Below are 144,179 nucleotides of genomic sequence, written 5' to 3' on the forward strand. Positions count from 1 at the left end.
CCTTCTCATCTAATAATAGTCACTAATATTATTTTGCTGCCTAATGGGCTGGGAAATGACACAACGCTGATATGGATTTCCTGCTCTCCCGCTTTCATTGAATAAATGTTGGCGACCTGCACAAAAGATAGAGCAAAAAAATGAAAAGAGACCGCTAACGAGTATAATTAGCGTAGCCACAGTTAGATTTGGTTATTCCTGTGTGTCTGAGGCTCGATGGGCCTAATTAGCTCAACGGTCAGGAAATGCCTCTCTGAATGAGCTTTCCTGCTCTGCCAACCAAGGGCGTAGGTTTTGTTTCAACATTGGAGGGTGCACATTGTAACCGGGGTACTCCCCCACTTACATTTTGAGTGTCAAACACTTCCGTTCCTGCATTTTCTTTTATCTATTTATGGTGCAAATGTCTTTATTAATGTAAAGGAAATAATTCAATTTAATTTTATTTATAGTATCAAATCATAAAAAGAGTTATCTCAAGATACTTTACAGATAGAGTAGGTCTAGACTTACTTGATCTCAGTGCTGCATTTGACACAGTCGACCATGACATATTACTAGACCGACTTGAAAACTGGGTTGGCCTTTCTGGCTCAGTACTAAACTGGTTTTAATCCTATTTAAAGAATAGGGATTACTTTGTATCTATAGGTAATTATGTATTTGAGCATACAAATATGACGTGCGGAGTTCCCCAAGGCTCCATTCTGGGGCCTCTTCTGTTTAACATCTACATGCTTCCACTGGCTCAGATTATGGAAAACAACAAAATAAGTTACCATAGTTATGCGGATGGCACACAAATTTACATAACCTTATCGCCAGAGGACTATAATCCAATACAAAAACTGACTAAGTGCATTGAATAAATTAACGACTGGATGTGCCAGAACTTTCTTAAATTAAATCAAGAAAAAACTGAGGTGGTTGTTTTTGGAGCAAAAGAAGAACGATTAAAAGTCAGCGCTCAGTTTCATACGACAATGTTAAAAGCAACAGACAAAGACAGAAATCTTGGTGTAGTCATGGACTCAGATCAGAATTTCAACAGCCACATTAAGACCATTACAAAGTCAGCCTACTATCACCTTAAGAATATCTCAAGGGTTAAAGGACTTATTTCTCAGCAGGATTTGGAAAAACTTGTCCATGCTTTTATCTTCAGTAGACTTGACTACTGTAACGGTGTCTTTACAGGTCTCCCTAAAAAATCAATCAGACAGCTGCAGCTGATTCAGAACGCTGCTGCTCGAGTCCTCACTAAGGCCAAGAAGGTGGATCACAACACTCCAGTTCTGAAGTCTTTACACTGGCTTCCAGTGCCTCAAAGAAATGATTTCAAAATACTTTTGCTGGTTTATAAATGGTTTAGGGCCAAAATACATTTCTGATCTGCTGCTACACTATGACCCACCCAGACCTCTCAGGTCGTCTGGACAGGTTTGCTCGTTGTCCTCAGAGTCCCCAGAGCAGGGTTCGGTTTTTATGCTCCACATATCTGGAACAAACTTCCAGAAAACTGCAGGTCTGCCACAACTCTCAGTTCTTTTAAATCAAAGCTGAATACTTTTCTTTTTGATATTGCCTTTCTTTAAATAATTGTTCATTTCTTAATTTCTTATACTGCACTGTAACTTTTATTTTTGTATTTTATCTGTTATTCATTTTTTTTTATAATTATTAATCTATAAGTCCTCTGGGAGGCCCGAGTTGGACTCGTTTAACTTGTTAAGTCCTTTGTAAGGCTCAGTTTGGAACTGGTTAAGTCCTCTGGGAGGCCAGGTTTGGAACCTGAGTTGCAACATTTTATTCTCATCTTTTATCTGTTCTTAATTTTTTTTTAATCATTTTTAACTGCTCTTTAATGTTTTATGTAAAGCACTTTGAATTGCCCTGTTGCTGAAATGTGCTATACAAATAAAGCTGCCTTGCCTTGCCTAGACCACACTCTATATAATATACAAAGACCCAACAATTCCAGTAATTCCCCCAAGAGCAAGCATTTAGTACGACAGTGGTGAGAAAAACTCCCTTTTAGGGAGAAACCTCGGACACTCTTGGTAGGCGGTGTCTGACGAACAGTGGCAATAATAGTCACAATAAAGATAATGGAACTATGACTAGAAATAGTAGTTGTAGTAGTTCATGGCATAGCAGGGACTGCAGGGCGTTACAGGACATAACAGGGCACAGCAGAGCATAGCAGAGCACAGCAGAGCATAGCAGGGCACAGGAGAGCGTAGCAGGGCGTAGCAGGACGTAGCAGGACGTAGCAGGGCACTGCAGAGTGTAGCAGGGTGTAACAGGGCATAGCAGGGTGCGCAGCAGGACCACGGCGACAGCTGCAACCATGATTTAGGTGCCACCCTAATCAAAGGAAACATGCTGGGCGAAAAAAAAAACATAGGGACTCTGGAGAATAAGCTCCCCAGAGCTAGGTTAGTAACAAGCATTTCTGGGACATGGATGCACACAGATGGAAAGAGAGAGGAGAGAGGAGCTCAGTGTGTCAGAGGAAGGAAGTCCCCCGGCAGTCTAACACTATAACAACATAATGTCATAAGAGAGACAGGTTAAGGAGAGGAGCCTGGTCGGGCTAGAACTCTCCCCCGCCAGATCGGGCTGTACTGGCCTGCCTCCCTCTACTAGTCTAATAACTAGTCTCCCGTATTGTTCAAAACTTTCTTCATATTACAAACATCACACGTGTTTCTGGATGTTTTTTTTCTAGGATTCATGTAGCAACATCTTAACAACAAATCTGGTAGAGAAATGAAACCTTGTTAAAGCCAGACGCTCCAAAGTTTAAATCTACATAAAAGACATGCAATCACAAGAAATCACATCTTAATTTTTCATGCATGTCTGTTTCTGCTTTGCCTTGTGGTAGCTAAAACAATATTTTTCACCACCAGTCTTTCTCAGTTAAACTCTACTCTACATAATTCACTGTTCATGACAAATATGTTTAATAGAGTTCAGAAAAGAACAGGAAGAGTGCAGTGTCTTGTTTAAGCCTCTTCTGGAACTTTTCTCTGTTTCTTAGTGCTGAGGGAGGACAGGATGATAGATAGAGATCTTCGCTTTTACAGGAAAGGGTGATTAAATATTTTAATTTGACAGTCATTCATTATCCTTCCACTAAAGATATTCTGCTGAGTAAAGGTGCATGTAAAAAAAAAAAGGAAATTTGATGCATTTAAGGACAAATCCTGGCTACCACTCTTTGGTGTGTGGTGTGTGATTTATGGCTCTCACACACACACACACACACACACACACACACACACACACACACACACAAACAAACACATACGCACACACAAACACACATGCACACGCATGCACGCACGTGCTGTACACACGCACACATGCGCACACACACCCACACACACACACACACACACACACACACACACACATACACACACACACACACACCTACTGTTCACACACAGAATAAACTTGATCAATGATTTAAACACACGCTCATGCATTTAAAAAAAAAAAGCCCATCCCACTTTACATTTTTTGAAAGTGGGAAAAAATACATAAATTAGGGCAAGAATGGACAGAGAGGTGGAAGAATAGGCATCAAACACTCTCTTTTTTCCATTTCTTATCAGCTATCCAACACACCAGGCGTGGGGGCAAAACCAAGGAACCCCCCCTGTCCTTTGTCAAAGAGAGGACAGAGTTAGGCCTGTTTTCACTGCCTGTGTTGGGCAGTAATCATGCGGGGTGATTGCACCCTGCAGGCGCTGCTGAAAATGGAACACGCTCCTTTAGGTTCCGCCATCTCGGATAGAAACAGAATTTTTTCATACTACTCGCTACCGTTGTCTCTCTTACAGTTTTTTACAATCACTTTGCTACTAATTTCAGAACCTTGATGTAATTTTTCAAAACTCTAGACACAAAACTCAAAACGGTCACTTGTAACACAGGCTATCCAATGTTAAAAACACTGCATTGTGCATTCATATCTTTAAAGAAATATTGCACTTGCACATTCATTGGTTCAAAAAACAAATTTATTGTGAAATACCATTGAAACGTTACTTTAGATCACCCACACACAAGCTACCGATAGTTTCACTGTGTTATTGTTCGTACAATCATTAAATATTGTAGTACAAAATAGGTGATTGTTTCATTATGGTACTACATATAAATATATCCCTGTAAAAGTACTTCAGTAGCCGTTGTCATTTGCAACGACAACCTGTCACATTCACGCAGTTCCACATTCATACCTGGAAGCTGCCCAGTACAACCACAGTCTGATCTGCTGGCCACTGAGCAGTATATATATATATATATATATATATATATATATATATATATACATACAGTACTTTATATATAAAGTATATATCAATTATATATCTCAATCATCAGTAACGAGTTGGCAGAATTGGACAAGCAATTCCAAAGGCCTGCATGCATACAGTGCAGTACTGTCAATACAGTAAATAGTCTTAAAGGTGGAACATGGGACCATAGAAACAGTGTCTGATACTGTAAACAGTAGTACATTACAGGAAAGAATGATGATGAAATATTACATCCAGAGATCATGTAGTCTAATTGGTTCATGCTCCACGCTAGTTGGTGACAATGAATCTCGTTATCTTGAAACTTTCATGATCTAAACATGGAATATTGTTTGTCTATTTCCATACAACTATGCATTAAGAGTAATGCAACAGTTACTTATCATTTTGAGTAGTTGTATCGATTGATAGTTAGAATGAATAGACAATCATCTGAAATGTAATGTGTGAATTGCATTTTGAAATGTACTTTGATGTTAAGTTGTGTCATATTGAACAGGTGATCTTTGTTAAATGAACAAATGATCTTTGGTTTGTGTGTATTGTATTCAAGCAATTGAAAAAAGTGTGCATTTTGATCATTGGTTGTGAGTTTTGTGTCTAGAGTTTTAAAATATGACGTCAAGGTTCTGAAATTAGTGCCAAAATGATTGTAAAAAACTGTAATACTACGTCATCTTCAAGCGCCACGTAGCTGCTGCTCTGCCCGGTGCGTTCTACACACACGCTGGGGGGGGATTTATACGTCGTTCTCCGGAGTGAGAACGGGTTGTTTATAAAGGCTTTAGGCCGCCCTACACGTAATTGTAGGTCCAGTTTAATATGCAACTTCATTTAATACAATATATGTAGTAGGGAGTCCCTGATCTGTCTCTCTTTCAGCTAAGGGGTCCTTGGCTTAAAAAACATTGAAGACCCCTGGTCTCGCCATCCGTCAGATAAACTAAGGTGAGGTTTTCCCCTCAGGGTCCAGTTGTCAGGGAAAGTCTGGTCACGTGTGAATTCAGCCTTAATGACAGGGTGCTGCTGCTGGCCCAGAGCTAAACCATGACCCAGCTTTCTAACATGGCCACTGGGCAGGCAGAGCGGGGGGGGGGGGGGGCCCCAGCCTTGAATGTTTTCTCAACAGCACCGAATCTTTGAGGGTTTTAAAATAACTTCAACTTTGTGTCATTTCCCCTCAGTCTCTCTGACTGGACCGACAAATCAATGCAGCAACTCTGTTATGTAAACTCAAAGAATAGAGACATCAGACAGTTTATGTCTCCCTTTAGGTGTCAGGAGTGCAAATGAGTCATCCTCAACATTTGTTGTGTTCTGGTTTCGTCAAGAAAAGCGACAAAAATGTTGAAAAAAGTGACAAAAACAGTGAAAATAGCAAAAAACAAATCTCGAAAAAGCTACAGCATCTTTTCAAAAAGTGACAAAAACCTTGAAAAAAGGCAACAAACAAAAATGTTGGAAAAGCAGCAAAAGACCAAAAAGGACAACCTCGAAAGCATCAAGAAACGCAACAAAAACATCGGAAAAAGCATCAAAAACATAAAAAAAACTACAAATATGTTGAAAAAATTACACAAACGTTGAAAAAACTGACAAATCGAAAAATTGACAAAAATGGTGACAAAAAATAGAATGTTACAACCATCATGTTTTTCCAAAATGACATACAGATTTGTAGGCATTCTTTTATCAAACGGCTAGAAAATAAATACATGTATCTATCTGTTTACAACGTCTGGCTCCGCCCCTGCAGGGGAGTAAAGCCGCTCTCCTTCTAAATGCCACAGGCCGTGTTCAGGGTGAGAAGAAAGACAGAGAAAGGTATAAAAGACAATAGACGGGGACAAGTTTAGATGTGAAAGGGAGACATGCACAGATAAAGGAAGAGGGTGGAGAAGAATACAGTATCTTGGCAGGGTGGAGGAGGGGAAGAGGATTAAAGGGGGGGGGTAGAGAGAGATAAAACATGAGGAGGGATTACAGAAGGCAGCATCTGTTGGAACTTAATTATTAACAATGGCCTTTGTCTGCTAAAATAATGTTTAGTTAAGTTATTAGGATTTACACAACAGCTGTGGATTCATATTTAATGATAATGCATTTGGGACACTGAAACATGTAAAAACATATTATTTATTATGTATTATTAGGCCATTAAACATGAAAGTGGCTTAACGTTTAAAAAAAACCAGTGATAAATAGATAGATAGATAGATAGATAGATAGATACTTTATTTATCCCGAGGGAAATTTTAGGCATCCAGTATCTTAGATAACCATAACACAACAAACACACATACACACATACACTCACCTAAAGGATTATTAGGAACACCTGTTAAATTTCACGTTAATGAAATTATCTCATTAACCAATCACATGGCAGCTGCTTCAATGCATTTAGGGGTGTTGTCCAGGTCTAGACAATCTCCTGAACTCCAAACTGAATGTCAGAATGGGAAGGAAAGGTGATCTAAGCAACACAAAACACAAACACAAAGAGTATTTCACAATCTGCTCAGTTACTGGGATTTTCACGCACAACCATTTCTAGGGTTTACAAAGAATGGTCTGAAAAAGGAAAAACATCCAGTATGCAGCAGTCCTGTGGGGCGAAAATGCCTTGTTGATGCTCGAGGTCAGAGGAGAATGGGCCGACTGATTCCAGCTGATAGAAGATCAACTTTGACTCAAATAACCACTCGTTACAACCAAGGAATGCAGCAAAGCATTTGTGAAGCCACAACACGAACAACCTTGAGGCGGATGAGCTACACCAGCAGAAGACCCCCACCGGGTACCACTCAGCTCCACTAAAAATAGGAAAATGAGGCTACAATTTGCACGAGCGCACCAAAATTGGACAGTTGAAGACTGGAAAAATGTTGCCTGGTCTGATGAGTCTTGATTTCTGTTGAGACATTCAGATGGTAGAGTCAGAATTTGGCGTAAACAGAATGAGAACATGGATCCATCATGCCTTGTTACCACTGGGCAGGCTGGTGGTGGTGGTGTAATGGTGTAGGGGACCCCTTTCACCTTCAGAACTGCCTTAATTCTTTGTGTCATTGATTCAACAAAGTGCTGGAAGCATTCTTTAGAAATGTTGGCCCATATTAATAGGAAAGGGTCAAACACGGTATTAGTATGGTGTTCCTAATAATCCTTTAGGTGAGTGTATAGCTCACATACATAAAAATCACTCACAGAAATTTAAAGAATTAAATTAAAACAATTTGTGAAGTGATTACAAAGGTCTGGTATGGACTGACCATGATAAGGTGCTATGGTAGAGTCTGTGTAATGGTGGTAGTGCAAAAGTGAACAGTGCACGGATTGAACAGTGCAATAGCTTATTATTAAATATTAACTATGACTATGAAAAGACAAGAATGTAAACATAATAGAATTGCGTGACAAACAAGAAAAGAAATAATATATTTTAAGAACAATACATAACCGGGAATAAGTTATAAGATGTAGATCTTATGACCACAGTCCAGATTGTGTAGGAGGGCTAATATAGCCTATAAGACAGTCAGGTGTACAGCAGACAGAGATATAATGGTGGTAGGGGCTGAGAGAGACAGGCTCATGCTGAAAAGACCATTTCTCCCCTCCCCCTTTGTGTGGTATTGAAGAGCCGGATGGCCCTGGGGACAAAGGACCTCCTCAACCTGTCTGTTGAGCATGACAGTGACAGAAGTCTGCCACTGAACATGCTCCTCTGTTATGTTGTTGTGTTTAAGGACACTCCGGTTTCTGAGAAGTACATCCATTTTTTTTAAATAACCATTGGTGATAACTTCAAGCTTTTGAAAAAAATATTAAATTAACAAAAAGCACTTCCTTAACAATTCCTATGATGAAGGAAGTTTCAAATGTCTGCAAGCCGATTTGTACACCGCGTTTCACACCAGCATGAACAGAAACCAGCGGCTCCGTGGAAAGAAAAGGAAATCAATCCAAATTGAATTTGGAAAATGTGCAGTGGTGTGAAAATATATCCAGATTAGATGATGACCTCAGCCATGTTTTGGTCGTTTAATGCTTCAAGCAGTGTTACTCTGCATTTCACTTGACAAAGCACACAGCGGATTCTCCTCTTCTCTTTCTCTTTCTCGTTTCTCTCCTGAAGAAGAGAAGACTAAGGGCCTGTTTTAACGATCTAAGTGCATGGCGTGAAGCGCATGGTGCAGGTGCGTTTAGGGAGTGTCCAAATCCACTTTTGCTAGTTTGACAGCGGAAGAAAGGGTCCGTGCGCTGGGCTCATGGTTCAAAATTGTTGTACTTAGTGTCTTCATTAATTCATAGGTGTGTTTTGGGCGTAACATGCAATAAACCAATCAGAGATCATCTCCCATTCCCTTTAAAAGCCAGGCGCGTTTGGACCTTGGCGCTTTGCTATTATGATGGAGGATTTGCACCGTAATATTTTTATTTGTAATCCTTTGCATGTTTGTGTGCTGCTACGCTTCCCTGTGTGTGATACAAACATAGTGTGTGCACTGTGCATAAGCCTAGGAGCATTTTACTAATTTGCTGTTAAAATAACAATGAAATGCTGCGTTATTGACTTTAGACCAGGTTTTTGTTGGTCAATGGCGCGATCACTTCCCGCTGCCTCAAGATAGCAATACGCCAAGAATGCACCTGAACACACCTCCCTGTAAGACCAGCACGCCCATGGGCGCACAGATGGGCGCAGGTGCATTTGTTATTTAAACGACGTGGGCGCTGGACAGGAAACTGACAACTGCGTCGGTCTTTGCGCTGCGCCGGGTGCAAGATAGGACCCTGAGGCTACATCTACACTACTACGCTTTGGTTTAAAAACAAATACCTTTTGCTACATTAACGCCTCGCGTCCACACCACTCTGGGATGCACCCTCTGTGTGTGGTTTTGGTCGTTAAACAGAAATCTGTGGAGGACAGCTTGTCTTTCACTGCCTCAGCAGTACGTTACAACCTCACACCCCCTAAACCCTCCTAAAATAGAAAGGTACTGATGAATTTACTGTGATTGCACACCCTGTCGTTGCTGTTCAAACTGGTAAACTTACTGCACACAGTAACAGGGGGAATCCATCTTTCCTCTCCTTCTCTATAGCTTTTCCACTCTCCCCCCTTTCTCTCTCTCTCTCTCTCTCTCTCTCTCTCTCTCTCTCTCTCACTCTCTCGTTCTCTCTCTCTCTCTCTCTCTCTCTCTCTTTCTGTTTAATCCGCCTTTTGGCAACCACTGGAACAGATAAGTGTGCACCACAGAGAGGTCTATTGAGTGAAGAGAGGGTTCATTGTGGCTGAACTGGGGGCCATTTAGGAATTAAGAGGGGACAAATTGCATCACTGCATAACATTCCTCGAGAGAGACACAGAGTGTAAAACTCTCTGATGTGCTGCAGTATAACTTTATCAAGTGTTCATGTTCCGTTATGTCTCTCTCTCTCTCTCTCTTTCTCTCTGGTGTGAAGCTAACGACTTTTATCTGAATGCCTTTTTGAGTATATCTCTCCCTTTCTGTCCTTTAAATGATACATGGGTCTTATTTTTCTAGCTTTGGTTATCTAGTAGCAGTTACAATAAAAATCACTCAAGTGATTGCTGAGAGGTGGAAATATAGCGACATCACAGTTTAGCCAGATTTGTTGCATGTCATACCCCTCTCTTCATCTCCTAGTTTCCTAGATACAGATAGTTACCTATCTATATCTCTACTGTCATTATCAAAAAATTAAATGCTAAAAATAAATAAATAAACCCTGTATAAATGAGATCCAAGTTGTAATGATTTGGAATTATCTTTAACACAAGGGTGTTGTCTTCCCGATAACCGTGAACTTGTTGTCCTTCTGGGTCAAAATTGAAAATGAACTTTTTTTGGCGCTATTTCGATGCTTTTGACACTTTTTTAAATGTTTTTGTGACTTTTTTTCAACATTTCTTTTTAATTCATACCTTAATTTTTTTAGTTTAATAAAAGCACAGAAATTCTCAATTATTTGGACTAATAGTTAAGATCAGAGGATGTTGAGTGGATCACGTTTATGTCAAAGTTTAGTAAAACCATTTAATTTTTTTTTTAAATGCTATAAAATTGAATAAAATACCCAACATTCAGTGGAAGGTATGATTAATTTTACCTGCGAAGAATGTTTTATGGCTTCCATGCAACGTACATCCATGCATTCATGTTATTTTTGGGCAATTTGGTTGAAAGAAACCCATATTTCTGATATAAAAAACTTTGAAAATGGGTCAAATTTGACCCGAGGAAAACACAAGGGTTAAGGTAACAAAGCAGCAGAGCTTTAGCTGCAACACCTCCTCTACCAATGTCCTACTTACTGTAATCTTGCTCTTTAAAGTCAAAAGGAAGGTAGCTTTACATCTTTTCTTCTTTTTTTTTAACCTAGGTGTATGGTGGCCGACAGGGGCAAACGCCCTGAAACTTAAGAAAACACACGCAAATAGACAAAACACAAGCAAATTAAGAAAACAACTTCATTAATTTGACAACACATGTGCAGCATTCAGCAAACGCGCTGCAAATACCACAACACAACCAAATACATAAACGCACTGCAAATATGAAACGATGCAAAAAGAAAAGCACACCAACCCCGAAAAAAGAAGCGATGCAAAAAGAAAAACAACTTCATTAATTTGACAACACATGCGCAGCATTCAGCAAACGCGCTGCAAATATCACAACACAACCAAATACATAAACGCGCTGCAAATACACACAACACAACCAAATACATAAACGCGCTGCAAATACACACAACACAACCAAATACATAAACGCGCTGCAAATACACACAACACAACCAAATAGATAAACGCACTGCAAATATGAAACGATGCAAAAAGAAAAGCACACCAACCCAGAAAACAAATGCAACAAAAAAACGCTGCATCCAGATTACACAACGGAAGTTCTCCAGACCTCTAGAGGGAGCAGCTAGTGGAACAGCTGGATTTTCGACCTCACGGGGAGAGAGGGAAGAAGAGAGAGAGAGAGAGAGAGAGAGAGAGAGAGAGAGAGAGAGAGAGAAACTGCATAGACTGCATAGACTGTAAATATTTTCTCTCGTTTGGTGGGTGTGTCTCGGCTCAGGTCCCAGCTGATACTCAATCAGCAGAGACGTCTGTAAACTCGTGGTGATAAAACATTTAAAACTGCATCAGCGTTTAACGTTGACGTTTGTTTAAGCCATATTACATGAGAGGGTTTAATTTCGAGGTCCGAAATTACTGAAGTGTAGGCCTCCTCAAGTGTAATATTGTGATTATACAACAACGGTTACCAACAAAATAAGTGATCAATCTGTATTCATATTGTGGAGCAATTCGCTCTTGAAATACAAAAAACAGACAGGATTTCTAGTCCCTCCCTGTTAGTAAACCAGCCAATTTACCGTGGGATTTATCAATCTGAATAAATCCCGCCCGCACATATAAACACAAAACTGCTTTGCTAACTCCAACGTGTTGTAAGTAAGACATCTGCTGAAAAAGCTATTGTATTCATCAGCATGATTGCCGTACTGTTTAGTTCACAAACATCCAACACACCAAAGTAGAAACACATAGCGGACCAGACGCAAGCTTTTATTTTGAAAAGCCGAAGCTCGGGGACAGCACCAGCCGGGAGGGCATGAGACGGGAGCATAGACTGTATATTAATAATATATTATGTTATTAATAATAATAATAATAATAATAATAATAATATGAATTTAATATCGGTTAATAACGGTCGAAAATCCAGCTGTTCCACTTAGCTGCTCCCTCTAGAGGTCTGGAGAACTTCCGTTGTGTAATCTGGATGCAGCGTTTTTTTGTTGCATTTGTTTTCTGGGTTTGTGTGCTTTTCTTTTTGCATCGTTTCATATTTGCAGTGCGTTTATCTATTTGGTCGTGTTGTGTGTATTTGCAGTGCGTTTATGTATTTGGTTGTGTTGTGATATTTGCAGTGCGTTTGCTGAATGCTGCGCATGTGTTGTCAAATTAATGAAGTTGTTTTCTTAATTTGCTTGTGTTTTGTCTATTTGCGTGTGTTTTCTTAAGTTGCAGGGCGTTTGCCCCTGTCGGCCACCGTATAGGTGAGCCCTGGACCACTGCATCAAGGCATAAACCTCTCAGTACATGTGCGCCTGCTCTAACACTGAGCCAACCCAGCCACTTTGTATCTTTTCTTTAAAGTTGGACAACCTTGGCTTGAATGGCATTCTTATCTATGCAACTCACAGCTCTGAGACCGATTAAGTTGTGCAAGTGGAAGGCCTCCAGGTATAGCGCGGATGATCAGTGCTTTGCTAGCTCTTCTTTAAATAATAAAAGTGACAGAAAGGGGGAGAGGAAGAAGGAGGGGAGAGGTGCAGAGATAGAGGGATGCGTGTGTTGAATACTGTACATTAAGAGCAATGGGGTTGCAGAAAGACAGATGGATAAATGGGAGGAAATGGAGAGAGCAAAAGATGGGAGCCAGACAGCCCAGTCTGACAATAAGGAGGAGGACCATGACAGCATGGAGCCATCTGGGATCAGCCTGGTACACACACACACACACACACACACACACACACACACACACACACGCACACACAGATTTTTTTTATTACATTACATTTCATTTAGCTGACGCTTTTATCTAAAGTGACTTCCAATAAGTGCATTTTTTCTTTGTTTTTACAACAATATGTCTCGCAAATGTGCAAGATTTGTGTTTGCTAAGTTAACTGACACATTGAATGCAGTCACCACAGTTTCCTCTTGGGGTTACCACAGCTCCCAGTGACTCATCATCAGTTTGGAAATAAAGTGTCACTCTCCCTTTGTACTAAAGGACGGTATACTGTACACTCTGACTCAGAGTCTGACTGCGAACTGGTCACTCTGCCACGTAGATGTCCTGCATGATTCATAAGAATCAAGACGATCTGGTGTTGATTTACCAGAGCTAACAGCGGGTTCAAACATGCTCAGGCTCCTCCTAATGCAAAATACATTAGTTAAATGGCATTTCCTTTTGTTTTCTGTGATCTGTGTGTGCTTTGTCTTCTCTGTCTTTCTCTCCCTGTCTCATTCAGGTGTTTCTGTCTACTATTGACTGTCCAATAAAGACGAAATGCCAACATTTTCTAACAGAAATTTGTATCAGCGGACACCAGTGTCCTCATTTCTCCCCCGTATAAACCCCTCCAGCTTGACTCAGAGGAAATGCAGGCTGAGTTAAGAGTAGCCGAGGGACCGAGCACTGGCTGGGAATTCAGCCGGCTCAAAGCCCAGTGATATCACAAGCTCTCTTCACAAAAGCATATGCCAACATCTTCCCATCTCATGTCCCATCTGTTATGATGTGCTGCAGACACATGGAAAAAGCTGCAATGCTGCTTTACGTAAGTTAACAAGACAAAGACAAAATGAATAGCTAAATAATATGTGCCAATAATTCACAAAGTGCATATAACCATGTTTTGCTTACATTATTTGGGAATATTTTCCACATGTAATAGACATTCTCATAGAGTTTTTTTCATCAGTGTTTTATAAAATGTAGCTATGACACTGGGTTAGTTTGTGACAACCACCCAAGTCATAAAAAACTAAAAAACTTCTGTCAAAAGCTACGTGCTTGATCATTTGTAAGTGCTTGAAAATCAAACAAACAGGGATGTCTCATATCAACTACAGTCCATCCAATCAAGGTAATTAAACCTACCTACAGTACACATGCACATGCACTGCAGCCCTGATCCCCGGAGGAGCTGTGTGTGAGGACGCAAATGTCTGAATCAGTTGGGGTGGACATTAAACCGCCTTTACTCTGCCGCCCCCCCTCGAGTACAAAGTCTGTGTAATGTCCAATTGAGAAGTGTGAACAGAGCAGCTCAGTCCACACAGAATTCCCGAGATGGGAGAAAACGTGCTCTGCTTTATTGGCATTTCTTTAAACCAATCACAATCGCCGCTGCAAAAGAGCCTCGGGAAGGAACTTGTTTTGGTGGAACGTGTACGTTCAAACAACCTGATCTCACAGAATTCCGTGAAATGAACACGGCCCCTTAAAGGCATACTATGTAACTTTTCCCTCTTCGGTCCCCCTATAGGTTGTCTCATTGGAACTACAGCACACGCGGCTGGAAAAGGTCGTGGGTGGGCTTACATTTCCATGACACGCGGGACAACAACGGGACGGTTGGGTTTAGGAAAAGAAGAACGGGACAGTTGGGTTTAGTAAAAGAAGAAAGCGACAGTTGGGTTTAGGAAACGTGACACGCGGGACACGATCCCCGGTCTCCTGGGTGAAAGTCCTGTGTTGTTTGACCCATCCAACCCCCCAACCAACCTCCCTGTGCGGATTTTCGGCCTTTCATACTACTCGCTATTGTAGTCGCTCTTAATGCTACGTCATCTTCTCACTGACTTTACATTGGCATTAGGGATGTCCAGATCCGATCACGTGATCGGAAATCGGGCCCGATCACGTGGTTGCAGACTCGATCGGAATCGGACGTTACCTCCTGATCAGGACTCGGATATATATGTATATATATTCTCATTATATATACACATCTATAGTTATGCGGTGGCACAGAGTTAGACCCTTTTGACTCCACACAGAAACAGCAACGCGTGCGGCATGACATCACTTTGTTGCAGAGACGCTATTGGTTAAATGCCGGCAAAGTAGAACACGGAAGCAGCTTGAAGCGGAAAGCGTGAGTATGTCTGCGGTCTGGAGGTATTATAAAGTTGAATTATTATAGAAGTATCGGACTCGGGACTAGATACTCAAAATCAAATGACTTGGACTCGGACTCGAGGGCAAAAAAACCTGATCGGGACATTCCTAATTGGCATTGTTTTCCGTGGTGGCCACACGGAATTTTCACACATTCCGTGCCACCACCACGTAATGCGGTGATAACAGTTCGTGATTATTTCACGGAATTCTGTGAGACCAGGCTGGTTCAAAAGTAGTTTTAGTCGTGCAACAGAGAACTCAGATTGGACAGATAGTCCAGCTAGCTGTCTGGATTTACCCTGCAGAGATCTGAGGAGCAGTTAACCATAGTCCTCAGAAATCCACCGGAGGTTAGAACGCCAACACAAAGAAAGAGGAAGGTAACGGACATCCAGCCGAAAAGAATGAAATCAGGTGGAATTTCTGGCAGCAACGGAGCAATCCCTGAAGTGGAACATTGTGGATATAGACTACAGTGTATATAACCTCAGGAACATGTTTCAGGTTTCACACAGACTGATGAATGAATGCTCTAACCAAATGCAAGTGGAGCAGAGGAGAAGTTGCACAACTTCCTATTGCAGAATGATTTAATCTATTTTCAAAATACTGTTGTCATGACACCGTGTGTTATGTGTTCTGTCCAGTATTGAAATATTAATTTTTGTAGTGTAGACATTGGACATTGTTTCTTAGTTACCAAACAAGCCAAAAAGTCACGTGTCACATTTTTCCCTGAAGTAATGAGTCTTTAGAAAACCATCTAGCACCTGCTACTGAGCTTTCAGTTCATCTGCATGGACTTCCTCAGCAGTAAATTCACTGCTCTGTCAGCTGCAACACACCCACACATTGTTCAGACTTCCCAGCGGCCATAGTCACTGGACCGTGTGTGTGTGTGTGTGTGTGTGTGTGTGTGTGTGTGTGTGTGTGTGTGTGTAAAATTCCCAAGATGGAGATGATGTTCAATTTTAGGGGTTGGAAAAAAGATTTGCATATCGTGATTGTTTTGCTGTGATTTTTAAAATTGATTCTTTTCCTCAGAATTGATATTTTTTATTTTTCAATGACTTACCTAAATAGTTTGTGTTTATACGGTACCGCCGTTTCCAGCGAAACAGACCGAAAGCAGAAAATGCAGAAAATACATCTTATGTACTTCTTTGCAAATTAAATGAATGTCAGACTGACTGACATGTGATGTGCATTCTATTTTTAGAAAACAATTACTTTTTAGAAATGTCTTTTGATTCATTGTCTTAGTGAGTCAACTTTTGTTTTTGTTAAAGAAGGAAAAGACAATCCCAAAACTTAATATTATCGAATCGCAATACTTAAAAAAACGGAATAAAATTGCAATACAAATCGAACCAGCACCCATGTATAGTGAAAGAACCCAATCGGGACAAAAGCATATCGTCACAGACCTACTAAATTTCATCATCGCGTAATTTTAGTCACAAGTTAAATGCCATTAACGTGGACACAGGGAGGTGTAACAAGCAGTAACATTACCATCTGGTACTTCATCCTCCAGTGTTGTTTTTATATTTTAAGATATTATCACGGGTCAAGGTAATACAGCTGCTTAAGTGCAGAATGAGACAGAGACCGTCAGGTCATAGAAAACACAATCTGATAGTGATGATGGAGAGCATAATGGACGTGCAATTTTAGGGACTGCATGAGATCAGGGTCAGGGAGAGGCAATAATAATTACCTCCATGACAGCCAAACCTGCCTTTCAATCATCATATAAATGAGTCTTGACTTTGTCATAATTACGAGGGAATGAGTTTAGACGTCCTTGGCGCTGGCTGCTGTCTGTGCATATGAAGCATTTACACTTACTCAGCATACTCTTCTTTTTTTTTTAAAAGTGATTATTATTAATATGTTATTTCCACTGAAGTAATGCCCTCTGCCTTTCAAACTGCCATTATTAAACCTTCTGTCATTTTTCTTTTCTCTCCAAAATCCTTGAACATTTAGTATGTGACAAATTCCTAGAGCGGCATACTTTGAACAACCTTTTTGAACCCTTTCTGTCAGACACAAGGACTATTATTCACACATAGCCTATGTGCAAATGAAATCTCCAGTCCACTTGACTTTCCTGTCTTTGGACTGTGGGAGGAGATCAGAACACGTAAAGGAAAACCTCATGAACCCAAGAACATGCAAACACAACTCTGAAAAAGCAAAGTCAAACCTGGGACCTTCCTTCTGAGAGGCAACAGTGCAAACAACAAGGTGAACAGAAAGGTAAAGGCTCAGACACACACACACACACACACACACACACACACACACACACACACACACACACACACACACGTAAACATGACGTCAAACAGGCACAGACATGCTCATACATCAGCACATCTACACACATACACACATACACACACACACACACACACACACACACACACACACACACACACACACACACACACACCACTCTTTATGCTTCACTACACACTAAAATGTATGCATACAGAGAGTGTATACTGTAAATCATGTGCACACATTTGAAGAGAGTAACATACAGTAAATACATGCTCATCATTAATGTGCCCGTTTCCTTGCTCGGCAGCAGGGACATCTGGACACCAGTGATGTGAAGACCCGGTGGAAAGCCGAACCTGATATTTGGCTCTGTGTATTTCTGTCTCTTTGTGATGTGGACATACATCTGTGTGTCTCTGCCCATCCTATTCATAGAACGACCACTTCAGCAGTCTTGAGGGGCCTCCCATCGAGACTGACACATGGTTACAGGATTTAGTGTGCTCCTCTTTCTCCATCCAGTTCTCCATCTATCCGCCCATTCCTTCATTCACCTTATCTTTCTATATTTGAAGGCCTTCTGTTTACTGTTCTCTTAACTTCCAACTAGCCTGTGTCTCCTGCTTTCCTACACTTTGTTGCCAGATCTATCTCCACAGCGCTGTGGAGTAAGGTCTGGCTCCAATGCTAAAACGCTCTGGGTTGGTTGCATGTCTTTAAACCAATCACAATTGCCTTGGGCGGCGCTAAACTCCGGATGCAGCGACGGTGGCTCTGCAAAGTAGTCTTGGGAAGGAACTTGTTTTGGTGGAACATTTGCACCCCGCAAAAGAAAATGGCACATACAATATTAAATAAAGTTAACTGTTCATACAATACAGTAACGTGAGCTATTTAAATTAGCTGGATACATGGTTAAACCTCATTGGCTCTTACCAGTGTATCTCTGTGTGTACTTTGTCCACAGCAATCCCACCAATTGCTCTCAAAACGTCCCAGTTAGAGAGGAAATGCCGGAAACACATTCTTTGTAAATCTTTAAAATCATTCCCTAGCAGGCCTGTCTTGTTGCACCATCCAACTTTTCTTCATCTTCTTCTTCTTCTACTTTCCATTTTCGGTGCGTAGATTGCTAGCTCGAAGTTCGTGTTGTTTACCGTAACTTAGGGATTTTGAGAGTGGCAACACACAGAGCAGAAGGTGAGGGGAAAATGTACTTTGGTTGATCCAGACTAGTATACGGGCTGTCCACTGGCAAAGCCAACACTTCTACAGGACTGACCCATGCTGCCAAAAAGATGCCCACCTTTGCCAAGTGGGAAAGTTGTTTTAGAAGAAAGGGCAACCCTCCCGCTGCCCTCGTGGGATCATGTGTTGTGTCAACATGGTCTCTCAGATCAGTGCCAGCTGATCCGTGGTGCAGAACAGTGCAGATAGGTGGACTCACAGAGGGAGAGTGCCCACAGCTTTTCCTCTGCCAACTGTAGTGAAGAAACAACACAGAGACGGGTGTCTGCATGCCAGCTTCCTGCCATCAGATTAACCCAGTCTGGCATGCACTGATAGGCTGGCTGGATCCACTGACTGTGAACAGCAGCCATGCACAGCTGTAAGCGACTCTTCAAAACATGAGACTTCATAGGAAATCAAATCAAAGGCTGCAGCACAAATCAGTTCAGATGCAATCAGTAACTGGCTGAAGGAAAGGAGGGACATGATGTCTTCCTTTACAACAGTTAGTGGCCTTGTGAGGACACAGAGCCACATTACAGTAAACATAGTCTCGCATTGCCATACCTTCCTCCACAGCTCTACGGAAGTAGGTCTGGCTAGTCCACACAGCATTTCTGGATGGGAGAAAAACGTGCTCTGGTTTATTGGCATTTCTTTAAACCAATGGCAATCGTCTTGGGCGGTGCTAAGCCTCGGACAGAGCAACGGTGCTGCTGCCAAATAGCCTCAGGAAGGAACTTGTGTTGGTGGAACGTGTACGTTCAAAAGTTGTTTTAGTTGTCCAACAGAAAACTCAGATTGGACAGATGGTCTAGCTAGCTGTCTGGATTTACCCTGCAGAGATCTGAGGAGCAGTTAACCACAGTCATCAGAAATCCACCAGAGTTTAGAACGCCAACACAGAGAAAGAGGAAGGTAACGGACATCTGGCCTAAAATGAGGCACATCTGGCCGAATTTCCGGTGGCAACTGAACAATCCACATCAACAATCAGTTTACTGGTCATTAGCAGAACAAAACAAAATCTGCAGATTTTTTGATGATGATGATCCAAAATTAATTTGACTGTTTTTTTCTGAGAAATCTTTCGTCCCCAGATTCCGTGTGAGCCTGGTCATTAGAAGTACTGTTAAGCCTATAAAAAATTGTGCAATGTCTTTTGTGGCTCTGGAAGGAGCTGTCTAAACTCTGAGAAAATAACCCTGATGATGTCATAGTGATGTAAGTAGGGTTGTCTTGATGTGGAGACTAAGGTCTGATTTATGATTCTGTGTTGAATCTATGCCGTAGGTACGTGTAGATACAGTCCCTACGCCTTAGCGCTACCCTTCCAGAAATGTAACTTCACGTCGCAGCAACGTAGACTGCAACAACTGCGATTGGTCCGCTTGTCCGCGGCTTGGAAGTGTTGCATTTCCTCCTACTCATTTCCGGGTTCACCTTCTCCGTGAACAACATGAAATCAAGAAGACGGTTAACTTTTCCTGCTACAGGGGAGACACTTTGTTTCTCCGTCTCCACCGCTGGAGTTGGTACTCGCTCCGGAGCTAATTCCCGTCACTCTCGCACTCACTTTACCACACTCCCCCCCCCCACACACACACACACACACACACACACACACACACAACCACAAACTCTGCTTCTCTTAAAGAGATACACTAACGCTAGAAAGCCACACCAGCACACAAGTATAAATTCTCACAACGACGTAGGCCAGTGGCTCCCAAACCTTTTTACGTCTAGCACGCCTAGACTGACACAAATTAGATCACATATCCCCATTTGATAAGATTTTCTCCCAGGGTTTAACACCCTTGGAAGCCCCTTCTCACCCCTTGGGGTCCCCGGGCCCCATTTTCGGAACCATTGACGTAGGCCACGACATAGGACACTTACTATACGTAACTGGCACTACCATAAATCAGCCTTAAGAATGTATAACAGAACGCCTGCGTGACAAACTTGTAGCATGGACTTTACCAGGCAGGGGGAGAGACACCATTGAGTTACATTATGGGAAATGTAGGAACCATCATTTTTGGCTGTTTGGCATATAGTAGGCATTAAAAGTCAGAATATCTTGGCCTCTTTTGCACAAATTTTGACCATTCTTTTTTTCAATCTGTGTCTTGCAAGTACCGAAACTTTATAAAACAGTAATACTTAATTGTTGGAGTATTCCTTTAAGTACATCAAACAGAGTATAACTCATTCGGTTGCACCTGCTGCACTGCTACCATGGAACCAGTGTCGAAGCGTATCTGCCCATACTTAGTGACCTTTGACCCCTGGTGGTCAGCAGATGGAGGGGTGCCTCTGACACAAGATTACTTCAGCCACACCTGCTGCTGGGCCACGAAGGGTCGCGCCCTCCTGTCTCCCTCCACCTCTGGAAATAGACCCTGTTGCTACAGAAATTACGTAAGTCCCAGCTTTGTTGTGTGCTTGACTAATGAGCACAGAAGACGTGTAATAGCTATTTCTGTGTATGTACATTTCTCAGTGAATGTCCCACCTCTTCCTTCATGCAGTCTAGTTTGGTGAGTCTTTCTCTGTGGTGGACTACAGTGCATAACTGCATCCACATTCCAAGAAAGTAATTGTTTAATGTAGATCCCATTTGGTTTGCCTGCCTGTGTTTGCAGCACTGTGTTGGCCGAGTTAAGGCTACATCTAAACAGCTATGTTTTATATCATATGACCATTCGCATACAGGAGAAAGCAGATATTCTGACATTACAGACTACAAAGCAACCCCGGAGTTTTCAAACCAAAACAGGGGGAGCAGTGTTTCCAAATGTCTTCGTTTTAGGGACTCGGAAACGCCGGAGTAGTGTGGACACAAGACGTAAATGTACGAAAAGATATTTGTTTTTTTAAACCATTATAGAATTGTGGATGTAGCTTAAGACAAACAATTTGGAAGGAGATCAGCATTAATACACACAGGGGCCAAGAGAAGGAAACACCAGGAAAGTGGTGTTGGAGGGTTAATAAAGTGCTGAGATGCAGAGGAGCCAGCTGTCATTGAAAGATCCCCACTGTGTTACCGCTCCAATTCAGCCAGTCAGCAGCTCCACAGCCTCTGGACGAAATCAATACCTGCTTGTGTGATTTGATTTGAGCATAGATATAAGGACTAAAAAGAGAGAGGGGAATTACTACAGCACATAAAAAGCTAAACAGAAGTGCACATTAAATTCAGATTACTGAGAGAACGTGACAGAAGTGCAGAGAAGGAGATGTTTCAATGAAGAGAGGAGGCACGTGTTACTAAAAGAACAATATTCCATACTTTAATATCATCTCTGGCAGGCACTAGCTGTATTAAATAGACATATATTGCTTTCCAGTTTTCAGTTCACATTTAAGCATGTAACATCATTCCAGTCAACGAGCGTCAAAACAATTGTAATCTGACTGTCCTGTTAATACCAAGGCAAACTGAATGCGAAGCCATTATTATTTACATGAGATACAAAAATATATTTCCCAAAAAAAAAGAAGCTCTATAAAATTACAAATATATTTCAATTATAAAAAGCCATTTTTTAAATACTCTTCCAGCTCAAGTGTGGGATGAGGGAGTGTAGCCTGGCCTGTGTGGTGGTTTGTGAATCTGACAATACATTTCCTCAGTGACTTTTTGCACGATATATATCGCCACATTTTCATTCCTCACAACATTTCATGGAGTCCATTACATCATGGGTGCTGAAGTATTCTTGTCCTCAGGTTCCCCTAGAATTATTTTTGACCCTTCTTGCAGTCCTTACAGCCCAGGAGCCAGGTGGCCTGGAGTTAGTAGAGCTGGGTTAACTTTAGGAGAGTGCTGGGCTAGACCTGAAGCCGTGGTGGAGCCACTTTGGAAGTTTGCTGTGCCATCCAGCTGTATCCTGTTGGGTGGTTTTTCTGTGTGGGGGGGCCGAGCGCATGCTAGCCGCTTGACGGGGGTCCAGACATGCACTCCCTCATGGCTACACTCCAAGATGACTGTGAGCCTCTGTGTCACATGCCTAAGAAGAGACAGAGACAGACATGATTAGAACTGGACTGCCTGGCTCCTTTGCTCGCCAGCTCTATTCTCAGAGCGGCGGACGTTCTGGTTTACGGGCTGGTCATCGTAAACACCGGTGGCCCTAATAAACACACCATTCTCTGGGGCTAACAGGGGGCTGGCTGACTGCCCCGGCTGGCTGACTGCATGTCCAGATTTACAAAGCGACTGGACGCCTGTGAGCTCTGAAAGATGGACATTCAGTGGCCAAAACACAGAACAGAGCCGGGTGGTTGAAGGAATATAAAAAAAATAAATAAATGGAAATTAAGAAAGCGTTTCAACTCCTACTTCTGTCTCATTCCATTCCTGACATTTACAGTTGGAATTTCAGCCCACGTTTGCACCAGCACACATTCCTTATACTTGGATGCAAGTTCAAACACTCACAAGCCTCGTAGTAAAGAAAGAAAAGATCCAACACAAATGAACCATGTATGTCTATTACAATGCCCTTTTGCATTCTTAAGTTACACAGCTCGAGGAGAAAAGGACGGGATAAAATTGAAAAACCCAGAGTTCACAGATTGCATGGTGTTGGTTGCAGCACTTTCTGGTGAAAAGGGATACGCTGCCTTTCTCTCCAGTGTAACCCCAGAGGCCTCACGGTCCACATAACATGCCCTGGCTCCTTCACAGTCCCGACACATCCTTGTTTCTTAGAAACCTAAGGGGAGTGCCTCCTGTGTCACTTCATGAGTGGTCGTTAGCATAGCTGACATAGGGAACAAACGCTCCCGCTAATCCCAAGTAGCAGGCAGCGCCAGCACATGGGCTAATTCATCAGGGGTTCTGACAGCTAGCTTGCATTAGCACTTACCCTCTAATGTCCTGTCAAGGTCTGCAATGAAGTCCTCCAGTTCCTTAGTGTCGCCCAGTTTGGCTGCAAGGGAGAGAAAGAGATTTAGACTGCACACTGCAAACCTCTGATGTACATTTACAGCTAAAATCTCACAGTATATTTCTGTTTTAATGTTATACAGGATCATACTGTAAATGGCAATGCATTCTGGGAGAAAATATTGATATTACATCGCTATCTGCGAATGTTACAGATTACAGGTATTTACTGTTAATAACAATGCATCTTTGGAAAATAAAGGAAAAGGCGGGAATTACACTGCAGCCTGTCTATTTACAGTAAGATACCTTCAAATAAAGAGTAGTTTACTGGCAAAGCTGCTGCCTGTATATTACTGTAAATTTACGGTGAAAGTTTTACGGTGTAGGAGCCAAAGTTAACTAAAAATAGGGTTGTGTTTGTGTTTGCTCATTTGAATGACTATATTATTACAGTTATTTGCTGTTAACGTACGGGTCAGCAGTTGCGGAGGTTTTTTTTTAAAAGTGGGGAATTTAGAACAACAAATTAGACTTTTTCAATGAGGAAAGAAGCTCTGGAAAAGGTTTGGATGAAAATAGAAGACTTGGCTGTACGGGAAAGTTTGCTAATAAATTCACAAAACGCAACGAGGTGATGTGAAAAATCTATTTGAGTTCTGAGTTTAAAGTCAGAATTGTGAGATTGAAGTCAGAATTCTGAGACTAAAATCTTTAATCAGTTTAGGTTTCTTAATTAAGGTTTCAGACTCACTAAAAAATCTCACATACTGGGCGCCTGGGAAGCTCACCTGGTAGAGTGGGCGCCCTAATACAGAGGCTCAGTCCTTGCCGCAGCGGCCGCGGGTTCGGTTCCAACCTGCGGCCCTTTGCTGCATGTCATTACCCCTCTCTATCCCCTTTCATGTCTAAACTGTCCTGTCAAATAAAGGCCTAAAATGCCACACAAAAAAAAAATCTCACATACTGTTTTAGCCTACTAAATTGGAATTTCAGACGCAGCCTTAAAAAAGAAAATCAGAATTCTGACTTTAATCCACAATCTATGCTTTAATCTCACAATTCTGAATTTAAACCCAGAGACTTTATTCTCAGCATTCTGACTTGGTAACTCACAACTCAAATACATGTTTCATATGTAGCCCTAATCCTCTTTTGTAGACGTCTATTCTCTGGTTCTGCTAATGCAAACTAATAAACGAAAGAAGTGGCAATAAATGTTGGAATGAGTCGAGACCAAGACCAATCCTGCCTACTGCTAAAATTCTGACATGGATTTAAGTTTAATTTTGCCACATCATAAGACAGAAAATAAAACTGTGAGATTGATGGTTCTGCATGTCTTACATTATATGATTTATGCTTTGTAATACAGAGTAATTACAGAGATGTGTATCTGTCTGCGGCCCCGGGCTTTGCCACAGTAAATAAACCTGTATTTATTTCATTTTTATTTTTTTGTAATGCAACAAGTCACAGTTGTGTGTTCGTCTACACATAAGGGGGTGTAGCTCACGTTTTGGTGACATAAGAGGAGGTGAGTTGGTGGCAGGGGAGAGCACGGTGGGGGAGTTCAGCCTCTCATCGCTGAAGCTGAAGCTGTTTCTGTTGAGTGACTCTGCACCTGTCAGTAAAAAAAAGAGAGAGAAAACAAAATTTGATTAGGTGAGCGTTCACATTTCGGGGTACCCCCCACGTGATCTGTGTCAGTGGAGCAGCTTCAGGGTGTAGCATTCTCCTCTAATGACAGCCTTCCTCTATGGCCTGTCACACACATGCATGTGCTTGTATTTGGACACACAGAGGTGTGTATACCAGCGGTGGAAGAAGTATTTAGATCCTTTACTTAAGGAAAAGTACTAATACCACACTGTAAAAAAAAATACTCTTTACAAGTAAAAGTCATGCAGTGAAAATGTTACTTAAGTAAAAGTATGTGAGTATCATCAGGAAAACGTACTTAAAGTATTAAAAGGAAAGTTACTCAATGCAGAAAAATCCTCACATTTAAGAAACTGTTCTGTCAGGTGTTTAATGGTCTAATCATCTCAGCTGGACTTGTAGGCCGTTATATTGTTGGATAGTTTCATTTATAATAAAACATCGTATTTTATAAACTACATGTGTTTTGTGTGCAACAATCTTAATTTGTAAAGTAACTAGTAACTATAAAGCTGTCAGTTGAATGTACAATAAAGTACAATTTCTCTCTGAAATGTAGCGGAGTAGAATTAGAAAGTGGCATGAAAAAGAAAAGACTCAAGTAAAGTACAAGTACCTCGACATTTGTACTTAAGTACAGTGCTTGAGTAAATGTACTTAGTTACATTCCACATCTGGCGTATACACAAACACATACTTGGACAAAGGCAAATTGTAACAATTGTATTCCAAAATCAATGCTGACCCAGAAACAGTTCCATAAGCAGACGTTTTTTTGCTCTGCTACACTGGATAACCCCGAAGCAAAAAAATGTGTAACTTGAACTCAGCGACTAAATCTCAATTGTGGCAGTTAGTGACAGCAATATAACAGGTTGTCCTGGGCAGAGAGGTCTCTGAAGCCATGCAACTCTTCCCTGCTCTTAAGGGAGATTTCTCTCTGACACGTTTAGACTCTGATACCAGAGCAGGGCACGGTCTTGTTCTGTCTCCAATGTACCACCCAAACTCTAAACGCATGGTTACATAAATGATGTAATGGCCCCTTTGATTCTGCCAGATCCATATTTCAAGCCACCACATAACAACACATTTCACTGTCTGGTAAGAAATAGAGGAAGAGAAAAGTAGGGCTGCAACTAACGATTATTTTCATCGTCGATCAATCTGTTGATTATTATAAAATGTCAGAAAATGGTGAAAAATGTCAGTGTTTCCCAAAAGCCCGAGATGACGTCCTCAAATGTCTTGTTTTGTCAACAACTTAAAGATATTCAGTTGACTGTCACAGAGGAGAGAGGAAACTAGAACATATTCACATTTTTCATAAAAAAATGACTCAAACCGTATAATCCATTATCAAAAAAGTTGGGGATAATTGTATAGTTGACAACTCATGGATTGACCGAGAAGGAAGTGGAGACTCTTTCTGCAGCTAGACTCTTGTACGACAGGATAGAATTGGGCTTGTCTATCTGACTTAATTTAAAAAGAAACTGTCGAATGAATTCAATGGTGTATTTTAATGTATTGTAGTGGGTATACTGTACTGTATATAAATATATTGGCCTATATATATGGGCCAGAATCTGCCTTTGTGGGAGGGGGGGGGGCATATCATAGTGGGGGGTCTGGGTGTCCTCCCCCAGGGTTATTTTGAGTGTCAACGACTTCATTTCCTGCATTCGGATAACTTTTATTCACAAATTTATGGTGGAAATACCTTTATTTAGCCTATGCAAAGAAGGTGTTTTTCTTGATGGCAATTCAAAATATATCAAAAATATAATAGAAAGTATGTTGTTGCGTGTCACAGGGCATTTTCAAGTGGGTATATGGAAATCCTGGAGCTTTCTTAGTGGGTATACTGCGTATACCTGCGTATCACGTAGACTACACCACTGAATGAATGGTAGAATCTCTGTGAGTGTGAAGTTTGTGTGACATAAAGAAAGATTAGGGAGCACTTAAAGCTGTCCTTGTCTATCTCGCTCGTCTGTGCAGATCTCTGGCGGAACTTAACAGTGTCTCAGATGTCAACCACTTACTTCCCCCCCCCCCCCCCCACACACACACACTCTGTGATCTGTACCACTCCCACCACTCAGCACTGTGAACACACAGCGGGAGATAGGAGACGCCACACACAACGGTCCGTCACACACACACACACACACACACACACACACACACACACACACACACACACGCAAACACACAGAGCTGTGGCCTTAACATCGACGTTTGACTTGGACATGAATCCCTCTCATTTCTCAGTTTTTATTTCTGCTCATATATTCTGTTTTGTTATTCAAACTCTCGCTCTTCTGCCGTCTTTCTGTCTCTGCCCCTCACTCAAACATGGACGTTCTAGAGTGGACCTATAAGACACTGTGTCATTTATCTGCACGTTCACCAGTCTGTCCATCCATCACGCTGCAACACAATAGCTTGTCCCTGCGTGGGACAGGCCCCCTCTTCATTAGACTACCATGGAGAGGACAGAGCTCATGCAGGAATCTGATCCCCAGAGCAAATCAGCAAGCTCATTAGCACCACAGACACAGGTTCCAACAACTTCCTCTGCTTTTATTATATAATGGTCCTCAGTGGTAATGTGGTAACAACATAAATGCATAATAACTGTCGTTCCAGTGGGTTTGTGAGAGCTTCATCAATGCCCACGATGTTTTGTATAGAGCTTTTTAACCATTTTCTGACATTTTAGAGACCAAACAACTAATCGATTAATGGAGAAAATAATCAACAGATATTATCGACACTGAAAATAATCTTTAGATGCAGTCCTAGTTTAGAAATGACCAAATTAGCGTCTGGATCTCTCTGGAATGATCTTCTGGTCTTTCCAGAAAACTGAAGACTTTAAAGATCTTTCCACATCTTCCCCATGGACGTCCCAACCCACACACACGTGTCTGTCTGGGAAACTATCTTTGCTCACGGGGAGCTGAAGCATATTTTTCTCTCTGTGTATCAGCATATGATCACATTTGGGTAAGAGGCTGTCGGAGGCCAGCTCTCCAGCTGGGGAAGCACACTTTTTAAAAAGACTGTTAAAGAAATAAAGTAACGCATGACAGTAAAACTTTAGAGAAGCAGCCACAATATGGGGGCAGGTGTGCCAAGATATGCAGCAGTAGCTTAATCTGACGCCCAAATCTCTGGACTTTAATCAAGGATCTCTCTCTCTCTCTCTCTCTCTCTCTCTCTCTCTCTCTCTGTTCATGTGTGAGAGCATGCATGGATGGATGCATGCATGTGCAACAGTTTGCCGATAACAGTGACAGAAAGAAGTTATAAGACTTCTCGAAAAACTTCTTGCGACTGTATCTCACGGCAAAGTTGGGAAAACTCCTTCAGACTGACAACCATAAATGACAGATGCAGAAAACTAACCATAACTACAACATGTTAGAGCCTGATCTCCATTCTGGAGTCACAGTTTGCACCAAAGGAACTTTTTATTCCACAATGGTCTGGAATCCCTGGTTTTAAGACTCCTAAATGTATCTACACGACTTTTATTGATCAATGATACAGATCATAGGGAGTTTATCAGTTTTATTATAATAATTAATATGGTTTGAAACATTTTACAGTTTTTTTCTTGATTTTTAACCATCAACATTGCATGCATCTTAGTGTGCATTAGTCTCTGAATCCACTTTTTTAATCTTTTTGTTGGTCTGCTGTTTTACAATCACTCAGCAGCACTTTGAATTAAATGTAGTTATGTTTAAAAGGTGCTATCAGCGGTGTAGTCTATGTGATACGCAGTATACCCACTAAGAAAGCTCCAGGATTTCCATATACCCACTTGAAAATGCCCAATGACACGCAACAACATACTTTCCATTATATTTTTGATATATTTTGAATTGTCATCTGTGTTTTTCCACCGTAAATTGGTGCATAAAAGTGTATCTACAGGAAATGAAGTCGTTGATGCTCAAAACTTCCCTGGGGGAGGACACCCAGACCCCCCACTATGATATGCCCCCCCCCCAAAATGCAGATTCTGGCCAATACACAGAACAGTATACCCACTACAATACATTAGACTACACCACTGGGTGCTATGTAAATAAAGCTCGATTGAAATGCCCTATTTGTCATTGCATGGTCCAAGGAGAATATTTGACAATATTTTTTTGTTGTCACACCCAGGAGAGCTTTATGGACAAAATGATGCTTCCTAAATCTGCTGAATATACATTTGATAATTGGTCCCCAATAACTCACTCTCGGAGTCGCTGATGCCGCTGTCGCTGACGCTCGCGCTGCTCCTCCTCTTCATGGTCTTGAGGTGTTCGTCGTACCGAAAGTGTCGCTTCTCCACCGGGGACGTGAAGTCCTCCATCACCGCGTCGAACTCGCACAGCACGTCGCTCAGATCCTCCTCGTTGGCCAGCTTCGCTGCAAGAAAAAAACGACGGAGAAAAAGGGACATTTAAGAGAGGCATTTTTGGATCGACTGTAACTTTTCTATGGTCCTAATTATGTGGCTATGTGGATCTACACTATAGTGAAAAGTATTGCGATATAAATTGGCTAAAAAATGTTGTTTTTTTTGTTTGTTTTTTTAACAAAATAGTTCCTATTGTAACAAAATATTCCTACATTAATGTTATTGGAGCAGTAGAGTCTCATAGGCTGCCAATTAAAACAACTCATGTTTGGGATGGCTATAAGATTATATGACTCGAGAAGTAGTAGTAGTGACAAGTATTGCCATATAATAAAAAAACAAACATAAAAATGCATAATAAAATATTTCCTACTGGAATATTGTAATTGAATATCCCTACAGGGATGTTAATGGAGTATGGAACGATAAATTAACAGCAATCAAGTCTTATTAGGCTACAAATATTCGATATTTTGAAAACAAACTCATATCTACCTTGAGGTTTCAGCTTTGGAGACTTCATTATTCCAGTAATCAGGTTGGAGATGATCCAAAATCTGTTATTTATATATATAATAATTTACTGTATGTCCGTCAGTGTAAAGTCCCGCTGGGTGCAAAATTCCTGCAGGTCTTGAACTAACCCTCCAGCCCGAGGACTGCCGCCTTTTATGAGCCCTACTCAGAGGGGGCGGGGCGACACAAGCAGAAGAGGGGCGTGTGTGCGTGTGCGTGTGTGTGTGTGTGTGTGTGTGTCTGAGCCTTTACCGTGTGTGTGCGCGCACGCGCGTGTGCGCATCTGCACACGCGCGTGTGTGCGCGTTCGTGTGTGTGCGCCCGTGTTTGTGTGTGTGGGTGTGCGCGTGTGCCGCGTGTGTGCGCCCGTGTTTTTGTGCGCCCGTGTTCTTGTGCGTGTGTGCCGCGTGTGTGCGCGTTCGTGTGTGCGCGCCCGTGTTTGTGTGCGTGGGTGTGCGCGTGTGCCGCGTGTGTGCGCCCGTGTTTTTGTACGTACGTGTGTGTTCGCACGTGCGTGTGCGTATTTGCCCGTTTGTGTGTGTGTGTGTGTGTGTGTGTGGTTGCGTGCGTGTGTGCGTGCACGCGCGCGGTGACCAATACAAGTTGTCCTGGTTGCAGTTACACTCCCCTGACGTCTCCCTCATAAAAGTATGTTTGTAAACAACTCGTGTGTCGCCTGCCAGGCAGAGCTGAGATATCCAGAGATATTAATAATCATGACCCAGTCAGTGCTTTTCATGTTGTATCACCAGGCAGATCATGCCAGGCCGAGACCAAACTGGGACTGCCAGACAGACACATCACCGTTTCTGCACTGTTGATTGTTTTTTATTGATATGTACTGTCAGTTATATAACTAAGCTAATTGAATGTTCTCTGTGTAGCTGTGGTGGAGTGTAAAACACAGTGCTCGTCCTAAATAACCATTTTAAGTTGCCAGTACAATCATTTTACTTCATATCAGAAGCAAACATTGTTCTTCTCTTATACTCTTAAGCAGCGGTGGAATGTAACAGAGTACATTTACTCAAGTACTGTACTTAAGTACAAATGTTGAGGTACTTGTACTTTACTTGACTCTTTTTGAGTCTTTCTTTTTCATGCCATTTTCTACTTCTACTCCGCTACATTTCAGAGAGAAATATTGTACTTTTTACTCCAATTCATTCATCTGACAGCTTTAGTTACTTTACAAATTAAGATTTGTTCACACAAAACACATGTGGTTTATAAAATATGATGTTTATTTTTTTATAATTTAAACTACCCAACAATATAACGTCCTACAAGTCCAGCTGAAATGATTAGACCGTTAATCAGATATGTGAGGATTTTTCTGCATTGGGTACTTTTACTTCTAATACTTTAACTACACTGTCCTGATGATACTTACATACTTTTAGTTAAAGTCCCAGTGTGTAACGTGTTTAGTTGTTCATTCTCAAAATCTGTGTTGCCCGTTCACAAACTTGTCCTTTTTCATGAATATTTACCACCACCATCAATTCCAAGTATTCCTATTGGCTTGAAATTTTACATTTACATTCGCATGACCTGGGGTAGACGCTCCATATTCATGCTCCATTTTGAAATACGTTAGCCTGTAAGGGACATACAGGACATACTGCTCCGCCTTTTTGCGTTTTCTCTGTCACATGATAAACTCACAGCTGCTGCTAATGCTGCTAATGGGTATCATAGCTTCCCGGCCCCGGCAAGTTTGAAGAAGGAAACATGGAGGACCACACGTATTCAAAATCCAAATTTCAAGAACAAGAGTCTTCTTCTTCTTCGCCCAGAAAAAGAAAAAGGATATTGAAAAGAGCAAGAGACCGGCTTTTTGAAGCGTGAAGGCTACCGTAGCTGTAATACGTACTTTGAACTGCGTGGCGCGAGAGAGCTGATTGCGATATATGATCTCAACGCTAGATGGGAGAAATTCCCACACATTGGACCTTTAAGTAACATTTTCAATGCAGGACTTTTACTTGTAGCAGAGTATTTTTTACAGTGTGGGATTAGTACTTTTACTAAAGTAAAGGATTTGAATACTTTTTCCATCGCTGTTTATATCAAAAGCATCTTCTCTAATAGGCTAATCTCTGAGTAAAAGAACAGCAACATGTGCTCATCAGCCAAAAGTTAAAAGCAGGGGCGGAGCCAGACGTTGTAAACATCAGGAGGATGCTCCCCCGGGGAGGGGGGGGGGTGGGTTCTTTCCCATTCACAGCAGCTATATGAACATTTTTAAAGCCATTTGAGATAGTAGAATGCCTAAAAATCTGTAAATGTTTTCAGAAAACCATGACAGCTGCCAAGGAAAAACAATCACCCTGGAGATCCTGCATCCTTTTTATATCTAATCGTTCTCCAACTGTCTTCATCATTCTGAAACCAGAACACAACTGTTGCCACCTGAAGAGAGGCAAACATTATCTGATGTTACTATTTTTAAGGTACATACTGTAACATAAGTGGGGTAGGAATTTGGCGTAAAGAGTATTACTAATCTTGAACCCTATTTTTGTTACACTATGCTGGAGTAGAGTTCAGTTCACACAACACAATGAATGTTTAGCTGACAAATCAGCTGAATCCATCCCATGATAATCTGGGCTGCTTTAATAGTAAATCAAGGATCCCCAAAAGAACGCCATATTAGATTTTTTTAATAGCATAATAGCAATGTAGAACAGGTGAGAGAATTTTGAAACCCTAAAGAACCTGATCGTTTGCAAAGGCGAAGTTAGAGCGACATCTGGTGGTGATCTGTCACAATTGCATCTGGTTTTCAGCCTTTGAATTGCTTTGTTCAGTGGTGGAGCGGAGTGATTTTTATTTGGGAAAAATGCTCGGAAAAACAAATAGTTTAATAGACAAAACAATCTCAACTCATTCACTTGTTCCGGAGCTTTCGACCGTATCAAACAATATAGTGGTAAGGTCTGAAACAAGTTGATACGTGGACCTGGAGTTGAGATTGCTTTGCAAAATATCATGATGAACTGTCAGTTTTCATGTGCTGTTTTGGCTTAAAGACAGCTCTTAAACTATCCTGAAGCAAACATTTACAGCATGCCCTTTCCTCTTCAGACAGGCCTAAATACACACACACATGCTCAGGAGTGGGCTGACAACTGCTGAACAGGCACCCTCAGCAGTTGGGGGGGGGGGTTTGGTGACTTGCTCAAGAGCACCTTGGCAGTGCCCAGGAGGTGAACTTGCATCTCTCCAGCTACCAGTCCACACTCCGTACTTCAGTCCGTTTGGGGACTTGAACCAGCGACCCCTCCTGTTCCCAATTCAACTTCCTACAGACTGAGCTATTGCCACGCTAAAGAAGGTGTGCACTGTCCCTGTCAAGTCAAGCAATGCGTACAAAAAATAGTTACTTTGCAGATTCAGATTATTATTACAAAATGTAAATCAACTAATACATTCTGATGTATTGTTATAGGTTAAGCTACCCACGAGTATACAAAGTTAGAATGAGCTCCACCTTTACCAGCTGCAACATTAAACAGATGAACACATTAATGCATCACTTTAATTCAGTGATATGTACAGTTCTTCTTAATCGTTTTTTTCTTCAAATAATGTACCACCTTTGAACTATTTTTCATCCAAGTATCCCCTGACCTGCACAAAACAATTTTCGGTAGAAATCAAAAGCCTCACTATATAAAGAGGCACAATACAGCGCCATCAGTGTCTGATTTACTCAACAACAATATTGTAACAAAAAAAAAAACACTTAATTGCTACATTGTAAATGTTTAGAATCACTAAATGTAGTAATATTATTTTAGGAATTATGCATGATGTTTTTTTTAAATCAAATAATCTCACATACCCCCTGCAGTACTCCATAGTACCCTCAGGGGTTTGTGTACCCCTATTTGAGAAACACTAATATAATACAGTATATATGATTCTGAAACAGGCCATTCTGCATGATGAGTACTTTTGTTTTCAGTTCTTTTAAGTATATTTTGATGTTAATACTTTTGTACTTGGATTACAGTAAGATTTTGAATGTGGAAGTATTTTTACATTATAGTGTTGCTACTTTTACTAAAGTAAAAGATCTGAATACTCCTTCCACCACTGATTTTGCCTTACTGTAGTTGTACTTCCCCCCCTCTAGACCACCATATATTATTTTGTAGCATATTATTTGTCTTTTGTTTAGATATATTGGCTTGGTGTGACTTGATTCTCAGCTGTGAAATGACAGTAGGCCTGATCCCAAAGCCCCCGACACCATCTTATTAACCTGTACTGCGACTGTTAATATTGTATCAAGATCTCCATCCATTTAATTTTTTTGTGTGCCATTGCTTATTACTGCTTTGGAGGAAGATGGCTCTAATCTGTTCTGCTTGGCTGCGTTTTGTTGCTTGCGTGGCTTCCCGTATTGAATGTGGATACTGTTGAAGTGTGTAACTGTACTAATGTCATGCTGCTTCCTGTCACTCTGCATGGCTTCTTGAGAAAGTTTCTTTTTTTTAAGATTATTTTTTGGGGCTTTTCCCCCTTTATTTGATAGTGACAGTGGATAAGACAGAAAAGGTTGTAGAGAGATGGGGGATGACACGCAGCAAAGGGCTGCAGGTCGGACTCGAACCCGGGCCGCTGCAAAGGACTCAGCCGACATGGGGGCGCACGCTCTTACTGGGTGAGCTAAAGGTTGCCCCAGAAAGCTTATTTTTTGCTCTAGCCGCTTTATGGTGTCTTATTGTCTCCTGTCTGTACATTTTAACCTGTACCAATGTCTTATCACACTGACGTGAAGATATTTAGTCATAGCCCGATCTTCTGCAAAGGCGACATCTGGTGGTTTGCTGTCACAAATGCATCTGATGTTTTCAGCCTTTGAATTAGTCATACCCAGTGGTGGAAGAAGTACTCAGGTCCTTTTTACTTAAGTAAAAGTACTAATACCATAGCCTGGTCCTACCAGACTCTGGTACATTTCATTTGTACAGAGTCTGGCCACTCTCCATTGACAAGTGTTAACTTCCTTGAAGGTGGGTACTCTGTCTTTATAAATGAAATAATTGAAATGAAATGAAATATCCCCCTTTAAGACCACCATATAGTATTTTGTAGCGTATCGGCTTGGTGTAACTTATTCTCAGACGTGAATCGACAGTACTCCCAGACAGCCAGTCGTCCAATGCAGCTACCTGGGAGTGAATTGGTCTTCCCAGATCAGCAGCACGCAGGGCAGCCATGCTGAGACTTTCACACCTCCGGTGCCCAGTTTCACATGATCAGCATATGGATAAACACGGCATGTGTTTGCAGCTGCACGTGTCTGTTGACTCAGGAGGCCCCAAGGTGCTGCTTAACGAGGGGCCTCGGCCTCAGCAGAGGTGCTAAAAGTGACACCTTCGAGACACCATGAGAAGATATCAGTCAGTGCGTTCACATGCACGGCAGTAACCGGGGTATGGTCTTATAGTGCCATTTCCATTTGTACTCGGAAGTCAGATTTTCCGAGGTCAAAGTCGGAAACACACCCCCTGTCCTCGGAAGCTTCCGAGCTCGGAACTTGGTGTCAGTCAGTCTGTGGATTCCATTTACCTCAGAACTCGGAAGCCGAAGCTGGGAATGACGTCACACCCGAGTTGAATGCGTTCCATTTATAACTCGGATTTTCATTGTTTTCATTAGCTCTAGCCAGGTCAGCCATTGTTAGCAATGGCTGTTTATAACAACGCATTACGTTGTTTTTGTGCATATAAACAGCGTAACATGTCCACAGAGAGAAGATGGACAGCGCTGTGTGTACGACTGATTTAGTGAGACACAAATGACACAGAAGTGCTCATAACTGTATGTTACTACAGCTTTCACAACTGTTGATGCATGGAGCAGCCATGTTGGATTTTGAGCTCGGGGTAGGCTACCCGTGGATGCCCGAGTTCCGAGCTCGGAAATCCAAGGTCGGGGGGGAAGTTTCCGACTTTGACCTCGGATCCTGGAAGCCGAAGCTGGGAATGACGTCACACCCGGGTTGAATGCATTCCATTTACAAGTCGGATTTTCATTGTTTTCATTAGCTCTAGCCAGGTTAGCCGTTGTTAGCAATGCCAGTTTATTTTACGACTGATTTAGTGAGACACAAATGACACAGAAGTGCATATAACCATATGTTACTACAGCTTTCACAACTGTTTATGCATGGAGCAGCCATGTTGGATTTTGAGCTCAGGTTACAACAACAATGAAACAATGAAAATCCGACTTGTAAATGGAATGCATTCAACTCGGGTGTGACGTCATTCCCAGCTTTGCCTTCGGAGTTCCGAGGTAAATGGAACGCACTATTACTCTGGTTAAGTGAATAACTGGGTTATGCCAGTTCTCTCCTTATACATGAACGGGGAAGATTGGGAAGAATGACAGAAGTAACTCTACCTCCAGTACCAAGGGCATAGGTTTTGTTTCACCATTGGGTGGGACTCATTGGGACACATTGGTACCACGGAAAATTTTGAGCATCAAACACTTAATTTCCTGCATTTTCGCGAATTGTTATGCAACAATTTGTGGTGCAAATGTCTTTATGTAAAGGAAATTATTATTCTCTTGTATTGTTCAAAAATGTCTGCGTATTCAAAACATCACACGTGTTTCTGGGATGTTATTTGGGAATCATGTACAGCTCAACAACACATCTATTAGAGAATGAGCCAGAAGCTCCAAAGTTTCTACATAAAATCTACATAAAAGACATGAAATCACATGAAATCACATCTTTAATTTCTCCTGCTGTGTTCTTAAACCTCCTAAATGTAGCACAAGTAAACACAGTTCTTGTTTTCTGTACACGTTTTAAACCCCCTGAATGGATATTTATTTACCTCTTTTGGGGAGTGGGTTGTCTTTCGTATTTTTTGAGAGGGGACAAATCTACCTCTTCTAAATAGTGGGGGGGGGATAAATCCTCTGCATCCCCCCCGAAATCTACGCCTTTGTCCGGTACAGTAGGTGGCGCTCTTTCAACACACAACAGGGTTTTTCTTCCAGTTGACCAATGTCAAAATTACACAGGCCGGCTACTAAATTAGTAAAATTTAACAACCTAATGTTTGATTCACACTCATGTCACAGCATAGGAAAGCACAGTGCTCTCGCCAGATGACTGACAACTTTGTTTGGCTCGTTATCTTTAACCAGTGTAGCCCGGTGTAGCCCAGTGCCGGGTGGAATTAGCAAGCTAACGTTAGCTAACTGATGTTAACGTTTGCCAGTTCTCACACTCATACTTTGGATACCGAGACAAACAGAATCAAAAATGAATTCATGTACCCATACGTCACTGAGCTGGACACTGAAAAAGTAAGAATGGTAATTATTTTTATTAAAAAATAAATTACATCTGTACTTACATATTTACATTCATTTATAATCATTTCTGATGTCATATATCAGCTTAAAAATGCAACTAGTATTTCAAAAACATACAACTGTTCACAAAAGGGTTAAGATTACTCATGCGTACTGCACTTACCACTGAGTTTTATAACTCATTTAACTGGGCATATATTTGTATAATAAAAGACCTTTGCACATAGGATTTTGACATGACTAAGAAATAAATGTATGTTTGCGTTTGCCTGCACACAAGGGCTCTGATTTATAGGGATGTAACGAAGCATCGTGAATCGGTTAAATCGTTATAAATGTGTTAAGATTACAACCGGTTGAGATAAAAAAAATTAATGGAGTTTAAACGGCCGTAATCTACTTTTGATTTCACTTATTTGACTTCAGATGTCACTACGCCTTCTTAGTTCATTTATTTGAAGAGATTTCTTTTCTTTTTAGGTCGTTATTTTGATTTTTAAATGTAATTATTATTATTTTATTTAATTTTTGTTATTTACAGTAACATCAAATACAGTTGTAGTGTCACTTTTAATAAGAGGACACGTCACACTACATGTCATGTACACCTGTCATGATTTCGTATAGGTGTGTGTGTCTGTGTGTGTATGTGTGTGTGTGTGTGTGTGTGTGTGTGTGTGTGTGTCACTCAAAGTCACAGCCCAGTAGTTCTATTCTCATAGTGATGGAGTTCATCCAGCTTATTGGGATGATTCGGATGAAGCGGGAGAAAATAGGAGGGTAGATGTAGTTTTTCACATGGTCGTTGTTATTGGTATTTCCCAAAAAAGTCTGGATTTGGTGAGAGAGAGAGAGAGAGAGAGAGAGAGAGAGAGAGAGAGAGAGAAAGAAATACATTGGTTAGAATCATTTATCTTGTCCACTCACACGTAGTAAATAATAATGAATGATTGCATTTCCCATGTGATTTAGCCACCGCTCACCTTGGAAGGGATGCTCTCATCATCTGTGTACTGGTTCCAGTTGATCCCATTGGTGCTGTACTGCAGAGCGTAGGACATGACGTACATCTCTTTCCCCAGAGACTTGGCTCCTTGCGTCATGATACCTGTGATCTTCTTAATTTTGGGAAGCTCCACCTGAAGCCACTGGTTCATGTTCTCATGCTGTGGAAGAGACAGACAGAGAAAGAGAGAGAGAGAGAGAGAGAGAGAGAGAGAGAGAGAGAGAGAGGTTTGACCAAAGTACAAGGACACACCTTGTACTTTGGTGTGTTGGATGTTTGTGAACTAAACAGTACGTTTGAAAAAAATTTCATATTTGCAGTGCGTTTATGTATTTGGTCGTGTTGTGTGTATTTGCAGTGCGTTTATGTATTTGGTTGTGTTGTGTGTATTTGCAGTGCGTTTATCTATTTGGTTGTGTTGTGTGTATTTGCAGTGCGTTTATGTATTTGGTTGTGTTGTGATATTTGCAGCGCGTTTGCTGAATGCTGCGCATGTGTTGTCAAATTAATGAAGTTGTTTTTCTTTTTGCATCGCTTCTTTTTTCGGGGTTGGTGTTCTTTTCTTTTTGCATCGTTTCATATTTGCAGTGCGTTTATGTATTTGGTTGTGTTGTGGTATTTGCAGCGCGTTTGCTGAATGCTGCGCATGTGTTGTCAAATTAATGAAGTTGTTTTCTTAATTTGCTTGTGTTTTGTCTATTTGCGTGTGTTTTCTTAAGTTGCAGGGCGTCTGCCCCTGTCGGCCACCGTAGATTCTCCAACCCATGCGTGCCTGTTCTGTTATGTTATCCATTATCATTTGCCTCAGCACCTTTTATTGAATAAATCTTCATTGACTGGACTGACTTCTCTGTAGCTTACTCATGCATTCTGACCAATGCCCCGTGACGATGGCAATCAACCTCTAAAACTGAATCCTCCTTAACAATTACATTACAGTTTAGCAAGTACTCTTATTTTGTCTTGTGTTCTGAATGACACGCTCACTTTCTACTCCCGAAGGCTAAACTCAGTCAGGCAACATTTAAATAATCTTTCCAAAAGTCAACAAGAAATGGTGTTATAAAATCATGATTTCAATTCTGACCAAAATAATTGTGTGTATGTTCCATATTTCCATAATTGAGCAGCCCCAGTAAATTAAATATTACACAAATTCCTTCAGTAGGTCATAAAGGCATCCTACAAGTCAAACCTCTCTCTCTCTGTCTCTCTCTCTCTCTCTCTCTCTCTCTCTCTCTCTCTCTCTCTCTCTCTCTCTCTCTCCCCGTGAGGTCGAAAATCCAGCTGTTCCACTAGCTGCTCCCTCTAGAGGTCTGGAGAACTTCCGTTGTGTAATCTGGATGCAGCGTTTTTTTGTTGCATTTGTTTTCTGGGTTGGTGTGCTTTTCTTTTTGAATCGTTTCATATTTGTAGTGCGTTTATGTATTTGGTTGTGTTGTGTGTATTTGCAGTGCGTTTATGTATTTGGTCGTGTTGTGTGTATTTGCAGTGCGTTTATCTATTTGGTCGTGTTGTGTGTATTTGCAGTGCGTTTATCTATTTGGTCGTGTTGTGTGTATTTGCAGTGCGTTTATGTATTTGGTTGTGTTGTGGTATTTGCAGCGCGTTTGCTGAATGCTGCGCATGTGTTGTCAAATTAATGAAGTTGTTTTCTTAATTTGCTTGTGTTTTGTCTATTTGCGTGTGTTTTCTTAAGTTGCAGGGCGTCTGCCCCTGTCGGCCACCGTAAGAATCAGCTGCCGCCCCATGCAAAGGTGTAGAACAGACTGACTGAGAGAGAGTGCAGTCTTTAAATAAGGAGTGACCAGGTGAACTCAATCAGGTAATTAGGGTGGAAACAAAAGCCAATCAGTGGTGATGACAGGGGAGGAAAGGAAGTGAGGTAGGTGTGGAAAGTAAGTGCCAAAATAAGATAAAAAAATAGGGATCTTTAGTACAGTAATGAAGTACGTTTTTTTTTCTGATCGTTCAGAGCGGAAATCAAAATCCTGATCAAAATTTGATCAACTGTACAGGCATACAATTCACACATTTTCAAGGGTTTTTAGGGGCTGCAGGTGTGGGTATACAGCTAGCAGGTCACTCAGATCCTGTGTTACAGGAACATAACATTCTACCTGATGCTTACTATGAATTTAAATTCATTTATTTTGACCTGTCATGTCAGTTTTATTGATTTGTACCTTAGCCTGCCATGCATTGATGGTTCCCTGTGTGTTGAGGCGTGCGAGAGAGGGTCTCCAGGGTCCAGAGTACCAGCTGGTAGCTGTGGAGCTGGCTGTGATTTGATGGTCTTCTATCAGTCTGCTCTCCATCCCCAGAGGCACAGAGCAACCTGACACAGGAGATTAGAAATGTCACATTTACAGAAACCCCAACTCTGTGACACTACTGGAGTACATACTGTGTCTACACTAGGGCTGGGTATCGGACGCTCAATACCTTTAAAGCAACACCAAAGATTCTTTTGTACCTTAAAATAATGTTTCCAAAATCGTTTCAGTGGTTCATCAACTCGTAACAGGGTGAACGGCACTTCTGCATTCACTTTGCGGCCCTCAATCGGCTATAACCGCACTATGCAAGTTTGCCAGATCGGGTAGCGGATCTGTAATTCGAATGAGACATACGACAGCGGTAATGGACAATTCCGCTTCCAACCTGTAGGGGGACCGAAGAGGAAAAGTGCTTTGGTGTTGCTTTAAGGCAGTAATGTCAAGCTAAACTTCACTGGAAAATGAGAATCACATCAAGGGCCAGGCATGTATATGTTACTATGATAACTTTGAGTCTTCTCACTTACAGTTTGGTCGACACAAAACACTAACAAAGTCAGTGAAAAAATTCTTTAGCCATCATAGACAACAAACAACAAAAAACGTCGGCAGAAAAGTGAGAAAAAGTGCCAAAAGTGACAGAAAACATCCGAAAAAAAGCAACAAAAACGAGGTGGGCTGAAATTTATTGTGACCCTAATTGATATGCAGGCCTGATCAAAATCTGCTAGGGGCCTTGAGTTTGAAACATGTGCTTTAAGGTATTGACCAAAATAACCCAGTACCAAGTAGTATCGAAACTTCTCCAGTCAAACAATACCTGCATTTATTAACTTTTGTACCTAGAAAAGGTCTAGAAAAAAATGCAGACGATCACTGCAAGCGTTCTTCGATTGAATGCGACATGTGATTGGCCCACTATGGCAGCAGCTGCAACCCATACAGTGTGATGAAGTTGAGCGTGGTGGCATTTGGCGTATATTTGAGTATCAGTTCAACAGGCCGAGATGCCACCAAAACGTTCGAAAAGTATGGCTTTACTACACGTTTGTCTGTGGCCTCTGATAAAAATAGTTTATTTCAAATGAAGTATTCTTTTAGTATCTGTGTCACTTCAAAGGAGAATTCCGGTCGATTTCAACACGTAGCTCTGTTGTTTGTAAATCTGGAGTGCTGTCAGTAGCGAGAAAAACGGAAACAATCGGTGTTGCCTACACCGTGTTATCTTCCAGCTAGCGTTAGCACCAAGGAGGCTGAAACCGGGCAAGTTTTAAACGTGCTTTTAGCCTCTTAACATGTTCGAAATGTCATTACAAGTGCCTACCCATGTGAAGTGATTCCTTCAGAATGAGCACAGTGAATCTGACTGCAGTAGATGTGAAATAAATGTATAAATGTTGTGCTAATTCAGCTCTGTTTAGTTCTGGTGTTCTTCGTTTTTCTCGCTACTGACAGCACTCCAAATTTACAAACAACAGAGCTACGTGTTGAAATCGACCGGAATTCTCCTTTAAGGGTTCCGATACTGTTATAGTACATTCTTTAAAATTTTGCCTAACAGCTGGAACACACCGGGCGCTTAAGGATTGCGTAGCGTTAATTTGTTGCCTGATATCGCGCCTGGCCATTCATACCGGATGCGTATTTCTATGCGCTGGTCACAGTGTCACAATGTTTAAAATCGCAATAATATCATATCGTGATGTTATCGTATCGTGATGTTATCGTATCGTGATGTAATCGTATCGTGATGTAATCATATCGTGAGGCCTCTGGTGATTTCCACCCCTAGTGGCTGGTGAACAATTTACAAAACCAAGAATGTGTGAAATAAATACTGAGGTTCCAGATAATCTTTGACACCAATTTTGCCACTCTGCGCCAAAAAAAACACAAGAGTAGAATCCACCTAGTGGATTATGCATATTTCGCGAATTTGAAAATAACGAATTCCATGGCACACACGTGTACAGTAACATCTTACCGTCGAGCTCACAGCCGTAGAACTCCATGCGGACTGTGGCTTTGCTGTACCAGTCGATGGGATGGAGCCTGATAAAGCGTCCAACCACAGGAGGAAAGAAGATGTTTTTCTTTTCCTCGTAGGCTTCCTGGTTCCCAGAGAATACCTGGTGAAAGCGGGAGAGGCAGACAAATGGTGATAACACACTTCTCTCTTAGTTTGTATCTGTTGGCGTTGGCATTGATCAAAAGTGATCAAACTTCTCCCACCTTCCTGAGGTCCCTGCTGTCGCCCTTATAGAAGATCCACTTCTGGCGGTCGGTGCTGTAGGAGATAGCGTACTTGACCACATATTGGGAATATAACATCTGCCTGGCTCCCTGCGTGGCCACCTGGCTGATTACAACTGGCCGCTGGAAGTCCACCTGTGCAGGGGGAAGTCCACAGGTAGCGGAATTTTTTTATTATCATATATATATATATTTCATCCATTAAACAAACAAACATCTTAATGCAAACACCAAATTTCAAGTCCTGAATAAAAAGGAGCAGAAAGAAGATTAATCTTATATAATCTGCCCCCTTCTTTCACAAAACATACAGTACCAGTGAAAAGTTTGGACAAGCTTTCCAATTCAAGTGAATGAGAAAGCGTGTTCAAACTTTAGACTGTACTGTACATTAACAAAACAAATTAAATAACTGAACTCTTCCCTTCCCCCTCCCTCCCTTACAAATATATGTATATAGAAAGCAAGTGCACTTATGCAAATATAATCAAGCACGCACACACACGCACACACGATGCACGCACACACACACACACACACACACACACACACACACACACACACACACACACACACACACACACTTCTAACATTAAAACACATACCTGAATCCAGCTCTTGTTCTGCTCTGTGCTCCATGCGTTGAATTTACCCAGATTGTTCAATCTGGCAAGATGGGGCTTCCATGATCCTTCAAAGATGGAAATATTGTCATTCCTCCTATGACATATTGCATATAGACATTTACAGCAATAATTCATTGTCAACTACTAAATTAATCGCCAACTAATTTGATAATCGAATAGATGGTTTGAGCCATTTTTATGGAGAAAAAAAAAGTTAAAATTCTCTGATGTCAGCTTGTTAAATGTGAATATGTATATATTTCTTCTCTCCTCTGTGAGAGTAAACTGAATATCTTTGAGTTGTGGACAAAACGAGACATTTGAGGTGTCTTCTCTGGCTTTGGGAAACACGGATTGACATTTTTCACCATTTCCTGACATTTTATAGACCAAACAATAAATAATAATCGACAGATTAATCAACAATGAACATAATCATTAGCTGCAGCCCTATACAATAATTCCAAAAGTCATTGTGATTGCAGTAGGACCACATATGGATGCGTTGCTACTGTACCTCTAGTGTTGATCGCTGTGATCTGGTTGTCATTCACACTGCCTGATTCCAAACCCAGCGGACGGTAGCACTCTTGGAGGAAACATAATATAATATCTCAATATAGAAGCACAACATAACAGTATGTCTAAATGCTGCAGGGTGTTTTTTTTTTTTTGTTTTGTTTGTACCATTATCTAGAACCAGAAAGAGGGTCTGCATGCCCTTCTCTTGGTTGAAACTAACTTCCGTCTCCAGCTGCCACAGGCCAGGTTTGGATGGATACATCTCCAGAGTAGCAAAGCTCCCTGAAAGACAGTTTGTAACAAAAATTATGTTGAAACACACTGTGTCTGCAACGTTTGTTGACATCCAATATAGCCGGTAGATATTCTCTGCATTCAGTGGTGGAATGTAACTAAGTACATTTACTCAAGTACTGTACTTAAGTACAAATGTTGAGGTACTTGTACTTTACTTGAGTCTTTTCTTTTCATGCCACTTTCTAATTCTACTCCGCTACATTTCAGAGAGAGATATTGTAGTTTTTACTCCATTACATTAATCTGACAGCTTTAGTTACTAGTTACTTTACAGATTAAGAGTTTTGCACACAAAACACATGTAGTCTATAAAATACAATGTTTTATTTGACATTAAACTACCCAACACTACAAAGGCCTACAAGTCCAGCTGACATGACTAGACCATTAAACACATGGCAGAACAATTTTGATTGTTTCCAGTTTCTAAAATGTGAGGATTTTTCTGCATTTTACTTTGACACTTTGAGTACATTTTTCTGATGAAACGTACATACTTTTGTAACAGAGTACTTTTACAGTGTGGTATTAGTACTTTTACTGAAGTTAAGGATCTGAGTACTTCTTCCACTGCAGCAGTAAAACAGTGTGAAAATTCTGTGTGCGTTCATGAAGAGTGTAAGTAGGACTCTGCAATATATGAATATATATATTGATATCGTGATATGAGGCTAGATATCGTCTTTGATATTGGATATCGTAATATCGTAATATGACATAAGTGTTGTGTTTTTCTGGTTTTAAAGGCTGCATTGCAGTAAAGTGATGTGACCCACTTAGTCATTATATCCACATTACTGATGATTATTTATCACAAATCTCATTGTGTAAATATTTTGTGAAAGCACCAATTGTCAACCCTACAATATCGCCGCAATATCGTTATCGAGGTATTTGGTCAAAAATATTGTGATGTCTGATTTTCTCCATATCGCCCAGCATTTTATATTTGAATGGTTTGTTGTAGTAGTAGTAGGCTACCGACCGCATGGCTCATTAAGCAAACCTGCTACATTGTATGTTTGACAAAAATGAGATGTCTGTTTTCATATGTATATTATGTATATTTTTTTTTACAAGAGTTCCACTCTGGATGAAGTTCCAGAGCAGTTTTAATACCTCTATTCAAAACTTGAATAGAACTACTTGAACAGAAGATGTTATTCTGAATTTAGCAAAGAGACGTGGTGTTGCTCACCAGGCAGCAGCGGGTAGACGGCCTGTCTGTAGCTGGTGGTCTTCTTGTGTAGGAACGTCTGTCCATGGAAGTGGACGCTCTGAAAGTCTTTGGGAGAACCCATGTTGATCAGGTACCAGCACACCAGCTGCTTGGTGTACATCCTCAGGCCCTTCAGGTTGTATGTAATGCCATTAATGGCTTGGGAAACAACAGACAAAAAGATTTTTTATCAGTTTTGGTCCGGTTTTTCTGTTCTGTAACTGATCAATCTTGAATGCATGGAAGAAAAGATATTGCAGCTCAGTTATACCTACATATGTTGACACAATGATATATTACCAAAAGTGTACGAACATACTCTGTGTGTTTAAATTTGCATGTGATATAATCCTAGGTTATCAAAAGGTTTTGGGCATTTAAAGCAGGCTAGTTGGAGGTACATAATGCATTACAGTGGAACTTGAATTTGTCATTGGGGTTGGTATCCATTAATCTCCTTCGGCTTTTCCTCTGCATCATCTCTTGGTTCTCCTTGTAGTACCAGCTCTGCGACTCATCGAAGGTCATGAAAAGCAGCGTGAACTCCCGCATGTCATTTAACGTCTTGTCCAGGGTGCCCTCTCGACACACCAGCAAAGGCCCAATCAAGCCAGAGTGGATGTCTCTTTCCTAAGAGACAGATCATACGCTAGTGAATACCTTCCACTTTGCTCAACCCAAACCCAAACATCTGGGTTTGTAGAGGAATTACACAATCCTGGTGAAAATTGATACAGTTACTTTCAGCCTAGTCTCGCTTGCTCGGATCTCTACAGTGCTGTGGAGTAAGGTCTGGCTAACTTCACACATACAGTACGTCATTAGCTCTTACCAGTGTATCGCCGTGTGTATTTTGTCCATTGCAAATCCCTGCCAATTGGTACCAAAGCGTCCCAGTTAAATAATAAATGCCATAAACATATTCTTTGTAAATCTTTACCATCATTGTTTTAATTTCATATTTGCCTTTTTAACTGTAAGGTGTCCTTGAGTGCTATGAAAGGCGCCCATAAATAAAATGTAATATTATTATTATTATTATTATTATTATTATTATTCCCTGAAAGAACCAAGCAGGCCTGCCTTGTTGCACGATCCAATTTTTCTTTAAAACTTGCCATTTTCAGCAAATAGCTTGCTAACTCGAAGTTTGTTGTTGTTTCCCGAAACAAACACAGTTTTGCAAGGCGAGGGACATCCGGCGGAAGATCCCGACAGATCAGACAGTAAATGAATTATCGTCGATCCAGACTACTTTCAGCCCATTCATCTGTGTCCCACAGTGGGTTGCGTATGCCGCTGCTAGGGGTTGCCAGATTCAGAAACTCATTCTATACCCAGTGGCTTTAATTTGTATTTGTAAATAGCATTTATTCAATGCCTGACATACTAAACAATTGTCTACATAGTACAAATTACTCACAGGATTAACGCCAGAATAGTAGGCCCAGGTCCGACAGTGAGACTCGTCTGGCATTGGCCCAACCATAGAATTGACCTTCCATAAATATGTGAAGGTGGTATTGGGTTGAACCTCATTGTCATATTTATACCAGTACTTAGAGCCATCTTCATAGGACAGACCCTCTGTCTGCTTGGTATAGGAAACCCCATTTGGATGTAAAGAATACGGACGGTTGGCTTTGTTCCTGAACACCACCTACAAGACAAAAAGACACACTTATTCACTTTCCTGCCGAGAGGTAGATGAAAAGATCAATGTAGGTAAATATGAAAGTCAGAAGTCAGTTAGCTTAGTTTAGCACAAAGACTGTAAACGTGGGGAATCAGCTAGCTCCCTGCAGGAAGTTACTGTTTCTGGCCAAGAAATAGTCCGGCAAAAATAAAACCCATGAAACCAAAACTTTTCTTTTTTGTCATTACACTTTGGGTTTTTGTACGGATCAAACTAATGAGATTTAACAAGTTAATTAGTGAGCTTTAGAGATGCTAGTAGACAGATTTTGTTACATGGAGCATGGCTAGCTATTCCCTTCGTTTTCAGTCTTTGTGCTAAGCTAAGCTAACCGGCTGCAATCTCATGTTTAGCATACAGACACTTCTTATTTTATTCTAAATAAGTAATTCTAACTCTTGGAAAAAAAGAAACTACGTGGTTATCCCAAAATGTCAAACTATTCCATTAAGGCATGGTTGACATAAAGCAACAATACAAACCATGTAAATGCTACAATTGATTAAAAAAACAAACATAAAAAATGATGACAAAATACAATTTGAAAATGCGAGATCCCAGAACAGTTATACAGATTTTGGCTTTGCAGTCAATGCTGACAGTCTTACCATGATGCTTTGCCCAACCTCGGCCTTGATGACAGGTCCCAGGATGCCGAGGTGCTCATCGAGCTCTCCACGGAAGTCAGGTGTGCTAAAGCTACTGTCCATGTAACCTCGGAAAACCACCTTGGTGAACTTAGTTTCTCTGCTGTTTGGTTGCGATTCTTCCGGTCTCCTGTTGCGATAACAGGACAATATTTCATCATTGCATGTGTATAGCTGTGTACCTGATAGGGCTGCACGATAAAGAAAAGGCACCACTAAAAAAATAGAGTGAGTTACATTTTAAAGTGCAGTTTTCTATTGATATTTTCTTTCAACTAGTGTGTTTCGCAATATGTTTGCAGCCTTTTGGGATGTGTATGATATGGCGCAAGTTGATATCGATGATAAAAGAAACAACCTAGAGCCCTAGAACCTGCTGTGAAGTTTTCCAATAAATCTATAGCTAACTACGTGGCCGGGTTAGCACAGTTGGTAGAGCAGGCGCACAAATACAGAGGTTTACTCCTCGACACAGCGGCCGCGGGTTCGACTCCGACCTGCGGCCCTTTGCTGCATATCATTCCCCCTCTCTCTCCCCTTTCATGTCTTCATCTGTCCTGTGGAAATAAAAGCCTAAAATGCCCCAAAAAATAATCTTAAAAAAAAATCTATAACTAACTACTAACCTACTTCTATCGCTGAGCTTACCTCTGTCCGTAGCCAGCATAGTCCCACTCAACCTCCTCTGCAGCAAGGAAATAAGTCTTGACATTCGGGCCTGATAACTTTAAGTAGTATTTGGCGGTGTCATCCAGGTTGAGATTCTTGATGTCTACATCATTCTGGTAGGGGTCTATGTGTGACACATACTCGTATTCATCTGCCTTCACATTTTCCTCCAACCCTAGATGATCTGGGTCGTCTCCAGGAACATACAGCTCGTAGTCACTGAAATCAGGCCGGGGCACACCGATGACCACAGGCTCGTTAATGAGCTCCTCCTCATCAGAGACGGTCTGTGATGAAAGCGGTCGTGCCCCACGCGGGGTTATGCCTGGATTGAACCCCCGGGGGGAGAATGGTAAGCCACTCTTGGCCTGAGGCTTGTATTCCTTCCTCCTCTTTGTTTTCATGCCTTGGCCTTTCTGAGGCCTCTGTCGGAGGTGCACCTTCTTGATCTTTTTTGGAGTTGGTGTCGTTTTAGGGGTTTCTTTCCCGATATATTTCATCATGTAGTCAAGGATCTCCACCGATTCCATTTGGTGAGTTCCCTCATAAGTCCAGTTGTGCCCCTGCGTTTTGACATTCGTGGTTTTAATCACGTGCGTTTTGTTTTCTGTGAGGTAGATTAGCACTTCTTCGATGCTGTCTAAGGCGCTTAGCTCCTCAGAATTGTTCTTTCTTAACGTTTCGCTCGTGAGGTACAGCTCAGTCTCATTGGATAAACGTTCTGCAGGAGATGTGTGGTTCAACTCACCAGGAAAAGCTGTGACATTCTCCCAAATCTCTGAACTAATCTCCTCTGATAAATTTGATCTTAATGTATTCTCTGTTACATTATGTAAGGGCCCAGTTTTAAGCAAAACGTGTGTTACATCATCAAGGCTGGAATTGGCTGAAATAGGCACACTTTCAGTGGAATTCATTTGAAGTCCATACTCCGGATCAGCTGCGGTAACCAGGGAGTCATTGTCACTCTCCACCTCCATCTCAAAGATGATCAAGTTGCTTCTCTCTGTGCTGTTGATGCTAACCTCTACAACATCAGCCATTGGAATAGATGGCTCTGCTGTGGTGATTAAGGAGTCATTATCACTGGTTGTGTTGTCTGTGCCCTTCACTTCTAAATCTAAGATGGTCAAGTTGCTTCTCTCTATGCTGATGACGTTAACTTCTTCAACATCAGCCATTGGAACAAACAGCTCTGCTGCTGTGATTATGGGGTTTATGTCACTGGTTTCTTTGTCTGTGGCCTCCACTTCTAAATCTAAAATGGCCAAGTTGCTTCTCTCTATGCTGATGATGTTAACTTCTTCAACATCAGCCATAGAAATAAACATCTTGGCTGTGGTAATCAGGGAGTCATTGTCACTGGTTTTGTTGTCTGTAGCCTCCACCTCTAATTCTGGGATGGTCAAGTTGCTTCTCTCTATGCTGATGATGTTAACCTCTTCAACATCGGCCATTGGAATAGACAACAGAGGGTTTTTTTTGTCTGCTGACACGTTAACATGGTTAGCTGCTGTTTGATTCTCATTTTCCTTTTTTACACTGTGTGACAGAGAGGTGGCGTTGCTCTCTGGTGTACTGTGGAGATTGTTTGGGCTGGAATTGGATAGAGGCACAGAGTAAGAAAACACATCCCCTCTGGTGAGTCTCTCCTCGGAGTCCTCCACCAAGACCACGCCCACGGAAGGCAGGTTATCACCAGTCAGGGTTACATGCACTTTTTCAGTCTCCAAGATGGAACTTGAATCTCCTCTTAAAGCTACACTAAGATTGGTAGTTTCTTGTAATGTTGCAGTATGATTGTTAATCTCTGTGGATACATTTTGAACCATTGATAAAACCGTAGCATTGTGAACGGATGTGTTGCCAGACACTGCAACATTATCGAGATTTGATACAGAAGCACTGCTATCTGTTGTTATGCTGTCATTCTTTAGGAATATATTTGGGCTATAAAACATGGTTGTGTTCTCTGTTTTATAAACCGATGAATTGTTAAAAGATGATGGCGCACTACTGTTCTGCATATGTGTTGTATTCTCGCTCATGCTTTGGTTTAGCAAATTAACCGCTGTAAGGTTAAGTTCATCCACCTCTTCCCAATTTGAAATCTCATTTAATGTATTTGGCTTTGGAATAGAGGTCTCACTTCTATTTTTCGTCTCCTTGAAATTAGGGGTGATATTCGTATCTCCTTCGGGCACATCAACAGCATCATAATCGAGGAAAGAGAGGTCCAGCTGCTCCACACTCGAGGCCCTCGATGGGTTCTTCAGAGACCTGAGACCTAATTCATCTGCAAACATGTCTGTGTAACTGTCTGGCTCAGCGGATGTTACAGGTTTCACAGGTTTGGGCTTCTCCTCATCCTTCTTGATTTCAGCCGAGCTCAGAGGGTTCCACTCATTAAAGTCCATTGATACGTCACTGTACTCATACAGGTTGTCACGATAGCACTCAACATCTTGAAACTTTACACGCATTGCTTTGGTTGTCCCATGGGAATTTAGGGAAGCCATGAGCCAGACACCTGGTTCAAGAAAGACACACAAAAACCATCCATGAAAAAACTAAGCAACTGTCACTTTGCAAATGCAAAACTTTAAGATGATGGCAATAAAGCTACAGTGTGCAACTATTCTATATTAATGAACTTCAGTTACAATTAAGCCATTGCCAAATTAGTTGATACCAAGCTCATTAAGCCTATCAGCTCTACAAAACTATCTCTGTATTCCTCAGTATGGCTATGTTTACAAAATGGTGTAATCTAGCGACATTAGTGCGCAGCAGCTCAAGTAATGCGTTGTAAGCCACCGCTGAGAAAGCAGCGTTTAGCGTTGGAAATGAGGAGGAAATAAAAATTACAAGATAATTACCTCCTTTAAAGAGTCTGATCATGTTTTTTTTTCATCCTCTGTGTCCTCCTTGATTTGACAGGATAAACGATACTAGCAACTGCGTGGAGGAGGGGTGGGGCTGGTGCACGATCACCAAAGGTTTGCGTCATGTTAGTCTATATCGACGTCATTTCATTTCCGGGATTGTTAAGGTGCCGCCGGAAATTCTGCCTGATGTCCCTCATTTTGGCCGGATGTCCGTCACCTTCCGCTTTCTTTGTGTTGGCGTTCTAAACTCTGGTGGATTTCTGAGGACTATGGTTAACTGCTCCTCAGATCTCTGCAGGGTAAATCCAGACAACTAGCTAGACTATCTGTCCAATCTGAGCTTTCTGTTGCACGACTAAAACAACCTTTGAACGTACACGTTTCACCAAAACAAGTTCCTTCCTGAGGCTATTTTGCAGCGGCACCGTGGCTCTGTTGGGCGCTTAGCGCCGCCCAAGACAATTGTGGTTGGTTTAAAGAAATGCCAATAAACCAGAGCATGTTTTTCTCCCATCCCAGAATGCTGTGCGGACTAGCCAGACCCTCCTCCGCAGCGCTGTGGATGGCAATGCGAGACTAGCGTCATGTGGATGTGCCGACAGTGTTGTTGCCATTAGTCAAAATTCCTCATGGGGGCGCCGAAACTAAGCAATATAGCTTTAACTATCAACTATTTAACTATTAACTCTCTACTGTAACGATATTTTCTTAAAGTAAAAGTAACCCTACAGATGAAATATTTACATAATCAGACATAAAAGAAGGAATTGTAAGCCCTGACTGACCAATGTTGTCCATGTTCATAGTGATGGTCTCTCCAGTCATAGGGTAGAGGCTGAGGAAGTCCTCTGTCCGCCCATTCACCTCAAATGTATGGCCGTAGAAAGTAGCTGTCTGGATGTAGTCCTGTGCTCCAATGCTGGACACGTGCCATGTTGCAATCTCGCCATTGCAGAAGCCCAAGAGCGGGCCGCTCTCAAACACATAACCGTTGATTGCTGTGAGGACATACACATGAATATTAGTTGTTGCACAGGCAGTTCAAGACATTGCAGTCAGATGTATAACCAAATAATGGAGTCAATATAGTATATCTTTTTAGGATGAGCTTTTATTAGCTTCAATCTGATTGTGGTAAAAACTTACAGTGCATGACATTGGACTTGTAAAAGTCTAGGTCTGCCTTGTTGACTTTGGATCGATCGCAATATTGGCGAATGTTTTCATCCAGGTACCAGCTCTTGTTCTCATCAAATACAGCCAACATAGCATGCTGTTCCTTGTCTGCTTTCAGCTGTAGAAACAAAACAAAAGTAAAACTTTGACTCTGACTTTTAATCTAACTAAAATGAAAGGAGTCTCTGTCTATCTGTCTTTTGATTTTCTCGACAACCGTTCATCTGATTGACACTGCATTTGGCGGGTGTATTTAAATGTGTTAAATGTATAATACAGAATCAATGTACGGATGGACCAATTGATCGACAGACAGACTAACATTAAACGACACATACAAATTAATGAACGTAGAATCCTCTTACCTGCACCCCCCTGATATTGAGGGACCGATACTTGCAGATGAGGATTTGTCCTATCAGCCCTGAGGCGATGTCGCGCACTGTGTCGACTGCACTGTGGTATAGTCGTGTTAGACATCGAGAGTCTCCATCGAGAGGCTCGTCCTCCTCGACCACTCTCCATATGTAGGTGTGTGTCTCACCTGGCTGAACACCATGAGACTGGTTGCCTGGCAAACACATTGGAAAATACCTCATCAAATTAATTGTAATCCTTTTATTTAATAAAACCAGAGTGGATACCAATACCCAAGTGTTACTGTGAGGAGAGATTTAGTACCTCCTGCTGGGTAGTTTACTCCCTCGTGTGACTTCTCTATTGTCAGCCCATGTGGATAGATGCTGTAGGGCCTGGAGGCCATGTTCTTAAAAACAATCTTTAAAAAGGGACAGGAGGATGTGAGAAGACATGTTGACAGTGACAAATGCTGGATAATTAGAATGAAAGAATGAAAGTATTAGAGTGACACATGATTCTTGAGTTGGCTCTATGCTCACAGTCATTGTTTTAAAATACCCCTGATAACAAGGCTTCTATGCTTATGCAGAACCTGGGGGATGGAGCCTGCACAGCCCTCAAGAAGACTTGCTTTGAAAGACGCACCAAATTGTTGGAAATGTAAGACAGAGGACGGCCAATTACTTCATGTCCTATGGTCCTGTAATAAGGTCCAGGAATTGTGGACTGGGATTTAAGATAACCTTTGTCGGATTGCAGAGACCCAGGTTCCATTCAGCCCAAGATTATTTGTTCTAGGAGATGGGTCAATCCTAAATGGGATGGATAAGCACATAAGAAGCTGGGTCCAGACTTGTTTAATGATAGTCAGACAGATTATTTTAAGGGGATGGAAGAATGAAGGGGTGAATCCAGGAGTGGGCTTGTGAGATGGCTAGGGTGGCAGCGTTTGAGAAAATGTCATATAAATGTTTTTCCAGACTGGATGTCTACACTAGGAAATGGAGAAAGAACCTGAGTTTTCTGGAGGGTTCCTATGAAGCTTCATGCTGGGGAGAAACTTGTATGATGGACTTATGGTGTCTGTCCACAGGTTTAAACCAAACCTTAAGACAGCTCTTTTAGCTTAGCATTTACAGTGCAGCTCTTCTTATTCTCGTATTGTGTTTCTCTGATGTTTTATAATGAAGTGTGTTATGTGAATTATCATTTTGTAGACAAAGTGCTATAAACTTAGATTCATTTAAACGTGATCTCACCTTGATGACATCTCGGATTTGTGCTTTGATCACTGGGCCCAAGATCCCAAGCTCATTTTTCCTTTGCTTGGGCTCTAACCTTTCAGTGAATGACTCATTTCTGAACAGACTGTACACTGCCTTCTTGTACTTCCCACCTATGCGTGTTGGTGACCGTCTCAGGTACTGCAACGTGAAATCCCTACACAAAAGGATTAAAGGATTTATTTAATTTATGAGACATTGATATATAACTTCCGTAAAATAACAAGACCATTTAAAACACTGCACTTCAAGCTGTGTGGCAACGCCATTTTTAATTGGTGCAAAACTGTTCTACTTCAAATAGAGCTTAAAGAGTTGAGAGATTCTCTCAATGGATGCAGCAGAGTGAAAGACGGAAAATAACTCCTAATATGTTTAACCTCTTTAGTGAAGCAAAAGTTAAACGAAAAGCAGGTTTAGTGTTAAGAAACACACTAATCAGCAGCACTTTCATAGTCTCCCTTTGACAACATACACAGCAATGTATATAACTTCAAATGCGATAGCGACAAATAAAAATACTACTTAAAGGACAATTCCGGCGCAAAATGAACCTAGGGGTTAATAACATATGTGTACTGAGTCGACCGTTCTCTGGGATATGTTTTCATGCTAATCGAATGTGTCTCTAGCTTTTAACAAGCTACCGCAAACTGGTAATTAGCTTATAATGCTACCCTTCGGGGCAGAGGGTAAATCACTATTTCTATATCACTAACAAGGCTAAAAATAGCACCACATTTACATGACGAACGCTGTGTTTGAGCTATGTTACTGGTTACTGGTTGCACGGCGTTTGTCGTTCGACTGGTCATGACTGTTTCCCAAGATGGCACCCGCATGTATACATGAACGCTACTGTCTTTATAATCTATCGTTTTAATAAACTGTCTGTACACTTACAAAGTTCTCAATGCTTCGGTTTACATGTAAGGACCCTCATTATGCTACCGTGGAAGTGTGGTGCTATTTTGAGCCTTGTTAGTGGTGTAGAAATAGCGATTTACCCTCTGCCCCAAAGGCTAGCGGTAGAAGCTAGCGCTAGCTTGTTTCAAGCTAGAGACACATTCGATTAGCATGAAAACGTATGTTATTAAGCCCTAGGTTCATTTTGCGCTGGAATTTTCCTTTAAATTATGGGATGTCTGATTAGTTTGAATGTGCAAAATATTTTAAATGGGTCCGTAAAAGCTGCTTACTCGTCGATGTGTTTGGGCATATTAGGTGCATAGTCCCAGACGATTTCCTCTGCAGCTATGTAGTATGTCCACGTCGTGCTGTAGCGTTTTTGTTCAATGGTCATCCTTCGCTGGGGTGCTTCGAAGTTGTCACACTTTTTCACATCCACGAAACCATGCAGGCCAGCTGTAACAGTAGAAAGACATACATTTAGTTATCTATGTCGGATGATGGGTCTATTTATCTTATAACTATGGCTGGGTATCGTTCAAAAAAAATTGTTAACGATACTAATACGTGACTTTGATGCCGGTTCTAAACGATACCTTTTTCAATACCAATTTCATAAAACAAAAAGAAATAACAACATTACGCCACAAATCTTTTTATTTATTTTTCGGCTCCTACTATGTAGAGTTTTTCCTGTGTGTTTCTACGACGTGTAGCGTTACACAGCCAATCACAAACATTATTAGATCTTGGTAGAAGCATGCTGCATGCTGCATGCTTATTGGCTCACTGACACCGATTAGGTATTGAAATTGGGTATTGAATGACGAGGCATTTGTCGCTACTCGTTACTTTAGAGGCAATTGGCTCTGTGCCTAATAAGTATTGAATTCGGTACCCGGCCCTACTTGCCCTAGTGCAGAACCACATACCCTCCATGTGCTTGATGGTGTGTGAGGAGAGCAGCCAGTGGCCCGTGTGCAGAGCCACCATGCTGGCAGTGGCCGAGGAGCCACTGATCAGGCCCACTGATGACACTTTGTGGCCGGACTGCTGCAGCACTTGCCCGTTCATATGCACCGAGAACACATCGGGCTCTGAGCTCATACCCACCAGATGCAGGCTCACAGAGGCGTAGGCACACACACTGACATCTGGACACAAAAGAGAAAAACCGTTGGCAACTTGTGTGTGTTTTATCTTTGAATTGTTTTGCTGGACATTTGGTGAACGTCTCTGCACTGACTCTACACCACATACTGTACACCACGACGTGTAACTCTCAATCTGTACATGTGAGCAGCGATGGAAGAAGTGTTCAGATCATTTGAGTAGAAGGAGCCACAACAGTAAACTACTGTAATACATCACTAAAGATCCCTTGTTCCAAAGTAAAAATGAGGAAGTATTACGATTAAAATGTAAGTTTAAAGAGTAAAGTTTCATCCCCAAGAGTTGCCCTGTTAATGTTTTGATGGATAAACTAAGTTATGTTGATGTACACAATGAACAGTGTTCTGATATACAAAGATAATGCACAAGTTGGAGGCAAAGATTGCCAGCATGTTTTATATCAGTGCATTATTCCATTTATACAGTGAGCACATATCAAGTGCTAAAAAAATTATTCAATTAGTCACATAACAGAAAAGTAATTAAATAATTTAATCAGCAAAAATGGCAAGAAAGTCTCTAAGTTGTCCAAAGAATTGATATAATAAATGTTTAATGATACTTTATTGATTGATGTGTGTTTACACCCCTAATGGCTACTTGCTGTTAAATATACTTTCTGCACTGACTTAGAACAGATGTTTCTCTATTGATCAGAACTCAGTCTGACATGTCCTGATGTTTTTGACGGACTAACCAGGTAGCGATCCCATTGTGTATCCATTGATGGTGTATTTCACATGGTTGGCATGGCCTTTTGGTTTGTACTTGCTCTCATTCTCATCAAAAACCCCAAAGAGGAACACGTACTCCTGGTAGAAGCCGACCTGCTTCCCCGACTCATCCAGACTGCCTGAGAGAGAGAGAGAGAGAGAGAGAGAGAGGGAGAAATCCACTTAATGACCAGGTCATTTCAGATTCAGAGATTCCGATTCAGATAGTTTATTGTCATGTAAGCATATTACAAACACTAAGGAACAAAATTACTCAGACTTAGCAACGTACACAGTAGTCTATATCAATGACGTTTCATTTCAGGGATTGCTCCGGTGCCGCCAAAAATTCCGCCGGATGTCCCTCTTTTTGGCTGTATGTCCGTCTCCTTCCTCTTTCTTTGTGTTGGCGTTCTAACCTCTGGTGGATTTCTGAGGACTATGGTTAACTGCTCCTCAGATCTCTGCAGGGTAAATCGAGACAGCTAGCTAGATTATCTGTCCAATCTGAGTTTACTCTCGCACGACTAAAACTACTTTTGAACGTACACATGTTCCACCAAAACAAGTTCCTTCCCGAGATTATTTTGCAGAGGCACCGTGGCTCCGTCCAGTGCTTAGCGCCGCCCAAGACTTTCGATTGTGATTGGTTTAAAGCAGAGATATTCAACTTGGGGTCCTCAGAGTTACTGCAGGGGCACCAAATTATTCATTTTAAATTAAAAATGTCTTAACATGAATCCAACATATTATTAGCAAAATATAAATCAGCCTATTTGTGAAAAAACAGTGATAATAGGTTTACTGGCCACACAGTCAATCCCAAAGGATTCACTGTGCCAGGGTATGTTTGATATTATAACATTATTTATAAAATCATACCAACAATTATTATTTTAATTGCTGCTTTATTCTATGCACTAAAAAGGTAGGTATAAAGGCTTTACGCCACCCTACATCTTATTGTAGACCCAGTTTAATATGAAACTTAATTTTATACAATATATCTGTAGTAGGGGGTCCCTGATCCGTCTCTCTTTCAGTTAAGGGGTCCTTGGCTTAAAAAATGTTGAAGACCCCTGGTTTAAAGAAATGCCAATAAACCAGAGCACATTTTTCTCCCATCCCGGAATGCTGTGTGGACTATCCAGACCCTCATCCGCAGCGCTGTGGAGGAAGGTCTGGCAATGCGAGACTACGCACACAGTAACACAAGGCAACTGCCATTTGAAACACAAGTCGCTTTTCGCCGCTTACCAGGCTTGCAGATGAGTAAAGCGCCAATGAGGCCTGAGTTGTAGTCCTCGACAACATTTGTGTGGGAGATGTAGGTGTAGGTGAGGCAGGTAGGGTCGCTTGGCTGCGGCGAAACCTCTTTCGTCACCTCCCAGGAGTAAACGTGTTGACGGTTCGGCCGGACGATGTCATCCTCTTTCTCTTTCTGGGACGTGTTGTCAAAGTAGTTGGCTCCTTCAAAATCAAACAAAGCAGAGCAAAAACTTGCTTCGTTATGGACAAATACGGAATCATGATGGAACGATTGAATTAATTAGATCCCATTGCCGAGCAATCTGAGGACACTACTGACTATCCTAACAAACTTTGTGAGATGACATTCCTCTCAATTCCCAAAAAGAATGAAGACTTAAATAAAGAAGAGTTCACTGGGCACCTGGATAGCTCACCTGGTAGAGCATGTTCCCATATACAGAGACTCAGTCCTCAACGCCAGCAGCAGGGGGTTCGGTTCTGACCTGCGGCCCTTTGCTGCATGTCATTCCCCCTCTCTCTCCCCCCCCTTTCATGTCTAAGCTGTCCTATCTAATAAAGGCCTAAAATACCCCCAAAAAATAATCTTAAAAAAGAAAGAAAAATGCTGTTTAATTTTGAGACTCCTCTGCACTCTGACTTTCGCATTAGGAGCAAATTAAGGAGCACTTAGTGTTCATTTCCTACATTAATAACAGCAGTAATGTCCTGTTATTTCGCTCTACTGGACACAGACAGTGGTTTCCTCAGGCTTAGCAACGCTTCCTGTTGGACTTCAGTACCGTCTACTTTGATAATCTGTCCGTCCTGGTTAATATTTTAAAAAAAGACAAACAATGTTTGTGTGTTTTGGCCAATCTTGTGTAATAATTGAAATGAGTAACATCATGAGCACCCACAATGACCCTAACAGACAGACTGTGTTGCAGAGTGGTACTGTTACTGTCTTTGGGTTTGAAAGTAAGAAAAACGTGTTGCACACTCTGGCTCAAAATGCATTTCTTTATGTTATTTAGACTACAAAACAATTCAATTCAATTGGGACGATGCAAATACAATAAAACGCATGATTTTGAACAATAAAGAAAGACAACACAAGCAGAGCAGAACTTAACTCAAAACAAGACACAGCACAGAAGCAAAAAAATGAGCAACAAAGCAGAACAGGTTACACGATAAAACAACAATCAACCAAGGATTGTTGGTTTTGAAAAAGGCCTAAGGGGCCGAAACGTCATCGAAATAAAATAGAGAAATGCATTTGGATCCACAGTGTGCGGGAGTGTGCCTATGTTCCCATAGCCCTATGTTCCCACATTTCTAAGATTTTTTTCAAAATTAGGCCCTATGTTCCCACATTTCCTTTTTCATAAATTTGTATCAGATTTTATCCCCCTAACCCTAAAAAATGTTGTGGGAGGATAGGGCTTAAATTGAAGGGAAATGTAGGAACACAATACCTAATTTTGAAAATGTCCTAAAAATGTGGGAACATTGGGCCTAATTTTAAGAAAAATCTTAGAAATGTGGGAACATAGGGCTGATCCTGAGTGTGCAACACTTGTTTCTAACTTTCAAGTCTACTTCCAGTGATGAGCACCTCATGACAGCCTTAATAATAATAATAATAATAATAATAATAATAATAATAATAACATTATTTGTATAGCACTTTTCAAAACCAAGTTACAAAGTGCTGTACAGTAAAAACAATAAAAAAACACAAGATCCATAATTAACCTTCGTATTGTCTTTCTGTCAACCATATTTTGACAATTTCTAGACTTTTTTTGTCGCTTTTGACTCTTTTTTTTGACAGTTTTAATGCTTTTGATGCTTTTTTATGACAATTTCTTCGCGCTTTTCTTTGACGGTTTTAACACTTTAGAGGCTTTCTTTGACACTTTCAACGCACTTTTCTATGTACTCACCTGTTGCCCTTCTCTTGTTTGCCTGTTTGCAAAGCAAAAAGTTTTAATTATTACCCAATTCTGTGTTACATCCAGGCTTCTAGCTGAGTCCCCCTAAAGGTCTGATCCTAGAATCGCCCCTGGCCACAGCCATGACATTCATCATTCATGCAGCATGAGGTTAACAGCCTCGCTCACCCTCTGACTGTTTCCCGTAAGCGATGCCGTGTGGGTGGATGCTGTATGGTTCAGTGGCCAGGTTTCTGAAAGTGACGACAATCGTCTCGCCCTCCTGAGCCCTCAGTGTGGGTCCAAGCAGACCTGCGGAGGAAGACAAGCTTGAGTTTATTTGGAATCCCCAGGATTTGTATATTTTGGTAAATCATCCTGACATGTCAGTGACATTCCGACTCATCTGGCTGTTATTGACCAACAAATATAAATTCACCATCGGCCCATATAATGTAGGTAATACTTTCCTAAGAAGGAATTAATATGTAACTGCAATTCTTTTTAGGGAATATTCCTGGAAAGGAAAATGTACTTTGGTACTAATTACAAGGAAAATGGAGAAAGTATTAAAAGACATAGAGATATACAAAGAGTCTGGTTTTTATCATTATTTTTTAAAGTGCTCATATTATGCTCATTTTCAGGTTCATAATTGTATTTAGAGGTTATATCAGAATAGGTTTACATGGTTTAACTTTCAAAAAACACCATATATTTGTTGTACTGCACATTGCTGCAGCTCCTCTTTTCACCCTGTGTGTTGAGCTCTCTGTTTTAGCTACAGAGTGAGACCTCTCACTGCTGTAACATCTTTGTTGGGAGTCACACATGCTCAGTAGCTAGGTAAGGACTACTAGTCAGTCAGAAGCAGAGTATGACGGCGTGCCCTGACAATAGGACTACTAGCCAATCAGAAGCAGAGTATGAGGGTGTGCCCTGACAGTACCTAGGTAAGGACTACTAGCCAGTCAGAAGCAGAGTATGAGGGCGTGCCCTGACAGTACCTAGGTAAGGACTACTAGCCAGTCAGAAGCAGAGTATGAGGGCGTGCCCTGACAGTACCTTGGTAAGGACTACTAGCCAGTCAGAAGCAGAGTATGAGGGCGTGCCCTGCTAGCAGCTAGGCGAGCATTATAACGTGTGTTCCAAAGTGACCACGTTTGTCTCTGAAGTAAAGGCTGGACTACAGTAGAGCTGTTTGGAGCAGTTTGTGAACAGTGTTTTCTGTTGGAGATGGTAAGTCCCTTTGGGGGGGGACTTTGGGCTTTTTCACTTTGTAAACCTATAATATGTACAAAAAAGATACATAACACAATCAAGGAAAGGGGAAAATCCAAAAGGCATAATATGAGCACTTTAAGTTATTAACAATTTTACAATTCTTTCTAGGAAATCCATCTAAAACTGACAGTTGCTTATACAGTTCTACATACTGGCGACCAGTGGTTGAAGAAGTATTCAGATTCTTTACTTAAGTAAACACTGTAAAACTTTCACCATAAATTTACAGTAATATACAGGCAGCAGCTTCACCAGTAAACTACTGTTTATTTACAGTACGCATACTGTTTTTAAAGACATTTTACTGTAAATAGACATAGTTTCTTACTGTATTATTTGAATGTACAGTAATATACTGGCTGCAGTGTACTTCCCGCCTTATCCTTTATTTTTCCAAGATGCATTGGTATTAACAGTAAATACCTGTAATCTGTAACATTCGCAGATGGTGCTGTAATATTATTATTTTCTCCCAGAATGCATTGCCATTTACAGTAGGATCCTGTATAACATTAAAACAGTAAGATACTGTGAGATTGCTGCTGTAAATTTACATCAAAGATTTACAGTGTACTAATACCAAACGCAAACTGCATTTCGTTGTCTTTGTACTTGTACTCTGCACAATGACAATAAAGTTGAATCTAATGAAGACCATAATATGATTCACATCATATTAACACTCAACACATCATTCAGGGAACCCTCATGCCTGAAGCATCTGCATTTGTTTTTATTCCTACTGTACACTCATTTATTCATGTTTGTCCTTTAGCTTCTTACCCCGCTATAAAATCTGGATTATTTAGTTTTACTTTGATTTACAAAATGAAAGGAATCAGCAGGTACTTAGTAAGTGAACATGTCTCTATTTCCCCTTGTTTAATATGTTTGTTTGTTTATGTACTGTATGCACCTTTCATCAAGGCAAATTCCACATACGTGTACTTATTGTGGCACTGAAACCTTTTCTGATTCTGATTCTAAGCTCATCTAAATAGTCTTGACTCGCACTCTGTTGTTGAAGTTGTACCGTGTAGAAAGTCTCTTTGTTTCATGTCTCTGGCAGCATGTTCTTCCTCCTGTAGTATCAGCGTTTCTCTAACACAGAGATCTTCAACAGGGGGTCCGGGGCCCCTAGGGGGGTCCTCAGACTTTCTGCAGGGGGGGCCCACCAAATTATTGTAAATTTTTTTGATTTTATGTTTTTGGTTACACTTTACTTGAATGTATCTACTTAAGAGTGACATGACACTGTCATGAACGTGTCATAAACATTATAAACAAGTCATAAACGTTTATGACATAACGCTTCTTTTAGTAAGTGCCATTCGGTTTTGGTCATGATCAAGTTTGGGTTATGGTTAGAGTTAGGGTTCATGTGTCATGACTGTGTCATGTGTTCATAACAGTGTCATGTCACACTTATGTAGATACCTTCAAGTAAAGTGTTACCGTTTGTTTTTACAAAAAATGTAATGTCTTAACTTGAATCCAACATATTAGCCAGTCCTTCCAGAAAAATGCAGAGTTTTTTTGTGATTGTTGCGGGCAAAAATCCTTGATTATGCGGCACGTTTTCTTAAAAAATGCGATGGAATATGCGGGATATTTATGCAATTTTATGCAATGAAATTGCGGGAACTTGCAAAAACTGCGGTTTCCTCATGGCTTCATCGCGGGGTTTGCAGCTTTTCGATGATGTTCACGTCACGTAATTACGTCACTTCATAACGTTCCCATGGCAACAGGGGAAAATGGCTGCTATTGTGTGAAGTAAACGCAACATTTTTCAACTTTCTACTAAGATAAATGTGACTTTTTTGCAACGAAAATGCGGGGATTATGAAATCATGCAAGCCCCGCATGTTTTGCGCCGAAAGTAAAAAAAAAAAAAATATGCGGACTTTGGCTGATATGCATTGAATTATGCGATCGCATAATCGCGTTTTTCTGGAGGGACTGATTAGCAAATATAAATCAGTCTATTTGTGAAAAAATAAAAAAAACACTGATGATAGGATTAGTGGCCATCCACAGATACAGTTAATAAGGATTAACTCTGCCACATGTATTTTTAACATTACAACATAATAAAATCATGCCAACACATATTTTAACAGCTTAGTATTCTATGCACTATAAAGGTATGTATAAAGGTTTATTATGTACAGTATAAACATTATTGTAAGCTCAATTTAATATGCAACTTCATTTTATATAATATGTAGTAGGGGGTCCCTGCTCCGTCTCACTCTCAGTTAAGGGGTCCTTGGCTTAAAAAACGTTGAGGAACCTACCCTAACACACACATAGACACACAATGCGTCACACACATTAGTTTGCAACATGTAGGAACAACGTAATATCTTAAATTAGGACCAAAGTACATAGTTCTTTTTAACCCTTGTGTTGTCTTCCTGTCGACCATGCAACTTTTTTTTTTTACCAACTTACCAGTTTTACATTTTTTTTTCTGGAACTAATGGTCAATAAACCTAATTTATATGAAATTATATTTAACTTTTGAGTTAAAAAGCTGAAAATTATGAATTATTTCGACTTATATTTAAGATCAGAGAAAGGTATGAAGAAGTTTAGTCAGGATACTGTTTTAAAACCATGTCATTGTTATTTTTAAATGCTATAAAACACCCACAATTCAATGAAAGTAGTGAACTGATCCTTCATTTTACTTGTCCAGAGCGCTCTATGGAGCCATCCAACTTATTTTTGTGAATTTAGGTTGAAAGAAACCCATATTTTTGATATAGAAACTTTGAAAACGGGTCAAATATGACCCGAGGACAACAGGAGGGTTAAGAAACCTGTTGTGAAATAAGTGTTATGTACGTATGAATTCCTTTCTGTGATATGGTGAAAAATATAATAAGGAAAAAAAGAAGACGTGTTGTTAGAAATTAGAGCCAGACAGAGTGTGTGTTCATGGTTTACCTAACCAGGAGGGATGAGGCTTAGGCTGTCTGAAGTCTTTGTCATCATACTCCCGAAAGACCACTTTCTTATAGGTGGGCCCAAACCTAAGGAGTAAAAGGAAAAACACAAAACATGACTCAGCACACAAGAACACACATGTCGTACACACCAGCACAGCATACCAAGATATGGACTCCAAGATATAGACGTTTTTCCTACATGTTGCAACTAATGTGTGTGACCCAGTGTGTGTCTAAGTGTGTGTTAGAGAAACGCTGATACTACAGGAGGAAGAACATGCTGCCAGAGACATGAAACAAAGAGACTTTCTACACGGTACAACTTCAACAACAGAGTGCGAGTCAAGACTATTTAGATGAGCTTAGAATCAGAATCAGAAAAGGTTTCATTGCCACAATAAGTACACGTATGTGGAATTTGCCTTGGTGAAAGGTGCATACAGTACATAAACAAACAAACAAACAAACAAACATATTAAACATTAACCCTCTGAGGTCTAAGGGCATTTCTAGATATCTTCTTGAATTCTCCTTTTAAGGGTATCTGCATATAACTGATCCCCATGTGTTTCATATCAAAATGTTCAGAACAAACTCAGCTTTCTGTTTAGTGACGTCCAAAATTGTTCCAGAGCAACGTATGAAGAGATAATTTGGCCCTAAAGCTGAAATATTTCTCAAATCTCTTGTGAAAACATACCCACACTCAACTGTTTTGGTGTTTGAAATGAGTTTACAAAAGTCTTGGGTTCACAAACGTAGCGTAATATATGAACGAAATAGTAAATACATGTCTAAAATGACATTTTGTAATATCGCTTTCTGAGTAGGAGTGTTGTCAAACCTCGCTTGGACTCGCCGGTGCGTCTTTTGTCCTCAGAGGGTTAATGTGAAATACACATTAAATACAGGAAAACAAAAATATACATACAAAATAACTGTTGCATGAGAAAAAAGAGGCTGGCGGTGGACAGAATTCAAATAAATCAATAATAATAATGAGACACAAATGTGAAAGAATATTGTAGGAATATCATAATGAATCAAAAGTCATCAACTAGAGCTGTAGCAATTCCTAATGTTGCTGTACAATTAATTGTCTCAGAAATAATTGTGATTAACAATTTAATTGTCTCTTTCACTCAAATTTAAAAATATTTATGTTACTTTTAAAAACAAAAAGAAGAAGTTTGTATTAAGACCTAGAGACATATTTTGGTTATATCACTATTATGTGACCTAGATGATGTAATAACACAAGTACACAGCCTATGAAGTAAAAATACCTCTTTAGTATCATAAAAACATTTTTTTCTAACTTGTCATTTTTGTTGCTATGAACGTGTTTAGGGTCAAGTGCAAACAACTAACAATTAAAATAATAAAATTATATAATCTGACAAATGATCACTTATATATATATATATATATATATATATATATATATATATATATATATATATATATATATATATATATATACAGTTTGGCACATCTAAACAAAATCAACAATCATCTGTCATATGTTTTAAGACCTTGGCTAATTTTAGCAATGAATTGCGGTTAAACAAAGAAACTGCGAATATGTAAAAAAAAAGTTGACAATTAGACAAGTACGTCATATTTGCTACAGGCCTATCATCAACACCTGTTGCATGTCTATTTGTTGTCATTTAATATCACATATCCTCCTACCTGTCTGTGTCATTGCCGGCGTAGTCCCAGTCTATCTCAACAGCAGCGATGTAATAGTGTCTCTCCTTGGGTTGCTGCTGGTCTGCTTTGACATGGAGGACAGTCAGAAGAGCCAGGACAGGCAGGAGACGCCAAGCTCCAGCAGCCCGGGCACAGAGCCTCATATCTGGGATCAGTCCTCCAGGTGAAAACGGTCTGCTCTACAAGTGAAGAAGCTGTGATCTGACAGAGATGTCCGCTCTGTGCTTTATCTGTCACTGACACACACACACACACACACACACACACACACGCTCTTGTTTAAACATTATGTCCCGGGGCAATGAACTGTGTCTCAGCATATTTTTCCCCCTCCCTCTTGTGATTGAAAACTCCTGTGTTTTGCTGTGAGTCATCCCCGAGGGGTGTGCCTTTTCCCATCATCTCGGAAAAAGCAAAGTGGGGATGAGATGTTGAAAATTACACACAAAAAATGTCTTTGACCTCACAATGTCCCAGGAAAATCATCCCACGAAAACACGTTGTAAATCAAGAGAAAAACATTACTGTATGTGTTATAGGAGGAGGCAACCCTCTCAGCGTACATTTTTCATCATGAGCACCTATCAAACTGTTGTAGGTTATCTGGGTGCTTTTAAGAATAACTGCCCTTGCCATAAACTAAACAACAAAATAACTATGTTAGCAATAACTCTCTTTCATTCCGAACTATTGCTAAATGTAAGAACTCAACCACTCTCATCTTGCAATCCTCGTTGTGGAGTCAGCTGTCAGCCTTATCTTACCTGCAGTTCACCCAAAATCAGGCCAAAAAAACTCAACTGGTACCAGGAAGAGACAGTATATCTTCCCATTTGTGGCCTCCTGTCACATGTTATCAGTGAAATATAGAATTTATAATTTTTTTTTGTAGAGTATTTTGGGCCGAGAAGTTGTTGATGTTCACATTTTTTGGCTAAGTCCTGGATCTTCACAATCCTACCTACGGCACCTTTAATGTTTAGGCTACATTAAGAACTTACCACCAAACGGTTTGTTTAAAATACTTTTATTTACATTTTATTAACATAATTAACATTTACTGCATGTCTTCCCCCTCTCTCTCCCCTTTCATGCTGTTCTGGTGATTAAAGGGTTTCATTAATTGCAATTATTTCACTCTAACAAAGATCAATTATTTGAAGCCAGCCCTAATAAATAGTGGATTGATGTTGATGATGCATACGTCCACTCTTGAGTTTGGAAGGCATAAAAACACAGCTGGGCTGTCTTCTTTGGGTTGCAAGTCAGAAGTCTCTTGAACATCTGGCCACACTGAACGTCATAGCTGGGTGTGCTCTGTGGGAAGTGTGAGGTTACTATTGTACTATTGTGCCACATTACATAATTAAGGAATGTGGAAAGGGTGAGGATAAAGTATGTTGTCTGGGGGGAGTTTAACATTTGTGATGTTGGCTGATGTGGAGCCAACACATTTGTTAACTACTTTATACTAGGGCTGATTTGCGATTACGAATCGATTTGCAATTTATTTATTTTTACAAAGTAAATCCATATTGCATGTTCTACGATCATGTTAAATAAAGTAATAATAAATGAAAGATCCACTGAAAATAGGAACTATCTATGATATGTAACATTATTCCAGCATTTATCTTATGAAAAAACTGTAAATATAATAATGAAGAGGAATAAAAAATGTTAAATCAAATGTTACACCAAACATCAACTAAATATTTCACATTCGATTAATCGTGGTCTTCACGATTAGCTAGTCGCATTCTTTATATCGCGATTTCGATTTGAAAACAATTATTCGTTCAGCCCTACTTTATAGTAGCAGTGACATGCACAGGTTCAGGCTATTGTTGCCCGGGTAACAGCCCATTTGCCCTAACTGGCTAAGCTGCCCCTCTAGAGAAAAAGCCTAAATAAACTTTCCTTACTTTTTTTCTGTTGAGGCTACATCATTTCGATAAGCCGATCATTAGTAAAGTTAAATCAAATTGAATTTCCATATTTAAATATGAGAAGCTATTTTCATCTATTTAACCAATGTGTTCACCATCCCCCAAAAAACCCAGAGACTATCTAAAAGTCTATGCTGTCAACTTCTACTTCTGAGAAATATACCACTGTATTTTTTAACTACAAGTAGAGAAGCACCACAAAAAAAAGTGGTGTTTGGTGTTTTAAGCCCCCAACGTCATCTTCCAGGCAGCGCTGCATGGAAGGCACTAGTGTTAGGGTTAGAGTTAGGGTTAGGGTTAGTTGCCTTGAAGTCGACGGTGGGGGCTTAAAACACCATCGAGGTACCTCTGGATATATAGCTCACCTGGTAGAGCGTGTGCCTCATGTACTGAGGCCTAGTCCTGTCCGCAGTAGACCAGCGTTCAAATCCAGCCTGTGACATTCAACTGCATGTCTTCCCCCTCTCTCTTCCCCTTTACCTGTCTGCAGCTGACCTATCAATTAAAGGCCAAAAATGCCAAACAATGTTTCAGCTGAGATATGAGTCCCTTCCTGTTTGGAGAGTTGATGAAATGCTTTTTAAGAAGACATGCTGGGACTGATTTTCTCCTCTGAAGAGTTTCAATAAGTATTTCTTAATGACTTCTTTATGAAACAGAAAAAAACACAAATGGCAAAGGTGGGATTTGAACTCACAACCTTCAAGGCAGCTTCTCTTCCAGCTACACTATCAGAACTCTGAACACTAACCTCAATATTTTAATTAACGTGCAACTTCTTGGAGTCACTGTGACGCAGGTTTCAGTTTATTTAATGTAAAGATAAATGTATTGACGTAATCACTTATATCTTGGAAAGTGTTTGATCCAAGGACCCATTAACTAAGAGAGATGGAGCAGGGACCTCCTACTACATTTATTGTATAAAATGAAGTTGTATATTAAACTGGGCCTAAAGCTTGGGTGGCCTTGAGCTTTTACATATAACTTTATAGTGTATAGAATACTAAGCTCATGAAATAATAATTGTTGGCATGATTTTATAAATGTTTTAAAACTAAACATAAATGTGGCACAATTCACTGTATCTGTATTCACTCTGTACTAGACTCTTAGAGAGTACTAGGGGTGGGGGAAAAAAATCGATACAGCATAGTATCGCGATATTTTTTGTGGCAATACTGTATCGATACACAGACGCCAAGAATCGATCTTTTATTATATATGTCTGTTGGTCAGTCTGTCTGCTTGACAATCCTATTTTGCAGCAATCAGTGGTGTAGTCCAGGGTATACGCTGGTATACGGCGTATACCTACTTATTTTTCAGTCAGCATTGCGTATACCCACTTCTAAATCCCCCCTGATGCGCACCATTCAGTAATATCTGTGAGCCAGATTGCCCATTTTTTCCTCAAGGATAGTGAAGCCATGACCCACCCGCCTCTGCCTCTAATTGGCTGGTACTCACTGCTTTCACTGATTAGATTGGTTAACTTTAGGCATGAGGACTGATGAGCCAATCAGAGGCAGAGTAGGGCGGGTCATGCCGAGGAAAATATCGCTAATACCTCAGGTGCCAGTGAAAAAAACCCCAAAAAAAACCTCAGGTGCCGGTGCCACTTGACTACGATAACGGCAGCAGACCAAACAACAGCTGAAGAAATAACACAAGCGGCGGTGTGCCACCCCAGTTGATGGAAGACATAATTCTGAGGTAAGTTTTAAGGTGGTTTCCAAATGAATCATTATTTTAAACTACTGGCAAATTGCCAGTGGCAATATGACTGCACATTTAGAGGAGAAGAGATAACACCATGTTTGCCTCATGATAAATACATTTTACATTCATCCAGGCTGCTTGTGTGACCAGTAGTAACTACAAACTGCTCCTAATCAAGTCATGATCATTTTATAATAGTGAGCAAGTAGAAATGACAGATTTTTGGGTAAACTAAATCATAGTCTTACATGTCACTGTTTCTAAAACAGGGCTTTTTTCTGGACTACTTTAAAAAAAAAAAAAAAAAAAGGTGAACACTGAGAGTATACCCACTTCTCCAGGGACCACTACACCACTGGCAGCAATACAATTGAAGTGAGATGAACAGAGAAATGTATCTTTTTAGATAAAACAGATGTTGACAAAATTTTCCTTTGGGGACATAATTTGAAATTGGAAAAAATTTGAAGTTGGAAAAAAGGTAATAAATTGCAATATATCGTAGAATATTGCAATATGTTTAAAATCGCAATAATATCGTATTGTGACATAAGTATCGTGATGATATCATATCGTGAGGCCTCTGGTGATTCCCACCCCTAGAGACTACCTTACCTATAATAATATGTTGGATTCATGTTAAGACACTTTGGTTTTAAAACATTAACAAGAATTTGGTGGCCCTCCTGCAGTAACTCGGAGGCCCCCCCCTAGGGGTCCTGGACCCCCGGTTGAAGATCTCTGGTTTTGAGGTTTTTTTCAAAGATTATCTGAACATTTAAGATGTTGTAATGGATTATCTGCATATTTAAGAGGTTTTCAGCGCAAAAAGAAGGAAAAGACTAACTTTGTTTCTCTTCAGGCTGATGAGAGATTAGTTTCTTGTTTCTCCACGTCTTTGTGTTACTCAGCCCCGGAGATGGTCCACTGTTGTTTGTGTTGAATCTAAATGGTTGAATGCAAGTTTATTGTGGATAAAAGTGTCAGCTAAATAAATGTAATATAAAGTAAAACACCACCACAGCACATGAGATACCATTTCATGTTAAAGAAAAAGCCTACATTTAAAGAAACAAAACAAAAATACTATATATTGACATTATATCGATAGTCTGCGTACAGGGGACTCAAACGGACGAGCAGTGCGTGTGGGATGACGTCAACACGGCACCTGTGACAGTACGCCTGCGCGGATCAACCAGGAAGAGCAATATGCTTTAGATATGGCACTTCCCAACAAATCTAGGAAAAAAGGGAAAAAAGAACAACAAGTAAGTCTCGCTGTTTCAGTTTCACATCTTTTTGACGATTTTCTCAGGAAAGTACATGTAAGAATGTTTAAGAGACGCGCACTGCTTTTAACGACGGTGTTTATTCCCAGAAACATGACGGTTCTTGGTTGTTGTGGTGCAGAGGATGCTAGCTCTGAGCTCGTTGGGTTCAATTCTTACAGGAAATTCAAGTGTCCGCAGATTTACTTGCGTCTCTGAAAAGAAAAAAAATGTGACTTTGGTCGATTAATATCTCGCTTGTTATTATTTTGTATTTCATAAAATGTCAGAAATTAGTGTGAAATGTCCAATACGACTTTTCAGAGCCCGAGTAAACGTCTTCAAAGTGTTTTGTCTGCCTAACTGCCTAAAAGTCCAACGTTTCTAAACGTCAAATGTATTCAATTTGCAGTGCAGAAAAAGCAGCAAGATTTCACATTTGAGAAGCTGGGACTGGACATGTTGTAGTTTAAACTAAGAGTCTGTCCCTGCAGGCTTGCAGCCAACCGTCCTGTTCAGCTTGAAGCACTGGAGCTTGGTGTTTCCTGGTAAACAGTTGTTGTGACAACAGTAACTTCATTAAAAGTGAGTGGAGACCTTTCCAAAGGGCTCTGGCTGCAGACCAAGTCAGGACAGAGCAGCAGCATGCCGCCTCTAAACTGATTACACAGTTCAATCATTGAATCAACAACTCTCTTAAAAACACGTCTAACATAAAAGCTTTCTATTCTAAAATCCAATGTCATTTTTTTTAGCCACATGAACTTTGAGATCGGGCTGCACGATATGAGGAAAATATGCGATAACGCTGAATTACTTGCGATAAATAAACAGATATTAAAGTGTACTCAGTTCTGCCTTTCTGCTGCTGTCAGTATTCTGCTTAAAAAAAATCAAATTGCTTGTTGTAATTAAAACAAATGAAAGGAAATCATTTCCAACATAATTTTATTGAACAAATTGAAGATTGAATTGAATATACAGTAAAAACGAATGACAGTTATATTTTAAAGTGCAGTTTTGTTTTCGTGATATGTCGCAGCCTTTCGCGATGTGTTTATCGTGCCAGTTGATATCGCTATGACGATTAAAAATGCTGTGCCTTAGGCCTGGGTGATATGGAGAAAATCAAATATCGCGATATTTTTGACCAAATACCTCGATATCGATACCGCAATGATATTGTAGGGTTGACTATTGGTGCTTTCACAAAATATTTAAACAATGAAATTTTAGATAAATAATCATCGGTAATGTGGATATAATGATGAAGTGGGTAAAAGGCAAATAATAGAACAGTTACAACAGTCTGGTAAGTTCAGAAAATAACATCACTTTACTGTAATGCAGCCTTTAAAACCAGGAAAAGACAACACTTATGCCATATTACGATATCCAAAATCTAAGACGATATCTAGTCTCATATCACGATATCGATATAATATCAATATATTGTCCAGTTCTACTGTGCAGCCCTACTTTGAGCTGTGGAAAATAAACTCAGTGATCTCAGTATTCTGAGATACTGAGCACCGGTCTGATACTAGCAATGTGTGTGTCTGTGCTTGTGTTACAACAGGTTTGACTGCTTCCACCTCCAGTCCTAGCCATGGTGTGCTGCCAGTCCTGCACCAGGATGTGCTCCCGCTCGTCGGCCTACACTCTGGCCCTCGGCATGGGCTTCGTAACTCTGGGGACCAGTCGCATCCTGCTGCTCAAATTCTCTGCAAATTCTGGTTTGTTTCCCCACGGAGAGAGTTAACATGATGTGCTAAGCCTGTCTTCAAGTCAGCACACATTTGAACGACATGCTGTGAAAACGGTTGTAATGTTTTTCAGTGCATTCCACAGAACATCTTGTTCACCGCGTCTCTTTGTTTGTGCTTAATTTGCAGAGAACAAGTACGACTTCCTCCCTGCGTCCGTCAATCTCCTTGCTGAGGCGCTCAAACTGCTCTTCTGCCTGGCTATGTCGGTCAGGGTCATAGTCCAAGGTAAACTTTGAAGTCACAGCGTGTTTGTTCCACAAACATGTTGAGATTGTTTCTCAGGTTACATTTACATTGCTACGTTTTTGGTTTCCATGCGGAGTTTTGAGCCAAAAGCGATCTCCGTGCACACAACTGTTTGTAGCTCCAGTAGAAGGACTAATCTGCGTTTGAACTGACACGCCCAAACCAAAATATCTCATCAACATTCTCGTATACTGGGCATGTGCACGCCGAGGGTAAACAGGAGGCAGCATGTAGACGCTGCCCGTTGCTGGTAGTTGTCACGGTAATGTTAGTACCATGGCAACTAACCAACGTTAGTATATATACATTTAGTTTTGAACCCCACACCAACGCTGTTTGTTAAAAACAAGTCCAGCTTTTCAGAGGCTTTTCTTTATAAGAAAAATGAAATCCTTCAATGTGTGCTATGTTTTTATGACTTGGTTTTACCAGTGTTTTATTGAGTCTGTCCTCATGTTTTGCATGGTGACTTGGTGTGGCAGTCTTCCATTGGCTGGTCAAAGTGGCAGATAAGGTGATCGGGGTGCAGAATATCTATTGTAAGCGTGTCACCTGCAAGGCTCAACAAATTCTCTACTGCCCTAACTACCCGCGTGCGTGCGTGCGTGCATGCGTGCGTGCGTGCGTGCGTGCGTGCGTGCGTGCATGCGTGCGTGCGTGCGTGCGTGCATGCGCGTGCGTTTTAGGCCTGGGCAATATATCGATATTATATCGACATCAATATATGAGACTAGATATGGTCTTACATTTTGGATATCGTATAAAGTGAACATGACATATGACTGTTCTAGCTGTTTTATTATTTGCCTTTACCCACTTAGTCATTGTATCCACATTATTGGTGGTTATTTATCAAAAATCTCATTTTGTACAATATTGCGTTGATATCTCCATATCGCCCAGCTCGTGTGTGTGTGTGTGTGTGTGTGTGTGTGTGTGTGTGTGTGTGTGTTGTCTGTCTGGTCTGTCTGAGTGTGATGGTAAGGTGTGTTTATTCGCTCCTTTTGTCTGTTTCTTCAGAGGGACGATCCCGCAGAGAGCTTGGCTGTTCCTCCAGCGCCTCCTTCCTCAACTCCCTGAAGTGGGCCATCCCGGCTTTCCTCTACTTCCTCGACAACCTCATCATCTTCTACGTGATGACCTACCTGCAGCCTGTCAGTTCAGCTTCAATGTTTAGTTATAAAGGCTCTGTCACATCAACCCGACGGCCGACCGTCGGCAGGAAAGGCAGTCGGACTGATCAGTCTGCTTCCGTCTCTCAAAAAAGTGCCTCAGAACACACCGAAGCGACGTCGACTTGAGCGTACGTTCTGCGCGTGCGCGAGACGTAATGCGTCTCCATAACAGCAGGCGGCGATAATCTGTAATGGTCGCCCAAAAAATGAAAACCGTAAATGACGGAACATCTCTCTAGACCTAGTAAACACAGAGCACGCTGTCGTCAGTCATTGTTTTCATCAGAGAGTGTTGATAGTAGTCAAGAAGGATCGTTGTTGTCATTACTCGCTGAATGGAAGAAAATACGATGGCTAGTAATAAGTAGATACTGCCGTTGTCAGCTCTCGGGCTTCTTCATGTGGAAGAAGCACTGATTCGCTAGGCAAGGGCTAGCACTCCACCAATCAGATTGGTCATTGAGTCCGACTGCCCACTGGCCGATTCAACAAGTCAAATCGGCCAAAATGAAGGCCGACGGCTCCTCCTCTGACTGACGACGGCACGGAACACACCGAACAGACTCGAGTCACCGGCCTCGCCAGACTGTCCGACGGCCGATAATCGGGTTGGTGTGTCGGAGCCTTAAGACCACTACCTGAAGGAAATTGTGTGTACAAATAAAGGGAGACAATTCTGTTGCATAAATTCCAATTATTCAACCCCCTCATAACGTTAACTCTTTGAAACAATCTTCTAATCCAGTGAAAGACTGTGGCTAAATGTAGATTTCACTTATCATATCTTCCCAGCTTTTACAAAATGTCCTGCTCAAAGACTTTGTGTTGAATGCTAATAAGTTCTGATATGACTCTGCTGTTTAATCTCTAAAGCTAAGCTGTTCTTCCTCTTGTCCCCAGGCCATGGCGGTGTTGTTCTCCAACTTTGTCATCCTGACCACAGCTGTACTCTTCAGGATTGTTCTGAAGTAAGTGGCTCAATTGACAAGCCTGTACTGTTTTGTCCTTCAGTAGGATAGTGTGTGTGTGTGTGTGTGTTAGGTGGGAGGTGATGATGAGCATGTGCATCTGCTGAAAACACTTTATCCCATCCCCTTTATCCCAAGTCTTCTATTTTAACCAAATATTTTAGCTTTTCTTTTTCTGAAAATCTGCTCCTAGTAGTGTCAGAGTGAGCTTTTTCACACTGAAGGACACTATTACTGAATGTACTGTACTGTAATTTGTTCCAAAGTTGCCCTTTTTAATTGGTAAACCATTTCATCAAATTAGACATCATACGCATCATTTTTATACAGTGTTGAAATGTGACGAAGTACAAATACTTTGTTACTGTACTGAAGTAGGCTTTTTTCACGGATCTGTACTTGACATCGTTATTTATATTTCTGGAAACGTTTACGTTTACTCCACTACATTTCCTGAATAACATGTTTGCTTTTACTCCGATACATTTCTCATAAGCATCTTCGTTACTCTTTACTCCAAAAATAAAAATCAGAAATTTGTTAGACACAAAAATTCTATGTCTGCTTTTCTCTCAAAATATGCAGCGTTTGGTCCTTTAACTTGGGAGCCACAATCACGTTCATAATCAAAGTTATTTTTTACTTTTATTATATGAAAGTTACTTTTGATACTTACTGAAGGATCCGTAGTACAGGAAATATCAGATACTTTCAGACTTTTACTCAAGTAATATTCTAAAAGGTGACTTAAACTTCTTCCAAAGACATTTTCTGCTAAGGTACATGTACTTTTACTCAAGTATTGCTTTCAAGTACTTTATACAAGACTGTTTTTATACACATTATTGTGTAGTTCTACACATTTAATACTTTTGGAAACCTTTAGATCTCGACACTAAACACAGCTCACATCATGCCACAGATGGAACTATCATTTTTGTCTCTCACTTTTTCCTTCAGTAGGATTACAGGTGAAACTCTGAAAAATTAGAATATCGTGCAAAAGTTCATTTTTTTCATAAGCTGTAAGCCATAATCATCACAATTATAACAAAGAAGGGCTTGAAATATCTCGCTTTGCATGTAATGAGTCTATATAATATAGTTAGTTAGTTTCACCTTTTATGTTGAATTACTGAAATAAATGAACTTTTGCACAATATTCAGATTTTTCGAGTTTCACCTGTGGGTGTATGTTTTTGGAGTTTGGCTGTAGATCAGAGGTGATGATCAGTGTGCCTCTGCTCTGCTGATACATTTTTATCTCATCCCCTTTTTTTTGTGCTGTAGCTTCTCCATGAAGCATTGTCCCTTGTTTAGAACAGAAATCTTCTATTTATTATCTTCTATTATATGTCGTTTTTTTTTCTGAAAATCTGCTTTCACTAGCTTCAAGGTGGGCTTTTCTCACTGTAGGACAATATTACCGAATGTATTGTAATTGTTCCAAAGTTGCCCTTTTTCCATTTGTAGTGTTAAATCACAACCTAAGTTATCTCAGGACACTTTTTACAGATAGAGTAGGTCTAGACCACACTTTATAATTGTATACACATAACAATGTAATTCTACATACATGTATGTAATACTTTTGGAAACCTTAAGATCTCGACACTAAGCGCAGATGAAACTAAAAACTGTCTCTCACCTTTTCCTGCAGGAGGCGCCTGTCCTGGGTTCAGTGGGCAGCGTTGTTTGTCCTCTTCCTGTCCATTGTTTCCTTGACGACAGGATCGGGGAGCAGCCAAAACTCCATAGCCGTGCCAGGTCTCCACTCCAACCCCCACTCCACCCCCTCCAACTCCTGCCTACTCTACACTCAGCTGCTGGAGCAGATGAGGAACAGCAGGTGACTTGATGAATTCTTGATGAATGAAATAATGAAATCCCTGAAAAGAGGACTTCACCGATGTAGCATTGCACTCACAAAATGTTGTCGGACTCACGATGAGCAGTTCAAAACAAAAAAGGGATCAAAACAGATGCAGCAGAACCAGCACTATTAGTCTAGATCCATGACGTTCCACTTCCGGGATTGCTCCGGTGCTGCCGGAAATTCTGCCTGATGTCCCTCATTTAGGCCGGATGTCCATCCCCTTCCTCTTTCTTTGTGTTGGCGTTCTAACCTCTGGTGGATTTGTGAGGACTATGGTTAACTGCTCCTCAGATCTCTGCAGGGTAAATCCAGACAGCTAGCTAGACTATCTGTCCAATCTCAGTTTTCTCTCGCCCGACTAAAACAACCTTTGAACGTACACATGTTCCACCAAAACAAGTTCCCTCCAGAGGCTATTTTTGAGAGGCACCATTGCTCCATCCGGCGCTTAGCACTGCCCAAGATGATTGTGATTGGTTTAAAGAAATGCCAATAAACCAGAGCACGTTTTTCTCCCATCCTGGAAGGCTGTGTGGACTAGCCAGACCCTCCTCTCCCTCCGCGCTGTGGAGGAAGTTCTGGCAATGCGAGACTACAGCGATATCTACTCTTTTATTCCATGCGCTCTTCTTTCCTGTCAAGACCATAGACTGTAAATAAAGATGGACGACGCGTCTCCACTTCCTCCCACTGTACAAAAGTGAAGCCAAAATCTCCCAGATACAGGCGCTGCCATCTTGTGATTCTGGAGCCTGCGCAGTAGTGATCGGGCAGTGGAGACGCGGTTTCCAATATCCAAGTCCCGCCCATACACCCGCCCGACCAATCACGAGTCAGTCCCAGCTGTCAATCATGACGTTTCATCCCGTTTTTAATAATAACTGTCAATAAAAACTGACAATAAAAGGCAAACCTATCACAAAAGTCAGTTCCATCAGTGTGATCAGAACTTCCTAAAATGACAGAAAACATATTTGGGAAACATTTATTGGATGTGTACTCTGATTTTTTTAGTTTGTGGTTTATGACCTATACTGCAGCCAGCCACCAGGGGGCGATCCAGATAATATTAGCCTTATTTATATAGCACTTTACAAAACAAATTTACAAAGTGCTTAACAAGGCAATATTAACAAGGCAGACCAACAATGATAAAAAAAACTATTTAAAACAAATAGATGTAGCTAGATAGATAGATAGATAGATAGATAGATAGATAGATAGATACTTTATTCATCACAAGGGAAATTTTAGGCATCCAGTATCTTCGACAACCATAACACAACAAACACACATACACACATATCTCACATACATACAAATCACTCACAGATATTAAAAAAGAGTTAACAATTTGTGAAGTGATTACAAAGGTCTGGTATGGACTGACCACTGATAAGGTGCTATGGTAGAGTCTGTGTAATGGTGGTAGTGCAAAAGTGAACAGTGCACGGATTGAACAGTGCATTAGGTTATTATTAAATATTAACTATGACTATGAAAAGACAAGAATGTAAACATAATAGAATTGCTTGACAAAGAAGAAAAGAAATAATATACTTTAAGAACAATACATAACCGGGAATAAGTTATAAGATGTAGATGTTATGACCACAGTCCAGATTGTGTAGGAGGGCTAATATAGCCTATAAGACAGTCAGGTGTACAGCAGACAAAGTGATATAATGGTGGTAGGGGCTGAAAAGTCCATTTCTCCCCTCCCCCTTTGTGTGGTATTGAAGATACGACAGAACAATATATCTGAAGATACCATAGAACAATATAAACTAATTAAAATAATCGAAATAATAAAGGTTAAGAGAATGCCGTTACATATACACTAGTTTTGTTTTGGCTTCCCTTATTGAGTCTATACATCAACCCCTGGTCAAGACCTGCCTCCATCAGTACCTATAATTCAATGATTCTCCAGGCTGCAGTGATTTGTCTGGCCGCAGTTGTTTTTGTTTTATTTCCCCCCTTGTTCATATCTTTTCTCTCTCCCTCCACAGTGCCAGTGCGTCGTGGGTGTCGTCCCTGCCCGGGCAGGCCTGGAGGGACAGCGTAGTGGAGAAGCTTCGGTCTCTGGGTGTAGGTCACATCCTGCTCCTCCTCCAGTGCTTCATCTCGGCCATGGCCAACATCTACAACGAGAAGATCCTGAAAGAAGGAGACCAGCTCACGGAGAGCATCTTCATCCAGAACAGTAAATTGTGAGAGGCGACTTGTGGAAAAAAAACAAGGCAGAAGACACATGGCTAAATGCAACTCTTCCGTTCTAATCTCAGTCCTTTGCTTTATGGTTTTTGCAGGTATGCCTTCGGCGTGGTGTTTAACGGTCTGACCCTCGGGCTCGGCAGCGAGGCTCGGGGCCTCGCTGTGCACTGTGGCCTCCTGCATGGACATAATGTCTACTCCCTGTGTCTAGTGCTGGTCACTGGTGAGTTAGTCTATATCCACGACGTTCCACTACCGGGAATGCTCGGTTGCCGCCGTAAATTCCGCCGGATGTCCCTCATTTTCGGCCGGATGTCCGTCTCCTTCGTCTTTCTCTGTGTTGGCGTTCTAACCTCCGGTGGATTTGTGAGGACTATGGTTAACTGCTCCTCAGATCTCTGCAGGGTAAATCCAGACAGCTAGCTAGACTATCTGTCCAATCTGAGTTTTCTGTTGCACGACTAAAACTACTTTTGAACATGTTCCACCAAAACAAGTTCCTTCCTGAGACTATTTTGCAGAGGCACCGTGGCTCCGTCCGGCACTTAGCGCCGCCCAGGACGATTGTGATTGGTTTAAAGAAATGCCAATAAACCAGAGCACGTTTTTCTCCCATCCCGGTTGCCATTTTCTAAAATGTGAGGATTAAGAGTTAAGTACATTTTCCTGATGATTCTCACATACTTTTACTTAAAGCTTTAGTGCGTAACTTTTTGATATTGATGAACGTCTGTTACATTCAAGCCGTTGCCAAAATGAGTTGCTACAAAGCTAATTCAGACTATCAGCTCCACACAACTCTCTCTGTGTTTCTCAGTATGACTATGTTCAGAAGATTGTGGCGTCCGGCGACTTTCCCGCGCAGAAACTGGAGTGAAGATAATGACCTCTTCTGAAGAGTCCATGTTGTTTTAATCCTCCGTGTCCTCCTTGGCTACTAGCAACTGCGTTGGAGGGGGGTGGTGGCACAGAAGGCTTGTATCATGTGGATGCTCCGACAGTTTTGTCATTACTTAGAATTCCTCATGGGGGCGACAGAAACTACGCACTATAGCTTTAAGTAACATTTTCAATGCAGGAATTTGACTTGTAACAGAGTATTTGTGGTATTACAAATATAGTAGTGTGGTATTAGTTCTTCTAATGATCTGAATACTTCTTCCACCACTAATCATGCTACTTTCAGCCTAGCTACTAAATATAAACGACAACCAGTGCTTTCATTTTTGTTGAACACACAGACATTTTTTTGCTGTCCTAATTTTTAAACCTCTTGCATTACTTACTGGAGGCCACTTGTCAGGTGGTCATTTTAAGCTTTTGAGCAAATAGATAATGCTGTTGTTTATATGGTAAGGACAGTCTCCAAATAAAAGCTGCAGAGATATTCAAATCAATAAACATCATGAAGTGCACATTTGAAAAAAGTCCCACACTTCTCTGTCTTCTCCTCAGCTGCCCTGGGTTTATCTGTGGCCTTCATCTTGAAATTCAGAGACAACATGTTCCACGTGCTGACGGGCCAGATCAACACGGTCCTGGTCACCGCCCTCTCCCTCTTCCTCTTCGACTTCCGCCCTTCGCTGGACTTCTTCCTCCAGGCTCCCATAGTCCTGCTGGCCATCTTCATCTACAACGCCAGCCGGCCCAAGGACCTGGAATACAGCCTGCAGCAGGAAAAACTGCGGGTCATCAACGGGGAGGTGTTCGAGAGGTCCAGAGGGGTAGGGAGCAAACCGCTTCGCTCAACTCACCTCCATGTAAAGCCTCTTCCTTTCCCTCCCACACACACACACACACACACCAAGCTCTCTGTAGGGAACTCGGCTCTCCTTTCTCTCTAATGTGATTTCTTCAGTGCAGGAGGAAACCCAATTCCCTGCTATGAAAACAGCATTCAGACTCATGCTGGTGCATTACCTCACGTAATGTCATTAGGGTTAGTGTAGTCTATTGGATTTCGAAAGAGGAAGCTATTAAATAGAACAGATTTCTACGGCAGTTAGCAGGACTGTGAGGTAGTTTCCATGACCATTTTGGTGATGATAACTACGTTAATAAGATAAGATGAAGTGAGATATCATGTTAGGCTAGTCTCACATAGCCAGCTCTATCTCCACAGCGCTGTGGAGTAAGGTCTGGCTACTCCACAGATACATTCTTGGATAGGAGAAAGGAAAAAAAAAAAATGCTGTAGGTGGATTCAATTTCTTTAAACCAATCACAATGGTCTTGGGCGGTGGCTCTGCTAAATAGTCTCGGGAAGAACTTTGTTTTGGTGGAACATTTGCACCCCGCAAAAGAAAACGCCACATACAATATTAAATGAAGTTAACTGTTGACACAATACAGTAACGTGAGCTATTTAAATTAGCTGATACATGGTTATACCTCATTATCTCTTACCAGTGTATCTCCGTGTGTACTTGGTCCACAGCAATCCCACCAATCGGTCCCAAAACATCCCAGTTAGAGAGGAAATGCCCTAAACATATTCTTTGTCAATCTTTACAATCATTCCCCGAAAGAACCAAGCAGGCCTGCCTTGATGCACAATTTCAATTTTCTTCAAAACCTGCCATTTTCAGCCTGTAGCTTGCTAGCTCAAAGTTTGTTGTTGTTTCCCAAAGCGAAGGGAGTTTCAGAACGGCAACATACAGGGAGAGGAAGTTTACAAGCAAAGCTGGACGTCAAGCTTTATCCTGGAAAAGTACTACGTTGATCCAGACTAAGATACCTTTGTGTATGCAGGTTTGTCCACTGGATTAGTTGCAGTAGCTCAGTCTGTGGGGACTTGGCTTGGGAACCGAAAGGGTCGCGGGTTCTAGTCCCCACACGGACCAAGTACGGAGTGTGGACTGGTAGCTGGAAAAGTCCCAGTTCACCTCCTGGCACTGCCTGCCCTTGAGCAAGGCACCAAAAACCTCCACTGCTCGCTAACAACTGCTATCACCAATGCATACACATGTGTGTGTAGTTCCTGTGTGTGTGTGTGTGATTAAAAAAACAAAAAACAAACAGAATGAATTTCCCCAAGAAGGATTACTAAAGTTAGGGCTGCACAATATATCGTTCTTTTATTGTCATGGCGATATCAACTAGCGCAATAAACATATCGCAAAAGACACTCTGAGGTATGTTAGTCGTAGAAAATATGAGTAGAAAACTTTAAAATGTAACTGTCATTCTTTTTTTAGTGCTGCCTTTTATGTTCAATTCGATGTCCAATTTGTTCAATAGAAGAAAGTTGGAAATTATTTCCTTTCATTTGTTTTAAATTCAACAAGCAGTTTGTTGTATTTTAGCAGAAGACTGAAAGCAGCAGAAAGGCAGAACTGAGGACACTTTAATATCTGTTTATTTTATCGCAAGTTATATCGTTATCGCCATATTCAACAACGTTATCACATATTTTCCTCATATCGTGCAGCCCTAATTAAAGTTCCCACCAGTGGCGCCGGCAGGATTCTATTTCATAGTACGCACAAGAACTGCCCGCCCGCTGAAGCAGTTTACTGCACCAGAAATGAGCTGTTCTTAAAATATTTAATGTGTACGAGAGTGTGCTCCTAGCGTAGTTTTATCATATCACAATGACCAGTGTTTGTAAGAGTGTTTTGTGAGAGAGAGAGAGAGGTGGATGAGCTCAGAGCAGACAGCTGTCAGCGAGCCTGTACGGAGATATGAATAACATGATTTCTCATGTCCCCAGTATGATCAAAAACGGGAGAAGCCTCATAACCGCCGTAATTATGTCCACACATGATTCAAACACCATGCTATAGCTCCGTCTCAGCGATACTCAGTGTCCATAGCAACCATCTATCTACGAACGGAGTCCTAAAAATGAACATTGTGATTAATAGCGGATGGGTTGTTGGGGAAATAAGGTGTAATTAATGAGAAAATGATAACTGTGAACAGAGCAGAGAGCAGAACAGAGCTGCTGTCGGCTGCTGCTCCTGTGCACATTAACACATTGCTATCATTAGACATGTTGCATGTCTCACAGAAGAAACAAATGTACGCACTAAAGCCCGACCGATAAAGGCTTTTTAAGGCCGATATCGATACAAATATTTGGTGATTTAAAAATCCGATATTCCGATATATCGGCCGATATATATTTTGCAAAAAAATCCAGAAACGCGTTTCAAAACATAAACACAATTCCCTAACATTAGTTATTTTTAGTTATTTATGAGTCCTCACAAAAATAATATGATAATGCAGTTTGTTCTATTGTCACAACAGAACATAGGAACATCAAAATATATTAAAGTTCTGATAAATAAAATGTATAAAAATACAAACTTAAGATATGAAACTTAAAGTCCTTGAACAAAAACACAATAACACCAAAAAAAATCAGTGTTGGGACGTCGTAGAGCGCCCTCTGGAGGACAAACTATGCAACGCCAACACTCAGAACATGGTTGAAGGGGGTTTCCTCCATTTTTATTTTTTAAATATGAATTTATCGGCCATTATAAATGCCAATAGCGATAGTTTGGAAAATGCCCAATATCGGCCCTCTGATATATCGGTCGGGCTCTAGTACGCACGGTGCGTACAGGATAACGGCTGCCGGCGCCACTGAGTTCACCCATGAATGTTTTGACTCTGCATGCATTCTAATTGGCTCTTTGTGTGATTTGTGTGGCAGGACGGCGAGGAGCTGGAGCTCCTGACAAAGCCCAACACAGACAGTGAATCCGAGGAGGAGTCTTTGTAGTACTGACTGACAAGACCCAAGGTATTGTTCTTCACCGCTGCTAAACAGTACAGACTCATGGAGGCAGCGCGCTCGCTGACTCTGTCAAAGCATTTATTCGAATGGCGTGACTGGCAGTGATGGTGGGGTCATTTGATGAACTCTGTCCGACTCTTGTGATTCCTCCGACTATTGTGTATATTTTGAAATGTGCCTGTCTGTATACGAGCGCCGTCATTTACAGAGAAACATCATTGGATGTTAGGGCTGCACGATATGAGGAGAATATGCGACATGCGATAACGTTGTTGAATATCGCGATAACGATATCATTTGCGATAAATAATCAGATAAAGTGTTCTCAGTTCTGCTGCTTTCAGTATTCTGCTGAAATACAACAAACTGCTTGTTGAATTTAAAACAAGTAAAAAGGAAATCATTTCCAACGTTGTTTTATTGAAGAAATTGAACATAAAAGGCAGCACTAAATGAAGAATGACAGTTACAGTACATTTTCAAGCGCAGTTTCTACTCATATTTTCTTTCAACTAATACAAAAATATCTCTAAGTGTCTTTCGCGATATGTCGCAGCCTTTCGAGATATGGTTATTGCACCAGTTGATAATGCGATTATAAAAACCGATATATTGTGCAGCCCTAGTGTATGTGCTTGGAAAATAGCCGTCACCGTGTTTGGCATTCGGGATCATTAAGGGTGTCTGTTATGTATAGTTTTATTTCTTCTAATGATTCCTGTTGAGTGTGCAGCTATTTGACATCTTGCAGGTAATGACCAGTCACACAGTTGTATGATTGTATTTGGCTTGTAATTGTTGTGTACCGTGTAAAAGACGTGCGTATTCAATGGTCAGTATTTAAAACACTGTGGAAAACTGAAGCGCCACTTTCCAGTACAAAGTCACAAACTACAGCTTCAACTATACATTACCAGGAATGTATACGCACAACGGGACTGATGTTTCCATTACAGTTTTACGGAGCTTTCTATTTCTCCCGCTCACTCAGTGTATTTTCTTAAACATGAACGAGAACCATGAGCATCTACAGAACTGACCAGTTAGTACGCCTGCATTTCTGAAAGCACAACAAAGTGGTTCTTGGTTCTCCTACTTGGCCTTTTTTTTTTTGTCACATTGATGTGATTACAACTGTGAAATATAGTTCTTTTAAGATTCTTCTTGTGCCATTAAATTTGAATGCTTGTTCTGAAATAAACTTCAAGTAAATTGCTTTCAGTTTGTCTAAATATAAGTAAGGGGTTAGGGACAATTGTGATTTCCATTGGATCAGAGTACTGTCACTTGGCTGCCTGTTCTGCCAATTTTCCCAGCCCGTGTCACATGACAAGTTATTGTTTCCATGGTGACTAACCAAAATTCTGATACCATGGCAGACTGAGCTCATAGAAAATGTGTTTTGTTTTTATTCTGAAGTACAATCTTTTCAACAAGTGAATATAATAATGAATGTTACGTTTTTATTTAGCAGAATTACATTATGTTGTTCTATCCTATCCAATATTTCCTATATTTCTTAGCAGATTTTATATGCTGTATTCTGATAAAAATCCCCGATTGATTATTGGTCCCCTCTGTGCCACCCCACCCCTGACTGTAGTACAGCACACATTTATCTGAATATAAAATGGGGTTGTCTTCATGATGAAATGGCCAATAAAATAAAATATAAGTGTTTCCCTTCATCATCTCATTGGGCCACTAGGAGAAGCTGTAGCTTAAAAGATTCTTGCAATGCACAAGTTCCGACTGAAATCTGCAGCCGAGTATTGATATTCTGTGCTGATGATTCAAAGACCATCGCTGGTAGTCAACAAATCGTTTATTTGTCATATAGCAACAACAGAGTATAAATTAGAACATTATATAGCAACAGAAACTTTACAAAAGAGAAAAAATGTGACAGCTTCTTTTCATAAAATAATCGATAACTGCACCTCAAATGCAACAGAAGTCCAATAAATACATATATGTCTTTTTTTTTTTTTTAGCCCATTATCTACAAAATAAAGGTCTGTGCTGACAAAAAATGAACATGTAAAGTTGACCCGGAAGGCAAGTGAAGGAGACAGATGACATGATATCATGCAAAACACTCGTTCAAAGTCCGAAATAACAAATCCATAAAACAAAAACTAAATCCACAACAGATCCCTGATCCTCCAGGCTCATCTACACATTTATTGATCGATTAAAGCCCCATTGAAAATTACAGTTACTTGCAGCATACTATGCTATACATATTTTGGGAAAGATCTGGATAGGTGAAAGCAGCCGTTTTCAGGCTTTTCTAAGTGCTACAAAACATTCAAGGACCTTCCGGTAACGCTTTATAATAACCATCGCAAATAAATGGTAGATTGATAGATAATTAAACTTAAGTTATTTTACTGTTAACAAACAATGGAATTATGATCAATAATGTTTAGTACTTATTAGTTTAGCTATAATTAAAGGTGCTGTAGGTAGGATTGTGAAGATCCAGGACTTAGCCAAAAAATTTCAACATCGACAACTTCTCAGTCCCTCCCCCCTTTCTGCTAAAGCCCAAAACGGTCTTCTAAGCGCCCCACAAGGGAGAATGAATGCGTGTGCATGAGCAGTGATTGACACGCAGTTAGACACCCCCCCCCCGGCCCTGATTGGTGCATCTGAACAGTTAGACATCCCCCCTGCCCCTGATTGGTGCATCTGAACAGTTAGACACACCCCCTGGCCCTGATTGGTGCATCTGAACAGGGAGCTGTGGATTTTTGCAAATCTCACTACAGGCTGTAGGTGGTGCCAGAGGAACTGGATTTTTTTTTAATGACCTCCTTCATGTAGTTTTAATAGAACATAGGGTCAGTTTCAGCAAATATGACAGAAAGTTAGTTTTATAAGGCTTACCTACTGCACCTTTAATGTTATTTTTACAGTTTACAGATTGTTGCTCACATCATAACATTTATATATTTTATTAAGTATTTGTTGATGATTAAAACATTGTTTATAAGCTGTCAATAAATGGATGAATGAGTGGCTATTATGAAGTTGCATCTGATGAATATAATACCTTGTTAATGCTTAATTAATACTTTGTAAAGCATCTAAACGTTATTTAGATAGCTGTCAGTGTACAAAAAATCATCTCTTTTATAGATCGCTAGAAAAAGATTTAATGGGGCCAAATTAATGTTACTTAATGCTTTTCAAACCACTATTTCCATTATTAATTTTCTTTATTTTATTTTAATTTCTTATTAACTTATTATTTTCCGTATTGGTTGCAACTTTTTAAAAGCCGCTCAAACAATGTTTATGGATGTTTTACAAAACAAGTATTAACCATTGACAAAGTATTAACTATCTATCTAAATGTATAAACATATTATTTTATATTACAATATTACAAACTTGTGATAAAATAACATAAATTATAATATTTCTCATAATTAGGCAACATTATAAATTATCTTTTTTGTTTGTTAACAGTAAAATAACTATTAACCAAAGTTTAATTAGCTATCAATTCACCATTTATCAATTCATCAGTTGAAAATGATGGTTATTATAAAGTGTTACTGACCTCCCTCCGTCTGAGCCGCAGGGGCGGGGCTAGAAGTGGGGCACGGGGTGGCACCGACCCCCACTGAAATATGATTGCCCCCCCCGGTTCCCCCCAATCCATTGGGCTAGAGTTCTGTCAATCTGACATTTGTGACTTCCATTGGATCAGAGTACTGTCACTTGGCTGTCTGTTCTGCCAGTCTTCCCAGCCCTTGTCACATGACCAATTAATGTTTCCATGACGACTATCCACAATTCTGATAACACAGAACCAGCACTGGAATTTTTTTTTAAAGAAGTGGCAGACTGAGCCTGTAGAAAAATGTGTTTTGTATTCTGATATACAATTTGTTAAAAATGAAAACAAGTGAAACTAATAATGAATGTGACGTTTTATTTAGCAGAATTGTGTTATGTTGTTCTATCCTATCCAATGTGTCCTAGATCTTTAAGCAGATTTTCTATGCTGTATTCTGATAATAATAATAATCTGCTGAACTAACTGCCTCGTGGAGGATGGGTAGGAAAAGATTAAAGAAGTTACGAGTGAAAAGGAACACGGAACAGTAGGGAAGAGTTAGTAGCCGTAGCCCTGGTGATAGCCATCCTGGTAACCGTGTTCGTATCCATGCTGATGGTAGCCATAGCCGCCATACTCATCCTCAGGGCAGCGCATCCCCAGGGACTGCTGGATGGCCATCTCCTGTCTGCGTAGCTGCATGGAGTCCACCAGCTCGTAGATAATAGCCATGGACCACATGGGCGAAGGGTACCAGGACTTGACGTTGCCGTCCTTCCCAACCAGCAGCATGGAGAAGTATTCTGGGCTGATCTGGAAGTAGTTCCTCATGTCCTTCACCAGGCTACCGGACAGGCCTTCGCGCTCCACAGTAGCACTCCCTGGATGGAGCAGAGACTCCGTTTAGGAATAAAGTATTCAGGACAGATATCTTATTCCTTCAGAGGAGAGAGTACAGCCATGTTTTCCTTTACAGACTTTTTATCATTTACTTTAGCTCCATGTGCTGAGCTCAAATGCCCAAAGCAGAAACCTGAAGAGCTTCAGTCCACTGGCAACAGCTCAAGGAAAGTCTTGCATAACTCCCACTTCTTTTCCCCAGTAAAGTTTGCTTAACTCTTGTGTTGCTTAACTCTTGTGTTGTCCTCGGGTCAACCCGACCCATTTTCAGCATTTTTAACATCAGAAATATGGGTTACTTTGAACCAAAATGCCCAAAATGAACATGGATGCAAGGATTGCAGGTGACTACTTTCACTGAATTTTTGAGTTTTATTCAATTGTATGGCATTTGAAAAATGTTTGAATGGTTTAAAAAAAATATCCTGACTAAACGTTGACATATACCAGTCTGTGATCCACTCAACATCCTCTGATCTTAACTTTTTTTAGTCAAATAATTCCTAATTTCTGCTTTTTTTTTCTGCTAACATTAGGTAATATGTCATATACTGTAAATTTGGTTTATGGACCATAAATTTAAAAAAGCGTTGAAAGAAAGTTTTTTTTTTAAAGTGTCGAAAGCATAAGAAAAAGCGAAAATACTGAAAAAAAAGTTAATGGTCGTCGGGAAGAGTTCTCTTGAGCAACATCTACCAGGCCATATAAAATAAAAAAGACACAATTCACATTTTGATTAGAGCTGCAATGATTAATCAATTGGTTTAAATGAATCGCCAACTATTTTGATAATCTGTCATTTTTTATGAAAAAAGTAAAAGTTCTCTGATTCCAGCTTCTTAAATGTGAATATGTTCTAGTTTCTTCTCTCCTCTGTGACAGTAAACTGAATATCTTTGAGTTGTGGACAAAACAAGACATTTGAGGACGTCATCTTGGTCAAAACACTGATCGACATTTTTCACCATTTTCTGACATTTTATAGACAAAACAACTTATCGATTAATGGAGAAAGTAATTGAGGGATGCAGCAGCAGCACACATGGTAATGTAGCTGTGAGGTTGTAGGAAGTGTGTCCATGGTAATAATAATATTAATATAATAACTTATTTTTATATAGCGCCTTTCACAGAACCAAAGGACACTTTAAAAGAATCTTTAAAGGTTCCTCTGGGGACATGGCGGAATAGTAAGTGGACCTTTAAGCGTAGAGTCTCTTTACCATATCTTGGATTACTGGTGAGAAGTAGGATACTAAAACACTGGCTTGTGCAGGTGAATCTGTGGAAAGACTGGGATTCTGTTTTTGCACAAGAAGGGTAGGTCTGGGCTAGCCTGGTCCTACCAGACTCTGGTCCATTTCATTTGTACAGAGAGTCTGGCCACTCTCCATTGACAAGTGTTAACTTCCTTGAAGGCGGGTACTCTGTTGAAGTTTAAAACTATTGGATCTGCCCAGAGCCACTCTGGATCTGCCATAACCAATCGCTAACGTTTGGTCATGACGTATGTCATGCGCATGTGCAACAAGAGGGGAGACCGACAACAACTATGAGCTTATATTTAGCATTAGCATCGCTAGCGTTAGCCTTAGCCAACTCCTTCACCACTAACGGAGCGAGCTGGAAAGTCAAACTGTTGCCGAACCCCGTGGGGAGGAGGGCCACAACATCATGGCCACCAACAAAACTCCGCAAAGATTGTTCTTGCTCGGGCTTTAACTTCTGGATATTCATTGCTGCCACAACGGACCAAGTGGCTTCGCTCGCATCTTTCTAGTGCACGTCCTCAAGGTCATCGTTCTCAGCCACTCCCTCTGTTCACTGATTGGACCTACAAATATTTGACCGGAGAAAACCCAAGAATATACCGCAAACCCAGTACTGAAGGGAAATGAAAATTGAGCGTAAGTAAGTAGGAGGGCGGAGCCAGACTAGGTCTGGGCAGGGTTGAGTGCCTTGCAAAAGTGATAATCTCTGAGCTAGCTACTGAACAACAACATCAGCTAACGATTTTTGACACTATGATGGAACTAAACCTGATACTTTATAAGTCACAGTAATAACAACCAACGTGACACAATGTTCTAACAATCAGCAATTTTAGTTGCTTACGTTTCAATTTGGGTTCTAATCTGCCCCATGAAATTACCAACTTCTTCTCTGTGGACTACCAACGTTAAAGCGTAACTCTCGCCAAAATGCAACCTAGGGTCTTTTTGTGAAGGTACCCGAGTACGCAATCTCCGAATGCGAATGAACGGACTCCATAGGAGGAAATGTCATTCTTATATGAGGCTCTATTTTCAACTACAAGGTCAATATTGTTTTTGAGTAACGACAAAACAACGAGTTATCCGTGCATTTATATGGAACTAAGCTTTAGGAGCTTTCCATCTTTACTCTCCTCCCTGTTACGTTGCATTCGGAGATCGACACTTTTTGACTGGCATAGATGGCAGCGAGCGGAAAAACCAACTGCTAAAGTGAGTTGTTCAAAACCTTTCTTTTTAGTAAACTCTGTGTACACAAACAATGTTCTCAATGCTCGAGTTCATGTGTAGAGCCCCTGGTGATACTTTGAGCAAAGTTTCATGTTGTGTCGAGCCTTTTTAGTGTTTTAAAAATAGCGATTTTGATGCGATCATAGTAGTGCCCCTAGCACTCCCATTCAAAAGGCCATTTGACCGAAAACTAAAATACGGTCAATCTTAAAAGTGGCTCTTCCGTCCTAATTCTGCTTTTAAACAAAAGTTTGACTCGGGTACATTCACAAAAAGACCCTAGGTTGCATTTTGGCGAGAGTTACGCTTTAAACTTCACAACCGCACTCCTGCTCTCCCTCTGACAGATCAGATAGACTCAGCCAAAGCTACGTTTCTGTTAACCCTTTCCTTGACTGGGTTACAGACAGCGACACAGGATATTAAACCTGTTTCAAGCCCTTTGAACCTGTAATAGTTTGTCCTCTGTCACTAACAGACACGTTCGCAAATTCTAACTTGAAGCACTAAAATCGTTTTGTTTTTTATCATTATAATTTTTAGGGGGGCTGAGATGACATTTATGGGGGTTTGAGCCCCCCTAAAAAGGCAATGGATCTGGGGCAAGATTTTTTTGACCTGTAGCGTGAGGAAAGATGGCTGTTTGGAGGTGAAACATGTGGACTGAATGTCAGTTTGTGGACATGGTCTTAGCGTTCAGTAAAAGAAGGTACTATGTGTATAAATAGAGGTACTTTGTGTCCCACTCATGAGAAAGTTCTTACCATTGATAGGATAGAGTTCCAAGACTCCGCCCATATCCGCCAGCTCCGTGCCAACCAACTTCAGAATGGCGATGTGCCTCAGACCTATGTCGCCAAGGCAACGACAAACCACATGGACAACACACATCAGAGAGAGGCAAATACAGTATGTTACATTATACCATGCTCTGGGTGAGAAAGCCATTCTTTAAACAAGAACATTGTGTTCTGTAATATGCTGACCAACTGTTCTGTATCCACCAGTCCAGCTTACACAAGATGATTTCACTGCGGTTGCTCATTATTGGAACCATTCTGAGCACTGGTTTTTAGGTAGAGAGAGGAGAACGTGGTGGTCCGGAGAGTCCTGCCAAAAAGCTGTTTCCTCTGAAGCGAGAAAGCCCACATTAAACACAGGAGAACGCAGGCTTTATTGGTGAGAGAGCCAAGTGCTGAATACCAGGATCAAACCTCTCAGGCCTTCAGCCCAGTCAGCAGGACAGGCCTTTGTCTGGGGCAGTGTGGGAGGGAGCAGCCCTTGGTGCCCGCCCAGCCAAGAGCAACAACAGAGGGTAGCACGGTGGCTCAGTGGTTAGCACTTTTGCCTCACAGCAAGTTGGCACTGCAGAGTTCGATCACCGGTCTGGGCAGAGTTTGATCCCCGGTTCGGGCAGGGCATTTCTGTGTGGAGTTTGCATGTTCTTGCATGTTTGCGTGGGTTTCCTCCAGGTGCTCCGGTTTCCTCCCACCATAAAGACATGCATGCTAGGTAACTAGGACTACAGTTGAACATTAGCCATCTGGCTAACACTGGCACAGTCACAGAAATGTTGATTAATGTGCATTGCCCTAATCTAATATAAATGTAAACACATGAGGGGGGGAAAAGTCCTCACAGACCCTGGGTCTGCTGACGAGCAAGACGAGATTTTTTTAGTAGCCTAGTACCTTAGGCTCAAATATTTTGCATAAAATGCAACTCTAGTTGAACGTGCGGTAATTTTATCCTGAACTTGTTAAGAATCAAATAGCAGATGTAAGATTCAAAGTCATAAATGTGACAAATAAATCTGCCCCTGACTATCTTAAGCATTATGAGAGAGTGCTAGGGAAAGAAGTAAGAGCCAGAAATCTTGAATTCCTATAAACAAGACAGGAACATTAGGTTCACGCGGGGGAGGAAACTCCAGATGACAACATTTATTTGGTTTTTACTGAGAAGTGATGTTCGCTGTGGGCTATTCAAAGTTTGTTTTATCGTGCGTATATCTGTCAGACACGGCAGGTTGTTGAGATTTGCAAAGTTGAGATTGTCTCTTTTTGAGATATACAGTAATAACATTTAATTAACTGTGGAAAGGTTAAATAACTGGCAGACTGAAAAGGCCATCGCAGGGAAGGAAAAGAGCCTCAGACAGAATAGAACAGAATTGGATCAGTACTCAGTATCGGCCGATACGCAAGTTCAGGTATCGGAATCGGTATTGGGAAGCAAAAAATGGTATCGGGCCATCTCTATTTCAAATATGATTTGTACAAGTTTTGAGATTGTGTACTTCCCCTCCTTTAAAGTCACTTTCCAGATCTCAGGGAAGTGAGTTAATTCTGGTTTCCGGTCTCAGGTTAGTTTTGGAGTAGTCTATATCCTTGACGTTCCACTTCCTGGATTGCTGCAGGAAATTCCGCCGGATGCATGCATTTTACGTTTCCTTCCGCTTTCTTTTTGTTGGAATTTTAAACTCTGGTGGATTTCTGAGGACTATGGTTAACTGCTCCTCAGATCTCTGCAGGGTAAATCCAGACAGCTAGCTAGACTATCTGTCCAATCTGAGTTTTCTGTTGCACGACTATTTTACACCGGCTCTGTGCGGAGCTTAGCTCCGCCCAAGATGATTGTGATTGGTTTAAAGAAATGCCAATAAACCAGAGCACGTTTTTCTCCCATCCCGGAGTGGATGTGGAGTAGCCAGACCCTCCTCCGCTCCGCAGCGTGTGGATGGTCTGGCAAAGCGAGACTAGTTTTGGAGTGAAGTGACAGGTTGAATTTTAGGGGGACTCACCGAGGTTGCAGGCCTGGCTGTTCAGGCCATAGAGCTGCTGCTGATAGGCCCACTCCTCGTCGTTAGGGGCGGAGATGATGAACAGGCGACGTCTCCAACGGAACCTGCAATCACAGAAAATGTCAGCCCAGAATTTAAGTGGCACCTTTGGTGCAGCACTGGAAGCTCTGTGCTAACTAAGACACGGAGTGTGTGCTTGTACACCAACATATTCCCATACTATTACTGCCAGAGGGTGACAACCCCGAATTATGGTTAAAATCCTGCCACATCTCAGCACTGTGATCTGAAGCTGAAATTCAGGTCTCCATGGTAACAAAAGACAGCCTGCCCAGTTTAGAAATCTCAGGAAAATATGGGACTGCAATGACTCAGCTTTGAGGTATTTTTTATGCTATTTATAATATCCGTGGAACACACGCACACACAGGCTGCTGCAATCTGCCAGATGCTGCTTATAAACGCTGTAAATTGTGGTGCAGCTGATTATTGAGCAAAGCAACAGCTGTTTGATGGGAGCGGAAATAGCCTGGTGGGACCACCCAATAATTCTAACTCTTCAGCAGAACACATATCTAAGACAATATCTAGGATTCAAGGAGATTTTCAGTCCAACGGCTTTATTAACCCTCTGAGGTCTAAGGACATTTTTACATTTCTTTTTAAATTCACATTTAAAGCCCAGTTCAGACCAAAGATTTGCAACGAGACGAGTTGAAACTCGCAACTTCTTGCAATGAGCCGGTCGCGTATTTACGAATCCTACTATGGCCATGCCAAGACCTGCCCTTCAATAGCATTCACACACTAGTATTGCCCGTCGTCCATGCTTACACAAGGTAACATTTGACCATTTGTACAGGTCCTATCCCCTGACCAATCGGCTATGCTAACCTTAACCACTCGAGGTCAATACCTAACCTCAACCAATCGAACTGCTTCGTATTCCTATTGGCTGTTGAGACAGGAGACGTCTCTTACGTTGTAAAACCAGCCTCTGGAGACTCCACCAGCTGAGTCACAGCGACACCATCAGCAGGTTTGAGTCGAGCTGAGACGGGCCGGTTCAGACCGCTACAACTTTTCCCTGCGACGGTTTTGTCTTGTTCGCAAATCTTTGGTCTGAACTGGGCTTTAAGGATATTTGCATATAACCGGATACCCATGTGTTTCATATCAAAATATTCAGAACAAACTTAATAGTGAGGCCCAAATTTGTTCCAGAGCAATGTGTAAAGAGATAATTTGGCCCTAAAGCTGAAAAGTTGATGTTCGCTTTTTGAAATTTCTCATATCTCTTGTGAAAACAAACCTAAAGTCAATTGTTTTGGTGCTTGAAATGAGTTTACAAAAGTCTTGGGTTCACAAAGGTAGCATAATATATGAATACGATAGTAAATAAATGTCTAAAATGACATTTTGTAATATCGCTTTTTGAATAGGAGTGTTGTCAAACGTCGCTTGTACACGCCGGTGAGTCTTTTGTCCTCAGAGGGTTAAAGCCAATTCCATTAAAGATATATTTATATACAGTGTGCTCTTTTAGGTGCTTGGTAGTCAAGATCAACGGAAGTAATTTCCAGGACAAAACCTGACATCCAGCGTGTGATTTCCCTTTGCTTTCTCTCTGTGTGTCGCAGTTCTCAAAATCTCTTCGTTACAGGAAACAACAACTAAAGCTAGCAAGCTACACGCTGAAAATGTCAAGTTTTGAAGAAAATTTGAATCATGCAACAAGGCTGGCCTGCTTTGTTCTGTCAGGGAATGATTGTGAAGATTTACAAAGAATTAGAGCTGAAGATCTTTGTCGGGTTCGGTCTTAATTTCTATCATTTTACACAGGCTCGGGCTTGCACTCTGGGTTGCGCGGTAAATGAGCGGCCAGGTGATGAGTTTCGATTAGCGCGAAAATAGATGCAGCTCTACAAAGAATATGTTTACGACATTTCCTCTCTAACTGGGACGTTTTGGGACTGATTGGTGGGATTGCTGTGGACGAAGTACACACGGAGATACACTGGTAAGAGATAATGAGGTTTAACCATGTATCAGCTAATTTAAATAGCTCACGTTACTGTATTGTGTGAACAGGTAACTTCATTTAATATTGTATGTGGCGTTTTCTTTTGCGGGGTGCAAATGTTCCACTAAAACAAGTTCCTTCCAGAGACTATTCTGCAGAGCCACCGCCACTGCGTCCAGAGCATAGCGCTGCCCAAGACCGTTGTGATTGGTTTAAAGAAATGCAAACAACCCAAAATGCATCTGTGGTGTAGCCAGACCTTACTCCACAGCGCTGTGGAGATAGAGCTGGCAATGCGAGGCTATGGTGGATGGTAGTTGTTTTTATGCATGCTAAAAGAAATACTTTACGGCCATACTTTTGTATACTTAAGAGGCTTTTTCCATGGTTTGGGCAAGTTGTAATTAAGCGAAAACTTAATGCTACATCAGTGATATTTTAGACAATAGTGTGCTTCCAACTATGTGGCAACACTAAATCATTAGACATGACAATGCTCCTGTACAAAAAGCCAGGTCTAAGAGCAGGCATATTAATACCCATGGGTGTAATGTTGGCTGTCCACATACTTTCGGACATGAAGGGTATTTAAAACCTTTAGAAACAACTTTACCTGGAGAGGAAGTTCTCCAACGATCTGGGCTTGTCCTCTTTCTTACAGACAACCCCATCTCTCTTCTGCTGCTCCATCTCTCGGATGCGGGAAGAGAAGGTGTCGATGTAGTTGAAAACAGCCTTCATGGCGATGGGAACCTCATAGGCTTGCTGACAAAAGATCATCAACAAGAACCAGTTACACAATACCAAAAGGCTGATTCAAAAATGTGGCAAAGCCACAGGATAAATAAACTAATATATCTAAAAAATCTGGAAACGACACAGAGGACATGAAAATAGAATTCCCATTGTTTAAAAAAACAATGTTGAAACTGTTTCCAACAAAGTGATGAAGTGACATTTTGGAACATGTTGGTAGATGTGGTGTGGCCCTTTCCACCAACATTCTATTATTATATTATATATATTATACATTCAACAAAATGCTAAGCAATCTCAGCATGCATATCTAACACAGCCACACACACACACACACACACACACACACACACACACACACACACACACACACACACGCACACACACTCATACCTTCCTGGGATTTCCAGAAACACCAAGTTGTGGTATGATGAGACAAAGGGAAAGCTTAGACAACATCAGCACATTCATATGGGGCAGTGGTGGCCTAAAGGTTAGAGAAGCGAGCCCCAGACCTCATTACCACCACTGAGGTTCCCTTGAGCAAGGCCCTTAACCCCCAACCGCTCCAGTGGAGCTGCTCAGTGGCCAGCAGATCAGACTGTGGTTGTACTGGGCAGCTTCCAGGTATGAATGTGTAACTGTGTGAATGTGACAGGTCGCCGTTGCAAATGAGAAATTGTTCTCAATCGACTTCCCTGGATAAATAAAGGTTAAAAAAACAAAAAGGTCACAGGTCAGGGGACGAGCTTATCCGGCCAGTCTCTAATGACCAAACCTGTTCATGTGTAAATGTGTATGTGTGTCTACAGATTCAAGGAGTGTAGACAGCAGCATGATAAGGGAATGTTTTTGTTTTCAGGACAGTCCCCTTTGGAGGACGTTGGGCCTGCCACACTTTAGCATACTTCCAGAGAGAGAGAGAGAGAGGCTGAACTAGGCTTTAGCATCTGTGTTTACGGCGCCTGCTATATCTTTGTTTACCTTAAAGGTTCAGCTAAATGTAACGCCTCCAGAATGAGTTTAAATCCACCTTCAGGAGGACAGGAACTTCAGAGAGTTGGGACGGAACTGCACAATAACACAAGGTGGTTAAACTGTACTGCCTGCTTAATTGTCTCCTCTGTTGAGAGTTTATTAAATGATCCCGTGTAAGCCATCAAAATCTCCCCAGGATTCTTCATGTATGTGAAATGACTTGCGCTGCTCCTGAGTTGTTCCTTAACACCTCGGGATGTGCTGAATCTGCTTTACGGCTCCTTCTAACTCTTTCACACCTCCCTCCTCTCTCTCTCTCTCTCTCTCTCTCTCGGTGCCACTTTCTGTGTCGTACCCACACCCACATCCTTGTACGTTTACAGACTTCCCTGTCTCTGCCTCTGTCAGCAGAGAGGTGAACACTGGCCTCTTTGATGAATCTGTCCAAAAACAGCCTGGTGAGTTACCTTGCACGCACATACACACACACACACACACACACACACACACACACACACACATACACACACACAAACACACGCTACCACACACACACACACAGGTGTGGGCCAAATGTCATGTTGTGTGAATTATAACAGTGTTTCAGTGAAGGCAGCGTGTTGGCAGTACGAGGACAGGTCTGTTCACCTTCAAAAAGAAAGAGAGGATGAAAATGTTAGACAGAAGGGTGGTGAACCTGTAAACAGAGAGTGGAGACCAACTTCAGGGCCAGGAATAAAGCTGGAAAACCGTATTTTTTCCTTTGAGGGGAACGTATGAATAAAATACTGTTCAGATTGTTAAAAGTAAGTAAGTAAGTAAACTTTATTTATAAAGCACCTTTCAAAACCAGGGTCCGAGTCGAGTCTGAAGACTTTTGAGGATGAGTCTCAGGTCAAGTCTGAAGTCACTGTGTGTGTAGTCTCGCTTTGCCAGACCTTCCTCCACAGCGCTGCGGAGGAGGGTCTGGCTATAGTCCACACAGCATTCCCGGATGGGAGAAAAATGTGCTCTGGTTTATTGGCATTTCTTTAAACCAATCAAAATCGTCACAGGCAGCGCTAAACCCCAGACGGAGCAAAGGTGCCTCTGCAGGAAGGAACTTGTTTTGGTGGAACATGTGTACGTTCAAAAGTTGTTTTAATCGTGCAACAGAAAACTCAGACTGGACAGATAGTAGGGGCCTTACGATGCAATATCATCACGATACTTACGTCACGATACAATATTATTGCAATTTTCGACATATTGCAATTTATTACCTTTTTTCCAACTTCAAATTTTTCCCAATTTCAAATGATGTCCCCAAAAGAAAACTTTGTCAAGATCTTGTTTTATCTAAAAAGATACATTTCTCTGTTTGTTCATCTCATCTCAGACAAACTGATCAACATATATATATATATATATATAGATCGATACTTGGCGTCTGTGTATCGACACAGTATAGCCACGGAAAATATCGCGATACTATGCTGTATCGATTTCCCCCCCCTACCTTAACAGATAGTCTAGCTAGCTGTCTGGATTTACCCTGCAGAGATCTGAGGAGCAGTTAACCATAGTCCTCACAAATCCACCAGAGGTTAGAACGCCAACACAAAGAAAGAGGAAGGTGACGGAAATCCGGTCGAAAAAAAGGACTAAAGTGCGACTCGAGTCAGCGTCTCAAACTCGAGTCCCCATCTCTGCCTCAACATATTATGTCTAGAAGGACTTCCAGCCCCTGACTTTGGGACACAGCTGTAGAGAGCGAGTCCTTACCTTGACTCTCATGTCGGTGTCGGTGAGAATCATGTAGAAGTCCTCATGGGTCATGCTAAACTCTTTCCTCAGCTCTGTGATCAGGTCCTGATTCACCAGGTCCTCCTGACGAAGACCCTTCATAGGCTTGTCATTTTCTGGAGAGGAAAAAAAAGACGGTACCGTTAATTCAAACTATTTGGTTGTGAAGGTAAATGAACAGGGACGCTTTTTGAATGTTTCCTGCGGAGAAAAGGCTTGTGTTCAGCAGGGTGTTAATAACTTCTGACATCTCAGCTTTTGCTTTGATATTTTGCTCCGAAGCGAAAAAAACATAAAACTGACAAATGATTTGTTCATGAGACTAGTCAATTATTACATCTGACAAATAAAAGCTCTTACACAACTGTGAGAACATCTCTCTGAGAAAGTGACATAACTGTCAAGACTTTCTTACCGTGAAATGAAGTACAATTGTGATGATTCCCATCAAATAAACCACAATAACATGAACACAATGTGAGTATGCAGCTGTGAAAAATAGGTTTTCTAATGCTAAAACTTCAAAACAACATTCCTTTTGAAAAATGCGTCTGACATGACAGTGAAGTAGACTCTGCAGAATACAAACATGCAGAGTGAATCAGGGACAAACTCCGCAAAGAGCAGCTTTTTATTCACGGAGCTCTGTCGGATGATTAAGACCTCTACCGTAGCTGCCGTTTCTACAGACCAAAGCCAAAGCATTTAATCACCACTCCCTCCATGCATCACATAAACACACGTGTTTTTTTGGTGGTTAGTTGGTTCCCCCACTCTGTGCCGTGTAATGCGTATGAGCAATCAAATCAGGAAAACTCCAGCACACTCTGGAGACAGCAGACTCAGACTGTACACAACAAACTCTAACTCACATACAAGACATGCTGTCAGCCAGCCAGCCATCCTAAAACACTATGAGGTCACCCTAATCTGAGGGAGGGGCAACACTGAAAGAACCATTTGTTTGTATACAGTACATGCTCACACACACCGACATATACAGTACAGTACACACACACACACACACACACACACACACACACACACTGAAAAGTGCATGTCCCAGCATGGGTGGATGCGGGTGACGTCATCTTTTTCCAGCATTCCATCTGGATTAAACCTCGTTGTCATGTGGAGTGACAGGCTCATAACGTTTTACAAAGTGGGTTTGTATGTCCTGAAGTTAACACACACTAACTCAAGCCTCGGGTTTGAGACCGCTATAAAATGTCTCAAAATAAAAGTGGCCGCCATGAATGACACAGCACATTGCATATAAACAGCAGAGGTTTTGGTTCCTTTCGAACAAGCAGCTGTTCACTAAAATGGATTTCTTTTTTTAAAAGCTGTCATAATTGCATTGAGTGAGTGTGTGTGTCTGTGTTGAATTATCTGGGGTGGTGGGGGTGGGGGGTTATCTCTGCTCTCTTAAAAGCAACCAGACTCCTTTGACAAAAACATCAGTCATTTTACCTCGCAGAACACGGGAGTTGCTGCTCTACCGCTGCCTCCATCGGTTAGTTTGTTTGTGTTATTGTGTGACTTTAGTGAATCTGAACAAACATTTTAATACAAGAGAGCATAGAGCGATATACAGTACAGCCTTCAGTACTCCTGCCTGCTTCTCCAAACTGGGGGCGTGCCGAACGCCATCTACTGTAGACTATGGAGAAGTAGCTCGTACAACCCCACTTCAAAATATCCAAACTAGCCCTTTAAGTACAGCGCAGCGCTTACAACATCAAGCTATAGCTCTCTTCACTATAGGATTCAAAGAGGAAAACGTTCACTGAGACGTCACATTCTCAGTAACAGTTATTCTGGGTCGATGCGTGACTCATTAAACTGCAAGGACCACTGACAGCCCAGCGGAGGAGGCGTTTGCCCAAAGTGTCGGACGGGGTTCACACCGGTGTCTGAGAGAACTGCCAATCATCTATTCCACAACCTGTTTGAGCAGGGGCGTAGCACTAAATTCTGGGCCCTGTAGAAAGGCATTCTCTATAGGCCCCTCCCCACAACCACACCTATTCATTCTGGCATCTTTTTGGGCCCTTCTCACATGAGGGCCCTGGGTACTCAGTCCCATTTCTAGGGCTGGGCGATATGGAGAAAATTAAATACCACGATATTTTTGACCAAATACCTCAATATCGATATTGCGGCGATATTGTAGGGTTGACAATTGATGCTTTCACAAAATATTTACACAATGAGATTTGTGATAAATAATCCTCAGTAATGTGGATATAATGACTAAGTGGGTAAAGGCAAATTAGAGAAAATGACATCACTTTACAGTAATGCAGCCTTTAACCCTTGTGTTGTCTTTGGATCAAATTTGACCTGTTGTCTAAATGTCTATCTCAGAAATATGGGTTTCTTTTTAACTACCTAATTTGGATTACCCAAAAAGTAACACAGATGATTCCATACAACGCGCTTCGCAAGTACAACAAAAGATCGGATCTCTACTTTCATTGAATTTTGGGTGTTTTGTTAAATCTTTCAGCATTTGAAAAAAAAAAACTGAAATGTTTTGAAAAAGTATCCCGACTGAACCTTGACCCTTCTGTGATTATCCTTCCTTTAATATTAGTCTAAATAATTCATAATTTCTGCTTTTTTAACTCAAGAATTAGGTATAACTTCCTAAAAATTAGGTTTGTTATTGACCATGAATTCCAAAAATAGGTAATAAGTGTAAAACTAGTTATGAGTTGGTGTTGGTGGTGTTTATACATGGTAGTGAAAAGAAGCGTTAAACATCAAAAAAGCACCAAAAAACATTGAATAAAGCACCGAAAGTTTAAAAAAAAACAGACAAAAACGTCAGAAAAAGTGTTGATTTTCAGTTTTGGCCGTGGGAGGACGATGCATGGTCGAATGGAAGACAACACAAGGGTTAAATACAGGAAAAGACAACTCTTATGTCATGTAACGATATCCAAAATCTAAGACGATATCTAGTCTCATATCACGGTATCGATTTATATTAGTATTGCCCAGCCCTTCCCATTCCCAGTCTGACACCCCTGTGTTTGAGTTACAAACAAATGACTTTTGAACCATCCCATACCCTGATGAGAGACGAGAAACTGTGCACTAGCACTGCATGATACTTACCCAGCTGGTAGTGGTCAATTTTCATGGTGGAGTTGGTCAGGGAGCCGAAGATGGTGATGATGGAGACTTTCCTGATGGCCATTTCACACACAGACTCCAGGTACTCGTCCCGCTGCTGAACATACATAGTGCTCTCCTCGCTGGGGGACGTAATCAGCTGGAGGAAGGGAGGGAGGTTAGAGTGGCACGTATATGCAATCACACACACACACACACACACACACACACACACACACACACACACACACACACACACACACAGTGTGCTGCAGAGGTGATGTTTACATTAACCTGCAGGGGGAGGATGGGGCATATTTTCCCAGCCACTGCTGTGATAAGAATCTATACTGGCTGCAAAACAGAGACACACAGTCTGTTAGCACGCAGCTGTGTGTCAGATAGCTGCTCCACATACTTTATGCCTATCCGTATTACAACAAAAAAAAATAACACTTAACATGCTCAACTCACATTGAAATAGACATTTTTGTAACCTTTTTACCCCTAATAAACAATTTCATAATTATCCCACTCAAAAAGCAGCCCTTACAAATTTACTGTAGATCCGGCACGTATATATATCAATTTAGGTTCACAATAGATTTTGGCCCGCCTAGTTGTGCGCCAAACCAAAAACCCGGGGAAAGTGTTTTTTAAACTGCAATTACGTGACATTCAAAGCAGAATATGGCAGATTTGCCGACTTTGAGACTCAGAATATTCCCACGGAAGCAGAGAGAGTTTTCATATTCAGGCTGTGAAACAGGTTGTTGTTAAAAAATGTTTTGCTTGATTTGCTAAACTCTATGATGGTTAAGGAACTTTTTTTCCTGACTTTTGTAGGGCTTTATGTCGACAAAAAGCGTCAAATGTTGGAAAAAGCGACAAATAAAAAAATAAAAAGAGACAAAAACAACGAAAATGACGAAAAAAGCTACAAAAAAACTGTCATGCTGTAAAAAAGTCAAAGATATTTGACTTTTTCAATTAGACAAAAGCATGTCAATAAACGTTAAATGTCTGACCCTTGATGTGATTCTCTTTTTCCAGTTTGACACTACTGTGCTAGTAGATCGATGCCGTTTAACAGTGCTACTGTATCTGAACACTAACATTTCCCTCTGGCTGGAGCGTGAAACAGCAGCTTTGCCAGATGAGAGAGGCGGTGAGCGTATTAATGAAGTGTGAGGTATGTCATGCTCTCACCAGCAGCCGCCTCCGGTCCTCAAAGTAGTCCAAGAAGGAGGCCAGAGATCCCTTCGGAGGGGGCGTCGGCTTCTTAGCAGGCTTCGGGTAGTCCTCTTTCTTGGGGTACTCAGGCAGCTTCTTCTTCTTCCCTCCCTTTCCTCCTCTCCTGTCCGCCTTCTTGGCAGCCTTGTCGTTCTTTTTCTTCTTCTTGTCGTGCTTATCGAGCTTTCCCTTGACCTTCTTGGTGGGACTGATGTCGGTGAAGGTTTCTGTCTCCTCAGGATGACTGACTGTCGGCCTGCCTGGTTCATACTTGTCCTCGTACTCATTAGTTAACACCTGCATAGATAAATATATATGTTGTTAATGGAGAAATAACTGTAACTGTCCAGAATATTTCTATGTTAAAGCCATAGTGCGTAGTTTCTGTCTCCCCCATGAGGAATTCTAAGGCTGTGTTCAGACTGCAGGCAAAAGTGGCCCAAATCAGATATTTTTGGGGTCAAGTGACCAGGTCAGATTTCTTCAGAAGTAGTGTGAACACTCAAATCTTGCCCAGATCTGATTGTTTTTTCAAATCAGATTTAGACCACTTCCATATGTGGTCCTGAATCAGACCCAGGTCTGATTTTTTTCAATGCTGCCGCAGTGTGAACAACCAAGGCGGATTTGATGCGACTTTTACGTCAATCTACATCGACATTTGTCACAATTATGTGCCGGCGGGAGTTAGTCCTAGACACAGACAGTAAAATTAAAAATTTGACTAGTCCTAGAAAATGGAGAACAGTGATGGAGCAAGTCAATGGAGGGAGAGGGAGGGTGTTAGACCTAATTAGTGTACGGGGAGACACTTCAATTCAGCGTGCGGTAACCTGCCCCCGTTGGCAGCCAATACTGCCCAACTCCGTCACGTTTCCGCACGGAGATGGGTCGCCTAAATTGAGCGTCCTGCCGTAGGAGTCTTGAGGAGAGGCGCTGACAGAGATAATCAAAAGTTGCCCTCGACATCTGAAAGTGTTGAATAAACTGCGTCTCTGTGAGGCTATTCACAACGCAATTCACAAAATAGCCAATTTGGCTCTCTTTCTCTCCATTCTTCTCCTCCTCAGCACCTGCTCGTTAGTGTTATGGCTGCCATTACACAAACACTTTTTTAAAGATAGTTTTTTGGGCTTTTCTTGATAGGACAGCTAGGTGAGAAAGGGGAGAGAGAGGGGGAAGACATGCAGGAAATCGTCACAGGTCAGACTCGAACCCTTGACCTCTGCGTCGAGGCATAAACCTCTCAGTATACGTGCGCCTGCTCTACCCACTGAACCAACCCGGCCGCGATTACACAAACATCATTTGGCAGTCAGCATTACCAGTACAAAGCCACACATCCATCAGAGTTAGCACTTCAATTCCAAGGCCATCTAAAATCTATGAATAAGCAGATAATACCCTAATTGACAGGTGCCAAATAGACATAAATATCAGAAAAAAAACCATACCCATTTACAAAATGTTCTATATATCAAGGCTGAACAGAGAAAGAAAAGATTGATTCCTACATACACAAGTTCCAGCAAAATAAGTTCCTTCCCGAGGCTATTTTGCAGCGGCACTGTGGCTCCATCCGGCGCTTGGCGCTGCCCAAGACGATTGTGATTGGTTTAAAGAAATGCCAATAAACCAGAGAACGTTTTTCTCCCATCTTGGAATGCTGTGTGGACTAGCTGGACCCTGGCAAGGTCTGGCAAAGCGAGACTAAGGCCATATAAACTCTACTATTAGGCATAAAATATGCTAATTGACACGTGTGAAATAGACATAAAAAGAAAAAAAAAACACTTTACATACTCATTTACAAAAATGTTCTATATATCAAGGCTATAAAGTTAAAGGAAAGTCTGATCCTTACATTCATTTCATTAATACACCATCTGAAGGAAAACACACACAATGATCCCTAAAGAGACATTTTTGTAACAGAAATGTGGACAAAAAGATGCATGTGCCAAGGATGAACCCATTACATTTTGGAGCGGATCCAATACTCAAATTATTGGTAACACTGTACTTGAAGGTATCTACATAAGAGTGACATGACACTGTCATGAACACATGAACTCTAACCCTAACCCTAACTTGTCATAACAAAAACCGAATGACACTTACTGACAGAAGCATTATGTCATAAATGTTTATAACCTGTTTATAATGTTTATGACACGTTCATGACAGTGTCATGTCACTCTTATGTAGATAGCTTCAAGTAAAGTGGAACCAAATTATTTTTCACTTTTGTCCGTCTGCTCTCTCCAAGTGCACTTCGAGTTTAACGTATAGTTTTAGTACGCATTTTTTTCCACAAGTTCAGTAGCCTAAAGTATGTACAAAATGAACCCAAACCCTTTTACCTCACCTTCTCTCCACCATTCTTCCTCTTGGTAGGTTTGATCTTGGAGGGTTTATGTGTGGCAGGCGCCAGCTTGCGGCTGTGCGGATCTCTGTTGTCCTTGTCGGTGCGGTTATCTCCAGCCGGGGTGGTTTTAGCCGCGACCCGCTCCCTCTCTCTGCGGTTGTAGTAGGAAGGGTCGGCCGTGGTTCTGGGGGCTGGGAGCCACAGGGCTGGGGTGTGGGCTCTGGTTGGTGCCTGGGTGGTGGTGGTGGTGGTGGTTCGTTTGGTGGTGGTTCTTCTGGTGGTGGTGGGTTTGGTGGTTGTTGTTGTTGTTGTCGCTTTGGTTGTAGTTGTGGTGGGGGGCCGGTTTGTAGTAGTCGTGGTTGGTCGTGTAGTTGTTGTGGTGGTTGTTGTTGTTGTTGTTGTTGCTGCTGTTGTTGTTGTTGTTGTGGTGGGCTTTCTTGGGATCTTCTTCCATGGTTTTCTTTCTACTGTTGTATCTACTGGTCCACACACACAGAAAGGCAGACAATAGATCAGGGGTCGTCGATGTTTTTTAAGCCAAGGACTACGGTGGCCGACAGGGGCAAACGCACTGCAACTTAATAAAACACACGCAAATAGACAAAACACAAGCAAATTAAGAAGACATCTTCATTAATTTGACAACAGGTGTGCAGCATTTAGCAAACGCGCTGCAAATACACACAGCACAACCAAATACACAAATGCGCTGTAAATACACAGCACAACCAAATACACAAACAAGCTGCAAATACAGAAACGATGCAAAGAGAAAAACACACAATCCCCGAAAACAAATGCAATAAAAAAAAACCCGCTGCAAACAAATTACACAACGGAAGTTCTCCAGGCCTCTAGGGGGAGCGCTAAGTGGAAGAGCTTGATTTTTTAATTTATTTTTTCAACTTTTCTTTTTGCATCATTTCTGTATTTGCAGCGCGTTTGTGTATTTGGTAGTGTTGTGTGTATTTGCAGCGTGTTTGCTAAATGCTGCGCATGTGTTGTCAAACTTACGAAGATGTTTTCTTAATTTGCTTGTGTTTTGTCTATTTGCGTGTGTTTCATTAAGTTGCAGTGCGTTTGCCTCTGTCGGCCACCGTAAAGGACCCCTTAACTGAAAGAAAGACGGATCAGGGACCCCCTACTACATATATTGTTAAAATTAAGTTGCATTTTAAACTGGGCCTACAATAACGTGTAGGGCAGCCTAAACCCTTTATACATAATTTTTGTAATGTATCTGTGGGTGGCTACTAGAGGATGGATACCTGACCCGAGCCCGACAGGACCAGGAAAGTGGGCCAAGAAGTCAAACAGGCCGATACCCATTATTAGTAGTTAATAAAACCAATAACCGATATTTATATGTTTATATAGTGAAAATGAAAATCTTTAAGTCAAAATTAAGATTTTGGAATGTTACAAACACCAAAACAAAACTTGAAATGCTTTAAGCAATTATTTAGTAAATGAGAAAGTTTTGTGGCCGGGTTGGCTCAGTGTGTAGAGCAGGCGCACATATACTGAGAGGCTTATGCCTCAATGCAGAGGTCCAGGGTTCCAATCCGACCTGTGACGATTTCCTGTATGTCTTCCCCCTCTCTCTCCCCTTTCTCACCTAGCTGTCCTGTCAAATTAAAGGCGGAAAATCCCTAAAAAAAATTTTTTAAAAATGAGAAAGTTTCAACATAACACCCAGTAACAGAGAGTCAGATAGTGTTGTGGGCGGGACATTAAGTCAGACTCAGTGGTGAGTGAGACCGAAGCAGAGGGACAGACACGGAGCTGGAGCCGAGCCAAAGTAGAGCACTTTTTAATTCATTAACTTTATCGGTTATCAGGCAAATAAAACCCCAATACAGATAATCTGCAAACTGCCAAAAAAAACGGCATGATAATCGTCCAGGGACGATAAATCGGTCTATCCCTATCACCTGTGAGTGTGCCCTCCTCCACTTGGCCCTCCACGCCGGCTGCTCGACACTTCTGGACGAAGCCTTTCTGCCGGAGCTTCTCCAGCTTCCTCATGGGCGACTGGTCGATCACCTCGTACATGGCCTCCATCCTCACAGGGTACGGGTACCTCTCCTCCACCTGCAGGGTCTTCTTCAGCAGCACCATCCCAAACTTACCTACGGGAAAAACACACCGCGGATCACATTTGGGATTCAAACAGTTTCAGGGTATTCTGTCATGTTGAGCCGGGAATTTCAAGAGATACAAGCACCATCATTTAACTACAGGTCTGCAACTAATGATTAATTTCATTATCGATGGATTATTTCCTGGATTAATCGTTTGGTCTATAAAATGTCAGAAAATAGTGAAAAATGTCCATCCCTGATTCTGAAAGTCCAAAGTGATGTCTTGTTTTTTAATTACAAAACCAAAAGATTTTCAGTTTAATATGATATCAAACAGAAAAAACGCAGGAAAACCTCCATATTTGAGAGGCTGAAACTAGCATTTTTTTTTGTCATTTTTGCATGAAAAATTACTTTTACGACTATGATTAATAGATATAGATCGATATCGAACAGACTTGTTAAAATAAATACAATATGCTTCAAGCCTAGCAGACACATAAAGTTATCAACTATGAACTTAGTGGAGCATTAAAGGGTAACTACGTTTTTACAGTCGGCAGCAGCGAAACAAGCTATGATGTAAGTTAATAGGGTGATTGTCCAGCTTGTATTTACCTTCATAAAAGTGCTCGTTTTGTCCCTTCAGAGATAGACCTTTAAAACCTCTTTGAGACCTTTCTGTTTAACCAGAAACAGCTCTGAAGTCGCTAGCGCTAAACCTACCAGACTCCATTTAAAAAAACAATACTTTTTAGCGGGACATTCTAAAACGCTTAACGTGAAAAAGCTTAACGTGGTTTAATGTACCTAAACAACGATCAATGATCACCAAAGTTCTCATGGCCATATCTTGTCAGGAACACTTAAGCCTGTCAAAAAAACTAAACTGAAATCCAACGATTATAGAAGTTATCTCACGTTAACGTTTTCTTCTTCATTGGCGCCTATGGCAAGGAAAAAGCTTAACGGTACATTAAACCACGTTAAGCTTTTTCACGTTAAGCTATTTCCTTACAATATCCTTAATGAAGCAGAAATGCTTATTGTCAGATAACGTCCATAATAGTTGGACTTTGGGTTCAATTCTTTTGACAGTTTTCAGTGATTATGAGGAGCAATATGAGAGAGAAATTATGTGATGATTGATCGTTGTTTAGGTACATTAAGCTTTTTCCTTGCCATAGGCGCCAATGAAGAAGAAAACGTTAACGTGAGATAACTTCTATAATCGTTGGATTTCAGTTTAGTTTTTTTTGACAGACTTAAGTGTTCATGACAAGATATGGCCATGAGAAATTTGGTAATCACTGATCGTTGTTTAGGTACATTAAACCACGTTAAGCTTTTTCAAGTTAAGCGCTTTAGAATGTCCCAGTTTTAGCGTTTTTAGAGCCGACATATTTTCACATGTAAATCAGTAAACTATGTGTTTATTTCAACCAAAACTAGAGTTGTGATGGTTGGAAAAGTGGAAAGACGACCCAAAACGGCTTTTCATAGTTTTATTTTGTTTCTGTCGACTTTGAATGAAGTGTATTTTACGATGCTAAAATTACTGTTTATTTACATGGAGTTTGATGGGTTTAGCGAACACAATTTGGCGGATGTTTTTATGTTTAAAAAAAGGATCTTACTCTTTAACAGAAAGGTCGACCTCCTTAGAAATCCTTTCCATAATGTTGTCAGACACTTAGAATAATAATCTGAGCCTGTCAGCGGCAAAACAAGCACTTTTGTGAAGGTAGCCTAAAGCTTGTTTCGCCGCTGCCGACTGTAGCAATCTCGCTTAATACTGGACCAATGTCAAAGATTGTTGTTCCCATCAGTCACTTAGACACAAACACATAGGGACATAGGGCTGAAAGAAACGGTAGTTACCCTTTAAATGTCTTGTTTTTTGAGTCCTAAACCCAGAGATACTCAGTTAATATGATAAAAAACAGAAAAAGAGGTGAAGACCTCCATATTTGAGAGGCAAAAAACAGCAAATTTTTGGCTATTATTGCATGACAAATTACTTATATCAATTAATCGTTTGGTCTACGAAATATCAGAAAGTAGTGAAAAATGTCTATCCCCTTTTCTCAAAGTCCATTCTAATGTCTTTAAATGTCTTGTTTTGTCGGTCCAAAACCCAAAGATATTCAGTTTAATATGAATAAAACAGAAAAGAGCAGGACACCTCCATATTTGAGAGAGTGTAAACAGAATTTAGCCTACTGTCATTTTTGCATGAAAAACTACTTCATCGATTAATCGATCATCAAAATAGTTGCCGATGATTTCTTTTTCTGTCGCTCTTGCAGATATACACTTAACTCTTAGTTGCTTTGGAGAAAAGGGAACATGAGGCCATCACAACACAAACAAATGCCATCACCTGGGCGTTTGGGGGGGGGTACAGATGGATGTGCCTTGTAGGCCTACGTTAATGTGCTTAGGCTATTATATTTGATGTGTGGCAATGCTATAAATGCTGTGATGCTGTACATTGGAGGTTTGATGCACACGTTTCTATGTCGTTTAGCATCTGTTCCTTCAGGATGAACCCATGCATGCGTCCCTCACCTTTCTCCAGTTTGAGGAAGCTCATGAGCCTGGGGATGAGTGCTGTGTCCAGCGGCTCCTCCATCACCTTCCCCTCGCCGGTGATCCTCCTCACCTTGCCCCCCATCTCTCCCTCCTGGTGGAACATGACAATCTGCTGCAAGTGTCGCTCGGCCAGCTCGCAGTACACATCTGACTTCAGAAGAGACATCATCAGTCGGTAGTAGCCGTCTGAATCGTGCGGCGCCGATATCACCAGGACGCGGTTCTTCCCTGCGAAACTGGCCAGCAGATTCGGTGACCCGGCGCTGTTGGGCATCCGGGTGACCCTGCTTCTCGTTCCTTGGGCGGCCTCGTCTTGCAGCATGTCCACCCCTCTCCTTGGCACTACATCTCCTGCTCTCTTGCCCGGCACAGTCCCTGTCCTGGCGGAAACTGGAGCGCCCTCGTCCGCCTGCACATCTTCATTCTTCCTGGAACTGTGCACCGAGATCGCCGAACCAAACCCGGGGCGCACTCGGCCGACGAGGCGCTCCTTGTCCGTTGCGCCTAGCTGCACGCGTCTGGAGCGTAACTGCACCCGCTTAAGGTGAGCGTGTTTGTCGGCTTCGCCTGTCCAGGTGAGCAGGTAAATCAGAGCTAAACTGAGAACAAAAGCCCTGCGCATTGTGGCGAGATGTTAGCTAAAGTATATGCTCACTGAGGGGGTGGGAGATAAAGATCCAGGTGGCGGAGCCGTGATCCTGGCGCGTCTTTTAGTGCATTTGAGGTTTGTTAATTAATCAATTAATTCCAGATGAAGACAGGCTCGGCACATAACAGTGTGTCAGTGATGTGTTTTCAGAGCATGAGGGAATCCACTTCACTGTCTGCTCTGTATCTGACAGACAAGGCGAATAAGAGTTATAGTGCGTAAAAGTTATATCCAGAACTTCATGTCAGAAACACTTCCCTTTCCAGGTGTGATCCCATGAGATCAGGAGTAAGCTTTAGATCATCTGTTATACAAACATCCCAAAACTTTGTGATAATTCTTCCTCGGCCCTTAGGGGGGAAATGAATGGCGAAAAGTTCGGAACCACGTCACATCTCCAAAACACACGCACGCTTACCTTAATTCCCTCAAACTTTAATGTATCCAATTAATCCTCGAGCGTTGTTTATGTCCAACAAACCGTGAGACGATCATCTGCGCTCAGGAAAGAGAAAACCTCCGACTCCGACAAAATGCAAGAAATGTGCAAACTGCGCTGAGTCTGCGCAGGAACACGCGGCTGTGCTGTACTGTGCTGTGCTCCTTCGCAGGTTTCTTCTTGGCAAACTGAGCTTTGGAGGATTTCCCAGAAATGTCCACACAAACCTCAGCCTCCGGACTCTTGGCGACGCGAAGGCAGGACCTGCCCCGGGACTGCCGGTTGGCAGTTCAGTCTGCAACACCCATTTCATTAGGAAAAAAAAAACAACTGTACAAAGTCTGTGTCCCCGCGCTGGGATGGTTTTAGGTTTCAGCTGACTAAAAGCGCATTTCAAAAATGTGTGAGGAACGTATGCTAAAACATGTTTCTCACCTTGCTGGACAGACTACCGGGAAGAGAAATGACCATAATCAGACTAGTGTCAAGTTCCTCCTTTAAAGCCAATAGAGAAACGCCCACACATCCCATCCGTCTCTGTCCAACATGGTTTTCTCCAAGTGCACCTTTTTGATCTTCTTGGTGTGCAGAAACTGTACGGAAACAGATGATTTAGAGGGGAATACCGTGCTGGTGTCTATTTTAACTTAAAGGCTGACCATCCATTTACTCTTCCTTTACTGTTTTTATAGGGGAAAAGCAAAAATGAATGTTGTCTTTGCATGTTTCAGGCCAAAATAGCACAATTGCAATGACTGGCTTTGCTTTTTATTTTTTTTATATAATGGCTCTTTTAGCCCAAATCAGACTATTTCCATTTCCTCTAAGAAAGTTCCCCAGTTTGGCTTGTAATTAAAGCCTAAGTAAAGAAAAGTAAACCACTAGGTCTGAGCCACATCCACTCTCGCTGCGAAGGCAAAACACAGTGTGTCCCATTGCCTCTGCATGCTGTATAGCTGCTAGTTTAAAGTACATTTTGCACCTGAATAAAACATATAATGTAATGCGATAACCAGTGGCAGTTCAAGACCATTTCAAATGGAGGGGCCAGGCTGGGCCAACATGCAATTTTAGGGGTACCATATATATTAAGCACAAGTGTTCCATACCACCAACCCCCCATAGGTTTGTAGGGTTCAACAATAAGGGTTGCACTATGGCCCGGGGAAAGTAAAACGCCACATCGGGCAAGTAACTATAACAATTCACTTGCCCGTTTGGGCATCATTGTATCATAAATGACGTTATCGTTCTTTTTTTATCCTTTTGATGCTTTTGATGCTTTTTTTTAAACTTTTTTTTATGTTTTTGACATTTTTCTAATGTTTTTTTTTTTTTTGCTTTTTATGTTTTGTATTGAAGTTTGACATTTTTTGATGTTTTATTTTTACTTTTTTGGCGATTTTTTGACGCTTTTGAGTTTTTTTTTAAGTTTTCAAAAGTTTTTTTTGACTTTTTTTCTGAAACAATGTGTATAGGGGCAAGTAAAAATGGACTCAGGGCAAGTAGAATAAAAAAAATAAATAAAACCCTTAACATTGAACCCTGGGTTGGTTTTACAAAAGACTAACGATGCACATATAAACACAAGAATACTCATTCAGTGTTAACCTACATTTTATTTATCACTGCACATAAATAATATCCTCTCTTTGGGGATAAAGGTGGGGTTAAGAATGTATGAAAATGTTTGCCACAGTTAGGGGGGGTCAGAAGGGGGTCAAGGGTCAAGGCTTAACGTTACTGACCCGTGCCGCCCCTCCTCCTCTTAGAACCGTCACTGCCGATAACCACATCTTATATTTTTATAGCAGTTTCATCACTTATCTTTATTTTTTTATTTGATATTTGTCAGTGGTGAGATGTAACACTGGACTGGAAGCATCTGGAATGAATAGACGTTAAAGTGATGCTAAAACAATTTAAAGTCTCCCCGAATGCTCTCAGCTGTCAACCAGCTTCATCCACTTCCAGTCCGACTGCCTCAACCTAAAAACATTACATTGACTTTTGCCTCGAAACGTCCAACTAGGGTTGCAACTAATCATTATTTTCATTGTCATGTTCTGTTGATTATTTTCCAAATTAATGGATTAGTTGTTTTGTTTGGTCTATAAAATGTTAGAAAATGGTAAAATAAAATGTCAGAAACATGTAATCCAAAGCCCAAGATCTCCTCAAATGTCTTGTTTTGTCCACAACTCAAATATATTCAGTTTACTGTCGCAGAGGAGAGAAGAAACTAGAAGATTTTCACATTAAGAAGCTCAAACTGTCTTCATAGAAAATTACTCAAACTGATTATTGATATTAAATTGATTATCAAAACAGTTGCCAATTAATTTAATAATTAACTAATTGATTAATGGATTAATCTTTGCAGCTCTAACTTCAACACAAACAACCATGACATTGGAAATCAACACATCTACAGGCTGCTGGGTTGTGTCTAGAAAACAACAACTGCTCCTCAGTTTATATCAGAGTCACATGCACGTTCCCCAGTGAGACTAACATGGAATAGATTTCTTGCATGATGAGGGCAGCGAAAGGGCCTGAAGCTCCTGCCGATGTCAGCGGATAAAAACAGCTGCAGGACAGAGGCAGATTGCTCATGTGATTTCAGCATATTTTGGTTCAAGTCAACAACAAGACACAGACGTGTTGCTCCTGCTACGTTGGGCTGAACTTCCCAAGATGGGGTTGGACATCAATTTTATTTATAGTGTCAAATCATAACAGGAGTTATCTCGGGACACTTTACAGATAGAGTAGGTCTAGACCACACTATAATATACAATGGGTTAGGGTTATTATTCTAGTAACAATAAAGATAATAGAACTATGACTAGTAATAATAGTTGTACTGTAGCTGTGCAGGGCGTAGAGCAGGACCACGGTAGCAGGTGCAACCGCAATCCAGGAGTCACCACAATCCAAGGAAATCTGCGAGGCGAGAAAACTTAACACATTGTTTTGGTCACTTACGGTAATTAGGGCACCTGGTGGTGGCGGAGGAAGTTTGGTTTTGTGAATGGGAGTGGGGGTGACGGTGAAATTCTTACTTTTGTTGACTGCTGTTTTCATGCTTTTCTAATGCTGTTTAATGCCATTTATCATGACTTTCAGACACCATTTCGTATGCAAGTGAAACAATCATGGAGTGTATTGGATGCAGAACCTTGTTCGTTTCTCATGCAAATTAATCTACAAAACGCAGCGCGTCTGGCAAGTTAGTTATTCCCTTTCTCAGCTCCTCGGCGGCTAGAAAAAGGAGTTTTAGATCGTCGCCTATATAGGTCTTTATGATACCTTATTGGGTTGTGAGCATTACACAGAGCACTGTCCTGTTCTAAAATCTGCAGACGTCTCTACAAGTCACTCTGTAATTACATTCTCTGTATGCAAAATCACTGCAATCGTCTGTTCACTTCCCTCTGAATGAGCCGCAGTGCAAATCATTCCCAGGACTGCCAGCTCCACTATGTATTTTACTTCCATAATGCTCTTTATTACAGACCTTTATTACATTCAAACAAACCAGTAAAGTCATAGAAGCGGCGGTCCACAGTCATATGCAAGTAGACTACACCTAACATCAAGCATGAGGGAAGCAGATGCATAAGCCATAACAGAGGTTTAAAACATATTCTGCATGTGGTGTTCACATGCGCAACAGATACTGACCCACTGACCTTAACATGCCGCACCAAGCAGATCTGATAAATAATAAAGTGTTCTTTTATTTTCTGAAGTTCCCAACATGATTTCTGTTCCTCAGGCCACGTGGCACATTCTGCACACCAGATATGTGTCTCTATAGCAGCCTTCTTCTTTTTGCTTTTTATTCAATTCAATTTCAATTCAATTTTATTTATAGTATCAAATCATAACAAGAGTTATCTCGAGACACTTTACAGATAGAGTAGGTCTAGACCACACTCTATAATTTACAAAGCCCCAACAATTCCAATAGTTCCCCCAAGAGCAAGCATTAGCAGTGGCTATTGCGACAGTGGCGAGGAAAAAACTCCCTTTTAGGAAGAAACCTCGGCAGACCCAGACTCTTGGTGGGCGGTGTCTGACGGTTGGGGTTATGACGGTACGGGATGTAGCGTGGCACAGCAGAGCATGGGTGGACGCGGTGGACGCGGCAGGACGCAGCAGGACGTAGCCAGACATTGCAGGGAATCGCAGAGTGTAGCAGGGTGTAGCAGGTCCATAGCGACAGCTGCACCCAAGACCCAGGTCTTGGTGTCACCCTAATCCGAGGCGATGTTCTGGGCGAAGAAGAAACATAAGGACTCCGGGGAGTAAACTCCCCAGAGCTAGGTTAGTAACAAGCACTTCTGGGACAGGATGTGCATAAAAGGAAACAAAAGAAAAGAGCGTGTCATAAGAAGGAAGGAACGATAGGTAAATCTGATGACTGTAAAGAGAAGCAGAGAAAAGCAGGGGTGCTGTGTCTGCAGCTATACACCCTGCCCCGCCGGTCTAGGCGTTCACTGCAACTCCTCACTCCCTAACTATAAGCTTTATCAAAGAGGAGAGTTTTCAGTTTAGTCTTAAATGTAGCGACGGTGTCTGCCCCCCGAACCCAGACTGGGAGCTGGTTCCACAGGAGAGGAGCCTGATAGCTGAAGGCTCTGCCTCCCATTCTACTTTTAGAGACTCTAGGAACCACAAGTAACTCTGCATTCTGGGAGCGTAGTGCTCTAGTGGGACAATAAGGTACTAAGAGGTCCTCAAGATATGAAGGAGCTTGACCATTTAGAGCTTTGTAGGTCAGAAGAAGGATTTTAAATTCAATCCTGGATTTTACAGGAAGCCAATGGAGAGAAGCTAATACAGGAGAAATATGATCTCTTTTCTTAGTTCTTCTCAGAACACGTGCTACAGCATTCTGGATCAGCTGGAGAGTCCTAAGGGTTTTATTTGAGCAGCCTGATAGTAAAGAATTACAGTAGTCCAGCCTGGAAGTAACGAATGCATGGACTAGTTTTTCAGCATCGTTTTGAGACAGGATGTTCCTAATTTTAGCAATGTGACGAAGGTGAAAAAAGGCTGTTCTAGAGGTTTGTTTTAGATGGGTATTGAAGGATCGATCCTGATCAAAAATAACTCCTAGATTTCTGACAGTAGTGCTGGATGCCAGGGCAATGCCATCCAGAGTAATTATATCTTCGGCTAATGAGGTTCGTAGGTGTTTCGGGCCCAGCACAATAACTTCGGTTTTGTTTGAGTTTAACATCAGGAAATTTTAGGCCATCCATGATTTTATATCTTTAATGCATGCTTCAAGTTTAGCCAACTGACTGGTTTCGTCTGGCTTAATTGACAGATATAATTGGGTGTCATCCGCATAACAGTGAAAGTTAATTGAGTGTTTCCTAATAATATTGCCTAGAGGAAGCATATATAAGGAGAATAGAATTGGTCCAAGCACTGAGCCTTGAGGAACGCCATGGTTAATTTTAGCGTAATTGGAGGGTTTATTGTTAACATTAACAAATTGCGATCGATCAGAGAAGTAGGACTTAAACCAGCTTAGTGCGATTCCTTTAATGCCAACTAAATGTTCCAATCTCTGTAACAGGATGGTATGGTCAATAGTATCGAATGCAGCACTAAGATCTAATAAGACAAGTACGGAGACAAGTCCTTTGTCTGAAGCACTTAGAAGGTCGTTAGTAATTTTCACCAGTGCCGTCTCTGTGCTATGATGCTTTCTAAATCCTGACTGAAAGTCCTCAAATAAGCTATTGCTATGTAGAAAATCACATAACTGATTAGCGACTACTTTCTCAAGGATCTTGGAGAGAAAGGGAAGGTTAGATATAGGTCTATAGTTGGCTAAGACCTCAGGATCAAGGGTGGGTTTTTTCAGTAGAGGTTTTATCACAGCTACTTTAAATGACTGCGGTACATAACCTGTCAATAAAGACATATTTATCATATCTAGCAATGAAGTGTTAACCACGGGTAACGCTTCTTTAAGTAGCCTCGTTGGGATGGGGTCTAAGAGACAGGTAGATGGCTTTGCTGAAGAGACCTTTAGCATTAATTGTTGAGGGTTTATAGGATAAAAGCAATCTAAGTATATGTCAGGTCTAGTCGTTCTTTCTAGCAGTCTGTCAGTTAAAGGTGACCCGTTAGACGTTGAGGGCAAGAGGTGATGAATTGTTATAATTTTATCGTTAAAGAAACTCATGAAGTCGTCACTACTAAGAGCTATAGGAATAGATGGCTCAATAGAGCTGTGGCTATCTGTCAGTCTGGCTACAGTGCTGAAAAGAAACCTTGGGTTGTTCTTATTTTCTTCTATTAGTGATGAATAAGTCTGATCTGGCCTTTCTTAGGGTCTTCCTATAGGTTTTCAGACTGTCTTGCCAATCTAAACGAGATTCTTCCAGTTTGGTGGAACTTTCAAGTTTGCGCGAGATTTGCTTTAATTTACGAGTTTGGGAGTTATACCAAGGTGCTAGTTTCCTTTGCTTCATCGTCTTCTTTTTAAGGGGAGCAACAGAGTCTAAAGTAGTCCGTAGGCAGGCCGTAGCACCGTCTACAAAATTATCAATTTGAGAGGGACTAAAGTTTACATAAAGATCCTCTGTTATATTACGGCACGGTAATGAGTTTAGTGCTGTTGGAATAACTTCCTTAAATTTAGCTATAGCACTGTCAGATAGGCTTCTAGCGTAGAAGCTTTTATCTAATTTCGTATAGTCGGGTAGTAAGAATTCGAAAGTTATTAAGAAGTGGTCTGATAATAAAGGATTTTGCGGGAATACTATTACATCTTCAATTTTGATGCCATATGCCAGCACAAGGTCGAGGGTGTGGTTAAAACAGTGCGTGGCCTCATGCACACTCTGACTGAAACCAATTGAATCTAGTAGTGAGTTGAAAGCAGTACTAAGGCTATTACTGTCAACGTCCACATGGATATTAAAATCACCTACAATAAGTACTTTGTCTGATTTTAGGACTACATATGATAAAAACTCTGAGAATTCCGATAAAAATTCAGAATATGGACCTGGTGCTCGGTAGACAACAACAAATATAATAGGCTGTACTGTTTTCCATGTTGGATGCTGAAGATTAAGAACGAGACTTTCAAAAGAGTTATAATTTAGTTTAGGTTTAGGATTAATTAACAGGTTTGAGTCAAATATGGCTGCAACTCCCCCTCCTTATCTACAAAGAATGTCTGTTTGTCATTAACCTGACAATGTAACAGAAACATATATGGATTGTTTTAATTGGAGACTATATTTGGTGGACACTATCGTCCCACAAAGCGCAAAATGGCCAAATGGCGGAGCTACTTACAGCTGGAAAAAATTAAACAAAACTGCAGGTGGTGGCAAGACAACTCTGGGAAGACGTTGGAAAACAAACAACAAAGTATGAACTCTTGCGAAGAACAGTTTGTGTCTTTGTTAAATATTTACATTTTAAAACTACCGGTTTATTAATGTCCATCAGCATGTCATGTTAACTATTTATGTGCTTTAACTTTACTGTACTTTAATGTACTGTACTAAATTTAAAAAAAAGACAGTAATGCATACAATTGTGTAAACTGAATTGTATTTGTATGTAGTATGGAACTTGGCACAGCTCAGGACTGAGTCTTAAGGCAAACATCGGGAAACTTTGTTTAAGAAAGAACATTTCTGCTTTCTTGCTCCACCCTTCTTCTGTTGAAATCAATACACAAAATCTGACATCCGACACTGCCCATCTGCGTCTCACATGTTCTGTTCAAAGGCTTTCTTGGTGAGCGTAATATGTCTGAAACTTTACTGACATCTTGAGTTCTCTTAAAGCTCAAAAGGTCCTGATAATCCTCATATGTCCCATAAAACAGTTAGTGCTGTGTGGATGAATGGCAGCCTGCTACATCTCTAATCTTTAGACCAGTCTGGGTTCAGAGGATGTGGCCACACCTTGGAGTTTCATCCCACTCTGTTATGCCCCAAAATGTGTATTTGGCATTACTTTGACACAGTTTCAAACACATAATGATGTCATCTAAATGGACACTTTGGTCTCACTTCAAGATGTCAACCATCACTTCAAGCTTAGTCTGGATCAACGGAGGTACATTTCCAGGATAAAGCCTGACATCTGGCACGTCAGGCTCCTGCTCTCTCTGTGTTGCTGTTCACAAAATCCCTTTGGTTCGGGAAAACAACTTTCGAACTAGAAAGCTACACGCTGAAAATGGCAGGTTGTGAAGAAAATTTGGATCGTGCATCAAACCGGCCTGCTTGGTTCTTTCGGGGAATGATTGTAAAGATTTACAAAGAATATGTTTACGGCGTTTCCTCTCTAACTGGGACGTTTTGGGACCGATTGGTGGTATTGCTGTGGACGAAGTACACACAGAGATACACTGGTAAGAGCCAATGAGGTCTAACCATGTATCAGCTAATTTAAATAGCTCACGTTACTGTATTGTGTGAACTGTTCACTTCATTTCATATTGTATGTGGCATTTTCTTTCTCGGGTTGCAAATGTTCCACCAAAACAAGTTCCTTTCCGAGACTATTTAGCAGAGCCACCGTCGCTACGTCCGGAGCTTAGCGCCGCCCAAGACTATTGTGATTGGTTTAAAGAAATGTAAACGACCCAGAGCGGGGTTTTTTTTCCTATCGCAGAATGCATCTGCGGTCTGGCGTGGCAATGCGAGAATAAAACCTGCTGATCAGAGTTTAATTCGGAGACATTTGGACATATCTTGTACACCAACGCTACTACGGAGCACCCTGGTGGAAACCTGAGACATGGTGTCTCACTCCACAGTGACATCCTGGCCCTAATGAATTTTTGTAGACGCAGCATGTCCGTTCTGGGGCTGCATTCATAAACACCATGACCTTTGACCTTTGACGCTGGCCCTTGATCTTTGACCTCGTCTTCTGTTTCATCAGCCCGCTAACAAGTCAGTGAGAAGAGAACCTGTCACGCGTTGCACACATGCACCTTTACATGACACATGAGTGTGCACAGACCAATCTATCTACTTCTATTTTTGAATGCTTTATTTATAGAGATTTCTTTTCCAATTAACAGACAAGACAATAACATAAGCAGTCATCTCAGGGTACTAAAAGATAGAGAAAGATAAGGAATACTTGAAAGAAACAAAGAAAAAAACATACATAGGACAGGCCACTTGTAGAGTTATGAGTTTACAGATCCAGGCGCAGCAGGTCCAGTCTGTGGCTGCATTCATACAACACATTGTCCCTTGACCTTTGAACTATCCCTTTGTTTCATCAGCTATACCTATATCATCAGAAATACTTCTAAACATAAATATATTCAAGAAACATGCAGTGATCATGTCATCCAACTGCTGAGTTAGGGTACCGGTAGTCTTTATAGACAACTGTTCATTTACATCATTTTCAACGTTTTTTAGGCCAGGGACCCCTTAGCTCAAAGAGAGAGAGACCCCCTACTGCATATATTGTAAACAATTGAGTTGCATATTATTTTCTCTTCACAATAGGCCAATTTATCTTTGCTATTACGTAATATGTTAGATTCATATCGATGTATATTTTCAAAAAAATATTTTTCAAAGATAATTTGGCGGCCCCGCTGCTGTAACTCTGAGGAGCCCCTAGGGGCCACGGACCCCCTGTTGAAGATCTCTGATTTACAGGATAGTTCCGGCGCTGCCGGAAGTTCCGCTGGACATCCCTCACTTTCCGCTTTCTAAGTACACTTTAAAATCCGGTTGGATAAAACAACATTAAACCGGAACCTCTGAGCAACGTTACAGCCTGAAAATGGTAAGTTTTTAAATTAAACTGCTAATTTAAATAGCTCACGTTACTGTATTGTGTCAACAGTTAACTTCATTTAATATTGTATGTCTTTTTCTTTTGCGGGGTGCAAATGTTCCACCAAAACAAGTTCCTTCCTGAGACTATTTAGCAGAGCCACCGTCGCTGCGTCTGGATCTCAGCGCTGCCCGAGACGATTGTGATTGGTTTAAAGAAATACCAATAAACCAGAGCACATTTTTTTCCTATCCCAGAATGCTGTGTGGACTAGCCAGACCCTCCTCCGCAGCGCTGTGGAGGAAGGTCTGGCAATGCGAGACTAGGGTACCGGCCCCTTTTTTTGGTCCAATTCAGACACTGACTGCATCCATAGGAATAGGAAGAACATGACCAAAGCTGAGCACAAACAAAAAGTAATTCAAACGTTGATTACAGATATAGAACAAATGTCCTTTAATTGGTATGTGCTGTGTTCCTCACACGGTCTCCCAGCATGCATCAGAAGCAGACTCCTTGACCGCATCGACCCACAAAGGTTTCAGCTTGGCAGCGCATGAAAGAGAGGACCAGGTTTTAATAAAAAGGGCAGCGCTTGCATCCGACTAAAATAACCTAATGATTCTCATATGTCATCATTTAGTGGAGCTCAGCAGGAAACACGAAAACATTTTGACAGCAGCACGCAGAGGTTGATGCAAGTCAGACACTTTGTGAGTTGAGAGTTGATCGAGGGGCAGATGAGGTTTTCTTTTTAACTCCCTGATCTTTTGTCTCATGCTGTCACTTTTTGTCACCATCTCTCCATTGTTCTTTTCAGGGTTGTGTCCTCTGTTTTAATGTGTACTACTGTTTTTTTCCACCAGACCATGAGTTCACATGTAAAAACACAGAGCAGCTGTGTGTGTGTGTGTGTGTGTGTGTGTGTGTGTGTGTGTGTGTGTGTGTGTGTGTGTGTGTGTGTGTGTGTGTGTGTGTGAGTGTGTGTGTATGTGTGTGTGTGTTGGTGAGTCCTGGGTGTGGAGCTTAATCCCAACCACAAGTGTTTTGCTGAGAGCGGAGACCCCATCCACTCCTGTTGTGCACACCCTGTGCAAACAGCACAACGTGAAGACCTGTTGCAGAGTAAAGGAATGATTTATTGCACTTCTTTTATATTTTAACACTTATATTGCACTACACAGAGAGAGAAAGAGCGAGAGAGAGAGAGAGAGAGAGAGAGAGAGAGAGATTGTCCGAATATTTGGACATATTGTATGTTGAAGCTTTGGCAACATTGTTATTGAAACTTTCACTTTCGCCAAAAAAGCCCCTTTGAATTTGATTGAATTGAATTGAGAGAGAGAGAGAGAGAGAGAGAGAGAGAGAGAGAGAGAGAGAGAGAGAGAGAGAGAGAGAGCGATGAGGCCGCAAGCCAGGATAAATGAAGTCTTAAAGGAACACGCCGACTTATTGGGACTTTGTCTTATTCACCGTAACCCCCAGAGTAAGACAAGTCCATACATACCCTTCTCATCTCCGTGGTGTTGTAACTCTGTCTGACGGCTCCACCGGTAGCTTAGCCTAGCACAGAACCTGGAGGTAACTGGTTCCAACTAGCCTACTGCTCCGAATAAGTGACAAAATAACGCCAACATGTTCCTATTTACATCCGTCAGACAGCGTTCCAACACGCACAGACACGAGAAGGGTATGTATTGACTTGTCTTACTCTGGGGGTTACGGTGAATAAGTAAAAGTCCCAATAAGTCGGCGTGTTCCTTTAACAGCAAAGATCAGGATGTCCGATGATTCCAAATTCTTAAAGTGCCCATATTATGAAAAAAACACTTTTTGTGGGATTTGGGTGTTATTTTGTGTCTCTGGTGCTTCCACACACATACAAACTTTGAAAAAAATCCATCCATGCTGTTTAGAGTGAGATACGGTTTCTGAATGTGTCCTGCCTTCAGTCTCCGGGTGAGCTGTTCAAAATCTGCACGGCTTTCTACGTAACTAGCCGAGACGAGGTGGCTAACCGCTAGCATGCTAGCCCCCTCGTTCTCAGTGGCAAAACACTGCTACAACACACACAAATTCACCATAATCTACAAAAGAACTACTTATATGTCCCTGTTCTGCAGGTATTCCACGCAAAGTTGGAAGTGCGCCCTCGTTTAGAAGAAGTCTCCCGGCTAATCCTGTCTTGTACTACTGAAGTTAGAGAAGCAGCTAGCTAGCTAATGTGATCCTTACCTAGCTACTGAGCATGTGTGACTCCCAACAAAGATGGAACAGAAGTGAGAGGTCTCACTCTGTAGCTAAAACAGAGAGCTCAACACACAGGGTGAAAATAGGAGCTGCAGCAATGTGCAGTACAACAAATATATGGTGTTTTTTGAAAATTAAACCACATAAACCTATTTTGGTACAACCTCAAAATACAATTATGAACCTGAAAATGAGCATAATATGAGCACTTTAAGGACACTTAATAGTTTATTTCAAAGATTAGCTAAAGCAGAGTTAGCCCGATCATCAGACTGAATTGCCATGTGTTTATTTTTAATTTTTATAAATTTACTATTTGAATCACTTTAAATATTAGAAAGGTCTAGGATTGTATGATTCAGAAGTGTGGAATCAAGCTAAAGCTAATTTCCTATGTATTTTAAGCATATTATTGTTTGCATTATCTGTTTTGTGTGTGTGTTTTGGTTTAGTAAAAAAAAAAGCACATGCATTATTTCTAATTATGTTAAATGATGGTGTAATCATCATTTAACATGATTAGAAATAATGATATGACGATAACCCTTGCATGGTCTCTTTCTAAGCAGCACATAACACTAAGACACTAACCTTCACATTTCCCTGTGTCTGCCTCTCTGCTCTTTTTATCTGCTTTTGGCCATCAGAGGACTTTTGAAGTGGTCCGATGTACACGAATGAAACTAGGAGAGAAAAGTGATTTATGATATTGTAAATGTGGTATTTAAAAACTTTACGAGCACATAAAAAAAAGTCTGCACAGTGAAAATACATGGAATGCATTTCCAGTACCAGTTCTCAGGTGCAGGATCTTCACCATTCTGAAAAGCCTTTAGTTATATGGCAGACAAACTACCCATTGAGACATGTGAATAGATTCTTTGGTGAAGTTTGCTCAGCTAAGTAGCCTCTAAGTGTGTTAACCCATGATGGGTGTATGTTAGGATGATTATGTTCGTGTGTAAACCATGGCTTGGGCCGATGACCTCCTGGCCATGACTCGGTTTCCCTGTGTGCTGCACTGTGAGGCTGAAGCCATTCATCATGTCAATAGGGAGCCTTTCATAGAGGGCCTGCGGTGTAAGGGGGACAGACTATGAGTCACTCCCCACATGGGGCTGGCCCGGCCATGGCTTCTTCCGCTAATGACCCCAACATGTGGAGCTTTCAAATCTCACTTGTTCTGTGGAGCATATAGCAGATATATTGTAGAAATAACTTTCTTTTAAGGGTGAACCTGAGCCTTTAAAGCCGGTGGGAGAGATTTATCTGCATGGATGAGGCGGTTATGGGCTGAAAATGATGTATTGCTCACATTTTTATGAGAACTTTGTGCGTGGAGTTTTTCCTCATCTGAATGGAGGGTCTAAGCATAAAAAGTGTGGTGTGTGGGACAGATTGTTAAAGCCCTCTGAGACAGGTTTGTCATTTGGGATTTCGGACTATATATTTGATTGATTGATTGATTCTTTATTTCCGTGTCATGTACACTTACAGTAAGTGCCCAACCCTCATGGGTTAATAAGACACCAAAATGTCAGTTGCAGTGTTCAAACATTTCATTACATTTCACAAAATGATTGGTTAATTTAAAGCTCGTTCTTAAACAAAGTAATTTGTCTTCTCTCAAAAGCATTTCCTGGGTGAACACTTTGCGCACTGATGCATTGATCAAATGTGACAGTTTAAACTGTTGCCTCCAAATCAATACCTGGCAGCAGAGGGAACTCTGAGCAGAGTATGCTGTCATTCAGTTGAGAGGTGTGTGTGTGTGTGTGTGTGTGTGTGTGTGTGTGTGTGTGTGTGTGTGTGTGTGTGTGTGTGTGTGTGTGTGCGCGCTGCGGGTGGAATCGTGTCCAATTCGGCAAAAGCCAATTGCAATGGGCCGCATCCCCAAAACTCAGCGGGACAAAGCACATTCCTGCATTGCATTAGTTTTGTATAAAACAGGGGGAAAGAATGTTGCCTGATTCATCTTGGGTCTACGAGCGATGCGCTGAGACCACACTGTATCCCAAATCCATTCCATGTGTAGTTTTGTCACTGGTATGCTAATAGTTTTTGGTGCTGTGAAACCCTGGGAATGTGCGAAGGAAGCTGTGGAACAATAACAAGGCTATCTTTTCAGGAAAAAGGAAGACATTAGCATTGTTTTACAAAGCGTACTCGATGCATCGGTTACTTTACAAACTGAAAATCCCCTCTTGTTATTGACCGCTGAATAGTTTTATTAGAATTCAAGTTTGCTCCAAATGAAAAAGATGATTTTGAGATATGTTGACACTTTAATGACTCCCATGTGGACAGTGAGTCATCCCCCGTCGATGAATAGTACCAGGATACAGCAAACTAAATACAATATAAACATACGTCTACACAGAATACGGAGTAGTCGAATAACAAGGCATTTACTGAGACGAAGACAAAGGAATGCAGAGTATGTATGACAAGAAACTGTGCAACAGATATGAAATATATGCATTTTTAAATATGTATCTGCCACATGTGCCGTTTCTGTACTCAGGAGTCTTGTTGTTAGTTATACTGCTGCACAGATTGGATAATGACTTGCAGACTTCCATGTTGGGAGAGCACGGGGACTATTAACCTTGAATACAAGCCACATAGACAGACACACGCACACACGCACACACACACACACACACACACACACGTGCAACACATGCACACACACGTGCACACACACACACACACACACACACACACACACACAGCTTAACATTTCTAAATCCAAATGCATATCAAAATAGAAATCCCATGCCTTGCGGAAGGAAATAGCAGAGATATAATAGAGCACAGATGAGGATGATATTGAAATCTGGCTACACTGCAGTGTAAAGAGATCCAGAGAGGACAATCAGATCCAGGCTGGACAGCGGATGTGTTTCTTGGAATTTAAGGTTGATGATGCTTGATTGGCCTCTTTAATAAGCCTGTAAATGTGTTAGGCCTCTAAGCTGTCTGAGTCTTTGGATAATTATAAGTTAACTGAGGAGGAAATGTTCCTCTTCCTAAATTTGATTTAATAATTTCTTGTTGTTTGGATAAATTAAAGTGTCAGCTTGTTTAAAAGATTAAACAACGTTATTCGTTTCCTCATGTCATCCTGTTTGTCTTTCTTATTAGAACAAGCAATTCTGACTTTCCCACGTTTTTCAGCATCATAATGTGCTCCCATTAACCGAGGCATTTACAACCGGCCTAGCTTAAGAGTCCTGATTTGCAGTAAAATCTGCACAGGTATGGTGCAATATGGTCGTTAACGGGACAAGGCTTGCATTAAATGGTTTGAGGTTAAAGTAAATGTAACGTGGGACCACTGTGTAGGTGTACCAATAGGCTATGCATCAGGAATGTAGTTTAAAAGCAAGTACAGGTCAAGGATCCAGAGAACTCAAACGGGGGTCAATGTGTTATATTATGAAGACAGGATTAGGATATGGTTTGGGCCAATGCAGGGGGCAATCCTAGGACCAGAGCTTTAGGGGTGCCTGGCACGCTTTTAACGTAATTTAACATTATTGTACTGTGCTAACTGTGCATTTTAACATCATTTTGGACCGTCATGATAGGGGAAATACTGAATTATGTAACTAGAAAGACACCAACAATTCTGAGAAAACTTACTTTGATGCTGAGCCACATAGGCCATTACTACAAATGTGAGGTGGTATTACAAATTAAATTGGAAATGTATCTAAAGAATATGCAGTATCAATAACTTTTGAAAGTTAGAGATTAATGTGATTTTGACTAATGGCTGACAAGCACTATTTTCTGTAAATGGCTAGGCGTCTAGATTCTGGGTTTAGTTTCATGATTCTGTGATATTCCTAGAGCAGAACTCCTTAGCTCATATTAGACTAACACAGAGGTTTTTTTTTTTCTAAACGAATTTATGGATGTTTGGACATTATGTACATCGAAGTAATTGATATCTTCTGGAAATGTAAGTAACACTGAATATAAAAATAATGTGTATCATGTTTGTGTGTTCATATTTGACCGAGTTAGGACGCTAATTGTTTAAAAGTAGGCTACCTTAATTGCCTGCATGGTGTTGCCAGATTGGGCGGTTTTCCGTACAATTGGGCTACTTTTAATTTAACTGGGCGCATATACACACACAAAACTAATTTAACTGTTGACACTGGTTTCTATCTTTGCCTTGCATCTATATGTATCTCCCCCCCCCACAGCAAACTCTGCATTTCTACCAATAGACACAACATTGTTGCACCATTCAACACTATATCATATTGCACATCCCCCCTGGCCAAAGTGCTCTATTTCTGCTGCCCTGTTTTTTGTTCTGGCCTTAGCTCCAAGCGAATAAGGGTAGATGAGTAATGTCACAGTCTCTGTCTGTGGGTGCTGTGGGGTTAATAACAACCAAACCATGAATGCCTCTGTTTGAGGAAGGGCTTTTTTGTTAATCTGAGTGAGAGAGGAGGCAGAAAAACCGCAGTGCAGCCAGGTCATGGCCAACCAAGCAGAGACAAAACCTCCCTGAGCTGAGAGGGCTGTGGGTCAGAGGACAAGGTCTCTCTGGAATGAAGTAACTATGAGAGAAATACCCAGCTCCCAGTATGTGAAACACACTGTACGTTTACTGTGAGAAGCAGAAAAAAAGCCCTCAACCTGAGGAGTAAGCCATGTGTTGGAAACAGCGTCTGGCTTTCTCCCAGAGAATTTTTTGGGGGAGAGCTTCAGGTTGTGACTGTTAAAAAAAAAATAAGATAAGAAACCTGCATATTGCAGGAGTTGGACGTCCAGCATGATAATACTGACTATCAGTCAACACAGTGGGAATGTTAACTGAAGGCAAGAGGTTAAATATAGATTATTGACTTTAAAGTGGGTTTCAAGTTGTCAAGATAAAAAGTTACCAACCTGTCAATCAATGAACCTATCAGAGATTCCATTTAATGCATTTTAAAGAATACCTCTTCAGGAAAACTCAACTAGGGCGTTGTATCTGATATTTACGTCATAAAAACATACTGCATTTGTATTCTACAAGTAAGAATGCATATAACCTGATCCCCGTCATGATGTGTTTCATATCAAAATGTTCAAAACAAACTCAGCTTTCTGTCTAGTGATGCCCAAATTAGTTCCAGAGCAACGAGTGAAGAGATAATTTGGCCCTCAAACTACAAAGTTGTTGATGTTCGCTTTTTGAAATTTCTCATATCGCTTGTGAAAACATACCTACACTCAATTGTTTTGGTGCTTGAAATGAGTTAACAAACTTCTTGGGTTCACAAAAGTAGCGTAATATATAAATAAAATAGGGAATAAATGTCTAAAATACAATTTTGTAACATTGCTTTTTGAGTAAGAGTGTTGTCAAACTTCGCTTGGACTCGCCGGTGCGTCTTTTGTCCTCAGAGGGGTAAAAAAGTTGACCTTTTGTTATGTAAACCATTTCTTTGTTAGTGAAACCTTAAGTGGATGCACCCAAAATACCCAAAATATTTATTTCAATGAAACTGTATGGCAGGTCAACGCCAGGAAGCACTGGAACTTTACAAAATCTAATAAGAGTTAGGCAATGACTTTATTAGATTGTGTTTCCCCTTCCATTTAAGTGGTTAAGATGATGTTATTAGATAAGGGGGGGCGGGGGATTTGTCGACAACTTGTGTTGCTTTATGGAGTCCATTATAGTGATGTAATTACTCTGCTTTCACAAGGCCTTTTAACCGTGACCACCATCGTTCCCTAACCAGAGTTGTTATTTCAACACAAACTCATTCACTTGCCAAGTCATTCTTGCTGATCTTTTTTTTGCCTAAACCGGTGGTTCCCAAAGTGGGGTCCTTGAGGAAGTTCCAGGGGGTCCCCAACAAAAAGGGGAATAATTGTTTTAACTATAATTCTATCCATAAGTAACACAATGACAGAATGTATGACTATTTTGGTCATGGGCTTTTATACACTTTCTGTAATAAAAAATCTAAAAGCATCAAAGCTTTAGTGCGTAACTTTTTGATATTAAAGTGGCCATATTATGCTCATTTTCAGGTTCATAATTGTAATTTGAGATTGTATCAGAATAGGTTTACATGGTTTAAATTTCCAAAAACACCATATTTCTGTTGTCTGTACATTGCTGCAGCTCCTCTTTTCACCCTGTGTTCAGGTCTCTGTTTTAGCTACAGAGTGAGACCTCTCAACTTCTGTAACATCTTTGTTGTCAGTCGCACATGTGCAGTAGCTAGGTAAGGATTACATGAGCTAGCTAGCTGTTTCTCCAACTTCGGCCTGTACAAGGCAGGATTAACTGGGAGACTTCTTCTAAATACCTGCAGAATAGGGACATGTAAGTAGTTCTATACACTTTATTTTGTAGATTAGGGTGAATTCGTATGTGTTGTAGCAGTGGACTAGGCCCCTCGTCTCGGCTAGTTACGTAGAAAGCCGTGCAGATTTTGAACAGCTCACCCGGAGACTGAAGACAGGACACATTCAGAAACCTGTATCTCACTCAAAACAGCATGGATGTTTTTTTCCAGTTTGTATGCGTGTGGAAGCACCAGAGACACGAAATAACACCCCAAATCCAAGAAAAAGTGATTTTTTTCATAATATGGGCACTTTAATGAACGTCCGTTACATTCAAGCCATTGCCAAATGAGTTGCTACAAAGCTAATTAAGACAGCTCTTCACAACTCTCTCTGTATTTCTCAGTATGACTATGTTCAGAAGATTGTGTCGTCTGGTGACTTTCGCGTGCAGACCCTCAAGTGAAGATAATGACCTCTTCTGTAGAGTTCATCATGTTTTTTAATCCTCCGTGTCCTCCTTGGCTACTAGCAACTGCGTGGAGGAGGGGGGGGGGGCGATGCGCGATCACGGAAGGCTTGTATCATGTGGACGCACCTACAGTTTTGTTGTCATTACTTAGAATTCCTCATGGGGGTGACAGACACTACGCTCTATAGCTTTACTTCTATCAGGTAAGGGACCGGGGGACAAAATCTCATCAAATAGGGGTTTGTAGTCTAAGTTGTTTCAGTTTAGGGGTCCTTGACATTATAAAAGTTTGGGAGCCACTGGCCTAAACCAAGCCAAACCTAAACCAGAGCGGTATCGGATCAGAAAACTGTTATGTGTGTCAATCTTTACTTGTTGGCCTCAGTAACCATTTTTTTTTGCCGACACTAGATATCAAACAAAAGCCAGTAAGTTGTTGTGAGCTGTAAATTAACCAGAAGTCAGAAGATTACATTATCTCGGATCCTTTATTTTTAAATAAATGTGTCATTATTCCCCTCTCTTGTAAGGAGAGTTTGTAGCTTTACCGATCTGAAAGGGGGCTCTGAATTACAGCCTCTCTGTTATCTGCAGTTCTTGACTGTGTCTTCTCACACCACACCTGTTTCTGTAAGCCTGTGCTCATCAACCAGTGCTGGTCTCTATGGGAGTAGAAACGGACACGTTTTCAGTTGGGCTGAGACGATATGCTTTTGTCCCAATTCGATTCTTTCACGATACGTGGGCGCCGATTGGATTTGTATTGCGATTTTCATTTATAGTGATTCTATCGAATTGTAGTATTGCGATTCGATAGTATTGAGTATTGCTTTTTTCTTTTCCTTCTTTAACAAAAACAAAAGTTGAATAATACACTTCTAGAGATAGTATGTCATGAGACATTTCTAAAAACTGATTGTTTTCTAAGAAGAATGAACATCACATGTCAGTCAATCAGTCTGACATTTATTTCATCTGTAAAGTAATGTCACAGTAATATCTAGGTGAACCATAGACCTTTTTCACGGCAGACATGTTGACATGTCATAGTAGGAAAAGCCCAGGTGTATTCCATTAACCATTAATGATGATGATGGCTGCATTCCACTTAGGAGAGGCCCTGGTATGGTGCATGCTGACTCACTGAAATAGCTTACTGGGACACTTGATGGAATTGAGCCATCGTTAAGGTTATTCATTTTAGCTGTACTTTTCCTACTATGACAAGTCAAAATGTCTGCTGTGAAAGAGGTCCATTGGTATAGAAAAAAAAATTGATTCTAGTGAAAAGAATCAATACTAAAAATCGTCGCAAAAAAATCACGATACATATGATTTTCGTTTTTTTTCCCCACCCCCTAGTATTCAGTCACGTATAAAAAAACTCCAGATCCTCAGCATTTGAAAGAAGGCTAACACAACCACAAACCTGCCTTCTGTGGCAGCGTTCAAGGACTGTGACTGTGCAGGTCTTTGACCAGGTATGTTATGGTGCATGAATATGTATGCCCATGCATGCTTTTTGACACACCGGTAGATAAACGCTCCCAGCCATGCGTGATATTTTCATATACTGTATTGACCAGTGCATGTAAGACATTTAAGCGTCGTTTTATACTACAGAGGTGCCACCCTGATGTTTTCAATCAGAATGTGAAAGGAACGCAGTACAGTGTGTGGGTAGGTCTATAGTGTTTGAATAGTGCATTCCACAGTCAGGCTTTAGAAAAACATTCCCTTCATGCACAGCTATGGGTACAAATAACTCCAAGTCCCCCATTAGCTAATGATCCAGGCCTTTTAGACTCTCATACACACACACACACACACACACACACACACACACATACTGTACCTGTGCCCTCACATGAGTTCAGTTTACTCACTGACACAATCCAGAGTTTTCCCTACCATTGTTAGACTTTAGGCGCAGCACCCAAGCCGTTTTGGCACCACCTTAGCCGATTGAATGTAAAATATAATATGAGCATCAAAACTAACTAAATGACTTTTCTAGGTTCTAATGATTGTAGTCGGCCCCCCAGTGGACTTCTTTAGCAAGTTTTGTCTTTAAGCTTTTTGAGTGTTATTTATTTATTATCTGCTCTAGCTTTTCTAAGGTGACAGACCATAATCGATTATTGCCTACTGATTAGGCATGGGTTTCAAGGTATACCGCGGTTTGAAAAAGTCAAGGTTTCAAAACCACTAACATTTTCGGTCATTCCGTTCCTAAGGTTCCTGCCAGGCTGCAGTGTGTTTAAAAATGAAATATAATATAGTTGTAATATATATATATATATATATATAGTTTGTGATGCGAATAGGTGCGTGAGTGCGGTCAAAAGAAAGTGTTTGCTCCCAGGCTCAGCCCCTCTCTGTCGAAGCCACAAACCAGGTGAACAGGTGAAGCAAACAAATACACTGTTATCACTTCCGCCCAAACCCCAGCGAACACGCCCACCACCTACAATATCAGTGCATAATACAATAATAAATGAATAATATAAATGAGACCATAAACACACATACAGGAGAAACTTGTGGCTCCTACACACCACTACACAGGCACACATACACGCCGTAGTTTGTCTGGAGAAACAATGAAGATTTGATGGAAATAAATGAAACCAATGGTTTTAACTGCAAATACGACTTATACGACTTTCATTGATCAAAAAGTTAAAAAAGTGCATCAAATATTCTACCCGTGGTACAACAACTCGGGGGGTTAAAGCTTGGGCTTAGCCTCTACACATCTGAATCTTGAATTTTTGTATATTCAAATATTGTGCTGTAATTTGTTATCTTACAGTGTTCGACAGCTTGACTACGGACTGAAACAGATATGACCAGTCCCGGCTCTCCTCTGTATGCCCGTCTCCAGTTTATGTGGCTCCCTGTTGGCCGGCTCTCTGCAGTGCAGCTCCCGCTCCCAGCATGCTCCACCCAGGTCAGTGCTCATGTCGTTATATGCACAAACACTTTACACCACAGATGGTAATAGTGCGTTCCATTTGTACTCAGAAGTCAGATTTTTCGAGGTCAAAGTAGGAAACGCGCCCCCTGACCTCGGATTTCCAAGCTCGGAACTTGGGCAACCTCCGAGTACCCCGAATTCAAAATCCAACATGGCTACCCCGTGCATCAACAGCTGTGAAAGCTGCAATAACATACAGTTATTAGCACTTCTGTCTTATTTCTGTCTCACTGAATCAGTCATACACACAGTCCTGAGCAACTTCTATCTGTGGACATGTTGTTACACTGTTTGTATGCTCCAAAAAACTGCGTAATGTGTTGTTACCAACTGGTATTGCTAACAATGGCTAACCTGGCTACAGCTTACCCTACAATGAAAAATCGAACTTGTAAATGGAACGCATTCAACTCGGGTGCGACATCATTCCCAGCACCAGCTTCCGAGTTCCAAGGTTAATAGAACACCATAGAAAAATAGACATATAGACTTGGTCGGCGTTACTGGGAACGCCCACTAAAACGTCATTTCCGTTTATGCCGTGGGGGGAAATAAACCATTCTAATTAACGAGCATAGGACTTGTAAGCGGTTAATCGTTACTCTGTCATATTTATTTGTTTGTTTTTTTGCTTGGTACAATGCCGAAAAGCTGCTGTGTGGCGTTCTGCGCCTCTAATAAGTTAAAAAATCCTGTTTTAAAGCAGCCATATTATGCTCATTTTCAGGTTCATAATTGTATTTTAAGGTTGTACCAGAATAGGTTTACATGGTTTAATTTTCAAAAAACACCATATTTGTGTTGTACTGCAGTGCTCTCTCTCACTGCTGCAGATCCTCTTTTCACCTGGTCTCTGTTTTAGCTACAGAGTGAGACCTCTTTTCTTCTTCTTCTTCTGTACTATCTTTGATTGCACTCGCACATGCGCAGCAGCTCAGATGTAGATCATGTCAGCTAGCTAGCTCCATAGACAGTAAAAGAAAGGCTGTTTCTACAACTTCGGTCAGTTACAAGGCAGGATTAGCTGGGAGACTTCTAAATGAGGACGCACATGTAAGTAGTTCTTTTGTAGATTATGGTGAACTTGTGTGTGTTGTAGCAGTGCTTTGCTATTGAGAACGAGGTAGCATGCTAGCGTTAGCTACGAGCTAATGGTTGCGGTTAGCCTGCTCGTTTCGGCTTGTGACATCACAAGCCATGCCAATTTTGAACAGCTCACCCAGAGACTGAAGGCAGGACACATTCAGAAACCGTATCTCACTCTAAACAGCATGGATGGATTTTTTTCAAAGTTTGTATGTGTGTGGAAGCACCAGAGACACAAAAGAACACCCCAAATCCCAGAAAAAGTGTTTTTTTCATAATATGGGCACTTTAAGTTTTATATACTGCCGAATAGACGGACATAGCCGGTGTTAACACCACTAACATCGCTGCTACAGTCCAAACTGTAACACTTACGTGGACTTTATTCATTTAACATGCTAAGACATACCTGTCTTTAGTATAGCTTTAATGAACATGGGATAACAAAAGTCCCTGGGATAAAGTTACTGATAATACAGTCAGATTGAATCATCTAAGATTAGCTAACGGTTAACGTTAGCTGTCTCTTACCTGGAGACTCAATCAGGTAGCTAACGTTAACAAAAAATGTCGGGAAACAACACCTCTGGCCGTTCCCTTGGGTCGTTTGTCCAGTCACTTATAATTTACGGACAATCCAACCCAATACGGCTCAGTTTCTTTTTTTTTTATGTATCTTGCTCTGTCAAGGGGCATAACAGCTTTTGAGTAGTCCATACTGGGGTAAAGCTATGTTATCCGGTCAGGGGGAAAGGATTGTTTTCACCCACGGCGACTCCGCCACAAGCCACGCCCACAGCTATGACGAGTCACCGACCAAGTGTATAGGTTCCGTCCGAAATCGCATACTCTGCACTACATACATACTTAACACGTATACTATCGTTGAACATACTTTTGCGTGAATAAACGGTACTGTGTATCTTTTCGGATGCACTAAGTGGTAATTTTCAACGTCCCTCCCTGAGAGCCTCCTTGCAGTTGAAGACGCGTAACCATGGTAACCCCTACCGACCGTCGCTCTAGCGACATCGCCAGATAATGCTCACATTACTGAAAGAGGTAAATAACTAGACCAGTATGTAGAAATGTAATGAACGTTGTTGTTACTACCGCATTGCATTGTGGGATATTTATGCCGCCGTAGTGTCCAGTATTGCATACTGTAATATCTTACCGGAAATAATATGCAATTTGGATACTATTGGTTTCATACTAAGGTTCCGGACGTACTAAAAAATCTCTCACTCTGTGTTAGCCTAGTAAATAGCATGTTGGTATGGAATTTCTGACGCAGCCATACTGTATAAACTCAGAATCTTGTACTTTCTGTACCTGCTTTGCAACTTCCACAAAAGGGGAAATAAAAAGCCTACATCTTCTCCAGGTCAGTTTTGAGCTGTCAGAACATCTCCAGTTCGACATTAGAGCACATTAACTTATCTAAAGGAAGTAGGAGGAGGTGTTAACATCCTGTCTGGTGCACAGTGTCCTGAGGCCTGGGCAAATCTGGTGCTCAAGTTTACTTTGGGGAGGATTAAGGATGAGAATGTTTGCTCTCTGACTAAGCACGGCTAGAGTCCTTCGGCGTCTCTCCACTCGCCTCAGCCGGTGTCACCCGGTGCCAAAACCCCCTGCGGCAGAAAGGTCTGACGAAAACTGGACACCAAAAGATCCCCGATGTCTGCAGTAGGCTGAATAGAACCCAAATACCAGGTTGAAGATCTTATGAAAGAAACTGGCTCTGTAGACATCATCATACTGTACACACACAGACTCGCAGCGGCACCTGTGCAAACACACACACACACACACACACACACACACACACGCACACACACGCACACACACGCACACACACACACACACACACACACACACACACACACACACACACACACACACACACACACACACACACACACTTTTGAGTGCACATGCACATAGAATTAAAGAGTTCAGCAGTCAAAACTAGATGTTCAGCCAAGGACCACGGATCCTGTTAAAAAAAGCTTTTTATTACTTAAGACACTGGCAGCAATGCACCCACTAGCTAGATCCTTAAATATAAGCCATGCATGTCTTTCTTTCCCCGCAGCAGTAATGATAAGTAAACGTTTTAGAATATTGTTCCAGACTTGGAATTAATAATTTTTGCTTAACCACAAAAGCAAATTATTAGACTCTTACCTCTTTGACTCATGACAAATGTTTCCAGACAGGAAAGGAGAGTCTGTTGTATAAGGAGCACTGACAAGATGTACAGTACACTTTCTTCTTTACTTCTTTATTTTATTTTCTTACTACTAGTGTGTGTGTGTGTGTGTGTGTGTGTGTGTGTGTGTGTGTGTGTGTGTGTGTGTGTGTGTGTGTTTGATCATTTCAACTTGTAATATTGTAGAAGGGAACGTTGTTTACCGCCCTTAAAATTCCATAAACAATTATTCAAAAAGAAGTTTTTTTTGAGATGAGAAACAGCTGTAATTGTTAGATCACAATGTTTTTCTTGGAGTTTAAAGATAAGTACAGTCATGCAGCCAATCCATGTGGAATGGATTATGATGGGCAAAAATCACAATACGTAGATATATTGTTGATATTTGGTGTGCAGGTTCTGGGTGCGTTGGGTGAATGTTGCACTGAGAGCACATTGTGTAACAGAGCTCTCGAGTCGTCTTCCTAAAGCTCGCAGGCTCTGTTCAATTAATGTCAAAATATTTTGACACATACCATTCTCAAACATCCTGTATAACCGAGGCAGTCTTTGCAACAATTTAAAGAGCGGCTCTCTCATGTTTAATGCATCCTTGAATAGGGCTGGGTACCGATTTCAATACTTTTTAGGCACTGACCGAATTGCCTCCTTAGTATCGAGTATCGAAAAATTACCCCTGCATTCAATACCAAAATGTAATACGTAAGGAGCAAATCTCATCAGCGTCAGTGAGCCAATCAGCGTGCAGCATGCTTCTACCAAGATCTAATAATGTCTGTGATTGGCTGTCTAACGTTACATGTCGTAGAGACACGCAGGAAAAACTACGTTACACAGAGACGGGGCTCACGTAGTAGAAGCTGAAAAATAAGTAAAAAGATTTGTGCGGTACTATGTAATGTAATTTCTTTTCGTTGAAATGGATTTTATAAAATTGGTATCGTTCAGGAACTGTATTGTTCAGGAACTGTATCGAAGTCACGGTATCGGTACCGGTTAGGACTGAGCAATATATCGATATTGTGATTTCAAACTAGATATCGTCTTTGATTTTAGATATCTTAATATCGTAATACGGCTTAAGTTCTGTCTTTACCTGGTTTTAAAGGTTGCATTACAGTAAATTGACGTAATCTTCTGAACTTACCAGATGTTCTAGCTGTTCTGTTATTTGCCTTTAACCACTTGTCCACATACTATATTATATCCACATATCTATGTCCACATTATTGATGATTATTTATCTAAATCTAAGTGTGAAGATATATTGTTAAAGCACCAAGTGTCACTACAATATCGTTGCAATGTGGACGTTGAGATATTTGGTCAAGAATATCGTGATATTTGATTTTCTCCAATTTGCTCCCGCTCCTCGTACTACCAGCAAACCAATCAGCATCCGGTAGCTACGGGTGTGTTTTAGGTGTGTGTGTGTGACGGCCGAGACTGTTTGTTTAAAACAACAATGGTGGACGTGATAGACGGATGGTTCATCCAATCACCTACCAGGTATTTTTTTGGAAGCGACTGCCCTTTTCCAAACAGTTTCCAATGGCCGATTCTCAGATGGTTCTTCGATAACAAAGTGTGTGGTCTAGTGCTTCTAAACAAGAAATTAAAACGATCCAGCTTACGCAGAACCGAGCTGCCTGTCTTACTCTTCACTGCTCAATGAGCAGCGTTGAAGGGATGCACGCCAGGCTGTTAGGGATGACGGTAGAAGAAAGATGACAGTAGAAGACTTTCTTACATACTGGTCCAGTATGTAAGATAAATCAGTCGTTGCCGTTACACACCGGGGGCGTGGCGACTAAGTGTCGCAAAAATGCGAAATAATCGCCTGTGAATATTTCGCATCGAATTAGCTACAGTTTCCAATAAAGAAATGTGGATATTAGCGCCATCGTCCAGGTCCGCATCGCGATGCATCGATGCAATGATTAATTTCAACACCCCTAATATTTAGGAGAATATTGTCTGTAACTAAAAATGAAGATTTAAATTCCCTTGTTTTGTTTCCCTGAGCAGTGCTGCTTTGCTTTGGTAGAAGAATGGCATCACAAAAAGTCAATTTGGTTCTTGTAAAACTCTAAAAAGTCTAAAGAAATGTTTACATCCGACGCAGCAATACCGTGCAGAGATGGGATGATTTCTCTTTTTACTTAAAAACGTGGGCATATGGAAAACATAATCCTTATCTGAAACGTGTGGTCTAACATTTTTGGGTTGGCCATTGATCTTTTCATTCCAATCTGCTCGGTCTCAGATGCAACACAAGATGCAGTGTGGATTCATTTACAAGCTTTCAAAGAAGTACAATATCCAAGCCTTATGCAAGATATGCATGAGAGAGAATAAGAAGAGAAGGGTGTGTACTGTATGACTGAATACTAGTTGTTTCACATTTTCAGGCTTTAAAATGATCTTTCATGTAGGTCTGATGTCTATCATTTCAACATAAAGCACATTTCGGGCATGACAGCAGAGAGACTGGGTATAATTATGCCATTGAAAATACATATGGAGACTGGTTATCGGTGGGGAGAACCTGGCATGCATGACATGCAACAGAGCTTTAAAAATTTTAAAACCGAGCCAAGCTAAGCTTTCCCAAGTGGCCCGACTTTAAAGACTTTGTCGTGTCTTTGACACTGATACAACAGTCCCATTGTGGAGCGGAGAGGCAGACAGTCTGTGTTGTACTAATGTTGACATTTCGCAGAGACAACAGCGGTGTAACTGCGACAGTGACAGTTCCAGTGATCACAAAGTCTCGGAAGCACAGACTGTCCGGCTTTCTCACACAATTACACACAATGAATGTGTGAAAAAATATCACTAAGGCATCATTCGAGATCAAAGTCGAGCAAGAAACGACCTTTTATGTAACGCGTGAATTCATGAGAATCGTTGGAATCACCCCAATGTCTTCCGGGTAGACAAATGGCAGTTGATTTTAACTGTGAATGTGAAATTTTCTGTTGTCATTTATGTAATAACATGTAAATGTATATAGTTAAACATATGTTGTCTCTGCTGTGCTTATTTTCTGTCCTGTGTTGCTTTGCTAGCGTCTTTGATAAACCAAATCTAGCGCTACGAACAGCGACATATCTTTGCTGGTCGGACTGACTGCCAGTTTGGGTGGTGTAATTTTCTTTAGTCTGTGGCCCAAAAGGTAAATTAGCTCCTCACGCTAGCTTAGTAAAAGTGTTGACATATAAAAGCATTACACATATTTGAGATAAAGGAGATAAGAGTATGTCCACGTTCCTCGTCCCCCGTTTGCTCAGGGCCGTTAAATTGTATGTATGGGACAGAGGAGGTTTTTTTTACACAATCACTGTGTTAATACAGTATGTTACTCTAATATATGAATTTTTTAAGATTATTTTTGGGCTTTTCCACCTTTAATTGATAGGACAGCTAGGTGAGAAAGGGGAGAGAGGGGGGGAAGACATGCAGGAAATCGTCACAGGTCGGACTCGAAACCTGGACCTCTTTGTCGAGGCATAAGCCTTGAAGTATATGTGCGCCTGCTCTACCCACTGACCCAACCCGGCCACATGTTAATATTGGTCTAATTTATAGGGCTGCACGATTTGAGGAAAATATGCGATAACGTTTGCGATAAATAAACAGATATTTAAGTGTACGCAGATATTTCTTTCTGCTGCTTTCAGTATTCTGCTAAAATAACACAAATTGCTTGTTGAATTTAAAACGAATGAAAGAAAATAATTTCCAACATTCTTTGATTGAACAAATTGAACATTGAGTTGAACATAAAAGGGACCACTAAAAAAGAATGACAGTTACAGTATAATATAAAGTGCAGGTTTTTTTTGGTAATTTCTTTCAACTAACAAAAAAATCTCTGAGTTTCGCAATGTGTATATTGCGCCAGTTGATATCACGATGACGATTTAAAAAAATAAATTAATTAATTAAAATATATATATATATATATATATATATATATATTGTGCAGCCCTAGGTACACCCCCTTAGGCGTATTATTTAAACTACTTTTCTCACTAGGCTATAGAAATAGAAAAGCAGCCAGCGAGGGTGGCCCTCACAGCCAAGTATAGAGCACTTTTGAGACCGGGAAAGACCAAATGAATGATGGGGAAACTATTTTGTCCTATGCTTATTGGCTGGCCTCGCTGTGAACTAGAAAAGAAAGTCAAGGGTCAATGTAAGAAGCTGTCAATCATTTGAGGTTGCTAAAACACCCTGCTAAGTGATTTGCGGTTGATCCAGTTCAGCTATCCCCTCAAAGTCCTCATCCTCTCACACTAAAGCAGCTCAAGCTTGAATGACAAGACTCTTGAGGGTGGATTTCATGGAGTGGCACCAGTGGGTGGGTTATTCCCATATGCAGTCATTTCCTGGCCTTTCATCCCTCTCTCACAGGCATCCGTCTCTGGATGAATACAGACAGGAGCTGATGGTCTGTTGAGATGAGAAAGAGCTCAGATATGAGGGGCGGGGGGTGGCCAAACAGTTAAATCTCCAAGATGAATAGCAATCAAGAGCTTTTGGGAGTTTGTGAAAGAGCTGGGATCCAGCATTAGTCATGGGGATAGATCCCAGTGGTGGACTACAAGAAGATAAAGTGATTCACAGTAGCAATAAAACATCCAAATCATCTGTAAAGTAATGCGGACTGGAAACAAAGGTTTCGCTACATTTAGACGGAAGAATCCAAACAGTGTTTTGATCATGGGGAGGAAATCTTTAGAAAACATGTTTACAATAAAATCAGAGTAAAAAACAAAAATCACAGCTTTTTAAAGCTTAAGTACGTTAACTTTTTAATATTAATGAACGTCCGTTACATTCAAGCCATTGCCAAATGAGTTGCTACAAAGCTAATTAAGACTATCAGCTCCACACAACTCTCTCTGTATTTCTCAGTATGACTATGTTCAGAAGATTGTGGTGCAGAAACTCGAGTGAAGATAATGACCTCTTCTGAAGAGTCCATCATGTTTTTTTAATCCTCCGTGTCCTCCTTGGCTACTAGCAACTGCGTGGAGGAGGGGGGGGTGCGTGGGCGATCACGTAGGCTTGTATCATGTGGATGCGCCGATAGTGTTGTTGTCATTACTTAGAACTCCTCATGGGGGAGACAGAAACTACACACTATAGCGTTAAATCAGGTCCAATGGTTGTAGCCAAGGGGGTAAGCGAGCATCTGGAAAGCGTACCTCCTATGGGGAGACTCTGAGGCTACCAAGCCATCACCTTCCGTTAGCATTCCATTGACTCCCATTCATTTTGGCGCCACTTTGACGGCAAATAACTTTACATCTGAAGCGTTTAAAAACTCTATTTGTCCATTGTTTATTTCTAAAACACGACAATGTATAAAAGGTTCCATTACCTTGTATCTCACGTTATGGCCCCGTAGCAGACGTTTTTTTTGTAAAAATAGGCTAACGATTGTGTCATCACCACGCGACTTTCTGGCACCTAGTAGAAGAATTACCGTATAGTCCGGAGAAGCTCGCAGGCAATCGGAGGGACTTGGAGGCATGCAGTCAAGGGAGAAGCCCGTAGAGAGTCCATGAAAGCATCGGAACAAAATATTTCAGCAATGTTTTGATGGATTGGAAATACTTTGGTATGTGGCAAGTGAATTCATATAAAGTAACATTTATCCATGATCTGCTTTATCCACAAGATTGGGAATGATTGAGATTTCTCTTGGCACTGCTACCAGAAGACTTACAAATTTCAGACAGATTGCTCACGTCACATCTACGTCGTCAAGCTCAGTTTGAGGCTGCTCAGCCGTCACCGGAAAAGTGCTTCTAATTGACTTCACTGGTCTCCGTTCGAAGTCTGTGGTGTCGCTGAGTCCATTTCTTTCACTGTCTATGGTTGTAGCGTGTTGAAAACTGCAGTTTTCCACTCAGCTCTGGGTATCATTCCAGGGACATCTGTGTCTGACTCAAATCTTGGTGGAGTAGTACGCCAGCACCACAGCTGGTTTGGCAAATGAGAGCCATGAGAGCTGTTATAATAATGGGACTGTGTTTTGTGGACTGACGGATTGAGGAGAGGCTCGGACTGAGTCAAAATAGGTCCTAAAGCATTTAATAACTAATAATGTCTTGCCTCTGTTTTTGTTTCTCAGGTTTTTTAATAGTGACATTACAATAATAGTTGATAATTGATAATACCGATAACAGAGGAACGTTTTAGCCATGCTAGCAATGTGACTCTGGGGACGACAGTGTCAGTCTGTCAGTCAGTTGTTCGGTCCACCACTTTGGTCCAGGCTGAAATATTAGATGGATTTCCATGAAATGTATTAGAGATACTTTTCAACTAGCAATACCATAGGTTTTCACAGTTATGGTAATCTCTATAAAGAGATACCATATGAATGCAGGATCTGTCCGCAACGGGACAAGATTTTGGTATCGTAAGCATTTTGGTTTTGGTTTGTAGTCCGAGTATTATTGACCAATCCGATTGAGTGGGCTTTGGTTGTATGCAGTTAAACAGTCCGTGTGTAGTTCTTTCTTTCGCTCGTCCAAATATATTTTGCTTTGTATGTACAGATCATTATTACTCCGTGTCGCTTTTATTCAATTAAAATAATTTGATTTACTTTGCAAGTACTATTGTGACTCTGCATTTCGTTGTACTTTTATGTCGTGATATAGGTCTTAAATTTCATTCATAAAGGTCTTAAAAAGGCTTAAATTTAACTTGTTGAAACCTGCAGAAACCCTGTTTATAGAGATTACAATTTGCATGAAACCTCATGGTGGCGCTAGTTAAAAGTATCTCGATATATCGCGAGGTATATTGATTAGCGGATTGGTTCTGAGATTGCATTTGTGGTTTTGAGTGAATTGTCTCGACCATTGGATAGATTGTCATGAAATGTGGTAGCGCCATCATCTCCTCAAAATTTGCTTTAATACTTTGATTTATGAC

The 144,179-nt window shown here is 41.1% G+C and overlaps 4 protein-coding genes and 1 long non-coding RNA gene across 10 annotated transcripts; 2 read left to right on the forward strand and 3 right to left on the reverse strand.

Annotated features, from left to right (window-relative positions):
* Nucleotides 1-15,967: 15,967 nt before the first annotated feature.
* Nucleotides 15,968-66,600, reverse strand: f5 (coagulation factor V). 4 transcript variants are annotated; one of them, XM_036004079.1, is made up of 26 exons: nt 66,326-66,600; nt 64,629-64,714; nt 60,579-60,701; nt 58,459-58,671; nt 57,186-57,341; nt 56,248-56,469; nt 55,606-55,771; nt 54,383-54,563; nt 53,445-53,541; nt 53,129-53,334; nt 52,734-52,881; nt 52,373-52,585; nt 48,679-51,229; nt 47,992-48,160; nt 47,111-47,347; nt 46,101-46,317; nt 45,667-45,846; nt 44,337-44,453; nt 44,167-44,238; nt 43,629-43,714; nt 43,003-43,158; nt 42,755-42,899; nt 40,678-40,829; nt 38,469-38,651; nt 38,135-38,316; nt 15,968-16,032 (listed from the first exon to the last, which is right to left on the reverse strand). In XM_036004079.1, the coding sequence occupies exons 1-25, from the start codon at nt 66,487-66,489 to the stop codon at nt 38,170-38,172; spliced, it is 6,387 nt and encodes a 2,128-aa protein (XP_035859972.1). In that variant the 5' UTR covers nt 66,490-66,600; the 3' UTR covers nt 15,968-16,032; nt 38,135-38,169. The 4 variants fall into 4 exon arrangements, with proteins under 4 accessions (XP_035859972.1, XP_035859974.1, XP_035859973.1 ...); XM_036004081.1 differs by lacking the exon at nt 15,968-16,032 and having other exon boundaries at nt 37,476-38,316; nt 48,679-49,827; nt 50,128-51,229; nt 66,326-66,599; XM_036004080.1 differs by lacking the exon at nt 15,968-16,032 and having other exon boundaries at nt 37,476-38,316; nt 48,679-49,965; nt 50,128-51,229; nt 66,326-66,599.
* rgcc (regulator of cell cycle) lies at nt 21,893-30,294 on the reverse strand. The gene is made up of 5 exons (XM_031301005.2): nt 30,106-30,294; nt 29,445-29,618; nt 25,036-25,143; nt 23,500-23,562; nt 21,893-22,638 (listed from the first exon to the last, which is right to left on the reverse strand). Exons 1-5 carry the CDS (start codon nt 30,131-30,133, stop codon nt 22,631-22,633), a joined length of 381 nt encoding a protein of 126 aa, XP_031156865.1. The 5' UTR covers nt 30,134-30,294; the 3' UTR covers nt 21,893-22,630.
* Nucleotides 66,601-71,157: 4,557 nt separating the features above from the next.
* slc35a5 (solute carrier family 35 member A5) lies at nt 71,158-85,506 on the forward strand. 2 transcript variants are annotated; one of them, XM_031300919.2, is made up of 10 exons: nt 71,158-71,288; nt 72,868-73,024; nt 73,184-73,282; nt 74,324-74,457; nt 75,379-75,446; nt 77,107-77,295; nt 79,335-79,535; nt 79,635-79,762; nt 80,995-81,299; nt 84,206-85,506. In XM_031300919.2, the coding sequence occupies exons 2-10, from the start codon at nt 72,898-72,900 to the stop codon at nt 84,272-84,274; spliced, it is 1,320 nt and encodes a 439-aa protein (XP_031156779.1). In that variant the 5' UTR covers nt 71,158-71,288; nt 72,868-72,897; the 3' UTR covers nt 84,275-85,506. The 2 variants fall into 2 exon arrangements, with proteins under 2 accessions (XP_031156779.1, XP_031156789.1); XM_031300929.2 differs by having other exon boundaries at nt 80,995-81,263.
* A 2,771-nt stretch (nt 85,507-88,277) lies between these two features.
* On the reverse strand, nt 88,278-112,548 carry ccdc80 (coiled-coil domain containing 80). Of its 2 annotated transcripts, none has more exons than XM_031300815.2 (10): nt 110,989-112,548; nt 108,268-108,465; nt 106,334-106,809; nt 103,942-104,262; nt 102,736-102,892; nt 99,589-99,725; nt 96,704-96,855; nt 94,068-94,171; nt 92,029-92,112; nt 88,278-88,741 (listed from the first exon to the last, which is right to left on the reverse strand). In XM_031300815.2, exons 1-10 carry the CDS (start codon nt 111,632-111,634, stop codon nt 88,419-88,421), a joined length of 2,598 nt encoding a protein of 865 aa, XP_031156675.1. In that variant the 5' UTR covers nt 111,635-112,548; the 3' UTR covers nt 88,278-88,418. The 2 variants fall into 2 exon arrangements, with proteins under 2 accessions (XP_031156675.1, XP_035860416.1); XM_036004523.1 differs by having other exon boundaries at nt 106,334-106,812.
* Nucleotides 96,024-120,789, forward strand: LOC118495642. The gene is made up of 3 exons (XR_004898133.1): nt 96,024-96,263; nt 98,236-98,239; nt 120,697-120,789. It is a non-coding gene; the product is annotated as an uncharacterized LOC118495642 (long non-coding RNA).
* Nucleotides 120,790-144,179: the final 23,390 nt, after the last annotated feature.

Source organism: Sander lucioperca, chromosome 8 (assembly GCF_008315115.2).
Source record: "Sander lucioperca isolate FBNREF2018 chromosome 8, SLUC_FBN_1.2, whole genome shotgun sequence".
Classification (NCBI taxonomy): domain Eukaryota; kingdom Metazoa; phylum Chordata; class Actinopteri; order Perciformes; family Percidae; genus Sander; species Sander lucioperca.

Bases quoted from the DNA above. Each gene is read 5' to 3' on its own strand.
- rgcc (XM_031301005.2), bottom strand. From the start codon at position 30,133: ATGAAGTCTCCAAAGCTGAAACCTCAAG. The intron at 29,619-30,105 runs GTAGATATGAGT...TTTTTCTTGCAG, and splicing joins TCCAAAGCTGAAACCTCAAG to CGAAGCTGGCCAACGAGGAG. The intron at 23,563-25,035 runs GTGAGCTACACC...TCTCCCTTGCAG, and splicing joins TCCTCTTATGTCACCAAAAC to CCAAACTGGGCGACACTAAG.
- f5 (XM_036004079.1), bottom strand. From the start codon at position 66,489: ATGAGGCTCTGTGCCCGGGCTGCTGGAGCTTGGCGTCTCCTGCCTGTC. The intron at 52,882-53,128 runs GTAAGAGGATTC...TTGTTTCTACAG, and splicing joins TCAATATCAGGGGGGTGCAG to CTGAAAGCAGACAAGGAACA. The intron at 43,159-43,628 runs GTATGTGTTTTA...CCCCCTGCACAG, and splicing joins AGAACAAGAGCTGGATTCAG to GTGGACTTCCAGCGGCCAGT.
- slc35a5 (XM_031300919.2), top strand. From the start codon at position 72,898: ATGGTGTGCTGCCAGTCCTGCACCAGGATGTGCTCCCGCTCGTCGGCC. The intron at 79,763-80,994 runs GTGAGTTAGTCT...TCTTCTCCTCAG, and splicing joins GTGTCTAGTGCTGGTCACTG to CTGCCCTGGGTTTATCTGTG. The intron at 81,300-84,205 runs GTAAAGCCTCTT...TTTGTGTGGCAG, and splicing joins TTCGCTCAACTCACCTCCAT to GACGGCGAGGAGCTGGAGCT.
- ccdc80 (XM_036004523.1), bottom strand. From the start codon at position 111,634: ATGCGCAGGGCTTTTGTTCTCAGTTTAGCTCTGATTTACCTGCTCACC. The intron at 99,726-102,735 runs GTAAGTATCATG...TTTCCTCTCCAG, and splicing joins AATTGACCACTACCAGCTGG to AAAATGACAAGCCTATGAAG. The intron at 96,856-99,588 runs GTAAGGACTCGC...ATCTTTTGTCAG, and splicing joins ACACCGACATGAGAGTCAAG to CAAGCCTATGAGGTTCCCAT.